The 122,155-nt window shown below is 46.9% G+C and overlaps 1 protein-coding gene across 5 annotated transcripts; it reads right to left on the bottom strand.

The window, feature by feature from the left end:
* Window positions 1–21,269: 21,269 nt before the first annotated feature.
* On the bottom strand, window positions 21,270–95,239 carry ZBTB40 (zinc finger and BTB domain containing 40). 5 transcript variants are annotated; one of them, XM_004741231.3, is made up of 19 exons: window positions 95,057–95,238; window positions 72,508–72,596; window positions 57,881–58,638; window positions 56,952–57,085; window positions 48,809–49,001; window positions 48,042–48,184; window positions 44,017–44,209; window positions 42,117–42,253; window positions 41,299–41,500; window positions 40,799–40,932; window positions 39,016–39,184; window positions 38,207–38,674; window positions 37,238–37,444; window positions 33,350–33,514; window positions 30,558–30,772; window positions 29,238–29,400; window positions 28,453–28,539; window positions 26,839–27,065; window positions 21,270–25,180 (listed from the first exon to the last, which is right to left on the bottom strand). In XM_004741231.3, exons 3-19 carry the CDS (start codon window positions 58,575–58,577, stop codon window positions 24,986–24,988), a joined length of 3,729 nt encoding a protein of 1,242 aa, XP_004741288.1. In that variant the 5' UTR covers window positions 58,578–58,638; window positions 72,508–72,596; window positions 95,057–95,238; the 3' UTR covers window positions 21,270–24,985. The 5 variants fall into 5 exon arrangements, with proteins under 5 accessions (XP_004741288.1, XP_004741292.1, XP_004741289.1 ...); XM_004741235.3 differs by having other exon boundaries at window positions 26,884–27,065; XM_004741232.3 differs by lacking the exon at window positions 95,057–95,238 and adding an exon at window positions 94,858–95,033.
* Window positions 95,240–122,155: the final 26,916 nt, after the last annotated feature.

Below are 122,155 nucleotides of genomic sequence, written 5' to 3'. Positions count from 1 at the left end.
CCCTGGCCGGGATCGGTGCTCTCGCGGAAACTTGCCCATTTCCATTGGCACCCTCGGCTCAGTTCGGAATCCTGCCTTTGCGTGTCTGATTCCTTGACTCCAGCCACAGTCCTGTGAGAAGGGGGACTGCCTCTGCTCCTCGTGGGCCCGAACCTGCAACAACCGGCGCATGCGCAGCCCTTTGTAAGGACTCTTCGCCCCGTCCCTGGCTCCCTTTTGAGCCCTGCCCAGGCCTGGAACTAAAGCTAGATTCCCTTTGCCACTAACTGCCTATGTGACTACAGGCAAACCTGCTACCTCTCCGGGGGGCTGCTCAGCCTGGGGGAAGGTCTCTAAGTGTTCCCAACATCTAGGATGACAGGGACCAATGTTCATTACACCTGTTCATCTTAACAACAGCCCTTTGAAGTAGGTTCTATTATTATCTAGATTTTATAAGTGAGAATAATCAGGGATGCGGGCAGGTGACATATTTGTCCTAGAGGACAAAGTCACTAAGTCGTGGGCTCGGAATTCGAACTCAGATCCGTGTTTCCAGAGCCCAGGAGCGAAGTCGTGAGGCACCGGAAGTGGGGAGAGTCGTGGGTGCTCAGAATAGGGGAAAGTTCAGAACTTGGGCTTAGTTTCAGGGAGGGAGAAAGCAGAGGCCAGGTCGGTTACTGATCTGTGGGTTAACGGGAGGCTGTGCTGACCCTTCCCTAAGCCCCTCAGACTTCTGGGGGAAGGTAAAGGGGCTCATGGCTGCAAGGAGAGACCACCCCTGGGAAACCACAAGGGATGGGGCAGGGAGGTTCTGCCCAGTCTGGGGTCTGCAGGGCCTCGAACCCTGTGGGAAGGCTGGATTATAGGGCCGGGGCCAAACGGGGCCAAACGGGGCCAAACGGGGCCTGACTTCTCAACTTGACCATGGCATGGAGCAGGGACCCTCCCTATGGAGTATTAGGAGGATGGGGCCCCTGGCAGCAGGTGGGGGAGAGTCCCTACATGTATTGGGGGACCAACAAAGAGTGTGGGCTCCAGTCAGACCAGGCTGGGATCCCAGGCCTGACGCCCGCTGTGCGCTCTGTGGCTTCAGGAAATCACTTCCCCTGTCTGAGCCTCAGGACCCCGACTGTCCAAGGGGGACACCCCCCCCCGCCTTCATGTTATGAAGATCGAAGGGGTTCCTGGTGCGCAGTAGGCCCCCCTGCATCGATCTCAGCCTCGCCCCCACTCTCCCCCCACCTCCGCGCCGCCCCCCAACCCGAAGACCTCCCTCAGGGAGCAGGAGGGATCAGCCATGGCTCATTATCAGAAAGAGGGGTATTAATATCCCTGATATTAAAAAATAACCTTATCATCATTCTGCCTTGTCGGAGGAGATGAGCCCACATCAGCATTCTGACAGATGGGAACAGCGCTCTGTGTTTGCGGGTATTTGCGGGAGAGAGACGGAGGAGAGAGGGAAGCAGGGAGACAGGGAGGGGGGCCCAGAGTGTGAGGGCCTGTTGGGTGGGGAGCCCAGGGCTGTGTGGGTGTGCCGGCGGGGTGGGGGCGGGGCGGGAGGTGGGCGGGTGGCGGTGGCACTTCTCCCGAGCAGAGGAAGAGTTTGGGGAGGGTGACTTGGTAATACCCATTATTGAAAGTATTGAAATGCTAAGCAGCTCTAAAGATCTCTGCCTGATTTTCATTAAAGCGGCTGAGGCAGAGGGTGTACTGGGAGGGGCAGCAGCTGGGGAAGGTCTGACGACAGAAGACAGCCAGGGTCAGGACCACACGGAGGCCACCTTTCCAGACACCACCGCCGCTGTTACCGTCACGAGTCACCGCGACCCAGGGGAAGCCCCGGCCATGCATTAGAGGCCATCCTGGTCACTGCGCAGCCAGATCGCTGAGCTGGACCCAGGGCTGTTGCCCTAGTGCTGCTGCTCCGATAGCGCCCCCCAACCCCCATCTTCCCACCCCTGCCGCCTCCGGAGAACAGGTTCTCCTCTGTTCTAGGAGCAAAGAACCCCTATCCCACCTCCGCCCCATTCCTTCCCATCCACGTTTTCTGAGCCCAGGCAGTGTCCTGTCGGGACAGGGGGAGGGGGCAGCTCTCGGGGAACTGCTTGTCTGACCTGAAATAGGTTCTTTCCAGGCTGTGGGTGGGAATTCCCAAGAAGCTAAGGAAGGGTCAAAAGGAAGGAATGCTAAACAGCATGGTGATGGAGGAAGGGAGTCGGCACAGGCCCAGAGAGGGCAACTGACATCCCCAAGGTCACACAGCCAGCAGCAAATGTGGGACCAGACCCAGCTGCCCGGCTCCTCATCCACTGCTCCCCCGACCCCCAAGACCATCTCACTGTGAAGCAGCTGGAACATGGAGATGGGGCAGGACCGTGGGTTTGCTCACAGTCAGCCTTGGAGCCAGGCAGGGTGGGGGAATCTCTGTCCTGCTCCCCAGCGGGGCAGGAGGAAATAGGGGGTCATCCTTTGAGGGGTACCTGTGGTGGGCTGGATGCTTTGCAGTTCCCCTCCCTTCCAATAACCCCATTCCAAGTCTTTAGGGGTATGGTGCCTCTTACACTAGGCTCCCAGAAGGCCCAGAGGGGGAGAGCAAGCTGTCCAAGGTCAGCCAGCCAGGAAGCAGCCAAACAGAGGTAAACCCAAGGGTATCAGACCCTCAAATCTGGGTTTGTCCCCCCTCGAGCCAGACAACCCCCTGGAAGCAGTTTCTTGGAAAGGAGACAGGATGTAATTTGGAAGCTGGAGAGCCTCAGTGGATTAGGGTCACCTAGAAGGAGCTCCCAAGGGCCTAGTTTGATTTGGAATTGTCCCCAAAGCACATTTACTCCCCGGGATGCAAGTGGAAGGGGGACCGAGAGGCCCGGGCTGCTTGGGGCGCAGGCTGTTTGAATTCTAGCGAGGCTGTTCCAGCTCCTGGCCCAAGGTCATTTGTTCAGGGAAGAAAGCAGCTTCTCAGCCCTCCGCGCCCCTCCCTCCCTGCTCTGAGCCCGGAGCTGGGGGAGGCTGAAGGACAATGTTCCGGTAAAAGCAGATTACCCCGCCAGTGTGAGGGGCCGGCTAGGCGGGATGGCACTGTGGTGACAGGTCCATCAGGCGCCTCTCTGAGGGGATGCTTCCTGGGGCTCCCGGTGACAGGCCCGGGCTGTGGAGGGAGTGCTGATGAGGGGTTGGCTGGAGACAGCCTTCCAGCTCTGGCCTCAGGGCCTGGCCACAGACTCTCTGATGCCTCCTCCTGAGAAGCCCCGGGAATCACCCAGCCACCAGGCCCGGTGCCCGCTCTGGACAGTCCACTGCATCTGTTCCCTCTTCAACTCCAACCCCCTCCCCCTCTTCTGGCCTCTGCTTCCCTACCTCCAGCCCGACTCCCACTCCCACGGCCAGGGGAACCTTTCTGCACGCGGAACATCACGTGCAGCGAGCCCACTGCCCCAGGAGAAGGCTCCGCTCCTCGGCCTGCAAAGCCAAGCCCGTTGTGGTTCTGGCTTCTGCTTTTCTCTGGGGCTACATCTCATACTCTTCTCTCTCTCCTCCAGACCTTTGCACGCGCTCGCTCCTCCTTCCTCCTGGCATCCTGCCCTAGCCTCTACTTCTCCCACAAGTCTCAGCTCAGGCTCACCTCCTCCTTGAAGCCTTCCTTGAATGGAAGCCCTGAAGTCTGGGTGAGGGCCCCCCAGGTCCCCGGCACTCACCCCCTTTGTCCTCCTCCTTGTCCTGACGGCTGGCTGCGGTGGACTCTCACGCGTGCCGGGCACGTGCTGGACGCCTACACTGCTTCACTCCTTCCTGGCTCCGGCCAGAGCAAGGTGAATCCCTGTGTGGCCATGCAGCAAACTGGGGCATCTTACGTTCGGCCACTGTATAAAGGCGGGGGTGGGGGGGTGGGCAGTGATTGCTCAAAGGCACCAGCAGGTTAGTGTCTGCTGTGAGCCAAGAATTCCAGGATCCCGACTGGTGTCTTAGCCTCTGGGGCTGTAATCTGGTTCTGGCTGGAGGTCAGCTCCCTTCAGCCAGATTTTGGCCGGGACCAGCAACTCCGGCCCACCCCCTCCCCGCAGCAGCCCTGGGCCTCTGAGCAGCTTCCCCTGGAGGGTGGGGCTAGAGCGGGGTGGTGGGCAGGGGCAGGGAGGAGCCGAGGCCCCCAGGGCAGCTGGGAACCCATGGCGCCTCCCCTCCAGACTCTCTCAGGCTCTCCTGGTGCCGTTTCTGTGTCCCCTCAGCAGTTCCTGACCTCTGGGCTTCCGTCTGGATCTCGCCTCCCGCACGCGATCCCATCTCCACATTTCAGACTAGCCCCCCCTCTGGCTCTCAGGGTGGTGGTGGGGGGGGTGCTCCGTATTCTGGCTGGAGCATTTCTGACCCTGGACCCTGCCAGAAGCCCTGCCCCAGGCCCTCGGTCTGGCCTTGGGCTTGTTCTGTCAGCCTGTCCCCACCACCAGAGCTTTGAACCCCAACGTGGAGCTTAGCACTCCGGGCCCCACCTCCTCTCCCCACCGCTGCTGAGGGGCTGGGAGGGGGGGGCGGCCCGGGATGATGAAGTCGTCTCAGAAGGAAGAAGCTAAAGATGTAAACGAGCCCGTGAAATCCCCGATGACAGCCGTGACCACTGTGGCTCCAGCCATTAAACACGGAGCTTTCACGGCCCCTGAAATAGACCTGGGGCGCTTGTCAGCCGCTCCTGCTCATCACACACGCAGGCTGTGCACACGCGGGCACACGCGGGCGTGCACGGGCGTGCGCACACACACAGGCTCAGGGAGCACCCCAGAGGGTGGGATGGGGGACCCTAGGCAATGGTTCCAATAGTCCCCTTGGGCCGCTGGGGAGACGGGAGCCCGGGGCGGAGGCCCAAACCTGCTTCCCGCGTGGCCGCCTCCTCTTTCGGTCGGATTGCACAGCGCCCACCCATCCCCGGCATCCCAGCCAGCCCGGGGGGCCTTGATGTGGGTCAGACGCTGTTGAATAGCCATGCCTCGTCCCAAACACACAGCACGGGGCCCGGCCCACAGCAGGCACGGGATAGAGGCACCAACAGGGGACAGTCAGTGGCCTCGACCACTGAGGAGGATCCTGAGGACCTTGTGCGTCTTCTGAGGCCCAGGCGGCTAAGTCGAAAGCCTGGGGAGTCTGGGCTCTGAGCTCTGGCCTTGCCTCTCCCTCCTGTGTGACCAAGGCCTCCCCTTGTTGAGCAGGAGTGTCCTTCTCTGACAAGTCCCTGGCCTGCCCTGGTCACGGAGGCCTCAGAGCCGGTGGCTCGGGTAGCCTGGCCAGCGATGGCGGCCTGGGTACTGGGGGAGCTTGGAGCCTGCTGGGCGCTCGGGCTGAGGAGGCTCCGAGGGCCGCTTCCTCCATGGGCGGCCCTAATTCACACAGCACTTGCAAAGGCACGTGGAGTGTAGCAGAGGCTAACCTGGGGGGGGGGGCTCGTTAGGCTGAATGTAGCCCCCAAATCCTGTAAGAGGGAATTTTCAGGAAGCACTGGGAATCTCTTCTGGGTCAATTCCCCCCCAAGAGTTCTGTGCCCTGGCTCTTGCTTTCCTCTCCAGGTGAGGGTCTCACCACCCCCACATCCCCACTCAGAGCAACAGTTACTCTGAACTTCCAGTCCGCCTGCCCCCGTCATCCACTGTGCTCCCTAGCCTGGTGTGCTCCTCTTCCCTTGCCCCGTCCCTCTGTCCGGGGAACTCAGCCTCAGCCGACTCAAATTGCTGGTCTCCAGAAGCCCTCTCTGGTTCCCACATCTGGGTGAGATGTGTCTTCCTGTTGCTCAGTCTTCGGAACTTCTGCCATCGCAAAACCTATCACAGGGACCCGTCCTCACCAGGCCCTGTTTCTCCACTGGGTTGCAGACCCTGGAGTGTGCTCCTATGGCTCCCGCAGGTTCCCACCTCAAGACGGTGGCACCAGTGGCTCTGCCAGCACCTGTGGGCTTGCCACATGTTGCCGGTTCTGCCAAGACGCCTTCTGTGAGCTGCCTGTCCTGGAAAGCCCAGGGCTGCAGGCAGGCTTAGCTGGGGACCCCATCTTTCTTAAGTGCCAGGCAGGGGGCCGGGGCAAAAAAAGCCTGCCGCCCTCTCCTGGGCACTGTTTCCTTCCTGGGCAGGCCTCTCTCTCTCACCCACGAGGGCCTCAGGGCCCAATCTTCTGTCCGACTCTGTTACTTTCCACCTTCCCAGGGGTCACCTGTCATAGATATGGGAAGTAGGGTGTCAGGGACTTTTATTAGAAAGCTCCTGAACAGAAAACTGCCTGTCCTCAGGGAGGCCCTTCTGGAAGGCCGGATGACTCCAGGCAGGCAGAGGGAATGGCGCGTAAGCATCTGTGGTTCCATGATGACGGTCGCCGGCCCTCCGGGCTGCTGTTGTTGTTAGAGGAATGGCATTCACTGAGCAGCACTGGTGTGCAGGCGAGACTCATGTAACAGCAGCTTCCCTCCCATCACTCTCTGTGGGCAAAAACGCTCATCTCAGCTTGCAGAGGGGACCCAGGGCGGTGGTCCCTTGCTCTAGGTCACGCACACAGCTAGGGAGTAGCACAGAGCCAAGGGCCCTGAAGCAGAGTCTGTGGAGAGCCCCAGGCCTTGGGCTCTCTCTGCACCAGGCTCCTTCCTGATGCTTAGGCCCTGGTTTCCAGAAGCCCATGGTTCAGTGGTGCCCCCGGGAGTAGTGGGGGGCCTGGTGAGGCTGGTGGCTGATCCAGCAGCATGTTCTGAGGAGGGCCCCAGAGGGTGACCCCTGGAGGCTGGGCATGTGGGGACTGCTCTCCCAGGGCCTGGCATGGTGGCCCCACCCACACACCCTCTGGCCACCCTCTCATTTCCAACAGGGACTCTTTAAAGAGCGATGACCAGCCTGCTAGGGGACTTCAAAGATAGTATTTGATGAGTTTTAGCAGCTTCAGCAAAACTCTAATTTGAATTTCAGGCGCTGGTGTGTGATTTCCTCGGTGACAGCTCCGAGGGACGCTCGGCTCGGCTGTCATCCTGCGGGGCCTCTGCTGGCTGCTGCCGCCGCCTGCCTTCCCAAGGAAGAGAGACGGCAGGCTGAGCCGAGCTGGGGCCCCACAGAAGCTCAGGGAGGAGAGGTGCACGCTGGTGACAGGGAGAGGGCGGGCGAGGGAGGGGACTGTGGAGCAGAGACAGGAGCTGAGTGAAGAGGGAGTCTGAACAGGGGTGAGGCTGGGGGCTGGGGGAGGAGAGCCACAGAGAACAACAGAGGCGAGAGGCGGGGAGACAGAACCCAGAGGAGGGGCGCCTGGGTGGCTCAGTGGGTTAAAGCCTCTGCCTTCGGCTCAGGTCATGATCCCAGGGTCCTGGGATCGAGTCCCACATCGGGCTCTCTGCTCAGCAGGGAGCCTGCTTCCTCCTCTCTCTCTGCCTGCCTCTCTGCCTGTCTGTCAAATAAATAAATAAAATCTTAAAAAAAAAAAGAAAAGAAAAGGCCAGAGAAGAGGGACTGATGGCCAAAATCCAGACTGAAGGAGTCAGCCAGAGAGACCAGACCGAGAGGGGAGCCCAAGCACAGAGGTGGAGATGGAGACCCAGGGAAGCAGTAGAGGGCAGGGAAGGAAGGAGTGGAGGAGGCAGAGGGGTGAGGATGCTGTGCCCAACTCGCATTTGCTGGGCAAGCTCAGTCCTGCCTCCCAGCCCCTCCCCTCCCGCAGCCCCTCCCACCTCAGCTGGCGCTGCTGTGCCCGGGGTTAGGGTTAGCCCTGGGTCTCCCACCAGGGCTGCTCAGAACCACCTTCCACCCTAGCCTGGGCCCTGCAACGGGGACCTCTGGGACCCAATCCCAGGGCTGTGCCACGGAGGGAGTCGGCCCCACGCGGGCACATACGCATGCGGGCACACGCACTTGAACCCCCAAACCCCACACACAGAGCACTGGGAAAGAGAGAGGAAAGGGAGACACAGAAGGAAAGAGGGATCCAGGAGCAAAGGCAAGGTCGCTCCGTCTCTCTGAGCTGCGTGCGGTTTCCTCCTCTGCAGAAACTCCGGAGAGAAGAGCTCACATCCCTTGGGGTCCTGGGGAGGGTGACATGAGGTCACTCATGGGAAGGGTTCAGTCTGGCGCTGGTTCAGGTGAATCATCTCAACTAAAGGGACATCCCACCGACACACGGACCCTGGGTTCTGAGGTCCACGTTCCCAAAGTGTGCTCTTCCTGGGGAAGAGGAAGGCCGTGCCCACCTCTCCTCCATCTTCTCCTTCTAAGGTGAGCAGGGAGCAGGCAGGGAGGAGGGAAGGGGAGCCTTACTGGCAGCTCATACCTTCAAGGCCACACAGGTCTCCAGCCTCACAGTCCCTGTGACTGCCCTCGAGGCGGGCATTCTGCTGGGTGGGGAGGGAGTAGGAGGGAGAGGCAGCCTTCAGCCCCACAACAGGGCTCCTGGGCGCGGGGGAGTCGGGATGGTGGGCAGGACAAGACGAGCGTTCCTGCGCAGCAGTGCCCGGTACCACTGCCCTGGCAGCCGCTGGCCACATGTGGTTCGAGCCCTGGAAATGTAGGAAGCCAGAATTGAAATGCTTCCGTCTGAGAAAAATATAAAATAGCTCCTGAGTGTTTTTACATTAATTACGTGTTAAAATGAAAATAACTTGGATGCATCGGTTAAATAAAATACATCACCTTAATCTCACCTGTCCCTCTTTACTCTTTGAGTCTGTGTGTTGCCTAAGTGAGCACACTCTTTACTCTTTTAATGTGGGTATAAGAAAATTCAAAATTCCATATAGTTCATATTATCTTTCTATGGGACTGCACTGTTCTGGAACGTCTAGGCACCCGAGACTCCAAGGTTCCATTTTACTGGTGGTGGGGCGGTGCTGAGGCGCAGAAGGAAGGGCGCTTGCTGGGGAGGGGCATCTGGGAGAGTCGTACTTAGTCATCGGGAGCAGAGTGCGGAGACAAACACCGGTCTCTGGTGTTCGCCCGGCCACCAGCTCGCCAGCAGGGAGTGAGAAGCCACAGCTCTCGACAGTTCCAACAGGTGCACGAGGGTGAGGAGCTTGGATAGGCTCCTACTGGGGCTGGCGCAGGATCCCCACGCGGGGTCCTCCCGAAGGACCCAGGCCGGAGAATCACTGACATCACCACGGAGGAGGAGGCTCATTTACAAAGCGGGGGGCAAGGCGTAGCTGAATGGTGGGCGATTATGAAGGCTGCAGTCCTTACAGTTTTCCTAAAAGGCTGATGGGATCCCTGAGACCATAACCTGTTCCTGGACGAAGACCCTCGGGGAACCCGGCAGAGGGCTGTGTGAAGAACAAAGCCATCGTCCTCAGCAGACACTGGCTGGGTGACGCCGGGCCAGGCCGTGAGCCTCTCTGGGCGCCAGCTTCCTCGTTTGCAGCCTGGGTCTAAGAGCGCAGGCTTTAGAACCCGGTGAATGCAGCCACCGGCTCTGCCACTTACCGATGACCCCAAGCTGGTCACTTCGCCTCTCTAGGGCCCCCATTCTTCCTCTGAAAAGTGTGCCTAAGTCCTGCCTCAAAGGATTGCTGGGAGGATGGGCAGACAACGGCCGGGCAGCGCTCAGCCCCCGCCGGCACCGCGAGTACCCGTTAGCTCAGCGAACAATGGCAGGGCACCTGCGCTGGGAATCCTGCAGTGAACAAGGCAGGCCAGGTCCCCACCCCTGCAGGGCGACTGCTGTCGGTGAGGAGAGAGACCAGTGGGTAATTTACGAAAGTTTAGATCGCAATAAGCGCTATCAGAAAACCGAAGGAAGGCGGGGGGTGGACAGTGGCTCGGGACCGCTCTTTGCAGTGTGGACAGGGACCCCCCATCGCCACCCCTCCCCCCAACTCCAGGCAGGCTCTCCCTGCACAGCTGAGAGGCTCTGACAGGGGGCTTCCAGGGTTCTGTCCCAGGTCCACCTGCCAGCGGCCGTGTGACTTTGGGCAAGTTCTTTACTTCCCCCAAGACCCCATTTCTTCACCAGTATGATAGGGATAGGAGCACCAAAGAGGCTGCGCGGGCTCCTGGTGAGGGCCCCTTGCTCAGTCCACCCCCCGGAGGCCCCTCTGGCCAGGCAAGCAGGGCAGCCACGGCGACAGCTGCAAGTCCCAGGATCGGGGAAAGGAGAAGGTGGAGCGGAGCCCGGAGGAGGACCGGCGGGCATCCCGGCCCCGGCCTGGGGGGAGAGGGAGCCGCTCCTCCTTCTTGCCTCCACAGTGGGACTGGGCACGCAGTGTGTGGCAGGGGCTATGGGCCATTTGAGAGCCCGGAGAGTGAGGTACGAGGGAGTGGTGAGCGATGAGGAGGCTGGGGAGGTCGGCAGAGGAGAGGCCGGCGGGGGTCAGATCATGGAGGGCCCCGCCTGACTGACGAAGCCGCCAGGACTTCATCTTGGGCACTGTGGCAGGTGGAACCAGGGCACAACCAAGTCAGACCCCCCTGATGGTTGAAAGGTCTTTGAAGACAGCTCTTTCGGGCCTTCCCTTCTCCGGCTCTAGGTCTCCAGGGCCTCGGACTGCTCCCTCTCATCCCCTTAGCACGCCCTGTACTTGGAAATCAGAGACTGGCTCTCAGGTGGACGGCCAGGGCTGAAGCCAAGCACAGAGCTCTTCTTCGGGCCTGTGCCTCTGCCTCCCTAAACCCACCCCTACCTGCGTCTTCTCACCCCACCCATGCCTGCTTTTAGCCGGTGGGTTCAAACCCCAGCTCCCCCACTTACTCCCTGTGTGGCTTTGGGGGACCCTCTGTCCCTCTCCTATAAAATGGGGAGGAATCTTGTGTGTGTGTGTGTGTGTGTGTGTGCGCGCGCGCGCTGCGGTATCTAGAAGCCATGACCGAAGGCTTCTGTGTGTCTCCATCCAGCACCCGTGTGAAGCAGGGAGGGGAAGAGATTGTGCTTATCTCCCATCTGAGGGTCAGGGGGACTGAGACTGAAGGGAGGGGGTCTGTCCAAAGATACTCACGCAGCTCCATCAGGGGCATAGCTGGGACCAGGACTCGGGTCCTATCTTGGCACCTGGTCTAGAACTCTTTCCACTCTATCAGATGGCTTCCAAAGCAGAATCTCAGGTTGAGGGCTGAAGCTCTAATGCGGGGCTTCCAAGCAACTTCCAGCAGCCCAAGGCCATTCTGAGCTGAGGACACGACAGAAGGATATTGTCTCCCCCCAAACCCATTCAGGACCCTGCCTACCCAAAGGAATCATTCTATGTGGACGTCTGCTTTCTCTGTCCCTACACAGGGAGCTGGGATCCTCACTGGCTTTGCCCAGAACTGTCTATGCAGCCTGCTGGAGTCCTGCTTGGCTTAGTCTCTGGAAAGTTCCTGATGTTAGGGTCCCACCTCCACACCCTGCCCCAGCATGGCTCTTGTCATTGGTTATAATGATGGCCTATTTTCTTGTCTGCCCTTCAGCAGATTCTGGGCTCAAGGGCACTGTCCCTTAGCATGGTGCCCTCCGTCCCCAGCACCAGAACTGAGCTCTCTATTATTGTGTAGTCAAATGAGTGTGTGCTCTAAGCCCCGGCCCTCCTCGCCTTCCCTTAACCTACTGTTTTGTATCCTTTTATTTTGGTGTTGCTCCCCGTGGAGTCTTATAAGACGTTTCGTCCCCTCATCTCCACACCTATAAAAATCTTGCGGGGACATACTGATGTTGTACGGTGTATGATTCTTCCCACCCTCCAGCAGGTGGATCATCATCCCCCTCGAGAAGGCAAGCCTTAACCCAAGTCACCTGTGTGTACTGTGGAAGCTGCTAGGTGGCCTTCGTGGCTTCTTGGTGGGACATGCAGAGGGCAACACGTCCGTCAGGGCCCATGTGCTGTCTGGATGGGTGTTCTGGGGGCAGGAAGCTCCGTCCGAGTGGTGGGGGCCCTGCTCCAAGGAAGGCAAGGGCAGGCTGGCCTCACTGGGGTTCCGGGAGGTCTCCGTGGGTGAGGTTTTTAAAGACTCTCTGGTCCAGACTGATTTTACTGATGGAGAGATTGAGGCCAAAGAAGGCATGTGGGGGCACCGGCGTTAAGAGACTCTGTAACCAGACTGTGAGTCTGTTGAGGGGAGGCTATGCTACTCATTCCCGTATTCCCCCCCTCTCCTCCTGGTGCCTGATATTGTGCCTGACTCTGTGTCTGGCTGGGGTTCGATGTGCTGGGCGTGGTGGATAGACGGACAGATGGATGGATGAACACATGGATGGATGGAAGAACGGACGGACGGACGGACAAAGGAAGAGCAGACTGATGCCCAGTCTTTTCTGCACACTGAGGAGGTAGGGTCCAAACTGCAGCCCAGGACTCTAGAAAGCTCTGGTGATGCCAGGTGGGTCTCAGAAAACAGAATAGGAACGCTGGCGGAGTGATCTCTAATGCCCCGACTGCAGACTCACGCTTCAACCGCCCACCCTACACCTCTCTACTTCGGCATTTCATAGACCTCTCAAATCTAGCAAGTCCCAAAGTCAACTCCTCGTCTTCCCTCCAAGACTCACCCTCCTGTGGCTCTCCCCACCAAAGCACATGGCAACTTTCAGACCAGAAATCTTGGGCATCACCCTTGGCTTCTCTGTCTTCCCCTCCGATCCCACATCCAGTCCACCAGCTTCTATTGGCTCTACTGGCATCTGACCACGCCTCCCCACCACCCCAATATAAGCCGTTATCCCTCTCCTTACTTGGCTAACAAATGAGCCACTCAGAAACTGACTTGGGTCTCATTTTCACTCTCACAGTCTCATTTTCATTTTAGAATTTCAAGTAATTTTGCTGTGATGAGATATGACAATGGCCTTTAAGCAATCCCCCACCTTTCACCCTTCTCTCCATATTTATTCTTTACCCACAGTTACAGCACCGCACCTGAAACCTGCCAGTGGCTGGATCTTTAATGTGACCTCAAGGGTCTTACATCCTCTGGATCCTGATTTGTCCCCCTAGCTTCCTCTCCCACTGCTCTCTCCCTTGCCCACTCTGCTCTGGCTACAGCGCCTCTTCAGTATTCCTTAAACAGGCCATGTGTACTCCTGCCTCAGGGCCTTTGCACTGGCTGTTCTCTCTGCTGGTTGGGGGAGGGGGTTTCTCCCCTGGGACACTCAGGCGGTCAATTCCCCAAGCCCTCAGGTGTTTGCTGAAGTCATTTGCTGAGCCAGGCCTTTCCTGGCCACCCCACCTGAGACTCCAACATTGCGACATCGCCAACATTCTCCTTGACACTTGACGCTATCTAGCATTCCACATAGCTTACTTATAGTCTGTCTTCCATATTAAAATATGAGAGCAGGGATGTCACTCTGTACTGTTCACTGAGGTGTCTCTCATCCATCCTAGAATGCTGTCTAGCCCTTAAAACGTTCCATTGATACCTGTCGAGTGAACGAATGAAGGACTTCTGGTCTGGGAGGTAGGAGCAGCGTGACAGGGGCTCTTTTTCCTCAGTCACTCAGCAGAGGCCCCAGCGCTCTGTGGACCGTTTAAGACACGAACACAGACAGATACCGTGTAATCCCACTTCTGGGAGGAACCCAGACGGATTCATAGTGAGGGGGAGTAGAGTGGTTTCCAGGGCCTGGGAGGAGGTGGGGGATGGGAGCGATGCTAACAGATTTGTGGCTTCACTTAGGGATGATGATCTTGTTTGGTGGGTCGAGTCTCAGTATGAAATGAAGAGAAAGTTCTGGAGATGGGTGGTGGCAATGGTGGCACAATATTGTGAATGTACTCAATGCCATGGACATTTACACTTAAAAGTAACTAAAATGGAACACTTGTTACGGATACTTTACTACAAAAAAGGGCAAAAAAAAAAAAAAGAACTGAGATTACCACATGCTCAGTATTGTGGATTACAAACACTGAGAAGTCCGAAAGACATTTTGGCTGGCGTGACTGGGGGCAACTTTCTGGAGTGGGAGATATTTGGGATGGGCCTTGAAGGACAGGGAGAAGGCGGGTGGGAAAAGTCTGGCAGAGGATGTGGTGAGGGGGTGAGTAGAGGAAGGCCGGGAGCCTAGTTTCGCCCCGTGTATGTGTGCCTGGCTGGGGTACGGAGGCCCCACTTTGGGAACCTAGAAGCCCTGTCACCTCCCCGTGCCAGCGTGGATCTGAGCCTCCAGGAAGGCTGAGGGGAAGCTTCTGATGAGGAAATCGGGGGCAGCTCATGGTATCCAGGGGATCCTATCTCCTCAGGCCCGCTGGGTGGAGGGTTGAGGACGCCCCCACGAAGCCAGGGCTCTGGGCTTGTTCACCCTGCCAGGTAGGCCTGACCTGGAAGACTTAGGGCACAAAAACACCAGGCCTCAGACCTTGAATCTCCCTGTTAGTAGTGAGGCCACAGGGTCAGCAAAGTGAGGGCAGAGCACGAAGCCTGGACTCCCTCTTCGCTGTTGCCCTGCCAGCGTCCTAGTCCAGGCTACAGAGCAGACCCTCCCCCCACCCCCCACCCCAACCCACCTCGGCTGCCCTTTCTAGGGTCAGGCCCAGGAAGGGAGGACTAACCACTCACTGAGGGCCTGGCACCACGCAGGCTCAGGAGTATTATTTTACAGTCCCCAGGGAAAGGCAAGTACTATTACCCTCCCCATTCACAGGGAAGGAAAAGAGGGCTCAGGGGCGCCGAGCGGCCTGCCCAAAGCCAGAACACTCAGGCTGGCATTTGACACCCGGGCCGGGGGCTACCATGAGCTCTAGGCTTGCTTCAGACCAGGGCTCACAAGAAGGGCAGAGCCACTGTCCCTATGTCCTACTCTCCTCCTAGGGCAGACCCTCCCCCCAGCTCTGGAAAGCTTCCTTCTCCCAGGCCTGGATGCTTTTGTCCTTGGTCCCTGCCAGCTCCTCCCAGCTGTGCCAGGGGTGGGAACAGTCCCCTCAGCCTCATTGAGGGGACAGAAGGCGGGCTGTCCTGGACCGAAGCTGCCACAGGGGGCTCTCTACAGCCCGTGCTAGGGAGGGAGTCAGACTACTGGCGAGGGGGCGCTCAGAGGGTGTCTAATCCAGTCACGGGGCAGGGGTGCTGGAGAGGCTTGTCCAACGTCACGCGGCTCACGGGTGACAACGCATTTAGTTTTCCTACGGCTTCCGTTATAAATGTGCGATGTGTCACCACAAATCTTGTTAGTTCCAAGATAAACAAAAGTCGCATGTAGATTTATGGCGTGCTTAGGAAAAAAAGTGCTTCATTGAGGCGAGCCCCTCCTACCCCACTAATCATCAGAAAGCCACAGACACAGCAAGGTGAGCCAGGCCCAGGGGGCATGGCCAGCTCCGGACACTCGCTCTATGAGGACAAGGCTGGTGCCCCGGGCAGCACGCTCTGTGTCATGGTGTCCTCTCAAAGATGCGGAAAGGAGAGGCTTTCCTGGCTGCCCTGCGGCCCCTTCTGTTTCAGGTCAGCGCTGGTCTGGAGCTGGTGACAGACGCAAACTAGAACTAGGCATCTTGTGTTCAGGCAATGAGACCTTTCTCGCTGGGTCATCGTGGACAAGCTCCTTCGCCCTGCTGAGCTCTGATGTAATCACCTATAAAATGGGCTAGAAGGGCTGTCACTGTAGAGTTTCAAAAGCCACTGGTGTGGACGACGATGAGGGTGAAAGCGGAGGCGGTGCGGGGCAGGGCTGGCGCTCAGGGCAGAACATCGGGCGCGGGCTAACTGTAGTGACTGAGAGCAGGCGCCCTCCACCTTGCCGGGGCCGTGTGTCACTTGAGTCCCTGTCTCCACCCCCACCTCCCCTTCATTGGGCACCCGTGGAATGTCACAGGCTTCAGGGACTGACAGGGTTGGGCCTGGATCTGGGAGCAGCCACTCCCCGTAGGACTCTTACCCAGCACGATCGTCATTAGCCACGGGTGACTATTTAAATTATAAGTTGAGGGACGCCTGGGTGGCTCAGTGGGTTAAGCAGCTGCCTTCGGCTCAGGTCATGATCCCAGCGTCCTGGGATCGAGTCCCACATCGGGCTCCTTGCTCCGCAGGGAGCCTGCTTCTCCCTCTGACTCTGCCTTCCACTCTGTCTGCCTGTGCTCGCTCTCGCTCGCTCTCTCTCTGACAAATAAATAAATAAAATCTTAAAAAAAAAATTAAAAAAAAATAAATAAATTATAAGTTGAAATTCAATTTCTCGGCCACACTAGCCACATTTCAAGCGCTCGAAGCCACATCTGACTAGTGGTTCCTACGTCCGACAGTGCAGAACAGGCCATTCCCTGCACCGCTGAGAATCCCACTGGGCAGTGCTCGTCTGCTCACCTGGACAGACATGTGATGCCTGCGCCGGGGATGGTGCACGTGCTTTGGCCCAAGGCCGAGGCCAACAAATGGAAGGGCTCAGCCCACCCGTGCCACAAGGATTCTGGCGGAGCCCCAGATCCCCTTCCTCGCTGGGCTCAAGTAGTGCTTTTTCTTGCAAAGTGGATGTAATTCTGGGTCCAATGCTCTGATTGCAGGTCTGCTGCTGACTTACTGGGTGACCAAGGGATGTCACCTCCTGGAACCTCAATTTCTTCATTGGCAAAATAATAATTCAAGCTCTTTTAGCCTCAGAGCATTGCTGCAAGTAAATGATTCAAAATGCTCAGAAATATGAGGACCCTAGTGACAAAGGGAGAGCACAGCGGAGCGGGAAAAGCCTACCTCTGGTGTCAGACAACCGGACTGCAGTTCAGCCTCTCACTAGCTGAGGACCCTTCTGCCCACAGAGGTGGCCGCGTCTCAGTTCCTTTGTGGTGAAAGGGGTAATAATGAAGACACCTAAACTTTCATGTTGCCGTGAGGCTCAGTAATGACCTGAAAATAGCCCAGCGCTTCTCAAGAGTAAGTAAGGCATTATGGGATTACCCTGTTGCCCATACAAACAAGAGGTTGGCCAAGCTGAGCCAACCATTTGTCACCTTGTCTCGTCCGTGCTCTGCCTGCCTGAGAGCCCTCCTGCTCTGAGCCAGCACACCAGGTTGGGGCAGAAACGGAGGCATCAAAGGGTCCAAGACAGCCTGCTCTGTGGATGCCACAAGATCCACCGGGGCCGCACGGCCAGGACTTTCCTCTAGGTGGCGCTGCGGAGCAGTGGGACGCATCCTAAGGAGCGAAGCTCCAGGCCATCCTTGGACCCCAGCGCTACTCCGGTTTTGCAGCTAGAGTCATACAACAGGTGTTTCCTGAGCACCCGCCAAGCACCGGACACCAGAAATATGGGACACAGAGAGGCGGCTGCGGAAAAGGCCCTGCTTTCCTGGGACTCTGTCCAGCTTGGCCTGTTTTTCATCGGCCTCCCCCACCCAGAAGCCCACCTTACCTGAGCTTCAGATGGACCCATGGGGTCTCTGCACTGGGGCATAGACCACCCCAGAGCTCTGGGCCCCCTTTGGGCACGACTGGTATTTTCCATTAACCACTTGCTACCTGCCATGACCTGTACCAAGGTCTTACATGCATCACCTTTAATCTCCACAATTACTGTGAGAGCTTTTATTACCTCCGTTTACAGACGAAGGATCAAGGTAAAGAGAAGCTTAATGTGCCCAAAGTCACACATCTAACAAGGGACAGGGCGGGGATTTGAATTCGGATCTGAAGAACTCGAAAGGGTGGCTCTGATCTGCCGCCTCTTATCTTGGCTTCTAATCAGATCCTCTACGGTAACACGGCTGCTGTCTGGAAAACATTTTCCTTTTAGGAGGCCAATGATGGGAGAGGTGGGCATGTCCGAGAAGCCCATCCAGCTGCCACCCAGGGCTGCCATCCAGAGCCGTGTGTGTGGAGGAACCACGCTCGCACGCTCGCACACTCACACGCTCGCACACTCGCATCAGGCTGTGCGGCGGACCTCCGCCAGCCCTGCGGGGGCTCGAGCAGCTCCGGTAGCTGTCCTTCTGCTCTCTGGGGAAGAGTCTGGACTGAGGACAGGTGAACAAACCATCTAGTCCCGAAGCCAAGGCAAGAGGACATGACTTGTTGCTCCAGGACACCTCATCTCTAGCAGAAAGCAGCAGAGGTTTAGGCCTGCCTGGCTGTCTCAGGCAGGACGGATGCAGGGGAAGGGAAAGGACAGCGCAGGCAGGGAGCCTTGCTGGGTCCTGTGACGACCGTCCAGATGTGACAGACCAGGCTGCTAAGGACTGGGAACTACCAGGGACTAGATCTCTTCTAGCTGACTGGGTACTAAGAGCACGCTACGGAATCAGACTGCCCGTGTTCGAATCCCACTCGCGGGCAGTCACTTGTCACGGGGCTTCCCTGCTGTGGGTCCCCTCGTCTGTAACCCAGGACAACAGCAGCTACATCATCACGGTGCCGGTGAAGGCAGAAGTACGCAAAGATCTCTGTCCCCAGTGCAACAAACACCAAGCACCTGCAGGCATTACTTACTATGAGACTATCTCCAAAAAATATTAACCATCCTGATGAAAAAGACAATGAGAGAGAGAGAGAAACAGCATTTGTAGGTACTTTAGGTCTTGGTCTGGACCCGCATGGATGTTTTTGGTTCTTACTTCTCATAAATAATCTCTGTCTGGCCAACAAGGTGATCAGGCCCCGGGAGCAGGAACCACACGCTGTTTCAGCCCCGCACAACCCAACGTCTACAGCACCTGGCACAGGACTGGGCCCACGGCAGGACCACCGAGACTGCAGAACTTTCAGGGAGAACAGACCGGGGCAATCAGAACCTGACGTGCCTGGTTCACTGTGTGTTAACAGAAAGGACACACAGCCCTTGCCCTTGAAGAGGTGACGGTTTCGTGAGGGAGGATCTTAAGTCACCCTGTGACAATCTAGTAATCCCCATGCTCCAGATACCACACCGGCTCCTGCCTGACATCCCTCACCCTGTCCTGCGTGTGTGCAGGCTACTCCGTTCCTCGCTTTACCCCAGGTCCCCGGGCTCACAGGCACGCTAGTCCTGGCCTCCCTGTGTGTGTGGGTTTTGCCCTGGACCCCGTGCAGACCACAGAGGTTTCAACCTTAAAACGAATGAAAAGCCATTTGGTCCTGTGCCAGCCCCGTGGGCCCCCTTCCCCATCCCCTGCCCATTTTTATTGGACCCTCCTGATGGCAGGTCTAGGAGATCTCTCCTGGAGGGAATGGTGGGTCCCTGGACTGACCTTGTCCTGATGTGTTTGATCAGCTGTTTCTGGCCTGCGCTGGGGGAACCCGTGCAAGAAGAGCCAGCGGGGTGGTGTTTGATCAGAGCAGCGGGGGAGCTCTGGGCAGGGCTAGCTGTTCTTCACCTTCTGCTAATCTCTCCTCGGAGGACACAGGAAGTGGGATGTTCTGCTAGACCAGCCCCAAGGTAGCTTGGGGAACAGCCTCACTAGCGGGGTGAGATGGGGACGTCGGTTTCTCCCTGGGGGACGGGAAGACAAGTGAGATGAGCAGCGTCAGCGTCTACTAAGCACCAAGCGGGCTGCCCAGTGCGCTGAGCTCGTGGAGCAGATATGAAGGTCTTGGCGGGCATCGGACCTATGCTCTGGTAGCACCGGTAACAGGGCAGAAGACGGGACAGTTGCACAAGAAGCCTCAAGGACGTTCCCAAGAAGCAATGAAACTAGACCCCCTCTTCTAGCGAAGCCAAGTACTGGGCTATTTACCAATGAAATGTGCGGCCCCTTGGTCTAGGATAAGTTCCCGTGAAGGCAGCCAGAAGCAACGTTTCTCTTTTCACCCAGACACAGCCCTGAGCGTACAGGGAACATAAGACGGACACTGAAGACAGTGCTCCAGAGGCAGGGTGGGAAGGCCAGACACCATTCTGCACGCCGCGATTCCACTCCTCGGATCTCACTACCTGTGCCCCCGACCTGGCATTCAGAGGCTGGCCCTGTACTCTGACAAAACCCCTTGGCTGTGCTGGTCCAAGCCAGGACGTCCTGTCCCCCTCTTGTCCTTGTTCACTCGGGTCTGGGACAGAGGTCCTGGGATTATGCAGTATGGCTCAGAGAGGTGAGGTTTACCTTGGTCTCGGGCACCCGGCACTCTGTTCCATGCCCTCCATCTTAGGGATGTGCTGGGCCTTGCCCTTCTCTGCCCTCTTCCCGCAGGCTCTTTAGAAGGACTGGACATTGTAACAGACATCATTTCCAAAGCGTCTACATGCCGTTAGGAGTTCAGGAAGGCTTTGCCCAAGGTCATCCACCCAGTTAGTCTATGCCCTTTCCGCTGGGCCATCTAGCCTCCTACAGCAGCCTCCCAGGCCCAGCGCTAAGAAAATGGGACAGCCGAGGGATCCCTCGGCCCATTTCCTACCTCCTCACTTTCACCTTCATGGCTCGAGCCCCGCGGTGTGTTACCATTATCCGGGGCTGCCTAGGACGCTGCAAGGATTATTGCTCCCGATACAACGGAGAGCTCCAGCCTATCTGCAGGCACTGGGCAGGCAGGGGTACTCCTTCAAAAAGGCCCTGTGGACTCTGGACAAGGATCCGCTCGTGCCACTCCCAGACTGTCCCAGGAGACGCGAGCACTGAGCCACCTCACCCCTGCTTTCCCTGGCTTCTGGGCTGACCTGACCTTAGAGGACTAGCAGGCAGGACAGGACAGATGGGAAAGATGGGACGTGCCTCCCCTTGCCTTTCACGCGGCTTCTTCCTGCAGAAAAGCTGCACATCCTGTCCGCGCGCTGCCTGTCTGCGTCCTCGCGGGCCGCCAGCAACGTGACATTTCCAGCTATTTTCCACAAAAGGTTTCTGCTTATTTTATACTCATCTGCTCAGCACTTTGTGCTTTGGGGCAGTTGAGATGCAAGAGATAAATGAAAAGTGGTGGGTGTTGTAAGGTCTCCTGAGGGTTGAGAGGGAGGGAGGGAGGAGGGGCAGCGAGGGAGGGGGAGCGAGGGGGGAGGAAGGGAGAAGAGAAACGCGAAGGTGCGGGAATGGCCACCACTCAGCGCCGGCAGCCCAGGCGAACGGCTGGGCTGAGCGCCACAGGCAAGACCGAGCTAACAATTAGTCTCAACACCAAGTTCTTTAAAGCCAGCCTTGGAATTCCCTGTACCATTCTGTGCGGCCTGCCCCCCTTCGGATGGGGGCTGCGAGGAGAGGGCTGAGAGGGTGTCGCCCCCAAGGTCACGCGCTGAGGAAGTGGCACAGTACGGATGTACCCCGGGATGCACGTGCACACCCGCCTCTGAGACCACGCACCACCCTGGATCTCCGGCAAAGAGGGCTCTGGAACAGCCTCCACCTGATGGGACAGTCTCCCCTCCCCCCACCATGCTGGCAGGGCCCGAAGGTACAAGAGCCCCTAGAACTCCCTGTCAAGCCTGTGCCCACGCGACAGCTGGCCAGAACCAGAGAGGAAACAAGTCTCATTATAGTCCGTGTGAAACTCACGCAGTGCAAGTTTTTCAAAGTACGTATTTTATTTATATAGAATAGAGCAAGTTAAATGAAAATAATGGTTTATATCTCAATTACACAGCATCAAGTCCTGGCTGGCTGTCCTGACTGGTGGGAGGTGTGGCTGGCCTTGGAAGAAGAAACGACCGATGAACATTTCCATGATTTGGACACAATGTGAATGAGCCCAGGGGATAATTTTTCTCAACAGCATGATCCCAGAGCACAGGCAGCTTCTCTCGTCCTTATAGGCACAGCTGTACACGGAGGAAGTTTCTGAGCCCTGGCTGTGCTTTGAGCTTCTGGCCCAGGTCCTACCAGCCCAAGGTTTTCCATGGCAACAAAACAATCATCAGCTTGCCTCTGATACCCTCTCCAACCCCAAATCTTCCTGTTACTCCTGTTTTTCCCTGCCTCCCAAGGGTCCCTGGGAAACAGTGCACCAAGTGGGGAGGGCTGAGGCTGTTATTCTTTCTTCGGGAGCAATAACTAAAGCGTCCTAGCCACTTCTCCATCACTGTCCCGCTTTCTGGCCCCAATTTAATACAAACACTCCTTATCCCCTAGAACCTTTCTATGTGAGGTCAGCAGTTTCTTCCATTCCTTAGGCAATTCCCAGATCTCAGACCCATGAGACTTAAAGGCACAGCCCTGCTGTGTGATCAGCGCGTGGTTACTGACATCACCTGCAGTGAGAATCTCTGAGGGGCCACCTCATCTTTCTTCTTGATTCTGAGAGTATCCCTGACTTATTTAAACCATGAACAGAGAAGGGGACCTTCCCCCCATTTTGTCCCTCCGCACCCGACCAGCAGAGCGCCTCCCCGAGGGATGAGGCTGATGCTGGTGGTCAGCGGGAGGGGAGTCAGAGCACTTCCACAGAGAAGGTCTGGATCACCGGGGGGAACCCAGCATTCACAGCACAGTCCTTGCTACTTACTGGGCTCCAAGTTTTCTAAACATAAATCTTTTGAGACAGAAGAGACGGGCTTTCTTACCTAAACGAGTAAAGAGCTTTGCCTTTGCCTCTGCCTCTCTGCTGCCCGTGGCTAGGTGCTGCTCACGTCCTTGGGACAGTGCCATCCTCCTCTGGCACCCCTGCTCTTCCATCTCCTGTCGCCTCACTTACCTGGGATGGCAAATCCTGTTCCCTAAGTGATCCCCGTTACTCCCACAGAATCAGACTCCAGCTGGGCATCTGCCTGCCTGTCCTTCCTTGCCGGCTGCCTCAGCAGCTCTGGAAGCAGAGATAGTCCAGGGTCCTAATGGACATATTCAGGCAGGGGTTCCAAGAGGTCCACAGCCTCCTCCACACAACCACAAATACCTCCAGGATTCAGCCTGGAGGCCACCAGGATGCACCCATGGCAACAAGGCAGAGACCTCGCTGCCATGAGAAAGCAAGTGAGGGGGACCAAGGGGAGCACGATGACAATGTCTTCTGTGCAGACATTCCGGAGGTCTCCTGGGCAGCAGTGGGAGGAAAGAACAAAATGGCCAAGTGAAGCTAGAACAAGTCTTCCTACAATACAACCCGTGCCTGGGCACCTCTCGGAAGTGACACTATAAAACTGCCACCAGTGCAGTGCCCCGCAGAGGTCCACTCGGAGCAAAGGCTAAATGCAGGACGCACCTTTCCTCCTTCCTCCCTGGAAGCAGCACAGGGTCTGTGCCTCCCACCAGGCAGGCTGCGGGGTCGGTGAGGCATGTCAGGCGGCAGCTGCCACCTCTCTGTATGCCCCCCGCTTGGGAGCTGCTAGTCCTCGATTACGCAGCAAACGTGTGCCCTCCATTGGACACCCAAGCAAGGAGTTCTCGGGACTTGAAAGGATCCGAAACTTGGTTTAAAAACTTACAGCTTTCTTTCATCATGAGACTTCTGAAAAAAAAAAATCACTTTCCCCTACGAGCCCTTAGCAATTAAGTTTTTATTTGTCTTTTGGCTGCAAGCAATTCTGAGGATGCAGTCCCTGCCCACCGCCGCAGAGCCTCAACTAGTCGGCGGGGCCAGGCCACGCTGGTCCCTTCCAGAGCATTTCCTCTGGTGCCAGGGGGAGACCCAGCGCCCTCTGCCCCTTGCTGGTCATGAGCTCTCCAGGTCCAACAGCCCCCAGACCGCACCACCTGAAGAGAAGCCAGCGGCGGCAGGAGCAGTGAGGGCTGCGCGTGGAGGCCACGTCTTCAAGGTTTGAGCACCATCTTCTGGTCAGGTTCCGGCTTCTGAGGACTTGCCTTTGAAAACTTCATTTGCTCCAGAATGGAAAGATCCCTGAGCTGACAAGCTCAAGCTGACACGCAGATCAAGATGAGGACACAAGTGGAGGCGGGAGGAGGGAGCTGCCCGGCATGCGGGCCCGCGCTGGAACTCAGCCCCTGCGCACAGGTGGACAGACGGCCGCAGCAGCCACGCCGGGCGGTGGCAGGGCTCTGCCTTTGGTCCTACCAGCGGCGTGTGGAGGCCAGCAAAGTCCTGACCGTGTCCCAAACTGACCCCTGGTCCCTGCTTGTACCTGGGGACGTGAAATGTGCTCGGAAAGACGGCGCGAGCGTGTCCTCTGCCAGCCCCCAGCCGGAGGGTGAGTGATGAAATGTGCACCACCCCTGCCAAGGAAGAAGCCGCGCGAGGGGGCAGGCAGCCCTGCTTGGTGTGTAAACACGCCACTCACGAGCAGACTGTGACCTTCTGGCACCAGGGAAAGGAAGATAAATGCTAGTCATTCCCTCCGAACGGTGGGAACCTACATCCATCTAATTGCACTTCATAATGGATTCCACAAACCATTAATTATCAGATTATATTTTAGGAACTGAAGATAAAAAAGCTTTGTGAAATTCAGACTCCGAAGGATCACTAGCCTGCAGTAACAGCCGCCGCCTGGAAGAGGTGGCCAGCAGGCCACTCCCAAGGCATCGAAAACGTGGCGGGAGGAGGAGCCAGAGCGCCCCGGCACCGGGCACTGGCGCTGGTTCATGGGCCATGCCCCAGGCTCCAGAGCAAGCGGCCGACAGTCTTGGCTTTGAGGAGAACACGGAAGGCCGCAGGGACAGCCCTCGGGTACAGAACACCGCAGAGAAGATCCTGGAAGGGCAGGGCTTGTCTCCGCAGCTGCATGGCCGCACACTAAGTGTATCGCAGAAACCCTGCAAGGCTTGGTTTGGGGAAGGGCGAACTGTACTGACGAGGTGGGACTCGGCCTGTGTTAATGCTCTGCTTCCTGTTCTCCCGCCACCAGGAGAGGGCCGGGCCGCCCAAGCGGGGAGTGAGGAAGGAGTCCAGTGTGCTCCGGCCGGGGGTGGGGGCGGCGGTCTCTGTATGGTGTGTTGGTGCTTTTCTCTCATTTCTAAACGGCCAGGAGGCCCCGGCAGCATTGGTAGCCCCAGTGTGTGGACCGTAGGCCCACGGCTGCCTGCCATTCTGCACAGTGAAGGTGGCCAGCGCGCGGCACCTCTCTGATGGCCTGGTCACCACTCCCACCCCACTGCTCACCACAGAGGCCACAGCGGGAGGCCTGTGGGAAGGAGGCCTGTCCCCTGGGGAGGGCGGCAGTGTCCGAGCCAAGGACACCAACACCGCTGGTTCTCTGAGAACAGAGTGAGTGCGCTCGGTTGGTGCAGGCTACGAAGCTCGCTACTCGGGACAGCCAGGGACGGAGGGCAAACTGCAGGCCGCAGAACGTTCTCTGCTGCAAATGCAGGACCCTCCATGGGATGAGCAGCCACTCACTTGGCCTCGCCACAGATCAGGGTCACAGTGCCATCGAGCAAATCCTCCACGGTCACTGCCACAAGCTCAGAGCTGGTCTGAGAGGTCTGCGAATCTGGCAATGTCACAAACACCTGTGACCCAGCAAGCTGGGTCTCCTCCAAAGTGATCACCTGCTCCGTCGGGGCCGCCGGCTCTGGGGCCTGGATCACCTGAAAGGGAAAGACCATGAGGCTGCTCTGGGCAGTGTCTACAGGGAGCTCCCCAGAATTTACATGGTTTTTGTCTCACGCTGTAATGATGATATTTATGTTTTCACCTGAGGAGAGCAATTACATGCGCCTAATGGGAAGAGGCAAGTCTAACACACCAGCGATGCAAAAGAGAAGGCAGGCAAACAATTTAAATAACTCTGTGTGCTAAATTGCTGTAATTTAGCTCAGTACGCCATCTCAGGGTGCCCAGACTCTATGATTACACACCGGTGAATACCGGTTCAGTTTCCTACACTGGGTTTTCCTGTCTCGAGGATCACACTGCGGAGGTAAGGGCCATGTGAAAGGAATGCTACTTAAAATGGTTAGTCTCGGGCTTGACCCCGGAAATGGAAGGAATTACCAGAAGCCTTGGCTGGCCAAAGGTAGTGTCTGGCCCTCAGGTGAACAAACTTCCAGAACTCAGGAGCAGGAACGAGTGGAGGAAATGGGGCTTTTATCAACTCCCTCATTTGCCACCCCCCAACGCCCCTACTGGGAGCCCCACGCAGGCCTCTTCCATAGCTGTCACCTGTTCAAGGGGGGTCAGGGAGACCCCGTCTGTGGTGAAGCACACCCCGTTCCGGTCCCAACCTCCAAACCGATGCTTGTGACCTGTGGGGACTTGGGGCAGCTTGGTGCCCCCTGATATTTTCAAACCAGAGAGCCTCTGTGGGCATAGCCACCCTGGCCCTCAAGAACTAGCCACGAGTGGGGAGCAGAGTGCTAGGCCTGAGTGGGCAGAAGGGGGAAGCTAAACTCAGCTCCATGTCTGAGTCGTGGCGGGGGGTGAGAAGATGGATTATGGTGTTTAATCAAAAATCATCTAGGACAGTAGTTTTCAAATGGCTTTTCTTTTTCTTTAGGAATGGGAGCCTTTTTTTTCCCCCCCTTTTTCCTCAAAGGACATCTTACCAAGAATCCTAATATATAAAAAAAGATCAAAGCAGAGACATTCTGGGTGACATTCTGGCAGGAATTCCGCTGCAGCCCGCCCACCTGACCCGCCCTCTGCTCGCAGAGAGGCCTGTGAGGACACGGTTCATCAAGAACCTCTCTGTGGGGCTGGACAGTGGGAAGGTCCAATCAGTTAACAGCGCTGCTCCCGTCCGTCGACAGATGATCCACAGACCCGCATTGCTTTCCCTTGTCTGCCCACCCTCTCCGGAGAAGACAGGAAGAGGCGAGGAACTCCGACATACCCAGTGTCCTGGGCCCAGCCTAGAGGAGCTATCGAAGTGTTTCAGCAGTAGGGGGGTCCCAACAGCTCACCCCCCTTTCTCCGAGATTTCCTGCCACTCCTGCCACACCCCACGGTGTTCTGCAGACGGTGGGGAAGTGTGTGAATTAAGACAAAGCAAGGTTGTTCTGCTTTTGGAAATTCTCCCTCTACCCAGGGGCCATTTGCAGGTGCTCCCCAGGAGACTAGAGTGTTCTGTTCTGTTTGGTAAGGGGCCCAGAGAGTCGCTTCTATAAGGCCCTCTTAGTCATGTTATTACGTATGGGATCCTCTGGGAGCCCCCAAGAGAACGGCTGGGTGGTGTGGCAGAGCTGCCTCCAGAGAAACCTCCGGACCCCCGCGTCAGCACCCTCGTGGCGGGTGGCCCCAGAATCACCTGTACCACCTGGGAAGCTGCCGCTTGGGGTTCAGAGCCCATCACCTTGGGGTGTTCGGATTCCAAGTGACCATCCAGCTGGGCCTGGGAGGTGAAGAGCTCCCCACAGAGCTCGCAGGGGAAGGTGCTCTCGGACTGCTTGAAGTGCTCCATGGTGACGTGGTGCTGCAGCGCTCCCGGGAAGCGGAAGGTGGCTGCGCAGTACAAGCACCGGAACGGCTGGGACCCTGGAAGGGGGGGACAGAAAGGACCGGCTGCGGGCAGAAAGCCTGAGGAAAGCAAGAGCAGCCGAGGGGAGAGGAAGGAGCAACCAGGATCGAGGTGTAGAGGCAGATTCAGGTTCGGTAGGACCCGAAGCTTCTACGATCTGGGGGATCCTCCTCAGAAAGATAAGATAACATGACAAATACAGGACTAGGTCCCACACAAGCAAGGGGCTCCGCAGCCACGCTTCGCCAGCATTAGCTCCAGAATGACTCTGCCTCAGCTCAGGGCCAGGCTTCACTCAACTGTGGACCAGGACGCTGAGGACACTGTACCTCATCAAGTCCACAAGGCATGCTCTGACATCTCTGACCCGGGTTCAAGGGCATCTTATGACCACTACAGGCCACGCAGCAGTGGGATGTAAAATTACCAATAACCATGTGCACACGGACGGCTATGGTGGCAGCACTGAGACCTGCGGAGTGTGTGTCTGTGGCTTCCAAGAACATCCCTGAGACAGGAGTGGTGCACGTTTTTAACTCCCAAGAACCAAATGGTTTAGGAGGGATGAGTAAGGGGCAGATGTTCAGCTACATCCCTAAGCAGCAAGAGTAGACCAGTTTTACGTCATGCTCGAGGGACTGAAACTAACGGCCTGCTGTGCCCCACCGCCGGTGCTGCTGGTGGCGGAGCACATGCCACGTGTAAGCACACGTGCCTCGACTGACAGAAGTGAAAGCTGCTCTGAGAGGTGGGATGCTCACCATGATTTCTTTCTCGTATTTTCCTTCTGATGTACCCAGAGTGTGTAAAATCTCTGCCAAATTAAGCCCAGAACAGCATGCAGAATCACCTGCAAATTCTAAGTGACGATGTAGTTTAATTGGCAGTTTTTCTTTTCTTTTCTTTTCTTTTTTTTAAGATTTTATTTATTTATTTGATAGAGAGAGAGCAAAAGCAGGCAGAGAGGCAGGCAGAGAGAGGGCAGGAAGCAAGCTCCTCGCTGAGCAGAGAGCCCGATGCGGGGCTTTATCCCACGACCCTGAGACCATGACCTGAGCCAAATGCAGGGGCTTAACCCACTGAACCAGTTTATCTTTCTTAATGGTTCATACAAGACTAGCATTTTAGATTTGAGGAGACATGGCAGCAACAAGGACAATCTCAGGTCATGCTGGAGGGATGTTCACGGATGCCGGGCCTTACAAGCTTTCTGGGTACTAACGTATTTCAATTTGCAGTTACCCTGCAAGGAAGGAAGCACTCTGACCGTCCCTGTTTTACAAGGTAAGGAGACAGAGGCACAAGTCCGTTTGGTTACTTGGTCTGGCCTGCATGGCTGTGGATGGTGGAGAGGAGACATACCAGGGCAGTCCAGGCCAGGAACATATCGCAAGGGGCACTGACCTGAATGCTGGCACTTGATGTGGACCTGTAGCAAGGCCGGTGTGGGGAAGAGCTCCTTACACTGGTCACATTCGTGGAACTTCATATCTGTGAAGCACACAAGGAAAGAAATGGTGGGAACCAACTGGAGGACGGCTCTCTCAGGCTGCAGAGGGCGGCGCTGGCCAATACTTAGCAAGCATCTACCAAGTGCCGAGAACCTCACAGCTCTGAACTTGCAGAACAATCTGGCGTAAAGGACACCAGATCGGAGCCAGGCCGCCCGGATGGAAGGAGGGCTGCTCTAAGAATGGAGTCGGAGCGCCACCAATGCACAGTACACGCCTCGCACACAGGACATGCTTCATGGCTGTGGTGATTACCCCAGGCTGACTGGCAAGGGGGGTATGTACTGACTTTCTGAAGAGAAGGAAACCGGCTCAGGCAAGAGAGGTCACTTGCCAAGGTCATGCGGCATGTGGGAGTCAGGCTTTCCGCCCGAGCCTGTCTGCCACTACAACCACCCGTCCCAGGTCCCACCGTGTACCAGCGTCCCTCAGCGCTGGGAGCTCACAGTGCTCGAGGCCCCCAGGTTTGAGAACCACTGCCACTCAAGCTACTCTTCACTGCTCCTGATGGGCCAGCGTGGCCTCCTTCAGGTGTGCTGGGACAGAACAAAGGCCACTGCCACACACACCACAGTACAGAACCGGAAGTTGGGATTTTTGGCTGGAGCCCAGGATGCTGTCATCGAGCCACTCCCACTCATCAGCTCACAATGGCGGCCTCAGGCACCCCAACTTCACCTGCATGCTCTGCCTTGATGTGCTTCTTGTGTTCAATGGTGTTGGAAAAGGTTTTGTCACAGGAGCTGCATTGCAGTGATGAGAATTTGGAAGATCGATGGTTCTGAGCGGCAAACACATCAGGGTGGTGGGTCCGATTGTGGTACCACAACCCAGACAATTGCTGCAAGGAACATGGCGAATGTTAAGTCTTAGAAGGTTCCAGCAAGCTGGAGAGGTCCCAAGGCCCTCGTGAGACAAATGAGCTTATGGATCTAGATCACACTCTCACCATCACACTGAGTGCTCACGTGAGAGGAAAGGCTGGTGGCTGGGGGACCAGGCTCCTGTGTATTTACTGAGAGACCACTACGGGGCAGGGCACAGCCTGGTCCTTCAGAAACTCTCACCCTTCACAATAAGCCCATGAGGGAGGCATCAGAATCTTTCTAGTGAGGTGAGTTGAGGCACACAGCGGTTAAATGACTTGCCCAAGGTCCTATCAGTAAACAGCAGGGCCAGAATTCAATCCCTGGCCTTCCCACCAGAGCATGTGAGCTGTATCTCACCGCGTCCCAGAGGCCCAGGGAGGCAGCAGAGAAGCCTGCTGAAGCAGAAGCATGCGCGGTCCCTGCTCCTTCCCAGGTTCCAGAGCAGCCCGGAGACACTCTCACCCCACAGTTCCCGGCTTTCCCAGTGGCCAAGCTGATGCCTTACTCAGCTCTGTAACCCTGAGGCCATAGCACCAGGTGTGGTCCAAAGTGAGCTCTCCATGTCTGCGGAGCTGCATTAGCCGCGGTGTTTCTGTCCCTACATCCAAATCTTACAGACGTCACAAGAACCATTTTTTCTCTGCAGCTTTAGAGTTGAGTTTCTCATATGTGGTTTCTTTTTGGTTCCATATGGGGTTTCCCTTTAATTACATACCAAATTCTACGGTGAAAAAGCAGACCCCTTCCCTAGGAGTTTAAAAACAGCGACAACAACCCAGTCATCATGCTAAACAAGGTAACTGCAGGCAGTGTTACACGGCCCATTGTCACTCTCACATCCCCTGACACACGGGCTCAACGGGCTGCACAGAGTGTGAGTGTCCAAGGGGAAGAGCAGTATTCAGCTCGTGACAGGGCTGAGATCCAAGAGAAGAGCTGCAGGAATTCTCGGCTCCAATTAAAGCTCCCAGCTGCATCACTCTGACCAGATCACCTGAGAGAATCTCAGCGGTTACGAGCTGCATCCTTCCTGAGCGGCAGCCACCTCGTCCGCTCGGGGACTCCGGGCAGATGCAAGGGAGGGCAGGCCGGGGACGGGGGAGGTGCTCCGGGCCGAGCGCGCGGTCACCTGGTAGGCCTTGTTGCAGATCCCGCAGCTGAAGGGCTTCCCGCCGACGTGGGTCACCATGTGGCGCTCCAGCATGGAGGGGGCGCTGAAGATCTTCCCGCACGTGGGGCAGGGGTGGTACTCCTTGGAGTGCACCTCGTGGATGTGCCTGCGGTGGTCCTGCAGTGTGGGGAAGCTCATCCTGCATTTCTTGCAGTCGTATGGATCCTCGATGTCTGGTTTCACGGACATCCGCGGGGAGAGAGGGAGGGAAAAACACCACGGGCAGCCGTCAGGAAGGCGCGGCAGCTGGGTGCGGTTCCGGTTGCGAGGCTGTTTGGAGGTCAGGCAGGGCCGCACGCTCCGAGGACCAGCAGTGAGTGTGGCGATCGCCTGACCACCCCCCCACCTTTGTCCAGGGAGGGGGGGGATGCCTCTGAGGCTTCTGTACGAACCCCCTCTGCGGCACCAAGTAGTTAGTCCCCATTCCTCACGTTACATCCTACAAGTTCAATTCCATTTAACTACTTTGCAGGGAGGACTGCCCTTGCTCTTCCCCTGCCTGCGCTGGGCATTTCTGAGTGTTCTCATGTTCTGCAGAGATTTCCAACACACTCCCCAGAGCCTCACTGTTTGCTCTGTTGTCAGCGTCTGACTGACAGGAAGGATGCTTCCTTGCTCCTCACCTTAGATTCAACAATAAAAACACTCTCAATGTTTAATGAGTACTGCATGACAGCCATATTCTAAGTGCCTTACAAATATGAACTCACTCTAACCTTCCAATAACCCATGTGAGATCTATGATCACCCTATTTTAGAGATTAGGAAAAGCAAGGCTTCGAGTGCACCCGGTGACACAAGTGGGAAATGACTCAACCGGGTGACAGTCGCTGCTCTCACTCCCAAGGCTGTGCTCTGAGCCACCTGCTTAACTAGACACGCCAACTCTTCAGGGAGGCCTCAGAAGTAAGAACTAGCACTGAGGAAGGATACATCTGCCATCCCTGTGGCAAGAGATTTCAGTTTTTCTGAAAGCAACAGAAAATAGCACATTTTAATAATAAAATCCTTTGCCTACTAGCCAATCTTACGTGTGCATGGGCTCCAATTAATTCCAGAATTTGGACACACGGCAGCACTCGGTATCATTAACTGGTGTCCCTGTGGACATGAGCTCCGAAATCTCAAGTCTACACTGTCTCCAAAGACACGGGGTGAAGCAGTTCTCCATATGCTAGGACGCGGGCCTGGGAAACAGGCAAGCAGTGGCCTGGGAGAGGGCCCTGGCCGCTGGCCTGCTGCCAATGACCTTTCCCAGGACACGGAGGTCTTTGGGCTCCTCTTTGTCCTGACAACTGATCAGCCCCACCATCTCCTGGCTCCTAAGTAATGCTACCAGGAAGAGGAGACCAGAGCAGAGCATCCAGAGCAGAATGTCCTTTGAATAGGTCGAAAGAACATCGAAATGATGGCACTAGATCCAAGCCAGACCTCTCATCTGGGCGTCTACTGCAGCTGGATATGGGGACTTGTGAACCCCCAGGGGAAGGGGCTGCACTGTACGTATGTCCAGCATCGCCCCGGGTCCAGCCCCACATCAGGGACACAGAGGAGTCCTGACAACAACCTTTGTTGGCTGGCTGATAGTCTATCTGAAGTGTTGACATAAAGGCCATGTTTGTGAGGCACTGTTTTTGCAGATAGCTAGAAACTGGTGTGTGGAAAACAGGGGTAGGGAAGGGAGAAAGATATGCAGGGTACGTGGCACGCCAGAAAGACAGGCTTTGATGGCGACAAATGGCACCTGAGAGGGTTGCTTTTACCACCAATACTCCTATCTGGTGTTTACTGAGCATCTTCTGTGTGTCAGGCAGAGGCGTCATGCTTCACACGGGATAGACACCTTATTAATTCTCACAGCAATCCAAGGCGGTGGCATTATTACTTTTCCTCATGGACAAAAGGGGCATGGGGAATTGGAAAGGTAAAGAAATCTGTTTAAGGTCTCAAGGTAGTGAATGGCAGGGTCAAGGTCCAGTTCCAGGCCCTTGTGGAGTCGGAGCCCAAGCTCCTAACCCCCCCACAGCTACGCCATGCTGCTCACCCTCACTGCAACGAGTCTGCTGGGGGAGACGGTATGTGGCTGCAGATGCCACCCTGGCCACTTCCCGAGGCTGGGATGAGGATGCACAGAGTTTTCTTTGCCTTCATGTGCGTGTGTTGATTAGAAGTGTGTTTTGTCTGTATCAGTTCCGGTAGAAGTGGAGAAAGGTGGGGCAGACCCCACTACCTGAGTGGCTCCAGGGGCACAGTGGAGGGAATATCGGGCAGTAGGCTTCCCAGGTCGGGAGGGGGGGCGAGAGCAGGGACCACTCACGACAGTAGATATTAACTCAGACAGCGTCCGGCTGCTCCTCGGGGAAAGGCGGGTAGGACTACAAGATGAGTTGGGGAGGGAGGGGGCAAGCAAAGAGCAGCTCAGTGGACTAAAGGGAATATTCTGGAGCTCTGCAGCCTGTCTGTTACTGAGGCTCTCCTTCAAGCATGATTTGCCTTTGTCAGGCAAGCAGTGCCAGGTGAGCTAAAAAGGAGACAAGGAAACAGCTCGGACATTACACAATGACATGTTAAAAATGGGATTTTTCTTGAAATAGGAATGAGGGACTTGGTTTTGCTGGAGAACAGGGGAGGGGAAGACACCAAGTGGGGACCGGCTCTGGTGGAGTGACAACTTCTGTCATGATCGTTACACGCCTTCTTAGAGCCAGGCCTGGCGCCGAATGCCTGACAGCCGCCATCCCAGTACGTACTGTGAAAGGTGTGCAGGTGGATGGACAGGCCGTTGGCTTGCCGGAAGCCCTTGCCACAGTCCCTGCAGACATACGGCTTGTCCCCAGTGTGGGTCCTCACGTGGCGGGACAGCTCAATGGACTGGGCGAACACAGCATCACAATACTGGCAGGCGTACATTTTCCCTGGAAACAGCACGAGTTTCCTTATTAGAAATAGCACCAAACACGGAAGGCATCCCTAAACACAAGATCACACGGTAAGGCACGTGTCGGGGAATACAATCTGGGAGACGGCATCAAAACCACATGCAATTTGTAACACCCTGGGTGAGAGGTCTGGGCCCTTCTATCGGATGGCACCTCGCATGGAGCCGATGACAGTGTGGCCTCCCTCCCCTGCGGGATAAGAACAAAGTCCTCACACACAAGACCACCCATCTGTTAACCAGGCCCCTCTAAGTTATGGAAGAGCTCATTCCGCTCCCAGAAAACAGACATATCCTCCTGCCCAGAAACTCCCGGGTCTGGATCCCTGGCCACATGCACCGTGTGGAACCGCAACCGCACACGGAGGTGACAGACGGGGCTAGAGAGAAGGGAAGCCTTCCCCTGCTGACTCGCTATGAAGTTATTATAAATCATCTGGCTTCTCTGTTCCCTCACACACATAATGGGAATACAATGACCAGACTGCCAAAGACTGTTGGGAAATAGAGGTAAAGAGCAAGGCTGGAAAACTGGCATGTGTAAGAAACCACCAGACCAGCTGTGCCTCCAGGGTCCCTTCTGGGCCAGCAGAGAAGTGGAGAAATCAGTGAGGTGAGAGTCCAAATCCCTCAAATCTGAGGTCTATTTCAGCTATAGCAATCAACATCGTTTGCATTTTTCACATGTTGGGCTTTGAAATAAGATTTTGTTAGGAAAAAAAGGGTTTCTTCGATCAAGAGTTGAAATTATTGAGAAGCCCAGGACTCAGCCCTTGGCCGCCTGCTTTGTAGATGACCTTAGCTCAGAGCTCAGATACCATCTGTACCCTGAGAATGCCCACAGTCCTAGCTCTGGCTCCCAGCTTCCCCTGTAACCGCGACTTACACATCCAACCTCTTACTTCTGTCCTTCTCTGCGTGGAGCGCACACCTATCCCTCAGACAGAGCTCCTGAGGCTCCGTCCCCGGCACCCCCATGGCCTGCCACCAGCCCCCAAGCACTCCAGTTCCGTCCACTGCAGGGAAGGGCAGGGCCACACACTTGGCTGCTCATCCAGAAACCCCACAGCCGTCCTTAACCAGCCGCCCACCATGGGTCCTAGCACTTCTGCTTCAACACAACCCCAAACCTGAATGTTTGATGACTGCCCCCAGCATGCCCTCGCTGAGAGCCCCGACACCTCCACACCGGACGACTGGCTGGCCCTGCCTCCCTGTGAACATGACTCTTCTCTTATTAAAACAGACTGCCGAGAGTGGCCAAAATTAACTCCAAATTAACTCCAAAGAAGTCACCTCCTGCTGCTCCTCTGCTTATAGCTGGCCCATGGCTTGCTGCTGTAGAATCATGGCCCCTGAGGGTGCCCATGACCTAACGCCCCGAAACTTGGGAACATGTTCCCTCATGTGGCAAAAGGGGCTCTGCAGATATGATTAAGTTAAGGGTCCTGAGATGGGAAGAGTATCCTGGATTATACCAGCAGGCCCAATGCCATCAAGGCTTCTTTGGAGGGGAGAGCAAGGAGGGTCCAAGGAGGAGGCCCAATGGGGGAAACAAGGAGTGGCCATGAGCTGCAGAAGCCACACAACCTCTAGAAGCTGGGAAAACGGGGAACAAGTTCTCCCCCAGACTTTCCAGAAGGAACACACTCACCAAAACTTTGACTCTTCCTTTGTTAAAATCTCTTTTGGCTCTTTAACCTCCAAAGTAGCAAGGTAATACATTTGCCTTGATTTTAGCTACTGTGTCTGGCAATTCATGAGGGCAGCAACAGAAACCAGCCCACTCTGCATAAAAACCCAAGTCCTAAAAACAGAACAAACTAAAACAACAACAAAAAGTCCTGACCCTGGCCTCTATGGCCCTACACCTGGCCTCTGGTGAGCTCTCTGGCCTTCTCTCCCACCGCTCTTTCCTTGTCTGCTCTGTTTCAGCTCCTTCTAGTTCTCTTGCGGTGTCTCAAATAGGTCAGGCTCATTCCAGTTGCGGGGGGCAGGGTCTCTGCGCTTGGGATGCTCTTCGAAATCTTCCGCCGGTTCCAGTTCTCACGTCACTCGCCTACACAAGCCTCACGTCTCTGAGGCCTTCTCTGATGATAGCGAACCCTGCTGATGATCCCGCTTTATTTTTCTTCCTAGTAATGACTACTATCTGAATTTACACTACACATTTGTTTATGGTCTCTCTTACCACTGGAAGTGAACTCCATGGCACCTCGGTGTGTATACACACGCCTGGTGCCTGGAATAGTGCTGTAGAAATTCATTTACTCAATGAACGTTTACTGAGGGTCGAGTCTTGCTAAGTACTATTCCAGTGATGCAGCAGTTGGGGGGGCATGGGGAACTAACAGCTCTACCTCATGGAGCCTGCATTCTAACGGGGGAGACTGACTAGAAACACGAGAAATTAATGAAGTAGGTAACATTTCCTGCGACAAGCCCTACAGCGGAGAACGAGGCAGGGGAACTGGAGCTGGGGCTGAGATTTTACACGGGGTGGCCGGGAAAGGACTCGTGGGGAAGAGCTGTGAACAAAGACCTGAAGGAGGTGAGGAGGGATGACAAGAAAGCCTTGGAGTGGAGGGAAGGGCAAGAACGCAGGGCCGGCAGGTGTCCTCCCGGGCCGGAGCCTTGCAAGGAGGCTGCAGTCGGGGAGAACTGGGCAAGGGCGAGGGAGGGGAGTATGAGGGGAGGTCTTAGGGGACCCGGTCACAGGGAGCCTGGCAGGCTGGCGTTAGGCCTTCAGATTTTACACAGAGTGAGGTGAAGAGCTTTTGCAAAAAGGTTTTGAGCAGAGAAGTGACAGGCTATGGGCTAGCACCGGAAGGACCACTGGGGCCTGTGTCCCCAGAGCACCATCTAGGGAGATGAGAGCAAGGGCAGGTGCTTCCTACCACGATCCAGGTGAGATGATGGCGGGACTTTCTTTCTTTCTTTCTTTTTTTTTTTTTTAAAGGTTTTATCTATTTACTTGAGAGAGAGAGTGAGAGAAAGCACACGAACGCACATAGAGGGAGAGGGAGAAGCAGGCTCCCTGCTGAGCAGGATCCGAGGACTGTGGGATCCTGACCCCGAGCTGAAGGCAGATGTTTCACCACCAACTGAGTTCCCCCAGGCGCCCGATGATGGGATTCTCCCTTACACATAAATGTGCCAAACAAGGCAGGGAGTCCTCTGAGAGGCCCTCTCTGACTATGCATCTCCCTGGCTCTGAGCAGGCTAGAAACCCCTTCCCCGTCCTTCCGGCTTGCTGGGGTTATCCCCTATCCCAGCGTCGGCAGCTCTGCACCGCCTCGGTCTCTGCGGCAGAGAAGCCCCTGGCCCGTGAGCTCTGGGGGCCCAGCAGCTCCGGCATCATCCCTTGGCCATGGTCTGACCCACAGCACGTGCTCAGCCAGGGTTTGTCTCATGCGTGAACTCTACCTCGAAGCCCGAGGAACTCCTGGTTTTCTGCCAATTCTGTAACTATAAGGTCACAATCCTACATTAGTTAGCCTCTCTTCACGAACTCTTACCATAAGCCTTTTAACGTGCCCATGTACCTGTGTGCTCCTGGTCATCACTCTAGGCAGAGTGTGCACCGTTTTTTGTTTCTAATCTACTTGAGAGACATGTCATGCCTCATTCCAAATGGGTTTTTGGGCAGGTGGCCCACTGAGAGTTGGCAGAAAGAATGAAGAGACTCTCGGCACCCTACCTTCCGAGTGCTTCTTCTTGGTGTGGTAGGCCAGGGCGGAAGCCTGGGTGAAGGTCATGAGGCAGTGCTTGCACATGAACGGGCGGTCCCCCGTGTGAAGGCGAAGGTGGTTCTTCAGGGTAGAATTGGCCGCGAACTTGGCCCCACACTCTTCACAGGAGAAAGGCTTCTCGTCAAAGTGCTCTGTCAGTTTGTGGTACTGCATGCCTAGAGAAGCCACACCAGGGGCCAGAGGGATACACGTCATCAACGTGACCACGCCAACGTGAGGACATATAACCGCGCTGCAGGGGGCCAGGCCCCACGAGGAGGCACAGCAGGCCACCTGCACTCGGCCCGCACTCAGCCCTGCTGCTCATCCGCCCACTGGCCCGTACTCCGAAAGTCACCTCGGTCCCTCTCCTGTCTGCATCAGGCACGGAGTGTTCTGGGTGTATCCTTCCCCTCCCCTCCCCTCTCTCTCTTCAATAGGACCCACCACCAAGAGACAGTGAAACAAAACTTGGTTTTATGTTTCATTAGGTTTAGCCAACATCTGGGACGAGGGTAAACAATTCTGACTATCCGACCCAGAGTTTGTGACCTATTTATTATCAAGAAACAAGTGGTATGTGGAAGCCTGAGTCGGCCGTTAACTAGCTGGTTATTGCTACAAGTAACAGCCGCCGCCACTTACTAACTCTACTGCAGGCGCTGTAGGAAGGTGTTTAACTATGTTAACTCTTTAAAACAATTCCAGAAAGTGGGTGCTGTCAGGGTGCCTATTTAACAGATGGGTAAAGGAAAGCTTGGGGAGCGGAGTCCACAGCTCATGCTTTCCTCAAAACACCACCCGCCTCTGTGGGAGCCCTCTGGTTCCCAGGCCCATCCGTAGCCCTTACTGCACACAACCAGAGGCAAGGCCTGGAGTCCACACCACAATATCCGGAACTCCCGCCCTCTGAAATCACTCTGCCTTCTTGGAAGTACCTGAGGCATGGGCAAACTCTCTCCCACAGAGGTCACATGTCACCGGCAGCCTCTTCTTCTTCTTCTTTGGGATATCGGGATCTCCTCCTGCACCATGGGCCTCCAGCTGATGCTTTTCCAGCTCCTTCTTAGAATCCTTGGTCTCGTTGCACTCCTTACACTGCACCTGCTTGCTCTTGGCTACCCGGCAGCGCTTCATATGCACCTTCAGACGGCAGTAGAAGTGGAAGCTTTTGTCACAGGCCTTACACACGAAGCTCTTCTTGGCAGCGTCGGAGGAGGCAGACGTGTCTTTCTCTTGTCTCTCTGGCAAGGAACCAGTCTCTCCTGGACTGCTCTGTTTCCCAGACTGGCAGCCTTCCTCCGCTGGCTCGGCTACCTTCTCGTCTGCTCTGCTGTCGGCTTTGCGGTGACACTTAGTGCTCACCTTCCACCTCTCCCTCCCTCCACTTTCCTGGGTAAGGAAGCCTGCAGATGAGAGAAATCGCACGGCTCTGGAAATTCTGCGTTTCTGCTTTGCTTCCTCATCTTTCCTAGAGAAGGCTGCAGACTAGGGCAGGACCCTCTAAAACTCTGGAATGATACCACTGTCACCTTCACTTTCCAATATACACCCACAGCATCGGCTTAGATCTAAGCCTGTGACCTGTGCAGGTACTGAGAGCATTTCAAAGTAGTGAGGCAGCGATGGACAAAGCCGTCTATGAACTACTGCCTCTTCTCTGCAGGACGGACACAACCTGTTAGGAAAAGCCTAACAACAGGCTTTTCCCCCAGCGCACCTCCCCAGCCCCCGCTCTGTTCCTTACCAGCGTGTGCTAACTCGTGCATGACGGGCTGCAGGTCTGGGAAAGATCTGTGCACGGTGCATAGGAGGTGACATATTTCAATGGCCGAGACGGATTTTTCCATGGCTCTGCTCAGCACTACTTTCAGGGAAGCTTCAGGGCTCGCCGTCTCCGAGGAAATGCTCAGAATCTAAATGAACACCAGGAGACAAAGGTTTGTGGTTAATATCAGCAATTTTCTCCGTGGTTCTCAACTAGGGGAGAAAGAAAGCGAATCTGAGGAAGACACCACTCCGTTTATAACAGATTTACATGTCTTGTGATGAATGGAAGGGAGAACACTCATTTCCAGATAACAGGGAAACTGGCAAATTAAGAAAGGAAAAGGAGAAAAGGCAGACCCAAGTCAAGACAAATGTGCAAAAACAAAGGTACCAGAGCAAGGAAACGCTGGGCATTTTCTACAAGAAGCATCTTCTCAGAAGCCAGGAGTCTCCAAAAAGAAGTTTTCTAGATCTCAGTATTAAAAGCTTGGAAAGCTACAGGATTTGGTAGTTGGTGGCTCTGTCGCGAAGATCAAGATAATTTCTCATAATATGTAATTGTCACAGTGTCTGGAAGTAATTCTGCATGATCAGTGGCTTCACATTTTTAGACACTTAGATGTACCCTTTTAAACATTTTCTTTCATGGAAAAAAAAAAAACTCGGCTTTTTAAAGAAGGTTCAAATAGGGGCTTTAAAGAGGCCAAGAATTTTATTTCAAAGCCATCCTCTTTCAGAATGTTAGCGCGATCAGCAGAAAGAGTCCGTACACTAAGAAAATAAAGCGAAACCATCCACAGATGGCCAAATGGAAGTTTCTTTTGGGAAGACATTTTATTTCTGCTCTTTTCAAGTCTATCTAAATAAACCTGATGTCCCTGGAGGTAGGCCCGAGGCTCATTAGTGAGGCTCAAACTCATCAACTACAAGAGCTCCGTCGCTAGAGCGCGAGGCGTGCCGGATAGAGTCTCGCAGATGCGTCCGGCTCGGAAGGCCCGCAGAAATCCGTGCCACCGTCTTCATTTGAGAGTCAGACCACGGTGGGGCTGTCACCTGTGTGGACAGTGCTAGAAACCTGCCCTTCGGCACACCTTCCACGCCTACCTGGATTAAAAGGCACATACGGGGGAACCTGTAGTTTAATTTAACCCCCTTATAATTCTTTCCCACTCGAGATGCCCATGATCCTGAGCTGGACATCCATGAATCCCCCCACCCAAGTCCCCACCTGGTTTTTCTGGGATGCTGGCCACACTGAAAAGCCTTACAGAAAATGAGCTGGCACTACGTGATACCCCATATGGGCAAAAGCTTTGTTCTAGCTATGTTTGTCTTGGCTCTTCCTAGATGCCAGACCAATTTTACTTTTCTTCCTCTGAAAGCAGTTACTCCATAAAACGTGTTAGGGAACAGTTATCATGGTTCCCTTTGAGTTTACCTAGGTTCAGGTAAATGAAATACATCTAAGTTTGAGCCACATGAGCCTGGGTTCAAACCCCCGCTTCCGCTCTGACCAGCTGGAGCATCCTAGAACTGTTACCAGACCCCTTAGAGCCTGAGTCCCTATTCTGTAAACTGTGGGTGACATCCCCTGCCAAGCAGGGCTGAGAGAATTAAACAACAAAGAAATGTTGGCTCAGCACGGAGCTCGGCGTGCAATATGCACTCTGCAGAATCCAGTGCCTCCCTCAGGAATGAGACCATCCCAGGCATGAGCCTGGTAGAACTCTCTGGAACAATAGGCTTTTCCCCCACCGCACCTCCTTCAAAGCCTCTGCCAGCAGCTCCTCCTCCACGGTAAGGCCCTTGACTCCCGTCCCTTGCTGGATGGCCTCTAGGATCAGTCTGCGATGCCTCAGGATGGCTTCCAAAGCTGCACTTTCTGGGTTGGCCACTGAAAGAAAGGGGGATTGAAAACTCATGAGTGAAACCATGAGCACCATTTTTCCTTCACCTTTTCTGACTGTGAAGAGTGAGAATACACTTCACCGATCCTTCCCAGAGCTGGGAGTGGGAAAAACGACAAACGGTGCTATACTTAGCATGTAATTAATATCAGCTTAGCATAGTTACTGCGTATTTTATTTTACGAGGTTCACAAACTCCCGTGTCCTCAAACAAAACTGCCAGCCCTTACTTGCAGTGGTAGGGATGTGGAAAATGACCATGAGAGCTCCTGGGGCTGCTGCTCCAGGGACCAGGAGAGTCACTGCTACTCTCCAGCAGGGACAAGGCTCTGACAAGAGACCGGGGGGCCTACCTGCCCGGAAGAAGGCATCGGCACCAGGCTCTCTCCGTATTTCCTCCATCAGCAGGTTCAGCGGGCAGGTCTTGGTCTCCTGAGCCACCAGCAGCACTTGCCAAATGGCCATTGCAGAGAGAGTCTGCTTTTCTAGAACTGCTGACATCAGAGAACTGAAACCACCCGAGCCAGAGTCACGTTTCACGAGCTTCTCCATGACCTTCAAGATGTGGCACAAAAATACACATTAGGGACCCTCTAGCTGCCAGCCCAGCTGCAGAGCAGTGAGCCTGAGTTCTGGGCCACAGCGGACATACTTCTGGGGAGGGGTTTCTCAGCACCCTTCACCTCTCAACCGGAGACTTTTGTACCTGCCAAAGCTCTTCACACTGCCCTTTGAATGCCTTTCTTATTCCTGCAGAAATTAAAACCTCCGACTTATGACTCTGCCCTAGAAAGCAAATCACCTTGTTTTTCCTTCTCTATGGACCTCTTAGCATTTTTCAACATGGCTGTGTGTATATATTTATGTTAAATACAGGTATAGTTTTTTTTTTTTTAATTTTATTTATTTATTTGACAGACAGGGATCACAGGTAGACAGAGAGACAGGCAGAGAGAGAAGGGGGAGGTAAGCTCCCTGCTGAGCAGAGAGCCCGATGTGGGGCTCGATCCCAGGACCCTGGGATCATGACATGAGCCGAAGGCAGAGGCTTTAACCCACTGAGCCACCCAGGCAACCCCCCTAGGTATAGTTTTAAAGTATGTATATATGTCCATCTTTTTTCCTTTTCCCATTTTACCCAACCCCCCTCCCCTCCCCCTTTTTCTCTTACCTCTCTTTCTCCACAGGCTAAACCCTTCACGTGTGAGATCATTTTTAGTAATATCTGGTTGTCTGTGAAAATCTCCGAGAGGTTTTCATGATACCGTCTCAAAAGCTCGGTCCCATAATCATCAGGGCTTGCTTGGACTGCAAGGATATTAGCAAAACAATAATGTTTGCTATAACAAAATGTCTTTACGGGCTTTTGCTACAGAGGAGTAGGGGAGTTACAAATGACAGAGAAAGAGGATTATCACACAAGAGCTCTGTCTCCTCTGGAAGGCAAGTTTGGCTCCCGGCTTGGGGCCTCATACATGTGTGTTCAGATCTCCTCTGGTCTACCCTTAATCACTTGGTGCTTCAGGGTCGCAAAACCTCTCACACTTTGAAAGCCAGTGCCCAGCAGTAGAAGCCAGTGATAGCTCAACAGGGAGGTAATTAGAAGGCGTGCTTGTAAGAGACTCATAGACACGCAGATTCAAGGGGTGTTACTCCTCGAGCCTGAGGTTAAGGACCCATGTGGCAATCCAAAATACTAGCAGACGTTCAGTTGAGACTCCAGTAGGGAGACTGACCTGTCGTTCTTCATGCCCTTTGAGTCGATCTGTTAGGGACTCTCTTTTAAAAGGTCACACTTAATTTCAAAGGACGAAAAATAGAAACTATCATGCATTTCCTTTAGTTTTACAAATATTTAAAAACGTATTCTCCTCTTTGGCCCAGTTCGCCCTGCTTCTGGGAATCAGGCCTTACGAAATGCTCTGGAGGCAAAAAAAATCTGTGTGTGAAGATATTTGCCACTGCGTTACCTGTGATGAGGAGGAGGGAGAGAACACCTAATGTTTACCAAGGACCTATAATTTGCGAACTGTTGTACATATACTGACTCCCAGGAGCCACAAGAATGAATGTGATGGTATCATTCACACCCCCATCGCAGGAAAAAACGAGGTTCAGAAGGGTTAGGGTCCCTAGGCTCAGCGTCACACATCTACAAAATAATCAGGATGCAAACCCAGGTGGTCTTGACAGCCTAAGCGTTACACCCCATGTGCCCCTAAACAGGGCAGGAGTCTTACACAATATGCGCCCTTGTGATGGAAAACTACAGAGCCTTCAAAATACAGGGTTATAGAGCGTTTCCTGAAATGTGGGGCGGAATGTTTATGTTATACTGTTAAATGAAGGAAATTATAAAATTATAAAATACAGTAGAATATCTCAACATGGGAAAAATAATGTGACAAATATGTTAATGCCCCAGTACGGACATAATCAAGTTGGGAAAGCTGGAGGTTGTTTTCTTCTTTATTTTGTAAACTGTTCAAGTTTGTATAGATATTCATTGTTTCTAAAAGCTAGAAGAAAGTTGTTTCCTTTTCCAACTACCCCTTTTCTGAAAACCACGTTGGTCTCAAGGGCTCTGGGATAAAGGAGAACTGGCTAGACTTGGCACATTTTTCGAAGGACTGGGACAGGGACTCACTGCCCCGGACTGAATGCACACGAGAGGTGTGTAATTCTGGCGCCTGCCAGAATGAACCAGTACTTGCACGGGAGTGGGAAAATCAAGATCGGCGTCTTTGCTGCTTGGATTTAACATGTCCAAGCCACGCGCTCTGTGAGTCGGCCTGCTCCTTGGCATTCCTGGGGGGTTGGGGGCCAGCCGTGGGACAGCCACACCTTCACAAACCCTGAACCGCAGGAACATCATGAGGACGCCTGACCAGCAAGAGCCGTGCTCAGATCTCCGATCTCAACTCCAGAACTACGGACAATCGCTGGTTTCTGCGGCACTAGGGCGTCTCTAAGCATCACCTCATCTCCCCAGCATGGTGCCCAAAGGGTGTTTAAGCTCTAATTTTCTGTGGGAGAGATTCCAGTCCAGAGAGCTGACAATTAACGGATACCTGCGGTGCCCTGCGAGGTGGCTAATCTCTGCAAATTTTCCAGCAGAAGGCCCAAGTTCGGAGACGCAGGTTTCACAGCCTGAAGGAGCTTTACCAAACTCTCTGCAGTCACAGTCCTGTCTTCAGACATTCTGTGCAGCAGCTTTTCCATCGTCTCCTTGGGTGTTCCGCCCTCGCAGCAATTCATGATCACCTGCAGTGGCGAGCAATCAGGCAGACAGCAGTTACTGGCACTTCCAAGTGCATCTGACACGTGGCCGGTGAACCCAGCGAGACGGCAGCACAAGGCGCCTGTCCCCGGGTCCTCCTCTGAGGTCTCCAGCACTGCTCTTCCCAGAGTCACTTCCTTGTGCTGTGGTAAAAGGCCCACGTTTTCTCCAAACCGAACAGCTCTGTGAAAATCCCCCCTCCTCAACTGGAGGTCTGAGTAGACTCCTTGTCCCCCTGCCCCCCACCCCCACCATTTGCATTTAGTGAGAAGATTCTTACAGGAAGCCCACATGGCAGCGCCGGGAGCCCAACTCTCACCGGCATCTTCAGACTGGGTTTGTTTAGGAAACTGAGAAACAGGCAGGCAACTAACGAGTACAGCTACAGCGGTTTTAGACTGTTCGATAACTACGTGATAGTGGTAAGAGGTTACCACTGCAGGCCAATTCCGTTATTTTACTTCCTCCTACTCATTCAAACCTTTTCATAGCAATTTGAATGCCCAGGTAATTTACACATTAGTCCATGGCCACCAAAATAACAGACTTAAAGTGCATGTCTGGATAATTTTTCTTGCAGATTCTGTATCTTCGATCTCTCTCATCAGTGCCACATACGCGGCTCCAGTCACCATCCCCCGCTCCCACCCCACCTCGTTCTTCCTTGGTGTGCCGGAGTCAGAAGGGCACAGGGCTCCAGCAAGAGGGTGAAGGATAAAACCCATGACTGTTATTTTAAAGAGATTTTCCTATTACAATAGAACTATTTCCTAATGGACTACAACTCACTATGTGTAACTTGGCTCTTATGATGCCTATAACATGCGAGATTATTTCAACACACATAATCTACAGACTCCTAGTAACCGAATTTTGAGCTCTCCTTCAGAAAAATACCCGCTTTCAGGAGCAGTCAAGCAGATCAGTCCCAGAAGCATGCCAGAGGATGCCATTATCAAATTAACTCCCATTTAAAAATAAATTTAGCTTTAAAACCAAATTAGTTTTATGTATATGAAAGGAATATCTATATTACATATATGAAAGGAACACATACATTATATATTAAGCTGTCATATTCATCAGTACAGAACACAGTCATTCTCTTTGTTTAATATCTAATATAACTAGATTCCTATTAAATGAATCATAATTTAAAATTCAAGTGCCTGTATCTGAAAACCACTCTGATTTCAGTGCTATCTCTTTGTTCCTAAGCAATGACCTGATACACAATGAGGCAGCCATGTACTGTCAACAGTGGGTAGGGGCCTTAAAGCCAGACAGGCCTAATAGGAAACCCAGTCCTAAAATGTATAGCCGGCATGACCTTGGGTGAGTTCTTCTGTTCTTTGAACCGTATCTTCCTCATCTGCGAAAGCAGAGAACAATACCAATGCTTGCACACTTGTTATGAGGAGTCTCTAAAGTGAAGCTGCTATTTGTAGAGCCTGACATAATGTCTAGGACATTCGTGATCTTTAAATGACAGTGGGTACTGATATCCTTAGGCAGCTGTATGTACAGCGGTAAGAGAATGTGCCGTGTGTCCATGTCTGAGCTCTAGCACAGGCGCCCAGCAGCTGCGTCTTTGGGTAAGCTGCTTCACCTTCCTGAGGATCTGTATCCTCATCTTTAAAATGAGGGTACTATCTGTGCCTTCATTGAGCTGATGTGAGGGCAGAAATTAATGTTTAAAAGGTCCTCAGCACACTGCTCAGCACACAGTAAGCAGTAAATTAACGACTGTCGCAATTGCTATTGTTGTACGTTTCCAATCCTGAAGTAAAGACACATCTATTTACCATTTCTTACAGAACCCAGGTATGTATACACAGGGGCCGTGGTGCCTCGATTAGCATCATCCTGTAACAGGAGAGAGTTCTAAAAGGCCCAAGTGCGGGGTGCCTGGGCTCAGTCGTTCAGCATCTGTCTTTAGCTCAGGTCATAATCCTGGGGTCCTGGGACTGAGCCCCGCAGTGGGCTCCCTGCTGTGGGGGTAGCCTGCTTCTACCTCTCCCACTCCCCCTGCTGTGTTCCCTCTCTTGCTATATCTCTCTGTCAAATAAATAATAAACTCTTAAAAAAATAAAAATGAAAATAAAATAAATAAAAGGCCCAAGTGTAAGTTCCACGTGATGGCCACACACTGTGGCCACTTGATCAACATTCACCTCTACGTTCCTGCTTTATTGTTTGGCTTCAATTTTCACAAGAAGTAGCTAATGAAGCTCTGGTAGAACCCCATTCCAAGAGGTGTTTCTGTGATTTATAACTAATTTAGGTTCTTCTGCTTTAGTCCTTTCTGTCAAGTAAACTGAAAGTGACAGAGGAAAATGACAGTGTGTGGTCTGTCTTGGTGCAGAGAATGAGGCTGAGTCTGGGCTCTTCCTATAAATGCTGTTTTACCAAGATAATGAAACAGTTCAAAGGACACATTCAATCTAGCTAATAAGGAAAAGGTTTGAATGAGTAATCGAATGAAATCCCTAAACAGGGAATCAGGTACTTCTAGAGCTACAAGCAACTTACTTAAACTGAGTGCCTAAAATTAAATTCAGTCTTAAGCTGAAGGAAGCTTAATCTTATTTTGTATATTATCTTTCCCTAAGGAAATTCAAAGGAGTTATAATTTTGGGAACACGTAATTTATAAAGTATAATTTTAAGATTAAGGATTGTTCCCATTTTATATGAAAAAACTAGAGTTTATGACCACTGAGAAAAAAAGAATTCAGAATCCAGTCTTCACTACTGATCCATGCAGCGATCCTACCACTGCTTTCTAAACATTTTCTCTTCCCAGACCTGTAAGCCACTTCCCAGAGTTTTAAGAATTGATGCCACAGAAGTTCTCTGTCCCTATTCCTTCCTTCCAGATATAAAAATATTTTTAGCACAAAGTTGAAATCAATAACACCAACAAATACAGTTATCTAGTTGACTTGAGAAGTCATGCCAGCAGTTTTATGAGGATTTTAGTAGATGGCTGGTGGGAGAGTAAATTGGTACAACCTTTCTGAAGGGCAATTTGGCAATATATAGCAAACACCTGAAAAACTTCATACTCTCTATTCCAAAATCCTACTTCTTAGAAAATTACTCGAAGGAAAGAGTTTGAGAAGTATGCAAAGATCTGTGTGCAAGGATGTTCTCTACATCATTTACCACGGCAAAAAATTGGAAACACATGTGCAACAACAATCAATGAATCATGGTGTGTTCATTACATAAAACACAATGCAGCTACCAAAATCCATTATTATAGTATGGAAATGTATTCACAATGCATTAAATAACAAACCCAAAGGTACTCTGTATAAGCCTATCCCAGGATGACTCAAATGAGAAAAAGTGGGAGCATGTGCTCCAAAATGTTAGCTGTGATCATCTCTGAGTGGTGAGATGGTGAGGGATTATAATTGGGTTTTTTTGCTCACTTCCCCAATTATTCCTACAGGTGAACAGTGTATCGTTTCTATAAAGAAGAAAAGAGTCAAAATTATAATTACAACTGTGTCTAAACGTTTTCACTCTTGGAGCAACAGTTTCCTATTAGCAGCCCACCAGGTGGGAGCAGGACTATCCACCCATCCACGTATCCAAACATTTCATCGTAGGACAGTGTGTGAGTCCCTCAGCCAGCTGCTGCCAGGGGCACAAAGAGACATGTTCAAGAATGTGAATTTCTGGGTGCTTGCTATGCAGTAGGTACAAAAACACTGCAAGGGAAGAAGTGCTATGTGCCACAAAAGAGGTTAAAAAAAGGGCTACATAAACTCAGGAGGGAAGAAGAGGTGCTCGATCCCACAGTTACCCTTTTCTCAGTGTCAGGCAGGAATTCCTCCGTGGCTGTTTCCAGGAACTCCAGGATAGGTCTCAGCTGTGTGACACCCTGGATCAGGTCCTCTTTGTGTTCTAGTAACAGAGCAGACAAGGTCTTTTCCTCCTCTGTGCTCCCTGGGGCGGGGCGGGGGGAAAGAGACAGAGAGATGCACAGGAGAAGCTAGTCAATTTGAAGAAAATGACAGCATGGTTTGTCAAGAGAGATCTAACAGAATAGTAAAGTGATTCTCAGCCTATTTTGAGCACCCGAATGCAGAATCTCTTTTTGGAGAGGAAAATACTTTATTATTCTGTTTAAACTCTATGAAAGGAAAAAATGTTTCATTTATCTGTCGAAACACAAAGCCGCAGAGCCAGCCAGAGGTTAACTTCTGCTTGGCAAGGCCACTGCTTTGTACCTAACCCAAACGAGAGAACTGCAGCCATCGGTGCTGCCGGCAAACCAGTCTGCCCTGGGCACTCAAAACACTGACTGGGATGTGTGGCTTGTGAAGGGCAGGAGAACACGGATGGTCTTCTACTTCAAGGAGTCAGACTAGTTAACTAGGGGCCTGAAATGTAGACTCAAATTCAGGCTGTATATTTGTCATCACCAGCTTCTGGAATTATGTGTAAAACTGATGTGAAAATCACTGAACGATAACTAAGCCGCTGAGGAAATGTATCACTGGAGCAAACCTGACAGCATCTTTCCAGAATAAAACTCAAGCCACTCAGGTGGACGGGGTTTTCTCCTACCTTCTGGCCGCACTGCATCCACACCTTTCACCTTTCCGTCTAACAATGCTCTCTTTACTGCGGGATTGGAATCTTGGCACAGCCTCAACAGTGACACAACAGTCTGAACGTCCAAGCTCTCATCTCTGACTTTATCCAGGATTCTCTGGAATGCTGAGTGTCCTTCTTCACCCTCAAGACATCCCATGATAGTCTGGGGACACAAGCAACCGGAAAAAGAGATCAACCAGCCACAAGAACCCCGTGCTCCTTGGATCTGGCGAGTGAGGCCCTCTTTGGCCTTTCCTGGTATTTGGCATCCCGACGGCTTCTGTATCACGGCTCCTCTGCCTTCAGAACACTAAAGCATTCGAGATGGATAAGCACCCGCCTTTCTGATCCCTCCTGCTCAGCCTTCCTCACTGATTCTCCTTCCAAATCCCTACCCATAAGCAGTCCCGAAAACTGATCCCAACTTTGTTCTCCTGTATGCTCTCCCTTTGGAAAAGCCCTTACATATGCAGCTTTCATATAACCTCTAGGCCAATAACCCTGAAAACTAGCTCCCCAATCTTCAGCTTTCTATTTAAATCTAGAGCCACACAGTTTCTACTAGAAATGCCTTATCCTCCAGAGGTCTCGGCACTACATGCCGCCATCTGGACTCTTTCAACCTGGAAGTACTAGAATACCAGCCACTCCAGTGGTGAAATAAACAAAATTAGCGGGAGGAACGCTGACTGGACGGAAGGGTCAAAATTTCTGTTTTAGCAATAAGGAATTTATTTTTAAAAAATCTAGAACTAAAAGTTAATTTCATGTGCACAGCCTTTATATTTCTACTTGGCAAAACTACAACCTACCTTTGATGTTTTTTAGTGTCAATACTGTAAAAGAAGAGCTTCCTCACAAGAAAGCGAAAAGTTATGGTTTTCTGCACACACACACACACACACACACACACCCAAAACATGAAAGGATCTCATGAATATCTATACTTGCAAAGTTCAGGTAGGCAGTTCTTATAAATTCTGGTAGTAATTACAGGTTTAAAATTTTTGTTCAGAGAGATTTTTATCTTTCTCTCCTCCTCCCAAAGAAACAGGAATTAGGAACGAGTTAGACTGTGTTTCTTGGCTTTGCTTGAGCGTGCTTCCTGATCGCAGAATGGACATGACATATAAAGCCAAGGTAAACTTAAAAAAAAAAAAAGCTTCTTATGATTTTTAGTCATGTACAAAAATAAATTCAGATAAAGCCCAGTTTAGGAATCTGTATTAAGTAACTTCCATGAACCTGAGTAACTCATCTTGTCTCCAGTTTGGAAAATAATAAACAAATGAAATACTCTGCTGAAAGCTCCATTGAAAGCTGAAAGCTCCATTGAATGGTTTTCAGTCGCCTTTATTGAACCTTCCATGCTCTTGTTAGTTGGCCTAAAATCTTGTTAAGGAGTGCCTTTGCCCTGACAGCAGCAGGGACCTGTGGTAGGCGGCCTCTAAATACTTCACAACAACCCTGCCACCAGGCATTCATGCCATTGGGCTGCACCTGATGTCGTGCTTCCAAGGGAAAGAACATGGCATGAGTAATGGGGGGCACTTCGGAGGCTCCGTCACCGTGACTTCCTTCTTGTCTGCGGGGGCATTCTCTGCCTTCACTCTGGAAGCAGGCTGCCATGTTGTGAGCTGCCCTACAGAGAGGCCCACGTGGCAGGGAATGTCTCCAGCCAATACTCAGTGAGTGAGCTTGGAAGTGAATCTTCGGAACCCTGCCAACAGTCACACGAGTGTACTGGGAAGGGGCCATCCCTCGCCCTGCCCCACCGCGTCCTGAGCTGTCTGTGGCCTTGGCTAATAATACACACCCTGACTACAGACCTGCCAGGGACCCTGAGCCAGGGACTCAGCAAAGGATGCCTAGGTTCCTGACCCACAGAGATGGTAAAAACTGTGTGTGCTTTCAAACTGCTAAATGTTAAGAGTAATTGTTATGCGGCAAGAGATACCTAATATAGACCCTCTCAATGCTAATGCCGTCAGTAAATAGGTTTTTCTCTCTTTATTTCTCATTTCCTTCCTCCTTTTCTTCAATGCATCTTAACGGATACAGCATTTAGCCATCTTCGTCTGCCCTACACCAGTGTGCTTTCTCCCGAAGCTCTGAGCATCGCGAATCCACGTCTCGCAGGACCCAATCTGTCTGGCAGCATCATCTGAGCCGGTGGGGAAGGGACGCTTTCATCCACAGAGGCGTCTGATACGCTTCTCATTATCCTCTCTGCTGTCTCCTCCTCTGCTGAACTGCTCAGCAGTGAAATTAAAACATTTGTTAACTTCATTGCTCAGCAGTGACGCCAGGGTGTGACCATCTGGGAAGGGGAGCAGGGGTGAGCTGATGAAAGGGCCAGGAGGGAGCAGTCAGCTGCCTGGACAGCCCTGCTCTTTGCTCTTTCTTCCAGAACCTACTGGGGACCTGGCACCAGAGCGAGTGTTTTAACTGTTATTCCATCAGCCCCCTAAACTGCCTGGGGCTCCTCCGTGCAGTGAGCCCTTTTCTGAAATAGCCCATCTGCCTAAACAGAGGGCGTCCCATATTGCGGCAGGCTGAGGGTCACTGACTGCTACATAAGATGTCAGCCCAAAACAGAGTTTGGCTCTTTAAGCAAACATTTGGAATTCCTTTGATTCTTAGAGTTAAAGGTACTTCGGTAAATTCATATCAAATTATGGTCACACGTGTGATCAACGGACTTTGATTTATGAATGAACTATAGGTCAATATACTTAAAGATGGGACAATTTCCTTTCCTTTAAAAATTTAATCTTTGCCTTATACTAAGGTCTTTGGATTTACTTATTTTCCCAACTGTCTGCCTACTGCCTTTGGATTCGTTTGAGTTATGCTGTGTTCTTATGCGTTCACACCTTCCCTGAATGCCGAGGGCCAGCCAATGGCCCTCGTGACCCAGACCGGAAGAGCCGAATGCCATCCCAGACACTGTGTCCGTGCCATCTATGGAACTCCTCCCGTCGGTCCTACGAGGCGTTATTACCAGGGCTACTTTTACTCTTTTTTTTTTTTTAAGATTTTATTTATGCATTTGAGAGACAGAGAATATGAGAAACAGAGGGAGCATGAGAAGGGGCATGATCAGAGGGAGAAGCAGACTCAACCATCGAGCAGGGCGCCCAATGCGGGACGCCATGCCGGGAGCCTGCATCATGACCTGAGCCGAAGGCAGACGCCCAACCAACTGAGCCATGCAGGCGCCCATTACAACGACTACTTAAATGAAAGTCAGAGAGGTGAGATCTCATGGCCAGTAAGCAGCGTACCTGGGAGGAAATGGTAAGTCAGTGGAGTAGGTCAGTGGAGCTTACTCTACTGACTTAGCACCCCTTTCACTAGTTGCCACCTCAGATTTTGAGTGTAACCGAATCCACTTACACTGCACTCTCCTGGACCTGCTACGGTCAACGTCAAGTTGAACACTGGGTCCTATCTGGACAATTGACACCATTCCTCCTGGTCCTGGAGATTTGTACATAGACAGGTACACTGGTAGGTGCTTCATAAATATTTAACTGAACGAAATTCTCTTGCCATAAAACCAATAGCCTTTCTATCAATGGTTGCATATGTTAGATGACATAATTAGCAGAGAGAAGATATGGAAAAACAACTTACTTCCATTTCTCATAGACCTATAAAATGAACCCTATTAGCTCACTTCTCAACAGGGTTACCCTATCCTGTCAGTGAACATAGTCCACAAAACACAGACCTGCACTTTGTGACAACTCTCCAAAGCAGTGACGTGGTCGGAAACATCAGATTCATACAGGAGAAGAGGCTTGTTTGCCTCTGAAACAAAGTTGAAAAAAAAAAAAAAAAGCTCCTAAGTCTTAAGCTTTGGGAGTCTTTCTAGAACTTCAGGTGAAAACTGGATCAAACAGCAAGGAAATCAATAGTAGAAGTTATCTCCTAATTCTAGTCAAAGATTCACTTTGCTATATACACACTTAATTAAAAGCAGCGACATGGCTAGGAATAAAGAAAGAAGACAATTAAAAGTTCCTGCATAAAAGCTAAAAACAAATTATAAGCTTGCCTTTAAACATAGGTTTTGCTCAGCTCAGCCAGAAAGCCTGTTAGGTCAGTATCTGCTTTCTCTAATGGGCAGGGATATTACACCAAGATAAAGACGGGCAGAAGCCGCTTTCCCATCCCAGCACCCAAGAGATTTCTCCTTAATCAGCTTTGGCTTTGGTTTCACACAATCCAAGCGGCCCAGCCTCATCCTGTGTTGTTGCAATCACTGCTTAGGGAATGGCTTTGCCACCTTTCATCATTTATCTCAGGAAACAAAATAAGCAGGACACTAGTTCACGGTGTCCTCCTGAAACTCCATTCAGGCCAGGTGCACACCTTGTGTCTGTGTTTCAGAAAAGAAACAGGCTAGTCCGTGTCAACTAGAACACGCTCAGGCCTTCACAAGCCTCCAGATTTCACATCTAAGCACAGATTATTTTTAATGTTAAGCTGTCTTTTTAATGTTATGCCGATTAACCAAATAACAACAACAAAAAGCATTTCAAAGCTCCTTAGGAGCTAAAACTCTTTAAAAAGAAAAACAACAAACCCCCAGCCTTTACAATTGGAGCTGAAACGCAGACTGGTGTTTCAAGCGAGCAGTTTGCAAATGCTTTTAGTACTGAGGCCTTTTGGGGATTTCCATAGTTTGGTGACTCCAAAAAAATAATTACATATGTGGCAGGATTTCTCTGCTGTCAAGACACTCTATAGGGATAGGGATCCAGTTTTATTTATACGTGTCTTCCTAGCAACCAGCTCAATGCCTGGCACACACCAGCTGCTCAGTAAATATTTGCTGAATCAAGGCGTAAGTAAAGAATAACACTTGGGAAAAATGTGTACATGGTGGCCCCTCAAAACAGCAAGGTGCCAGCACAGACACTGTGACATCTGCCATCATACACTAAGAACTGTGCAAGCCATTAACTTCTCTAGCAGCGCTTCTCAGAAACGGGTCTTACTGATATCAAAACAGCAACACGGCAGCTTATTAAAGATGTAGATGCCCAAGCTCTACGACTATCAGACTCTCTCGAAATGAGGTCTGGAGGTGTACATATTCATGAGTGTACTGGATGATTTTCATATACACCGAACCACTGTTCTAGAGACTGATGGCTGTGAACCAGGCACTACACCTGCAGTTCAGTAAGGTACTTCCAAGTGGATAATGGTCCCTATTTGAAAGCATGACTTGCAAATTAGGCTTAAAGTAACAGCAATCCATCTCATGTGTCAGAGCAAATGACCGTGGCACTAAGATATTATAAGACATTAAGTAAAAAGGGGTTTCAAGGTCAACTAAGTCTAAAAATACTAAGTTGACGCATAAACAAACAACAGCAGTCGCCACCAATTGAGCTCTTTTTCTCTGTGCCTGGTATTTTAGTGTGAGTTTTCCATCAATAATCTGTATTAGTTTCACAATGATCCTGTGATGTAGGTGACAACATTCCCAATTTACAAATTAGGAAATTAAGGCTTACACAGATTAAGTTGTTGGAGGTCACAACACTAGCAAATGATAGAGCTGAACAGCTAACTGTATATCCACACAATGGAACTCTGCTCAGGTCTAAAAAGGAGTAAATAAGCATGGATAAGCCTCAGGAGAATTATGTGATGGCAAGAAGCCAGATGTGAAAGAATATAGACTACATGACTCTCTATACATAATACTCTAGAAAATGCACATTCATCTACAGAGAGCGAGCAGGTCAGGGTCACCTAGAGATGGGTGGGTTGAAAGGGGCTAGCGGGAGGGATTAGTAAGCGCATAAGGAACCTCAGGGGTGATGGGTATGTTCAGTATCTTGCTTGTGTTGATGGCTTTGGGTTTTAAAACTTATCAAACTGTATGCTTTAAATATATACAGCTTGCTGCATGTCAACCATACTTTAATAAAACCATCTATAAGAAAGTTAAAGGAGAAAGAGAAGAACTGGGCCCAAGTACAAAGTCTGTATTTTATTTAATGGAATCGTATGCTCTTCAAGTATTTTTTTCTCTTTTTCTTTCTGCAGCTGAAAGGTACTATGGAATGTAACAGAATCAGTTTTAAATACAGCCACTAAGTGATTTGTAGGGCTCTTACTCTGACCTCTAAAACCGTGGAAGAAATAACATAAGCCTATAATGATCCCCAACAGTGAATCAGTGTTCTAAGTACTACTACTGTTATTGTCACCAAAAGATTAGGACAAGAATTGGGAGAGAAAAAAATGCTGGATGAAACCATGTACAGCAAAAATTTCTCAAGCACCTGTTATCTGCCAGACACTTTTAGGTACCAGTGTTAGGAAAAAATGCTTAAAACACAGCTCAAGTAAGTACACAGGCCACCCTAATAATCTGAATATTGCTGATCTAGGAATGCTACTACTCCCCTGTCACCAAAATTAAGTGGACAGGAAGTCCTGCAAGGGAAAATGAAGAGGTGTGTCTCTAAGCTATCACACCAACAAACTTGTGACAAAAATGATAGATTGAACAGTTAAGAGAACATCCACATGCAAAAGTATAAAACCATAATGTCCTTCAGCATAATCAGTACAAAGAATATCAAGGTTTTACAACCTGTCACCTCCCTAACAGAGTCACTGAGGTTAACCCAGTGTCATAAAAAGCTGTTCTCTCAAGAAAGTAATTTACAGTCAACTGTCAATTAGCCAAGGTTAAAAGAAATACTTGACCTTGAATTGTTGGTTTTGTTTTTTTTTTAAGTAAGTTTCTATGAATCTGGGAAATACTTGTACAGTAGAAGGCAGTTACTGCTTGGGTGAAGGTAACTAACAGACACTCAATTGCCTACAGCAACACGGGAGGCCTCCCCCACACACTCCCCACCACGCAGATGAGCAAGCCTGAGGGGACGGTGCCCACTGGCGCTGCCAGCACCGCTCAGCATGGGAGGCATGGCTGCGGGAAAGGCAGTTCTAAAGTGGCTAGAGGAGTTCTAAAGTGGCTGTGGAGGCAATCCTGTACATTCAAGGGATGAGAAGTCAGGTAGTGAGGAAGCCCCCAGTGGGGATGCGTCTTGATGAGATATTGAAAGAAAGAAAAGGTCAGTTAAGAGCATGATAACCACTGGGCAGTCTTCTGTCAGGCCATTCCTAAACAGTTAAACATACGTGAGACATGTGTAGCATTTTCCCCTACTAGCAGTAAAACCCAGTGTGCAAAGGCACCGCTCTAAAGCTAGAATGCTTGTGTTTAAATTCTGGCTCAGTCCTACGAGCTCTGTGGCCTTGGCCAGGTTATATACCTTAGACCGCTTTTCTCATCTGTAAAACGGGGGCTAAAAAATCAATAAAACAGTATCCATCCCGGGGGGGTTTGTGAGAATTAAATCTGATAACATGTGTGCCAAGCAGAGCATGGTAAGCATTCAATAAATTTCACTATTAGTGGTTTCACGGTGGAAAATGGCCACTGTATTCCTAAATATTGGATGCAATTTACTACATAAGGTATACACATTAGGTCCTTTTCATACCAAGTTGTAAGTATTTCTTAATGTTCTACTTCGGTTTTTATCATTTAGTCTGGATTTGGGGTTGTCCATGACTACTTTTTGCCTTATTTTATCCCTGATTATTCTGGTGGAAATGGTTTTGATTAGTTAAGTATCCTGGATCAAAACTGGTTTAAGTCTGGGTGATCAGAATATAACTTAGTTTTGAAACCATCTTGCCTAGTACTTTTCTAAGACGGCCCTTTAGAGAACAAATATTTAAAAAAAAAAAATTAAAGTTTGAGGGATACCTGGGTGGCTCAGTTGGTCAAGCATCTGCCTTCAGCTCAGGTCATGATCCCAAGGTCCTGGGATCGAGTCCCCTATCAGGCTCCTTGCTCAGAGGGGAGCCTGCTTCTCCCTCTGCCTGACACTCCCCTTGCTCTCTTTCTCTCTCTCTCTGACAAGTAATTCTTTTTTTAAAAATTTAAGTTTGAAAAAACTGAGACCCGGAAGTGTTTTGTGTTTTCATAGTTCTGCCCCATATGGGAAACTGATCTGGTATCCAGAGAACACTACATCAGCAAACAAATAAAACTCATGGTACTTACCTCCTCTTGTGCACCTTTAATTTCTGAACATTCTTCTAGTCTTTTTAAAACATCCTGGGTAACCAAGAGTGCATCAGAGAAGACACTTTCATTCTCTAGAAGAAATTTCAGCTGATGCTGTTTCCTCTCATACTCTGAGTACAAAACAAAACACACACACACACAAGTCAGTGAATCATTACTTGAGATGATTTTTTTTTAAAGTTTAAGCTGACAACCTTTGGGTTATATGTGGCATTTATAACTGACACAGATATAACAGTTGTGGATAACAGAAAACAATGGCCCTAACCAGCTGCCTTCTCTGGGCCATCCTCTTCCTGGTTAGAATAATGGGTCAGCATCAAAACTGGTCCATCAGGGGCGCTCAAGTGACTCCTTTGGTTAAGCGTCTGACGTGATCTTCGTGCAGGTTGTGATCTGAGTTGGGCTCCGCACTGGGTATGGAGACTTCTTGGGATTCTCTCTCTCCCTCTGTCCCTCCCCACTTCCTCTTTTTCTTTCTCTCTCTCTCAAAACAAAAAGACCCCTGGCACATCATTATTTCAGTATTGCCTTCTGCTCTGCAGCTTATCCTCTAACTTCCATCACTCGAAAACACAGACATTTTAAAAGAAGAAGAATGCCCCCGTGGGGTGCTTGGCAGGCTCAGCTGGGGGAGAGTACAACGCTTGATCTCAGGGTTATGGGTTCAAGCTTCATGTTGGGTATAGAGATGACTTTAAAAAAATAAAATCATTAAAAAAAAAAAAAAAGAACCATCCCCCAGTAGCAGTTTTGTTTCAGATTCTGTGTGGGATTCTGGTTTCCTATCTAGCAGTGGTTTTTGGTAAATCTATCACTGAAACAAAAAAATTCATAAAGAACACTGGATGTAGTAACCGACAATGGGAGGACAGATTACAACAGAACTATTAAATGAAGGTTACCTGGCTCCGTGCTGGCCTCCTTTGCCTCTCTAAAGGCTTGTACAGCAGGGGAGGGGGAACAAACTTCAGAGAGACGAGGAGTCTGCCCCGGGGTGTCTGTGTTCCCCTGCATCCCTTGGGCAGTGGAAGGCCCCGCACTCATCTCTCCCGCAACCATATCAACTGCGTCCTCGGCCTCGGCTTTCACACGGCTCCCTAGAGGGGCAGAAGCCTCCAGGGAAGGGCGAGGGTCTGCAGTGCCCTCAGAGGCAAGGACTTCTATGTCAGGCTTCTCTGGTTCCTTCCTGAATGCCTCTGAGGATGGTACGGAGCCGTCCCTCACCACCTGACCCTGAACAGAGCAGTTCACAAGGCTGGTCAGAAGATTTTTACAGCTAACGGCCACATCGAACATCTGCAGGCTGTCGGCCAGAGAGATGATTTTGGAGAAGTTGTGCTTGCCCACAGGTAGTCTGCCAGTGTACATCATTTCTAACAAGAGGGCAAACTCCTCGGGGCTCACAACAGACGCATCGATGGAGATGGTGTCTGTGTTGTCCAGCAGCGTTTTGAACAGGAGGCTGGCGGCAGCCAGGACCAGCTTGTGGGCCCGGAAGTAAATGGTGCCGATGGAAATGGTGCAGTCACAGAACTGCTGCTCCTTGCACAGAGTGTAGAGCTGCTGCAGCAGCTGTCGGCTGTAGTTGGGGAGCTCCATGGCCTGCGCTCTGCCCCAGGACTTCTTCCAGACCCACTCCGTTGAGGATCAGTGCGGTCTCCTAGAGAAACCCCCGAAGTGCCATGTTAGTACGTCACAAGCATACAGGGAGAGACCCTGAATGAAACAGTTGCACAAACAGGCAACTTACTCACGCATTCGCCCCCTGCTGCTCCCCAGGAGGGGCGCCACGCTAGGCACACTATGTCAGTGACACTGATGACAGCGGTCACGGGCTTAATGCCATCAAGGGGCTCATGCTTCGTGCTTCACATTCCCACTGGAGCCTCACGGTGACTCAGTGGAGAGATACCATCCCTCCCACATTTCACAGATGCGAAATGGAGCTTAGAGATACGGAGACAACCGGCCTGAGGCAAAGCAGCCGTTCAATGAGTTAAATGACTTGTGTGTATCTCCCACCTCTAAGCGGTAGGTAATACACTGCTGGAGGTGTTCCTGCTTCCAGTGAATTCTCAGCCAATGGAAGGAGGCAACAATATAAAAGATCTACAGCACAATGTCCTCATCTCCACGTGACCTATCTGCAACCCTGCACACCAGTCTCACTCCCTCCTGCTTCAAAAGCATGTTTCCTAGCTCCTGCTCTCTCTGGCTCTCCCGTGACCCCCCTAGCCATGCCTTCCCAGCATCCTTGGCTGGGCCCCCTGCATCACGGTGGCCTCCACAGTTTGGAATGCTCCAGGACTCAGTCATCTCCCCTTTCGTCTTCCGTCTCATCTGATTCCACACCCTTGAAATATCAACAAATGCTGACAGTTTGCAGGCTGACACCTTGAGCTTGGACCTCTCCTCTGCAGTCCAGAGGCACACCTCCAGCTCCCTGCTTAGCATCTCTGATCGGAAGACTGATGGGTGGCTTCAACCTATATCCCAAACTCTCCTTCCATCTTCCTACTCCTCAGCAATTTTGTTCAGACCAAAACCTGGAAGTCATCCTTGAGTCCCGTTTTTTTGTCTTATACTCCTTATCCAATCCTTTATAAATCCTGGGGGCTCTACCTTCAAAATATATTCAAAAGCCCAATCACTTCCTGCTGCCTCCACTGGCTCTGCTCTGGTCAGTCTAAGTCTCCGTCACCATGTATGTGGCCTACTACAGCAAGCTCCTCTAACTGGTCTCCACACCCCTGTCCCGTTCAAGCACCACCCCTATGCTACCCTACCTTAGCCCGGTAGTCAGAGGGATCTTTTTAGCACATAGCCAGCGCCTGTCCCTTCTTTGCACAGATGCCTTCTTGGCTTCTGGTCTCAGAGTAAATGCAAAAGCCAAAGTTCTTCTAATGGTCTATGCGCCCCTCACGACCTGGCTGGCACTAAGTCTTTAGGCCGCCTTCTCCCCTCACCCACTCTGCCCTACACACACTGCCTTCCTTACCGATCACGTAACAGTCTGTACATGCTTACTATGGCGTCTCCACACGTGTGCATGGCTCACTCCCCCTTCCAGCAGGTCTCTGCTCTAAGGCCACAGCATTACTGAGGGCTTCCCTGACCATGTCCTTTAAATAGCAGTCTCTTCTCCAACCTCAGAACATTCCATCCCTCTTACTCTATTTATCTGCACAGCATTATCACCTTCTGACATCTATTTTTACTTATTATCATGTATCTCCCTTCCATGGAATGTAAGCTCCATTAGGGAAGGACCATTTAAAAATCATCTGCCCTCACACAAGTGTTGCTGATTAGTTGGTGGAATGAATAAATGAATGGGAGGAGATGCAATGGCAGAGATCTGCGCCCAGAAACCCAGCTTAGGGAAAAGGGGTGTGGAGCAGTTAGAGTAAGGTCTGGAGGAGGAGCTGAGCTGCCTGAATAAATGTGGAGGCCCCGAAGAGGTGAGGGGAGTGAGACAACAGGCGCTTGGAGTGGGAGCCTGCACGGCAGACAGACAACTATCCCCAGTGGTGGGGAGGAAGGGGTGCCGGTGGGACTGCAAGGAATTCAGTGATCCTCGAACATAAGCAGGGGACAGGCAGTATCAGGAGCTAAATCTGGCAGGCAGAGGTTGTGGCCACAGAGAGATACATGGGCCACGCTTAGGAGCTTGGATTTATCTGAAAGGCAACGAGGAGCCACTGAAGGGTTTTAAAGGCTTTAAGCAGGAAAGTCACATGGCCAGAGATGCATCTTAAATGGATCATCTAAGTGACATCGGCACAGAATTGAGGGGGATAATGCTGGAGACAGGCTCTGTTATTGCAGGAATTCAGAGATAAATCAATGAGGACTCTGACCCACAGAAATGGCAAGAGAAGAAAGAGAAAGAGGCATCCAAAAATATTTAGAAAATGTAACTGTCATGATTTAAACTCTGAGTGGATGTGAAGGAAGAGAAAGACAGTTCCTGGGCGCTGTTCTGGTGAGTGGGAGTGGCTGCTGAGATGATCCAGATAACACAAGAGAACTGTCTTGGGAAGAAGACAGTTGTTCAGTTTTGGATTTGAGGATCTTATGATGATAGCCAAATTCTATCATCTTACTTGTGTAAAGAAAAGAAAATACACTGACAAAAAAGCCAAATGTCAAAATAACACCGGCTGCCTCTGTTAGCAAGACTGCAGACGATCCCCTTTTCCTTCCACCACTATTTATTCATTTTCCCATATTTGAAGCTGCCAGATAAAAATAAAAATAGGGGTGCCTGGGCAGCTCGGTCGGTTGAGCGTCCACTTCTTGATTTTGGCTTGGGTCATGATCTCAGGGCGTTAGAATGGAGCCCCGTGTCTGGCTCCGTGTTCAGCAATGAATCTGCCTGTCTCTCCCACTCGGCTCCTTCCCCTGCTCATGCTCACATTCTCTCCTTCTCTCTCCCATAGACAAACAAAATCTTTAAAAAGATAAATCTTTAAAAAAAATAAAAATATTTCCAAGTTCTGGTTTCTGGTCTGGCACATAAGCAGCTCAGGAAGTCACCATTCCATCCAGACAACAGTAAAAAGCTAAACAATGGAAAGATCAACTACTCTTCTTGGATCTGTCAGAGAACTGAGGTTGCAGGGCAAAACTGCTGTCCCCCAAACTGGAGAAAAAGGTAGATACAAAGAATCCTAACTTCTCAGAGCAGAAACCCACTAGCAGATACATGCATGGGAACTGGTACCAGAGAAGGAAAACTAAACTGAAATTGGCAAAACGCTGGAGGCTCAGGGTGCAAGAGTTTAAGTTAAAAATTCCAGAGGGACCAAGTCATAATTTTGTAAGTTTTACCTCTAGGCGCTCTAAGGGGTGAATATAGGAGAAAAATTCCATCCTCTAGCGCCTCTAGGTGCTCTAAGGGGTAAATATAGGAGAAAAATTCCATCCTGCTTCTGGAAGGGGGAGGGGAGAACCAATCATTTTGAAATATGCCAGAGTACTCTGTTCTTAACAAGGCCTAGCTTCAGGAGAAACTATTTTACCAGATTCCAACCTAACTAGAGGAAGGGAAATACCCTTCAGCCCACTTCTAGCCATCCTGCACCACTTAAGTGGTGGGGGTGAGAGGGGATGAACAGAAAAACATTGGTGAAGTTCATACTCCTGTGGTACAGGCTCACCAAGAGACTGAGACCTAATCATTGTTCTATAAAACACTTTCTCCCCACACCTTACTTTCCCATCACTATACACTTAATTACCACAATTCCTTTTATCTAATACGTAATGTCTATCTTTGAAAAAAAAATATGAGGGCGCCTGGGTGGCTCAGTGGGTTAAGCTGCTGCCTTCGGCTCAGGTCATGATCTCAGGGTCCTGGGATCAAGTCCTGCATCGGGCTCTCTGCTCAGCAGGGAGCCTGTTTCCCTCTCTCTCTCTGCCTGCCTCTCCGTCTACTTGTGATTTCTCTCTGTCAAATAAATAAATAAAATCTTTAAAAAAAAAAAAAGAAAAAGAAAAAATATGAGATATACTAAAAGGCAAAAAACACGGTCTAAAGACACTGAATGAGTATCAGAACCATAGTCAGATACATCAGGAGTTATCAGATCAGGAATTTTTACAAACTGTGATTAATATGCTAAGGACATTAATGGAAAAGGTAGACAACATGCAAGAACAGATGAACAATGGAAGAGAGATGGAAATTTAAAAAGTGCAAAAAATGCTCTAAGTCAAAACCTAACAGAAATTATGAATGACTTTGATGTGCTCATTAGTAGACTGGGAAAAGCTGAGGAAAGAATCTCTGAGTTTGGGGATATAATCAGAAGAGAATATCTGAGATCTGTGGGACAACTACAAAAGGTAAAATGCAAATGGGATATCTGATGGGAGACGGAAGAGAAAGGAACAGAAGCAGTGTTTGAAGTAATAATGACGGGCATTTCCCCACATTAATTTCAGTCACCAAACCGCAGGTCTTGGATGCTCAGAGAACACCAAGCACAACAAATTCCAAAGCATTACACTTAGGCATAGCATATTCAAACTACAAAAAACGAACGTTTAAAAAAAATCTCATAAGTCAGAGGAAAAAAAAAAAAACACTTTACCTATAGAGGAGCAAAGTAAAAAAATCACATCAGAAACCATGCAAGTAGGAAGAGGATAGAATAAAATAACTAAGTGTTGAGAAGGAAAAAAAAAAAAAAGCCCAGCCAACCTAGAATTCTGTACCTTGCAAAATTAACCAAAAATACCCTTAACAAATTAAAAAAAAAAAAAACACCAGAAATCATACAATATTTGCTCTCAGACAAGAATGGACTTAAACTCAAAATCAATGACAGGGTGCCTGGATGGCTGAGTCGGTTAAGCATCTGACTTCGGCTCAAGTCATAACCTCAGGGTCCTGGCACTGAGCTCCGTGTCAAGCTCCGCACTCAGCAAGGAATCTGCTTATCCCTCTCCCTCTGCCCCTATCCCTGCTTGTGCTCTCTCTCTCTTTCTAAGTAAATAAAATCTTAAAAAAAAAATGACAAGAAGATAGCTGGAAAATATGTGGAGGTTAATCACACATTTTTCTAAATAATACATAGGTCAAGGAAGAAATCTCAAGAGGAATTTAAAAATATTCAAAAACTAGGGAATGCCTGGCTGGTTCAGTCAGTGGAGTATGAGACTCTTGATTTCAGGGTTATGAGTTTGAGCCCCATGTTGGGTGTAGAAATTTAAAAATATATATGTTCTAAACTAAATAAAAATGTAAATACAACTTATCAAAATTTGTGGGATGGGGGCACGTGGGTGGCTCAGCGGGTTAAAGCCTCTGCCTTTGGCTCAGGTCACGATCCCAAGGTCCTGAGATCAAGCCCTCCATCTGGCTCTCTGCTCAGTGGGGAGCCTGCTCCCCATGCCACCGCCTCTCTGCCTACTTGTGACTCCTGCCTGTCAAATAAATTTTTAAAAATTTATTATTTCAGACCAATCTGAAAAGACCTAAATCTATCAAAGAAATTTGAACAATTAATAACTTTCCAATAGTGGAAGCACCAGGGCTGGATGGGTTCTCTGGTGAATTCTTCCAAACATTTAAGGAAGAAATTACACCAAGTATCTACACTCTCTTTCATTAGACAGAAGCAAAGAGGATACTTCTAACTCATTCTATGAAACCAAATTATACCACCACCAAAACCAAACAGACATAAGAAGAAAAAACCAAAAAAACTACAGACCAACATCTCTCATCAACCAAGATAAAGAGATCTTCAACAAAATATTAGCAAATCAAATCCAACTATGTATACAAAGAATGATATACCATGACCAAGTGGAATCTACCCCAGGTATCCAAGGCTGGCTCAACATTTGAAAATCAATAAATGTAATCCATTACATCAACAGGCTAAAGAAAAATCACATTATCTTATTAACAGATAAAAAAAAAAAACACTAGAAAAAATCGAAAAGGCATTTATGATTAAAAAAAAAAAACTCTCAGCAAACTAGGAATAGAGAGAAACTTCTTCAATTTGATAAAGAACAGCTACAAAAAACTAACAGTTAATGTTACAGTTAGTAGAGAAAAGTTTGAAGCTTTCTTGCTAAAATCAGGAATAATGTAAGGATGTTCCTTCTTACCACAGCTTTGCAATATTATACTGGAAGTTCTAGCTAATTAATGAAACAAGAAAAGGAAATAAAAGGTATATAGGTTGGGAAGAAAAGAATAAGACAGTCTTGTTCACAGATGATATGCTTGTCTATGTAGAAAACCCCCAAAATACAAAAGAATCAACAACAAAAAACCCCTAATATGCAAAAAAAAAACCCAACCCTAATATGCAATTACAGCAAGAATGCAGGATACGAGATAAATATACAAACATTAATCACTTTCCTACATAACAGCAACGAACTAGAACTTGAAATTAAAACATTACCATTTAAGGGGAGTCTGGTATCATTAAAATCCAACTCTTGGTTTCGGCTCAGGTCATGATCTCAGGGTCATGAGACTGAGCCCCACACTGGGCTGTGTGCTGAGCGTGAAATCTGCTTAAGATTTTTCTCTCCCTCTCCCTCTCCTCCTCCCCATCGCACCTCACACTTGCATGCTCTCTCTCTTGCTCTCTAATAATCTTTTAAAAATTAGCACCTAAAATTGAAATATAAAAAATATGTATGGATAAGTTTAACAAAATATGTACAAGAGTTATATGAGGAAAACTACCAAACTCTGATGAGCAATATCAAAGAAAAAACAAGTAAATGGTGAGACGTTCCTATCCTATTCATAGATAGGAAGACTCAGTACTGTCAAAATTTCAACTTTTCCCAACTTGATCTATAGCTTCGACACAATCCTAATCAAAATCCCAGCAAGTTATTGTGTGGATACAGAGAAACTCTTTCTAAAGTGTTTATGGAGAGGCGGTTAGCCAACTCAGTATGGAAGGAGAGTAACAAGCTGGAGGACTAACACAATTCAACTTCAAGATTTACTACAAAGCTAGAGTAATCAAGACTATGTGGTATTGGTGATAAAATAGATAAAAATTAGCTCCAAAAAACAGTCAACTAATCTTTGACAAAGAAGCAAAGACAATACAAAGCAGCAAAGATAGTACTTCAAGAAATGGCGCTGGAACAACTGGACATCCACATGTAAAAGTATGAATCTAGACAAAGACCTTAAAACTTTCACAAATTTCACTCAAAATGGGTCACAGACCTAAATGTGAAACGTTAGATTATAAAACTAGAAAATAACATAGGAGAAAACCCAAATGAACTTGAGTACAGTGATGACTTTTTTTCAGTATAACACCAAAGGCATGATCCTTAAATGAAATAACCGCTAAGTTAGATTCCATTAAAATTAAAAAAAAAAACTTTTGTTCTGTGAAAGGTCATGTCAACAAAATGAGAAAACAAGCCACAGACTGGGATATAATATTTGCAAAAGACACAGCTATTAAAAGACTACTATCCAAAATATACAGAGAATTTTGAAAACTCAACAATAAGAAAACAAACAATCTGATTAAAAAATGTGCCAAACCTTACCCGACATCTCACCAAAGAAGAGATACAGAAAGCAAGTATAAAAAGCAAGTATAAAAAATGTGCAACACATGTCATAAGAGAATTGCAAATTAAAGCATCATATTACAATGGCCAAAATCCACAACACTGACAATACCAAATGCGGTGAGGATTTATAGTAACAGGATCTCCTATATATTGCTAATGAGAATGCAAAACGGTACAGCTGCTTTGGAAGACAGATTAGCAGTTTCTTATAAAACTAAACATATCCTTACCATATGCTCCAACAATTGTGCTCTTGATATTTGCCTAAATGAACTGTCTACATAAAAACATGCAGATATTTAGAGCTGCTCTACTAATAACTGCCAAAACTTGGAAGCAATCAAAATGTCTTTCAGTAGGTAAATGGATAAATAAACTGTGGTTCATTCAGATAATAGAATATTATTCTACATTAGAAAGAAATGAGCTAACAAGCCATAGAATGACATGGAGGAAACATAAATGCATATTGTTCAGTGAAAGAAGCTAATCTGAAAAGGCTATAAAATGAATCCAACTATATGACATTCTAGAAAAGGCAAAACTATGGACAGTCAAAAGATCAGTGGTTGTCAGTGGCTAAAGGAAGGCAGGGATAAACAGGTGAGGAACAGAGGATTTTTAGGGCAGTGAAATTATTCTTTATGACACCACAATGGTAGATTCACATGTTATACGTCAGTCAAAATCCACAGAATGTACAATACCAAAAGTGACCTTAATGAAAACAATGGACTTCGAGTGATAATGGTATGTCAACATAGGTTCACTGAGTGTAACAAACGTATCAGTGTGGGACAGTGGGGTGGGTGTGGAAAACCCTCTACTGTACTCTGTACTCACAATTTTTTGTAAACCTAAAACTGCTCTAAAAAGGTTATTTATAAAACTTCATAAAATGAATGTAAAATTTTCAGTTCTAATCACCCAAAGCCCTATCTGTACCATGATATTTATTATTATGGAACATTCATGAATTCATGTAATATTTTTAGTTTACTCAGAGTATCTTTAAGAACATCTAGCCCTACTGTCTGAGTATAATTTGTCTTAATACCTGCATTATAACAATGCGTACTTTTTAAAAACAAATAAACTGCAGCCCAGGAGCTAGCCGACTGGCTCTACTAGTATAAGGGGCAGGGGCAGGACCGGAATGCCTATCTCCTGGTACTGGTGGAAAACAAAACAAAACAAAACAAATTCTGTAAGATTTAAAACAGGCAAAAGTAAGGACTATCTTTTTTTAAAAAAAGATAATTCTTAAAATTTATAAATTAACTTATTTTAATAACTAGGAAAAAAACCCAAAAGAACAAGAATTCAATGTGCAAATAACACAAACTATAAACTTCTCAACAGGCACTGAGGTTTTTCTAAAGAATGAATTGTATCAGCAGAATGTGATTTTTTTTTTCCCCAAAGAGAAGCCATAGGCCTTATGAATTCAATAAAGCAAAACACTTCTCTGCACAATACATTAGATCTTTTTAAATATTTTTATAATACGAAATGAAACAAATGATTGGGATTTTATTCTCAGGACGAGCTTAAGATGTTTTTTGGTCATTTTTCTGGGGGAAGTTATCTATGTCTTTCATCAGATAAAAAAAAAAAGATCTGGCAATGATCCAGAGGTATTTTGAGCATTAACTACAGAAACTTGTGGCCAGAACTATTTCATATTTTTATTAATAAATAAATTATATGGAGCGGGGGACACCTGGGTGGCTCAGATAAGAGGCTGCCTTCGGCTCAGGTCATGATCCCAGGTCCTGGGATGGAGCCCCACATCAAGCCAGATATTGAGCTGAGGCCCCTGCTCAGCAGGGAGTCTGCTACTCCCTTGGCCCCTTCCCTGCCTCATGCTTGTGGGCTCTCTCTCTCTCTCTGAAATAAATAAATACAATCTTTAAGAAAAATAAATTAGATGGGAAAATAATGCAATAACTATAGCAGAATAAGCAACTGAGCAAGGTTCAAAAAAGCTGAACTAAATTATGTGGCTTACCAAAACATAGATATTAAAAACATGGTTATAAACTTGCAATAACGGGAGAAGAGAGATACAGGTAAGGCAGAAGATGTTCAAGGATAATCAAGGGCTACTTATGAATGTAAGTTGGCAATGTTGAAAGTTGAAATTTTACTAAGATTAATAGGAATACTAATTGAAAAGCAAACTTTTGGCAAAATGGCATGTCAAGCTGATGTAAATGGACCTTTTCTCCCACTTCATACAGAAATGCTGGATAAAACATTTTTAAAATGCTTTTAAAATATATAGTCAAGCTTTTTTTTAAAAAAAAAAAAAAAAAAAAGGAAATCCTCAGGCACCTAAAATGAAAGAGACATCAAAATCAAAACTGGAACATTAAGTGGGTATTGAGACCATGGTGGCCCACAGGGGTTTCAAACTCCAATATAGTCCCTAGGTTTGGAGGAGAAAGCATTAATCCTCACATGGATACTAGAAATACAGCTTCAGGCAGGTAGAAGGTGGGCAAGTTGAAACTGAGACCCTTGCACAAAGCCCAGAGCCTCAAATACCTATCCTTCCTTGATATGCAGTCTAAAAAACCCTGCTCACTGGCTCAGGAAAGCACCCACAGGAAATCTAAAATGCAGGCCTATGATATAGAGAGGCACGTGTAGGTATGCAAATTCGTATCATACAGGAATGCTAAGCTGAGAAATTAATATAAAAACTGGTCTATGACACGCAGCAGAAAAAAACCAGAGTACTTCCACAACCCAAGGCACAGGGACTCACATAATGAAGAAGAAAAACACAGAACAAAGCTCACTATTACAAACCATATGAGGAAGACACAAACATGAAAAGTAAACCTATACTGGCTAACAGTAGAAAATGTCAGAAGGTGTCTTTGAAGCAGGGAAGGGAAATTTCTTAATGCCCCAAATGCCCAAAAAAAGGGGGGGGGGCGGGAATGAGGAATCTGACTGCAATGATAATAAAGGTTTCTATCAAAGACATGAGTAACAGACAATGGACAAAGGGTAATTCAGGAGATAATATGTAATTTTCAGGAGATAATTATGTAAAGTTTAAAGATAATGCGGAATTAATACCTAGAAGATTTAAGAAATTTCTGCAAATCTAGAGAAAAAAATTAAAATCTAAGGGGGAAAACAAGCAAATGATGTAACCAGGCAATTCAGAGATGGAAAAGCTTATTTTAAATTAATCAACAAGTAGTAATAGTAGTTGTTATAATAGCAGTAATCCGGGCACCTGGGTGACTCAGTGGGTTAAGCATCTGCCTTTGACTCAGGTCATGATCCCTGAGTCCTATGATCAAGCCCATATCAAGCTCCCTATTCAGTGGGGAATCTGCTTCTCCTTCTCTCTCTCTGCCTAGCTCATGTTCTCTCTCTCTCTCAAATTATTAAATAAAATCTTAAAAAAAATTAATAGCCACTAGCAATTATCTGATGATTATTGTATTCAGGAAATGTTTATTATATTCAGGAATATGCTTTACATGTACTAATTCATTTTGTCCTCTCAACAATCTGACGAGGCAGATGTTGTAATTATTCCCTTTTACTGATGAAGAGACTAAGGCCCAGGAGGTTGAGTAATTTCTCCAAGATCTCACAGTAACACAGTAGAACTTGAGTTTGAATCTAGGGCACCATTGGTGGGTATATAAATTATACAGCTGTTCTGAAAAACATTCTGCTAACATCTAGTGAAAATTTCTGTATATATATATGTCTTATAACCCAGTGATCATATTCCTCCACACCTATCCTAGAAAAATTCTTACATGGGTCCATAAGGAAGCATGGACAGAAAGATCACTGGGGCACTGTTTTTGGTAGATCAGAGGCAATTTAAATCCCCTCACTAAAAGAGTGTAAGTAAAGGTTCAGGAGGTATACTATGGAAAATAGTGCATTAGAAAGAAGGAACAACTAGCTACCAGGACAGAAACAAGGAGAGATACCCAGTACTGAGGGAAAAAGTAACAACCATAGTCAGCTCTAGAGCGTAACAACATTTCTACAAGTTAAAAACATACCATCAAAACAATACCATATACTTGATAAAGCTACATGTGTAGCCAAAGATATTTCATCAAATATATTAGAGTGGGTGCCTACAGTGTGGGAGGGGAATGAGAAAAGGTGTTGGAGGTGAGAAAGAAAAACAGAATCAGACAAGGGAAGACTTGCTCAGTCAGAGAACTGCTAGTGTCACAGATGAGGGGGCTCCCCGCACCACCCCCAGAAGGCAAAAAGTACAACTGAAAAGTCACATGAGCAGATAAGGACCACAAGAAGGAAAGTCATTAAATGCAGGAGCACAAACAGCAGCCCCAAGATTTGAAAACCATAAAAGCAAACAGACTATAATTTAAAATGCTGTAAATTGGGGTGCCTGGGTGGCTCAGAGGGTTAAAGCCTCTGCCTTCAGCTCAGGTCATGATCTCAGGGTCCTGGGATCAAGCCCCACATCGGGCTTTCTGCTCAGCAGGGAGCCTGCTTCCTCCTCCTCTCTCTCTGCCTGCCTCTCCACCTACTTGTGATCTCTGTCAAATAAATAAATAAAATCTTTTAAAAAAAAATAAAAAAATAAAAGATAAAAATAAAATGTTGTAAATTAATTGTATTTCATTTTAATAAACAGGCAAAATGAAGGAAGTCAGAATCAAAGAACAAGATAATACGGTAAAAGGATAGTCAGATGTGAAAAAGAACTTCTGGCTATAAAAAATTAAGTCAATGACATTAGCCCATTGATAAATTAAATAGATGAGATACAGCTAAATAAAAAATTTGTGATTAAGAAGAGAAGTCTGAGGAAATTATTCAGAAAGTAGCAGAGTTTATAAAAACAGAAATATGAAATGGAAGTTAAAGGACACAGAAGACAGAATGAGAAGGTGTTCCAGATGAAATAATGGAAAACGTGTATGAGAAGCAATTTGAAGATATAATTACTGAGAATGTTCTAGAATTAAAGGCAAACACGAGTCTTCAGAAGAAAACTTCAAAATATCAACAACATGGAGAAAAAGAAGTTGTAAGGAGACCAAAGAAAAAGACTTTACTTACAAAAGGATGACAACTAGACTGATACAGACTGTCTATTTAATAACAATAGATGCCAGAAGAAAATGCAGTAACAGCTGTTGAATATTAAGGAAAATAACAATCAAGAATCAATATCCAGGAAAAAAAAGATAGAACATAAGAAGATTCTAATAGCAGGTGGAAAGCAAAGAAACTGCTAAAAAAAAAAAAAAATCCACTGGAAAAGTTAAAATCAGAAAGATTGATAACATCAATGCTGGTGAGGATATGGAATGACTCGAACTCCCATACACTGCTGGTAGATGTGTAAAACAGTACAACTACACAGGAGAGTTGGGTGGAGGTTTCTTTTAACATGGAATAAACTGCTAATAAATGCAACAACATGGAAAACCTAAAAGCTATTATGTTAAGTCAAAGAAACCAGGCAGAAAAAGTATACACATAGGACTCAACTTACAGGAAAAGAAAATATAGGTAAAACTCATCTGAAAAAATCAGATAGTAGTGTGGAGGTTGTTGGGAGGCTGTAGGGAAGGGAAATGAATGGAAAGAGACACAAAAGAACTTCCTGGGGAATGGACATGTTCTACATTTTTTTCATGGGGGGGGTGGTGTTTAAAGAGTAGATTTTTTTTTTTTAAGATTTTATTTATTTGAGAGATAGAGATCACAAGTAGACAGAGAGGCAGGCAGAGAGAGAGGGAGAAGCAGACTCCCTGCTGAGCAGAGAGACCCATGCGGGGCTTGATCTCAGGACACTAAGATCATGATCTGAGCCAAAGGCAAAGACTTAACCCACTGAGCCACCCATGTGCCCCTGAAGAATAGATATCTGTCAAAACTCTTCAAATATAATATGTAAGCTCAGTTGTTAATTATAACTCAATATAAAAGAAATTTAAAAATGTGTTGGTATACTCAAAATGCACTGGCTGTTTAAAAATGGGTACTGGAAGGGGCACCTGGGTGGCTCAGTGGGTTAAGCTGCTGCCTTCGGCTCAGGTCATGATCTCGGGGTCCTGGGATCGAGTCCCGCATCGGGCTCTCTGCTCAGCAGGGAGCCTGCTTCCCTATCTCTCTCTGCCTGCCTCTCCATCTACTTGTGATTTCTCTCTGTCAAATAAATAAATAAAATCTTTAAAAAAAAAAAAAAAAGATAAAAATGGGTACTGGAAGGAGAGGTTAAAAACAATACAGAATAATGATAACTACAGTAGCTAGCACTTATTGAGAGCTTATTATGTGCCAAGCACTGTTCTAAATGCTCTGCATATATTAACTCACTTAATCCTTTCAACAACTCCATGGAGTAGGTACTCTTATTATCCACATTTTACAGATTAAAAAAACTGTCGCACAACAAGGTAACATAACTTACCTAGGGTAACACAAATGTGTGGCAGAGCTGGGGTCCAAACTCTGGCAGCCAGGCTCTGAAGTCTGTATTTGTAGAAATCCAATGCCTCTCTGAAATTAACAATCAACAACATGGAAGATGAGAGGAGACCAGAGTCAGGGTGTCCCAAGAGTTGAGAGGATGACAAAAACAATGACTGACTTTAGTCCTTAGCCGAAATGAAGTATGTTAACACACTTGTAGGGGAATAGAAGCAAGGTAAGTATTGCAAACACAGGTACAAAAGAAAAGAAAGAAAATGTGATTAATACAAAAGCAAGTGAGAAAAGGAAAAAAGAAAGGCAAAAGAAAACTGCATTAAATAGAAAGCAACTGAAGAAGGCAGAAGTAAGTCCAAATGTATTTACAGTCATAATAAACAGACTGGACTTTCTTGCTAAAAGGCAAGGAGAGATGGGACCCCTGGGTGGCACAGTCAGTTAAGTGTCTGACTCTTAGTTTCAGCTCAGGTCGCAGGATCTCAGAGTCATGATTATGATTAAGCCCTCTGTCAGGCTTTGTGTTCAGCTCGCACACACATGCACACACACGCTCTCCTTCTCTCTCAAATAAATAAATCAATCTTTAAAAGGCAGAGAGGTTCTCTGATTGGGTTTTTAAAAAAGCCAACTATCTGTTACTTACAAGAGAATTAGTGAGTGGGCGAGTTTACACTTAAAGCGGTACCCAGCGCACAGAAACTACTACATGTGATAGTTATTACTAGAGACTATGAATCATCCTCATTAAATAGTTTTGCAACCAGCCATCTGACTTGACAGCTGAAGTTTCTATCTGTAAATAAACAATTAAACTATATAATCTTTGTAGACTACTTTCAGGTACAGAACACTGTTATTAAATAAATCGAATATATAATCAAAAGGGATACACTGGTGATTTGGGGGCTACTGAAATGTACTATAGAGGCTAAACTACACTTTGCCGATCTCACAACTGAAATGTTAGAGCTTCTAACATACCTTCCTGCTTCCCCCAATGCCCTCTGTAGGGAAGTTAAACTGAGGAGAGAGAACTTAGCACTGGATATAACATTGTGAAAGTGTAGCTTTCAGAGCTAGAACACTGCGTGTTGGAATCTCTAAGTGAAGTCCTGTCGATGCTTGTATAGAGGCAACCTAAATTATGTTACTAAGCACTTACTGAAATTGCTAGGCTTGGGAAAATTGTCAGAGGTCCCAAGGGAAGAACATTTAAGCAAAAAAGAACACCAGAAAGATGGATGTTCCTCAAAGGAACAATACTAAAGCCTCAAGAAAAGACTATACTGATATAGACTAAAGATACTTAGAAAGAAAAAACTTAATTGGCTGAACCAAGTGCTGCATAATGACCCAACACACAAATGGGGATTCAACACAAAGTGGAAACTAGGCCAGCTTTCTAAAAGGAGCACAAAGAATATTTATTTATTTATTCATTTACATTTTTATTCTGTCTACTTCCAAAAAGGATCTGAAAGTTTAAGGACTGTTTAAGTTATAAAGAAACAAGAGAAAAACCAGAAAAGGCAAAAGTGAAAACTAAGTCATAGCTGGTTGGAAACATGGAACCCCTTTAATGAACAAGGGGGGGGATACAACACTGAAGCCTTACTCTTGATGTGCACCGCTTACTTAAATTCAATAGATGTTCTGAAATCCACAAGTGCTGGTGATGTCCTCAGCAAAGCACTCAAAGGCCTTTGCTGACACTACTGGAGAGCGTAGGAGGCTCTTTTCTGTACCTCAGGAATTGGACCTACCATTCACTAATTATTATACTGTACACACAGATCATCCAATTCTCATTATGGGTTATTTGCCTATTATTTACTTAGCACATTGCTAAGTGCTGTGAAGGATTCAAAGGAAATATAAAACAAGATCTTTGTCCACAGGGAGTCAGTAATAAAGCTGATCTGATGCTAGAATGATTGAAAACAGATCTCTTAAAAGGACACAATCCATACAAGACAAAAAGGACAGGAAGAGGAGACAACAGAGACTGATCCCAGTGAGTGGCAACGAAAAGGCAAGCGCTGCAGCTGGTAAACGCAAGTGAGGTTCAAGTCCAACAGGCCAGGGTGAAAGGTGGAGAGCTCCAAGCAGAGGAAGAGCCACGAAGAGGAACTCCGTTCCAGAAGAGGCACATCTGGCCCGTGTGCTGGAAATCGTGTATGTGTCCAGGACACTGGCACTGCACCCGGCTCTGGAAGGACATGCAGTAACTAGCTGCCATCATTATTATGGACACTGGGCTGGCCAGGGTGGGTCTCCAAAACCACTGGCGGAAGAGGATGGGGGGAGCACAAGGCTACGGAGGTTGTGGGGAGCAGAAAATGAGCCGAGGAACCTCCACCTGCTTTGAGAGAGGAGCTTCTGAAACAGGAATAGCACAATGAGAGCAGAGCTTTCCCAGTGACAGGAGGGCTGGACTAATAAGGAAAGTGCCTGGCAATGGAAAGGAAAAACAGGCGTCTTCTATTATGTTGTCTATACAGGCTGTAGCCTCAGACATCCTGTATTACGGAGTTCCATGGAGAAGCTGGGCCCACCTCTGCCTGGATTTGTGTGTTCCAACATACACGAGAGAAAAGCCATTCTATTACTTCATCAAGGGTCTTCGATTTTGGTTGCCCTAACAATTCTGCCCTCTCCTTTGGGCCCATCTATCTCACAGTCCAAGACCTCTCTTACAGTCTGGCTCAATGCAACCTTATCTGCTTAAAGTTTTTGTTTGTTTCTTTTTTGTGTTGTTTTGTTCTGTTGCTGTTGATAATCCCTTTCTCCTAAATAAAATCTTTACTTCTACCTTGATGCCTGGGCTCTGCTGGAACCAGAGAGTGGAAGAGACCTTGGAGAGCCCTATTCATTGCTTTCAGCAAACAGAAGTTCATTACTTTATCTATCACGTACTCTTGTCGCATGACCAAATGACCTTAGTCCAATCTCTTCCCTTTTTAAGGGAGGAAACTGAGGTCCTGGGAGGCTGAGTTGCTCTTTGATCCGAGTCAGCTTTAACCCCATGGCTATTTAGTATCTCACAAACAACCAGAGTCAGGTGAAGTAACAGGCACGCTCCACATAATTAGAGCAAAGATCACACATTCAGAGACAAGAAATGGGGCATTTGCTACGCACAAAAAGATGATTTTAAATGTAAGGTATCTAAGGAATCAGCTAAGTTAAAAGAGAACCACTAGCAATTATTTCTGAGAATGCAAGGTGGATGGGTGAGGTCAGAAAAGGGTGACTGCAGCTTTTAGTGGGCCCAGATTTCTCAATTTCAAAAACAGCTGTCATTTGGTCCTGTCTTACACGGAGGGCCTGAAAGGCACCAACATGTAGTGTAAGGGGTGAGGTCTCCGTATTTGGCATCCCTGGGCTCATGGCAGTATCCTGTCCTGTGCATTGCCATTGTTGTTTCTAACGAGTGGTATATCACGGTCATCCTCATCATTCGGTTCCAGAGTCTGGTCTCCTACAGTTCCTGTCCTTGAGACTTACAGCAATACTGAATGGCCTAGGTGCTTTCCTATGGTATGTTCTAGTCACTGGGAAATCCAAGTAACCTGAACAGCTCCGAAAAATCCTAGGAGTGAAGATTCTCAAGCGGCATCAAGGATAAAATTCTCCTCTGGGGCTCTGGATGCTGTCTAGTGAGCAGTAATGGTAGAAACCAAGCAAGGATGACACAGGGATGATACCTGCTTGTGTGCTGGGATTTACACCTCATCCCATTCATCTTCGTTTTACAGATGAAGACTAAGGCTCAGAGATATTAAATGCATTAAGGGGCATGAGTTACCAAGGGGCAGAAGTGAGCCCGGGTCTCCATTCTCACGCCATGGTTCTGTCCTCTATAATGCGAAGGCCTTGCTGGATGCCAAGTCTTAGCTACCACTTTTGCAGATAATGTTCCCTTCCTAGAGCTCAGTGGCCATCAGGAAGCACAGCTGTCGGGACTTGGTTACTAAACAAGTATACTTACAGCCTCAGCCTGAGGGAACTGGTTAGCGAGCCAACCACATCCACTGCCCCATCAGCTCAGGAGACCATATTTTTCATGATTATCAACTCATGTCTCATGACAGAGTTAGCCAGAATGATATCCCTGCTCTTTCTTTTCATATTCTGCCAAATTATAGATATTACCAAATAACTACTAGTAAGAGCTACTAATAATTAAGTACCTTACTGTGTTTCTAAGCACTTCTTACGTTCCCTCCTTTAATACTAACAATCCAGCATGATAGGTAAACCCAACTCACAATAAATCCTAATAGGTGTAAGGTTCAGGCCCAAGATCATATAGCAAATAGGAAGAGGAACTGAGATCTTAATCCAGGCTGCCTGACCTAAATATCTTGCCCTTCTATCCACTAGAAGGGCTTCTTGGGGATCCATCAAAGAAAAGAAGAATCTGATCCAGAAGTTCTGGGGTAGGGCCTGAATTCTGCATTTCTAATAAGCCCCAGATGATACGGATACTATCGGTCCAAGAACCCTCTCCGAGGAACAAAGCACTGTACAGCCCTGCCTGTTCTCCAATCACTTTTTTCATATCAAATTATTATGTCTTAAGTACCTCTAAAAAAATCTCAAGTCATCTTCAAATCCTTCCCTTTTGCACTTGTCTTTGGCTCCAGTCAGAAAAGCAAACTCCCTAACAGCTCTGGGAATAAAACCTACAAGACATGGAGGACTCCAATAACCATGCCTAAGGCGAATAGCTCTGTGGCCTGGCCCCAACCCCAGCTCCTGCAGAATACATTTCAGCAGTCTGGCCTTCCACGGTTAGTCTGGCTTCCCTGGCTGCTGCCACAGTAACCAAAAGTCAAACTGCTCCTGATCTAACGTGGTCAGCCGAACCTGGTTAGGCCTTGGAAGGGCCTAGGATGGTAGAGCCAATCCATGAATGTACGCTAAACTGCAAACAATGAAGAGATCTCTGCTTATGACACTACGTATGAACCCCTGTGTATTCCCTTTCCAGCCATTATGCCGTTTGTCTTCCCCAGAATCGGGCAACTCTACTGATCTTCCACAGCCTTCTACCGGGTTTCCCCGATAGCTGTATGGAACAGAGTTTCAAGACCTGCATTCTCTCTTGTGCCACAAAGTCTAAAATCAAGGCTCAATATTCCATGCTGCCCTGTCAATTGGTAAAATCAGGAAGGCCTCAAGTGACCTAACTACAAATTCTCCTACCCATTCTGCTCTGGTAGACAAGGTCCCTGAGCCAAACAATCCTCCTTATCAAAGGGACTAAGGTCCAGCTCCTGTCTACCCCCTGAGTAGTGGGTTTCAGTTCCTTATCAGCCCCCAAGATTATTCTAGCAGGCCAATCACACACCCTGGCAGAAACCAGGAGGCACCCTACCTTTTAGATCCTGCAAAGCCCGCCTCCCACAGCCCCTGATGGTTCACTCTGCTCCTGAGGGCGAGCCTGTGTGGCCCTGAGCAGCAGCTGTGTCCTCCTCTGGGGCTGTGAGTCTATGTGACTAATAAAAGCTGCGGCCAGTCTCATCTGCCCGTGTCCAGTGTCATGCATTAGCCACCCCCATAACCCTAGGGTAGGAATTCCTCCCTCAGCAACAGGGTAAGAGGTGATTAAAACACCCTTTCTGCCCAATCCCCAGTCTCTGCTCTTTTCCATATGCTTCAATCTCTTGAAGGCCTTTGGCAAGGTCACCAACTGCTCTGTGATGGTAATAACGTCCAGCCTTGTGCTACGCACTGTCCAAATACTTTTCCATTCATTTTCCTAACATCCCTATGAGGTAGATACCCTTATTGCCCCTAATGTACAGATGAGGAAAGTAATGTCTAACAGGTTATGCCCAAGACAATACAGCTAAAAAGTCTGAGCACCGTTTAAATGCAGATCTGCTGGTTCCCTGTTCTTAATGACTACCTTAGTCTTGACAGAATTTCTGGGCTGGGTGTTAGCATTCCTCAACCCCTCTCCACAGGCAGAGATGTGCTGCTGGCTGGCCTGACAGGAGCACTTGCGTTTGAGATGCCTTATTTCTTCTGCTGGTCTCTGCTGAAAGATGGATGGAGAGGTATATCTGGAAAGAGTGCCCTTGCAACAGCCAGGCTGGCTGGCTGCCAAGAGACTTCCCTTGATGGCCTGAACTTAATTTACCAAAAGTCTGATTGTCTGACTGTCAACCTTCCAGATACAAAACACTGTCCCATTTAAGTCTCACAGTTAATTGGACTTTGGAGGTTCGATAACACAGTCTCACTCCTAAAAGGAGTATAAATTAGAAAGTGAATTTATTAGTTAATGTATTAGTGAAATAGGTCTACTCTTTACAGTTACACGTGACAAAATTCCAGCAGCAAAGTCAAGTGTCATCAGAAGAGACTGTGTGCTACCAACATTCAGTGGGAACTGGGGGCATCTGCCTTGGCCCAGACAGGTAGAGCCTGAGCGCAGCGTACACTACCCCGGCCCCACAAAGTGCTCTGCTCTGTCCCTTCTGTCGCCTGTACTCTTCGGTGGCTCCCATCTCTCTTTTGAAAAAGCAGGACTCAGCTTTGTCTCTGAGGTAACCCTGTGCATGTATTTAGTAGCTCAGACCACGTGCTGAGTTTTTGCTCGCTCTCCAGAGGCAGGCAGTGTGCGCCTGTTGCCACAGCCCCAGGGCTTCCACCCAGTGCGCTCTGAGCATCTATGGGATCAGAACAACTTTCCCGGCAAGCAGCTTCACCCACTGAAGCTCTCAGCTCACTTCAAACTCAGCCACCCTCTAACTTCTCCCCAGCTATTACCAGATTCAGTCCTCACCCCCTTTCCCCCTGCTCCTCACCCCCTCCCCCCACCCATGCACTCTGTCACCTGTCGCTCTGCCTCTCTTCAGCCACTCTGCCACACATCACTAATGACAACTTTTTTAAAAAGTACTTATCAATACCAAACAGGGGAAATGACTCTTCATCAGAAGGATAATAAAAGTCAGGGAATTTTGCAACTAAAATTCTCCTTAGAGACTATGTAATTTAGACCTTTTACAGATGAAAAGATACAGAAATTTAGTGACCTGCCAAGTCATGTACCTAGATAATGGCCAAACCCAGGCCCCAGATTTCTGGGTTTTCAAGACAGCATTGGAGCCAAAATACCAAATTCCTAAATATACAAAACAGGGGAGGGGCTAAACAGGGAGGGCTTCCCACATACCTCACAGACTGGTGGCCATTAGCACTAGGTGTGGGAGACAGCACATTTACTATTCTTTTCTTTGAATGTTAAGTAAATATCAATCACTGATAGCTCTTTCATGAGAAAATAATTATCCTCAAGCCAGAAAACTGCCCAAAAGTGTCTCGAAGAATATATGATTCCAAATTCCCCAATCCATTGTTATTCATAGAACTATAAGGTAGATTTGTGACTTGACAAAAATAATAGAAAGAAAAACCACATTTTTAAAGTGAATAAGATATTTAAAAGATAACATATTTAATGAACATGTAACTGAGTCATGATGGAAAAGGCTTTTTTACACATAAATCACAAATAACCAATAGATGTGATAACATAAAAACATACACCTCCAAAAAAAAACAGTATCAACAAAACTAAAAGATAAATGATAAGCGTGTCATAAGAAGTGAAAAATGAGTGGCTAATATCAGAATAGAAAGCTCATACAAATCAATAAAGAAAACAAATTAACATTTAAATTTTTTTAAATGGATAAAGAAAACTCACAAATGAAATAAAAAAGTCCAACTGATTTAAAAAGTTCACCCTTATGAATAATTAAAGAAATGCAAATTAAGACACTGATGCTATTTTGAAGTGATCAAATTGGAAAAATTTTGCAACAATAATATTTAATTGATAAGCAGTAGTTTTAGATCACGCACTCTGATTTGGCGGACTTCAGTTTAAAGCCTAACTCAAACACTTAGTGACCTTGGGCAAGTCACCTTAATCACTGTGACCTTAACGTCTTTACTGTGTGTGTGTGTGTGTGTGTGTGTGAAGAAGAAATGGGATAATGCATCTGAAATTGTTTTAGCCAAGTTCCTGTCAACAGTAAATGACCAGTGTTAGCTGCTATTATTATAAAAATAATACTTTTACTAGTAACACAAGGGAGGGAGCACTGAGACAGGTGCATACACAATGCCAAAGGAAGTACAAACTGGTAAAAATCCTTCAAGAAGTAATACAGTAAGTAATCTGCTCATCTAGAGCTATAAAAAGTGTCTTTGGAGGGAGACATGAGAATTTGGGGGGTTTGGAAAGGATATACTCTATACGCACTGTCTGATTGTTTTACCAGAATGTTTACATATTCTGTTGTATAATTATAGATAAATGAAAAAGAATGATAAGCCCATAAAAGAAGAAATTTTTTTTAAATATTTATACCTTTAGACCCACTTCTAGGACTCCCATCTACATGGAAATAATTAATTAGAGATATAATGAATTATTTATGTATACTGAATTCAGAAGAATAGCACCACTGGTAAAAAACTGGAAACTGAGTTGTACCATATGAAGATTTTAAGTAAATATGATATACAGACATATTATGAAATATGCAGTCAGTAAAAATTAGGTTCCTCTGTAGGATACCTATAGCACAAGCAACCAAAAATAAATAAATATATAAACAAATTGGACTTTATCATCTTCAAAAACTTTTGTGTATTAAAGGATACTGTTATGAAAGAAAAAGAGAAGCCCAGAATGGGAACAAATACTCTCAACTCATTTACCTGATAGAAGTCTAGTATCCAGAATATATATATATAGCATATCAGAATACAGTATCCAGAACTCTTACAACTCACCAGCAAAATGACAAGCCCCTTAAAATCAGGCAAAGGATTGGAATAAATCTCTCTCCAAAGAGGATATATAAAATGGCCAATAAGCACATGAAAAGATGTTCAGTATCAGTTGTTGTTAGGGAAATAGACATTGAAACTGCCAAGAGCTACTACCCCAACCCAGTAGGATGCCTAACAAAACACACACAAACAGGCAGAAAGTACAAGTGTCTCGAGGATGTGGAGAAATTCGAAGCCTCACACATAGTTGGTGGGAATGTAAAATGTACAGCCACTGTGGAAGAAACAGATACTATATGAGCCAGCAATTCCAATTCTAGGTCCAACCCAAATGAAATGAAAACCTATATCCACATGTGGAGCATTATACACAACAGCCAAAACCTAGAAACAACCCAAACATCCACCAACTGAGTAATGAACCAACAAAATGCATATCCATACAATGGAATATTCTTCAGACATACAAAGGAATAAAACATAGAAAACATACAACGGAGTGAAATTTAGAAACACTATGCTCTGTGAAAGAAGCCAGTCATGAAAGGCTACGTACTGGAGAGTTCATTTATATGACCTGTCCAGAACAGGCAAATCCGTAGAGATAGGAAGTGGACTAGTGGTTGCCAGGGGCTGGCAGGAGGGGGAATTGGGGAGTGAATGCTAACGGGTATGGGGTTTTCTTCTGGAGTGACAAAATGTTCTAGAATTATAAAGTGGTGATGGTTACACAGACTTTTAAGTTGTATATGTTAAAACAATGAACTGTATGGTATGCGAATTATATCTAAATAAATTTTTTAATAAGGCTCTTAAAGATTTTTAATAACATGAAGAATGCTCTTAATATACTAAAAGGAAAAAAAAAACAGCATGCAATTGTATATATAATTCCCATTTGGTTTAAAACTGATGGGACGCGGGGCGCCTGGATGGCTCAGTGGGTTAAGCCGCTGCCTTCGGCTCAGGTCATGATCTCAGGGTCCTGGGATCGAGTCCCGCATCGGGCTCTCTGCTCAGCAGGGAGCCTGCTTCATCCTCTCTCTGCCTACTTGTGATCTCTCTCTGTCAAATAAATAAAATCTTTAAAAAAAAAAAAAAACAAAAACTGATGGGACGCGTGGGTGGTTCAGTGGGTTAAGCCTCAGCCTTAGGCTCAGGTCAGGGTCTCAGGGTCCTGGGATCGAGTCCTGCATCGGGCTCTCTGCTCAGCAGGGAGCCTGCTTCCCCCTCTCCCTCTGCCTACCTCTCTGCCTACTTGTGATCTCTATCAAATAAATAAATAAATAAATAAAATCTTTTTTTAAAAAGAGAAAATGTATGTACATGCATGTACACATTTGCAATTAAAGACAGAAAATATATCAAAATGCTACCAGTGAATTCCTAAGTAGTGTCATGATGGAGGATTTTTCTTCTTCTTCATATATTACAGAATTTTTTTTAGAATAAACATGTATTACTTTTATAACAAGGAAATTTAAAAATAGAAACCCAGGTAGGTCTGGCTGGCTTCAAAGCCAGTGTCATTTCTAACAACCTAGTCATTCATTAAACATTTAGTTCGTTCCTACTATGTACCAAGCAAAATTAAGTAAGATAGAATCTCTGCCTGCAGGGAATTTACATGTGTCTACCATGGGGTTTAAACCTGAGTGCATGGACTGGGAAAGGAAAGAAGAGTCCACAGGTTCTCCAAATTAAACGCAATGCTGTCCAACTGCACACTACCCGGGGCAGAGGGTCCATGGCTGTCCTGAGTGGCAGTGTAGCTTAGTGGTAAAGGATGGAGCTGGAGCCAGGCTACCTGGTGTACAGCTTGAATGTCCAATCGCAAAATGTGTGCTTGAGGGGCGCAGGTGCCTCATCTACAAAATAGGGGAAATACTGGTACTTCTCTCACTGGGTGGTTAGAAGATGAAATGAGTTAATACACCTAAAGCACCGGCAGTATGCACTGAGGACACAGTAAGTGCTCAATAAATGCATCAGCTGCTAGCCACTAGCTTACCACCGCTGCCACCACCCCACCACTATATTCTCAAGGAGGTGAAGACAGAACGGACTAAAGTCCACTAGAAAGGTGGTTTTCCACATCTCAAAACTGACAGCATCTGATTCTTGATAAGCCTATAATAACCATTATATTAAACTCATTTCTTTTTCCAGATTCTCTCAATTTCTAATGAAACTCTTCTTTGGAGACATTCTATAAAACCCAGTGAGACAAAACATCAAAACGGTCAGCGTAACAAACTGCTTGTGGCCTCTTATCTTCGAACTCCTAGAAACAAGTGATTTTTCAAGGCTATTCTAATGGAAGGAGGCTTTGAGAGGCTTATCTGTCTTTTGCCTGCCTTTCCGGGGGCGCGCAGCTCCTGATTCAGCTGCTCACCCACGATGCCTCTTCACAGGCCAAACTGCAAAATCTCTGGAGCAACACTGTCGTCCAGCGAGGGACTGGGGGCTGCGACTGTCTCCCACCTACTGCGACTCCTCCATCCCACAGTCAAGAGTCTCAACAAGCAATCATCACTCCAATGCTTTTATATCCAACCTTTTAGGTGCTTTAAAAAAAAAAAAAAAAAGGCTTGTGGCTTTGTCACTGGTACTTACAAGCACCTTGCAGTGATCTGAAGATGGGGTTAAGTTCTGAGGTTTCACCAACTCGATTATGAAAACAGGCTTTTGCTCAGCTGGGAATAATCGATCCAGACACGGAACACCATACCAAAGGTCAAATTCAAAAATACCCATTTAATGCAGAAATTAGTGAGCTCAGCCAACTACATAATACCAAACTAGCGCTGGTGACTGGAGAGACTGGTGCCCAGCTCTAAGGGTCAGAGGCTCTAGAGCCCCCCCGCGTGCCCAGGGGGTGAATCACGGCTCTGTTCTTCTTAACAGCTGTGTGACTTTAGGCAAGAGACCTAATTCTCTAGGCCTCACTTTCCTTGTAGGTAAAATGGGGATATTAGCACTTTTTGGTGGGGTGGCTTATAAGCACTAATAAACCTGCGTGTATAGGAGTCCATATATTTAAAGGACATCTCCGGTAACACTATAAACATTCATTAAATGTCAAAAGGAAACATAAAAAATCCACCTGCCAAACTATTTCATTTTATAGTTCTTAGGCTGGATAACTAGTTCACAGATGTACTTTTTAAAAATCACTCTGCTTTATCACTTATATAAGTTATGAATGTATCTTCTATATGTCAAATACTGCATTTTTTTTTTTTAAAGAACAGACTTTATAGACCACCACACTGCTAGTTTCAAACTGGTCTGAGGTGGAAACTGACTGTAAGGAAACCTACCCTGTTTTCTTACAATCAGTAAGGAAATGGGGTAGGTTAGGTCTCTCATAGAGGCCTAGTACTGGGCTTCAATCTGAAAGAACTGAAAGCCTTAAATTCATTGAAAATTAGCAGGAGATAACAGGAACTTCTGAAATCACCTGGTCCAATTCCCACATTGTGTAGATGAGGAAATAGGAGATGCTGATGAGTGTCTTAAGATCTTCCAGGTCAGACATGAGACCTTTCCTGTTACCTATGTTTTTGGTACCTATTTCAAGTGGACAGCAATGAAAAACACATTTTGGAAAGGGAAAAAGACACAGTTCGGAAGGGTTAAGGTAGGGATCTAACAATAGGAGCTAACATTTGCAAACGTTTATTATAACCCAGGCCTTATGCCAAGCACTTTGCATGGTAGCCTTACATAATTTTTGCAAAACCTGTGAGGTAGTTACTATTATTAATTCCACTTTCAAATGAGAAAGTAGAGTCCTATCAAAAGTAAATGGCTTGCCCCAAATCACAAAGCTGGTGAGCACTAGGGTCGGTAAATGAGCCCACGCTGTCTGACTCCAGAGCCGGAATCTTCCCCGCTGGATACCGTCCAAGCGTGGGAACTGAAAAAGCAGTGAAGTTCTCGATCCCTCATTCTTTCTCCTACTTTTTTGGTCACGTCTCTGTTCAGAGGCAATGCAGAGATACATAGTAAAGAAAGTGGGGGGAGTGGGTGTTGTTGCTGCTGTTTGTTTGTTTCTAATTCCAATATAGTAACATACAACATTATGTCAGTTTCAGGTGTACAATACAGAGATTCAACAATTCTGTACATTACCCAGTGCTCATCACTGAGAGTGTACATAAATAAGGTGTTTTTCAAATAAGAAGAGATGCCATTAATTTAGAGGTTACTTATTCTGTGGTATATAAGGTGCCACCCACACTTGTCAAGGTCATGAGGCACATGATGGTGCTACTGGGGAAGGTAGAACCCATGCAGCATGAGCAGGGCTAGGGCTCTAAGACCCCATTTCCTTAGTCAGGGGACAGTGTGTCCCTGTCCAACCAGCAAATCTTTACTGAGCCCCGCCAAACACCCTTAACTAAATCTGTCCTTATAGAGAGAAGAAATTCAGCATAACCCTGCTCTCAGAGAACAGATCACCTTCAGCTTGGACTCGTACTCTTCTTACACTTCAGCAGTTGACTATCAGCAGCACTGGAGACTGTGGAGCTCCCAATGCCCAATTACTGCCCTGTGATACCATGCAGCTCACCCAACCTTCGCTAGACCTCTGTGCACACTGGGCAGATGAGCTCCATCCTCCTCTCCTTCAAGTTCTGAAAGCTTTTTGTCTTTGAAGAGGAGGAATAATTTTCATCTCCAGCTTTCTCTTGTCTATCACGAGGGAGTTTGCTTGAGGCTAACAAGGGGTTAACTTGGGGAGCTAACAACAACAACAACAACAAAATGCAAAAAGAGGATAATTTCTCTATTGCTTCTAACTTTGGGAAAGAACCTATGGGATTCCATAGCATTTGCTCAAAAATGTTCAAAGGAAGACGTGGAAAATTTCATCCTCAACACTTCACTGCCTAAGAAAAAAAAATCCCCGAACTCCAGGGGCCAATTATTCTGCTGTCTCGGACTTTGACCTTAGAAAGGTTCGAACCTGCCTGGAACTGAGGGCCGCTGACAGCAGAGCACCGGCTATATGAGCAGCCAGTATCTAGGGGGGTCAGATCTAATGACTGCCGGCCGTCAGAGCATCATTCACAAGTTACAGTACCACACTAAACCTATGGGCTAAATGAGTAAGAGCAGCAAATTTCACTGTTATTTAAATTCATAAGTTCCTACTATGTTCCCAATATCATGCTGAGAGCCGGGTCTCAAAACACTGGCAGGCCTTTACAAGTCAACTAATACTGGACTCCACTGATAAAACTAGGCCAAGAGCAGGCAAGTGAGAGCAGAACATAAGGGAAGCAAGAGGGAGGGGTGATGGGAGGGCTTAGTGTTTGCAAAGAGAAGCGAGGTTGGAATCTTTGTGATACGAATTAGAAAGGAAGACTCAAGTGATACTGTGAGCTGGAGTTTAGAATGGAGTGGTCTGACTGTCTCCCTTGTTTCCGTTTTTCCCTCACCAGTTGGGTTTAAAATTTGAAAAATAACCTTAATAAAGAGCTAAAAAGAGTTGGGTTCCAAACCTGACTTTAACTTTGTAACCTTGAGCTACTTAATTTTTCAAAACCTGCTTCCTCTACTGTAAAAGGGAGGTAACATGTATATGGGAGTTCAATGCTAGTCACACTTTTGTGTGTTTGAAACGTCCATATTTTCATGGAGATATTAATATCTATTGCTTAGTGGCTGTAAAGATTACCAGAAATAATTATGGAAAATACCTAGCCAGAGCCTGGCACTTTGTGGTATTCAATAAATGGTCACTATCATTATCAACATGCTATTTTTTAAAGTTCCGGGATGAGGTCAAGGAGAACAACCAGTGAATTAACAGCTGCAGACTGTACACTTAGGAGTATCTGGATGTCTGTACAAGGACAATCTTTGCATATATGGGTCTTATAGGCTCGCTCTTTTATCTACTTTCATCTTTCCCTTCCTGCTTTATTCATCCATTCAACAAATATGCACAGACTGCCTACTGTATGTAGGACACAGAGCTACGTACTGAGAAGGGAGGAGGGCAGACAAGAGAAGAGGTTTTGAGGGGACAACATAACAGGATGGGCTGGGGGTACATCTATGAACCATCTGAAATGACACACAAAAAGTTTTGAGTACATGGGTGTGTAACACCCCTCGAGAAGTTCTGGAGGGACTCCCAAAGGGATTATTAAAAAAAAAAAAAAAAGTTAAGACTGAAAATGTAACAAACTTAACAAGAAGCATACAAAATTTATAGGAAAAAACATAAAACACTCTTGAAAGGTCACAAAAGTAGCCCAGAGCAAATGGAAAGATGGGCCAAGATCTTGGATAAGAAGACTCAACATCATAAAGATGTCAGTTCTAAGCTAAATAATAAATTTAACATAATCTCAATAGAAATACCATCCGTTTGTTGCTGTCTAAAACTAAACAAATTGGTTATAAAGTTTATATGGCAGAATAAACAAGCAAAAGCAGCCAGAAAAGCACTAGGAAAGAGCAATATGGAAAAACTGGCCCTTCCAGATGTTAAAAAAAATTATAAAGCCTCTAAAATTAAGACGGTTAAGGGCGCCTGGGTGGCTCAGTGGGTTAAGCTGCTGCCTTCGGCTCAGGTCATGATCTCAGGGTCCTGGGATCGAGTCCCGCATCGGGCTCTCTGCTGAGTGGAGAGCCTGCTTTCCTCTCTCTCTCTCTGCCTGTCTCTCTGTCTACTTGTGCTCTCTCTCTGTCAAATAAATAAATAAAAAATCTTTTAAAAAATAAATAAATAAATAAAATTAAGACGGTTAAGATAATAGCATATGAATCGACAATCAAACCAATGGAATAGAATAGAAAATCCAGTAAGAAACCCAAATGTATACAACAGTTTAGTATCCAATTAAAACAGCATCTCAAATCGATAGGCAAAAAATAAGAACTTTTCTTTCTTTCTTCCTTTCTTTTCAGAGAGAGAGAACAGGGCAGGTGGGAGGGAGGGAGAGAGAGTCTTAAGTGGGCTTCAAACCTAGGTGGAGCCCAACTTCATGATCCCAAGACCATGACCTGAGTCGAAATCAGGAGCCAGTGCTTAACTGTCTGAGCCATGGAGGTACCCTGATAAGAATTTTTCATAAGAGATGTTGGAATACCTGGCTGGCTATTGTGGAAAAGATAAAATTGGATCCTTCCTCAAACCAAATGTCAAGATAAATTCCAAAAGGATAAGAACCTTAGATGTTTAAAACATAAAGAGTGAAACCATAGATATACTGAGAGAAAACACTAATGAATTCCCCATAAATTAAGAGCAGGCGAAATTCCTGTGACTCAAAATCTAAAGTAATACACTGTACAAGCCATAAATATAATATGTAAAGATGAAAAACTTTTGTACAGCAATAAAACAACATATGCAAATTTAGGGATATGACAAATTGGAAAAAACATTTTTGCAACTTATATCACAGACATTGGGCAGATAGCTCATATCTCATTAAAGGAGAAAACAAATTTAAACTATACTGAAATTATTTCTTACCTAACAAATGGGCAAAACCTCCCAAATTTTGACATAAGACTCAAGAGAGACAGAGGAGGGGGATCAGGTATGAAATAATCTTCTGTGAATGCAACTTGTTACATAGTTTTGATTTTGGAAACACATAAATGGCTTACATAGTTAAAAAAACAAAATGAGATTTTTAAAAGCAAATCTTAAAGTTTAAAACAAATGAGCCTGTTGATAAAGCTTATCAAGTTGGTGGCATGAGAACCAGAGAAAATACTTGGGAAATACTGACCTCGGGACAGTATTTGACTACATATTTGAAGCAGCACATGGTCCCGGGACAAAGGAATGACATAGAAAGCCCAAACAACATTCAGTGATCTAATGGTCAGTGCAGAGAGTGGCACTGCTACCGGCCTGGTAAGTAACATGGCCAGGAAACTCCAAAGCCCCAGAGTGCAGCCTACTTGTCCTGGGAAGGATGAAGTTCTGGGCCCACTGAGCATGACGAACTGGTGCTCAAGTAGAAGGGTGAGAGAGGAGGGAGGGAAAAGAGTTAAGATGAGACTTAAGACAGAGTCTGAGGGCAGCAAAGGCCAAGCCAAGGAACTGCATTATCCTGAGGGCAGGCGAGCCATCTGAGAGTCTGAAGCAAGGGGGAAACAATCACATGTGATCTGTGCTTTATAAAGATCACTGGCAAGTGTGTACAAAATAGATTAGAAAGGAACAAAGGAAGAAGCCAGCTGGCCAGCTCTGAGGCTATTGTAGTAATTCAGGACGAGAGATTATAGTAGCTTTAACCAAAAGAGAAAAGGGACATCAATAGGCTTGTAGCCTAAATAAATGTGCGCTATTTGTGGGTAGGGAGTGGAAGGAGGGTGGGGAGTTGACAGAAGGGGAAGAACATGGGGGGACTTTCTGCCTTTTGCAACTCTCTGGTGCCATCCACTGAGACTAGGAATCAAAGATAAGCACCGGATGGAAGAAAAATGGCAAGTTCACTGCTGCCAGAGCCCCTGACACCATCCTTCAGTGTGAGTGGGGACAAGGAGTCAAGGACAAAAATCCACCAGTCAGACTGCAGTCTTTGAAAGCTAGAAACAGATGAAAGTAGCAGGTTAGATGACCTCTTGCAATATTTTCTCACAATCAGAAACAGAACCACATACCGTTCACTTTGTTTTTATATTTTAATAAATTTCAAGTAACCAATATTGAGATTCTCAAAAGCGAGGGATCCTTTGTTTCTAATCGTCCTCATCCTTCTTGGGCCCTTTCCTTCTTAAAAATTTACTTCATCAAACATTGAGAGCCCCGAAATTAGACTCTGCTAAAAGCAGAAGTCACTCATGCCAATGTATCCAGGGGTCAGATAGATGTAAAAATCTCTCTCTGTAAATGTAAGCACTCATTGATAAACACCGTATGGGTCAAACCAACTGTGGCACACAGCAGTTTTCTACTGAGGTCCCATGTTTGCAAACATTCCAAGATAAAGACCTGAAAATAGTTCTTTTCTTTCCATTTGAGTACTAATAAACCAGAAACTGTATCTTCGAGTTGACTTTTTTTTTTTTTTTTTAGGTAAGTGAGGTAAGTTTGGTTTCAGAAAGAGCCGTTTCCCTTCACAGACAACACAGGGATGCCAGGACAAAGGAGGGAGAGCACCTCCCCTCCATCACTCCTCAGTCTCTGCCTCCCTCAACCCATCCCTCTCCTCCTCTCTCCCTCCTAACCCTACTCTCCTACAGTCCTGAGGAATCGAGTCCATCTGCAAGAAGCTGATGCCTAGAGCCCACGTCTTAGGCTGTTAACCACTCTTCCTTTGACCTGTCAGAAGAGACTAATATGGCAACTGCTACCAAGGTTGCCAAGGCAACACATCGCCAGTGTGGCAGTCTTCTGTAAAATCATGACAATGACCTCTGAGGCATTTCCAAAGTACCTCGTTGGGTAAATAACCTCTACCAGACATGCTCACTTGGCCTCTTTTGACAGGAAACAAGGCCCAAAAAGATACTTTCAAAATTATAGTCAAGACCACGCAGCGGTAAGAAGTAACTGGTTTCAGGGGGTTGTTCAACACTATTTTGGGCCAGTGGTATCACATGTGACATTTCATTGTCAGCTCTGCACCTTGAAGGTCAAGGATCCCTCTGAGACCCGATTAGAGAAATGGGCTCACTCCCCAGAAAAAATGACACCCAGACAAATTTAAAGGATTTGTGGGTCCCCTGAAACTCAACCACTTACCCCAGATTAACAAGCCAGGATCAGCTATAATGTATTTACTTCATTTAAAGTAATGAAATACTTGGGTGTCATGAGTTGGAGGATTTGGGGTTAAACACCACCACTGGGGAAGTATAAGGAAAGCCAGCGCTCTTTCCTTACCCCTTTCTGCTGAGGCCTGCAGAAGCCTCAAAACTGCAACGGTCTCGGCAAGTGACACACTGCACCCCCCCCCATGACTTGAAGACAGTGACAATCTCATCTCTGAATTTAAGTGCCCTTAATATTTAATTCTTTTCCTCTACATGGCTACAGCTTGCTTTCTTCACATTATCGGGATGATGGCTTTAGAAAGCAGCCTATTGGAGATCCGGAAAACCATAAATTCCAATTCAATTTCCTTGTGAAAATCAAAGAACTCACTCTCTTGAAGAGTTGAAAGCGGCTGAGGGGTCACTGCCTTCCTCCGGGTGCTGGTACACACAGTACTCCAGAAGGGTATCATAAACACCCAGTATAAGGCAACAGGGCATACCAATTTGTTTTTCAATCTATTTTATTTCAGTTCAAAGCTTCTTTGCAGACACAAAGCTCAAGAAAACAAGCCACACTTTGGTTCTACTCAGTCTCCTTCAATCTCCAAAAGCAGCTGAGTGTTGCCAAAGTATGGCTCGTTTTCCTGCAGTGCCTGTCTGCAGTGATGCTTTGAACTGAAATAAAATAGATTGAAAAACCAATTCGTATGCCCTCGCTCCTCCTGCAGCTTTACATTATCCTTCAAAACTAGTGTTAGCACTTTCTCTTTACTGGAACCCACCAGACCCAAATCACAGAGTAAAAGTGGAATACTTGAAATGTGAAGGTCCCGCCCAAACCTAAAATAGCAATTTCATGCAGGGCTTATTGTTAACATCGCATTAACATGCCACTCTCCTGTCCGGTTCTTTGCTCCATTTGCTGGACCGGATTACATCACAGTTTAAAGCAAAACTTGACATTGCTGATCTTCTTATACAGTTCGCTGGATTTCTCACTGCCTCTGCAATTTGCACATTCATGAACCCAAACACCTTCTGATTTTTACCAATTCAGAAAGTCTGCTACTTGTTTTAAAGCATCTGATGCCTTGCATCAAGTATGCAACATTATTTTGAAAACTTTCGGGGGAAACCCAAAATCATTTACGAGCAAACTTTGAAATGACCACCAACTAGAAGAAACCTATCATTTTCTTAGACTGCCTTAAGAAAATGCACATGTCTTCAAAGGAGGAACACACTAATGAAAAGTGCTCTGAACTGACTGTTGTATAATTTGGTTAAAAAAAAAAAATTAAAAGCCATTTGGAAGAGTTCCTCTCTTAACAGAAACATTAAGAAAAAACAAGATCTGTTCTGCCCCCTACCCCCATCAAAGATAGAAACATATATATACACCCTCAGTTCTGTTGGTAACATAATCCTGGGTTTTTGTTATTATTTAGCACTTCAAATAAATTTCCGTTGGGGGCCAAATTGTGGTTTGTTTTCTCTAACTGGAATTGAGCAACATGTGTAACAACAACAAAAAGAAAACACCCAACCTGTTATTACATTTTCTCTTATTTAATCCACACAACAACCCTTTGAGGAGGTACCATCATCTGCCTTTCAGTATTAATTTGTAACTGGCCCATGGGCAGGCCACCCAGCTAAAGCTGGCTTCAGGGCCAGAGACTCAGAGCATGGAACTGAATCACAGAACCACTACTCACTTCTTCCAATCCTCCAACACCCCAAATTCTTGCCACCTCACCATCTCTGATCCTATTAAATAGTTCTTCCTTCCCAGTTGTCTCCCCTCTCCCTTCTTGCTGGACTGGATCCTTGTCGCTCAGAGAGATTCAGATTCAGCTTAAACTACCTTTCTCTAGCGGCTTGCTGGGCCATCCTGGTAAGAGGGGTTTCCCAGGTTATCCCAGGTTAGCCTTGTTTGACTACCTCATCACAGATGCCACTATTTGTCTTAGATATGAGGTGTTAGGTCCATCTCGCTCATGGTAATCACAAGGCCTAGCACAGTGGTATCCGGTACATAGCAGGAACTCAAATATTTGCTCAACCAATGGCCTGAATTTGTTTATTTAATACTTAGGAGATTACAGGCTGTGGGCACTGGCTAGCAGCTGATACAAAACAGGGAAGGGGTGGTCCTGCCCTTGAGAGCATCTCAAGACAGTAGAAAAGATAATAAACACATGGGATAATACCAGGAGCTGTGACCAGCTAAGGTTCAGATCTTAGCTCCCTTGAATATTAGCTATGTAACCCTAAACATCCCTCCTGAGTCTCAGTGTCCTCATCTTTAAAATGGAAATATTAATACTACCTTTGTCATAGTATTGGTGAGAAAACTGAATGATAATCCAAGTAAATAAAGCACATAGTACACTAGCATGCAGAAAACATCTAATAAATATTAACTACTAATTTTACTATGATGCTATGACAGCTGTGGTTTAAATTACCTTTGTTTACCTACAAACCATCTCTCCAAGACCCTACTGAATTTAAATTCTGTGAAAGGCTAAAGACCACGTTGATCTTGTTCACCACTGTATTTCCAGGGATTTGAATCCTTTCTAGTACATAGCAGGTGCTCAATAAATACTGAATGATTCATGAAAGTATGCATGCAGGCGTGGGGTGTTCTGAAATCATTTGTTAGTTAAACTAGTGATGAATAGCTAGGTTTGGGAACTACTGCCAGAGAAGAAAGGCATCTAAATTAGAAAGCAGGGTATGGCAGAAGTTTGACGATTTAGCTAAGTAAAGAAAAACTTCATTTTGAGGTTGTAATTATATCTTCACAAGCCAAACACAGACTCGGATCCAATTTCAAGCCAGAATCAAGGAGCCCCAGGTTGAGACTTGAAAGAAGTTGAAGCCGTGGGAGGTGGGTTACCAAGCACAGGGCTCGCTGGGGTGAGCTCCATTTGCCAGACCTATACTGCACCCTAAGGAAGCTTAACCTCAGAATCTGTCTTAGGTGGAAACATGGGCACTTACTTATGAAGTGTTGTTAACAAACAAACAAACAAACAAAAAACCCTCTGGACATGAAAACAAATAAAACACCTGACTTACTGTAGGCCTATTTTTGTTATCAAAAATAAGGGAAACAATCCCCATGTTGAAGAGCAAACAGATCAGTTAAGGCTAGAGCTTTAGGTGTACGGGGTAGTTTTAACTGGAGTTTCCCACTCCGTGAGAAGTGATCAGAAGAACCGCTGGACAACACTGACCAGTCTGCTTGTCTCTAGGGCTGGGGCTGGCACACTTCTGCAAACGGCAAGGCCTAATAAGCATTTTCGGCTTTGCGGGCTATGCCAGAATCTGTCGCAACGACTCAGCTCAGTCCTTGAGGCAAGAAAGGAGCCACAGATGATACAGAACAATGAACACGGCTGTGCTCCAATAAAACTTCACTTGTGGACCCTGGTATTTGATTTCATATACGGTTCACGAATTACCCGAAAGTCTTCTCCCCGTCCCCGCCACCCCCGCCATTTAAAAATGCAAAAACCACTATATGTTCCCGACAGACAAAAACGGGGTGGGGTAGGGACTGGCCCAAGGCCGGGGTTTCCCGACGCCTGGTGCACCTGGCAGAAGAGAGTGGGGGCGACTCGGGAAGTAGCGGCGAGGAGGCCTCAGATGGCGCCAAGTGGCAGACGGAAAGGGGCGAGGGCAGGCCCCAAGCTGGGGCCAAGCCGAGTGCGCCCCGACGGGGCCCCGCGGCCTCTCCCCACCGCAGACTTACAGCCGAGCCTGCGCTCGGGGTGGGAGCCACCCCCGGGGGTCCGCGTCCCGAGCGAGAGGAGGTGTTTGGGACTTGGCAAAGAGCCCCGCGGAGTTCGCACGCCGAAGGGTCTCAGCGCGCCCCTAATTTGGGGCGCCTCTCGGGCCTCAGCAGCTAAAGGGGTCTCCACGCTGAGTCCCAGCCCCGTTTCTATGGTTACCTGTTCAGCACCGATTCAAACTGCCGTTCTTTATTGACAGCGCCATAGAGGACATGAACACTCCTGCCCGAAGGGAACAATAAAGCTTTCTTCATTCAACAGCGCCAGAGACGCCAGACGGCGGCCATTTTGAGGCCGGCGCGTAAGGAGTACGAGCGGTGAGGGGGCCGCCCGGCCTGCCCCGCGCGCCACAGTCACGTGCCAGGGGCGGGCCTCAAGGGGCGGGGCCTGCGTCGCGCCGCGACCTCCACCAATGCTGGGACGCTGGGGCTGCCGGGTTGCAGGCTCGTTCCCTGACCCATGACCCTTAGCCACTCTTTCCCCTCCCCACTCTCTCTTTTGAAAGTTTGAGTGGGGTTCCGCGGACTCTTGCTGGGGCACTGCTAGGCTTAGGATCTTATTTCAAGAATAGCACAGAAGTAGACACGGAAGATTTCTCTACATCTTTCCAAAACATGTTCACGTGCAAGGCGGAGACGTGACCTGAGCCGAGTCCCCAGACGCATCTTCATTGGTGGGCAGGCTTGGCGCTGCTCGGCGGTGATAGGCTAACAGGTTCATGTCAGCCAATCGTGGTGTCTTGAAGACTTCTTGATCCCGCCTGTCCCTCGTCCCCTCCGGAATGTAGAGGGTGTTGGGGGGGGGGCGGCGGTGATCATAGCTTTTTTGCTCAGTTTCTCTTTAACACGCTTTGTTGCACAGTGAGCTGTCCTCGTTGGAGATGCTCTTGCCACCCTCATACAGCCAACAGATTAAGTCAGATCCAGACAGTATCAGACAAATTAAGTCACATCAGTGCTGGCCCACTGAACCTCACGCTGTCACTCTGTCACTGACGCACAGCCAATTTTTCTGTCACTGCCAGTCATGCCGCCCAAATCCAGCGCTCTCAGTACAATGCCGAGTTCCCTCTGTGCTTACAGCTGTTACATCCACAATGTCAATATTCGGTCGATCTGAGAGCTGTCATTGTCAGACTGACTCCCACTCCATCACCGTTTTTAATCACAAATTCAATCTGCTGGGCAAAACTGTCACTTGCATTGTTGCTGTCATTGGGTTCATTATTGTTTACTGTCCCTGTCCAGTAGGCGACCACTGTCAATGACCATAAACTTCAAGCAGTTCTGTACAGTGTAGTAGCAATTGGACTCTGTGCCCAGCTGTCACCCTTTCGGTTGTTTTCACCATCATTGTCATTCAGCTACTTTCACTGCCCCATAGTCAAGCCAATATTTAGCAGGCCCTTACTGGGTACACAGCTGTCCTCGTTACTGCCCAATTAGTCACTTTCACTATTATACTCTCATGTCACTGTCACATTCGGGGTCAGATTTACTACAGCTGACATCCAGTCACTTTTGTAGTCACTAGAGCCACACCACAGCTGTTGTCCCCCCTAATTCATTTCCACCATCTCTGCAGTCTCCTTTAATAGGAGCCCCCAACATAGAGGGTTGCCAGATTTGGCAAGCAAGCCACAAATACCTAGAATGGTACATGGCACATAATAGGTGCTCAAAAAATATTTCTCAAATTAGTGGATTTTTTTTTTTTTTTTGCAAAACAGTATTATTGCCAACATACTATATGTAAATGTGAATGGCTTGTGGCTCAAACATCTCAAACAATAAGAATAAGTCTGCAGCCATGAACTGTCCTCTGTGTTCTGTTTAACAAGGTTCTGCATCCTACAGGGACTAGGAGAAAAGACAAGAAATGTGGTTACCACGTGCATGAATTCCTGGGACCACAGTTACAAAGAATAGGATTTCTGAATTTTGTATTTCTTATTTTAAAAGGAATGTATGTTTATAAAATATAGGAAGGACTCTTCCTTTCTGAAGGACTGTTTTAGCTGTAACAAAGAATGCCATCCCTCAACACACACTCATACACAGTCATGGGTCAATGGCTGCAATTTCTCCATGACTGTTTACTTGAGGTTTTGCATTATTAGAAATTTCCATGAGGCTGCCTCACCTATAGTTCATGAAGAACAGCATGGGGTCATGGAAACAATGGCTCCAGCTTCCATCTGGCCATCACATGGGAGAATAAGAAAACAGGGACGGGGACCTCTAAGGACTTCTCTCTAGAGAGCCTCAAGGATTGTTCTAGAAATAACTTGTGCTTCTCAATCGCCAGAAGGACATAATCCCTCACCTAAAAGAGGAAGGTACATGAGAACTTTTCACCCTTTCTTGTACCTTGACAGAGAATGTTTCCAGGCTGATGCCTAAGGGGCTCCAGCTAAACTACCAGTTGTTTCCAGAGTGACTATTACATGCCAAGGACATTGAGGTGAGTAGAGCATGATTCCTGCCATAAGTAATGGCATAGCCCGCCTCCACTTCTAGTGCTAGTAACAGCCAGGCATCATTTACCTCACCCTTATTCTCTGACAAGCTCTATGTAGATTATCTCATTGGATTCTCATCACCCTCTGAAGAGGTATATGACATTATTACCCTGTTTTATGAAAGAGAAAACTGGTTCAGAGAGGGTGACACAGATCCCAAGAAGTGGAGTTGGGGTTTAAACCTGGGAAATCTGACTCCAGAGTCTTCACTTTTTTTTCTCAGAATAATGCCTTGAGGGTTTTACAAAATATATGTGTCCATTATAAAGAGTTCAAGGATTACTGGAAAAACAACAACAACAACGAACGAGAGATTTTAAAACAGAATCCCTATAAATCCTAGCACTTAGCAGTAACATATCATTATAGCTGAGCATTTCTCCATTCCTGGGCATATGTATGTAGGTGGGTAGATGGAGGGATAATAATGATAATAATGAGTTTCCCTCCAGTATTGCACTATGTGCCGGACACTGCTTCAAGCACTTTACATGAATTAAGACGTTTAATTTACTCAGAGAGAGATGGAGAGACATAATTTTATTAAAATGAACTCATTTCACATATTTGGGGTTCACATCAGGAGCCACCCACTCCGTGATGTTTTCCCCCAAATCTGGTTCTTTTCTCAGTCTTTGCTGTCTCCTCTCCGCCTTCTAATCAAATCCCAAGCCCAGAGTCCTTGGGCTGCAAAAGCTGAGTCTTTAAATAGCACCCTCTCCGCAGCTGCTGCCCGGTCAAATGTCTCTGCTGTTCCCTCAGGCGGTGGCAGTATTTGTAGACGGGAAGTTTGCTGGATGCTCCACATAACGTTTTTATTTGTTAGCGTAGGTATCTGGGCCTTGGCATTCTTTTTTCCTGGCTTTTCAAGTGTTCAAATTTCACTACCCTTTTCTCAAATCCAAATGAAGCTTGGTCTTCAGATCTTGCCCAGTGGAGACCAGCGAGTCTCAGATGAGAAAGCTGTTGGAATTTGCCGAATGACTCAGAAAGGTCAGCCGCCTGCGCATCCATCCGGCATGACAAAAGACTCGGAGGAGGGAGACTGCTGCCCCGCAAAAGGGGCTGCCCAGCCAGTGGAATCTGGAGCCCTTCTGTAGGTCTGGTCCTACCAATATCATAAACTGTGAATGAATCCCTTGCCTTGGTTTCCCCTGAACAAAAGACGCTTTGCATTTAGAATGATGAAATGAAATTGACATCTCCATGGAGATGGAGATCCACAGAAGCTCAGGTTTTCCAGCCAAACCTGCTTCTCCTCCTCAGCAACTTAGCCCAGAAAGGACAACCCACCCCGCCCTTCTCTGCCTAGTTGCTCAGGTCGGACACCTGGAAGTTGCCCTTGACATTTCTGTGGCTCGCCCTGTCAGTCCCCTAATCTGACTGATTTTACCTCTAAATAAAAGTCCAATTGACTTTTATCTCTCACCGACTATACCGTCCTCATTCTCCAGCCTCTTTTGCTATCCTTTACTTTTTTCTGCAGATGCGAGCCGGCATAGCTTTTCACAGCTTTTCACGTCACTTTGAATCAACTTTATGAAGCATAGTTTACATACAAGAAACTGTACTCATTTAAAGTGGAGTTTTAGCAAACACATACACCTGTGTAACCACCACTATACCAAGATACAGAACATTTTTATTTTTTAGAGCAGCTTTAGATTCACAGCAAAATTGGGAAGCAGATACGTAGGTTTCCAATATTCCCCCTGCCTATACACACATGCATAGCCTCCGCTACCATCAATATCTCCATTTCCTGATACATTTCCTGCAGGTGATGTGTCTGTGTGGACACATCATTATCCCTCAAGGTTCATGTAAGGATTTGCTCTTCTCACTGTGCATTCTATGGGTTTGGCCGAATGTAGAATGGCATAGATCCACCATTGTAATATCACACAGAAGAGTGTCCCTGCTTTCAAGATCTTCTGGGCTCCACCTACTCGTCCTCCCTCCCTCCAACCCCTGGTAACCATTGACTTTTTGACTGTCTCTATAGTTTTGTCTTTTCCAAGATGTCATATAATGGAAATCATACAGTATGTGGTTTTTTTCCAGACTGGCTTCTTTCACTTAGTAATATGCATCGGAGTTTCCACCATGACTTTCCATGGCTTGACAGCTCATTTCTTTTTAGCACGAAATAATAGTCTATCATCAGTATGGACCTTAGTATATGTACCCATTCACCTATCGAAGGATATCATGGTTGCTTCCAAGTTTGGGCAACTATGAACAGAACTGTCATAAACAACTGTGTGCAGACCTTTGTGCGGATCTAAGTTCTGTATTTGCGTAAATACCAAGGAGCATAGTTGCTGGAGCATTCGGTAAGAGGATGTGTAGTTTTGTAAGAAATCACCAAATTGTCTTCCAAAGTGCCTGTACCATTTTGTATTCCCACCAGCAATGAATGAGATTTCTTGCTGCTCCATAACCTCATTAGCTTTTGGGGCAGCCATTGCTCTGGATTTGGACCATTTAAATAGGATTATAGTGATATCTCATTGTTGTTTTAATTTGTGTTTCTCTGATGACATATGATGTGGAGCATCTCTTGAAACGCTGACTTGCTCTCTGTCTGTCTCCTTTGGTGAGGTGTCTGTTAAGGCCTTTGACCCATTTCTTAAACAAGTTGTTTGTTTTCTTATTGTTGAGATTGAGAGTTCTTTGTGTATGTCAGATAAAAGTCCTTTTGCAGGTATGTCTTTTGCAAATAGTTTCTTGAAGTATGTATCTTATCTTCTCACTCTCTTGATAGTGTCTTTGCAGAGTAGAAAGTTTAATTTTAATGAGCCCAGCTTGTCGATTCTTTCTTTCACAGATCATGCCTTTGGTGTTGTAGCTAAAAAATCATTACCATACTCAAGGTCATCTAGATTTTTCTCCACTGTTATTTTCTAGGAATTTTATAGTTCTGCGTTTTACATTTAGATCTGTGATCCACTTTAAGCTAGTTTTATAAAGAATAAGGTCTGTGTCTACATTCTTTTTTTTTTTTTTTTTTGCATGAGGATGTTCCGTTTTCCCAGCACCATTTGTTGAAGCTATCTTTGTTCTATTGTATCGCCTCTGCTTTTTTCAAACATGAGTTAACTTCATATAGGTTTTTTATTTCTGGGCTATTCTGTTCCATTGATCTATTCTTTTCCCAATACCACATACTTGATTACTGTAGCTTTATAGTAAGTCCTGAAGTCAAGTCCTGTCAGTCCTCCAACTTTGTTTTCCTCCTTCAATATTTAGTTGGCTAATCTGGGTCTTTCTCGCCTTTTCATATAAACTCTGGAATCACTTTGACCCCTTAAGTGGTATAGGATATCTAGAGTGGGTTACAATTGGGTATTTCCCTTCCCCCAGGTCAGTTAGGCTCAGATAAAACCGGATTAGAATCCGGTCAAATGGTTTCCTAAGGAGGGAAGACCTTATTCTTAAAAAGAATAGAAGGCTCTGGTGTATTTGTATTTCAAAATTGTTCCTTTCCTCGACCCCTGACAAAAGCAAGGGATTTTTTCCTGATACTCATTAATGGAGCTCCAGGAGGTACAACTAATGAGAACTAACAAGACTAGCCTCCCCTCTGCAGTTTTTAACTCTCAGACTTGTCCACACTGAGCCTCCAACATTTTGTCAACCACAGTTCAGGTTTCCCTGTCCCTACACTGGTTCTTTTTTTTTTTTTTAAGATTTTATTTATTTATTTACAGAGAGAGATCACAAGTAGGCTGAGTGGTGGGCAGAGAAAATGGGGAAAGCAGGCTCCGCACTGAGCAGAGAGCCCGATGCAGGGCTCAATCCCAGGACCCTGAGATCATGACCTGAGCCAAAGGCAGAGGCTTACCCCACTGAGCCACCCAGGCGCCCCTGATTTTCAGTTTATTCAGATTTTTATTTGTTGGGAGCAGAATGGCTATTTCCAAGTTTCTTTCATGCTAGACTAGAAACCAGAGTCCTAAGACACGTCCATCACCTGAAAATGTGCACGGTTCCCCGGTGCCCCTTTCCTGTTCGACTGCCCTTCTGCAGCTCCTGCCCAGAGCAACAACTGATCTACTTGCTATCGGTATAGTGACTCTGGTCTATCCTAGAATTGCATATATTAAAATTATGTAGCATGGAGTATGTTGTGCCTGGCTTCTTTCATTTAGCATAGATTCACTGAGCTTCATCCACATTGCTAAGTTGTTTTTGTTTTTTTTAAAGATTTTATCTATTTATTTGACAGAGAGAGATCACAAGTAGGCAGAGAAGCAGGCAGAGAGAGAGGAGGAAGCAGGCTCCCCGCCGAGCAGATAGCCCGATGCAGGACTTGATCCCAGGACCCTGGGATCATGATCTGAGCCAAAGGCAGAGGCTTTAACCCACTGAGCCACCCAGGCACCCCCACATTACTAAGTTTATCAATACTTTATTCTTTCTAATTTCTGGGCCCTTTGGTATTGATAGATTACCATGCGTCTGTTCATTTGCCTGTTAACTTTGGTGTTTCCAGCTTTAAGGTGTTATGAAAAATGCTGTTATGAATATTTGTGTGCAAGTCTTTGTGCAGATGTGTGTTTTTCATTTCTTCTGGGTAATGCGCCTGGGAATGGAATGGCTAGGTTATACAGTAGCTGTTCATTTACCTTTATGAGAAACAACCAAAGAGTTCTCCAAAGTGCTGGTGACGTTTATATTCCCAACATCAATGCTGAGAGTTCCAGTTCATCCACCTCCTTGTCAACATTTGGTATTGTCAGTTATTTTAAATGTAGTCGTTATAATGGGTGTGGGGGGGATATCTGCTTTTGGTTTTCATTTTCATTTCCTTTTGCATGTTGTTTTTCTCATTATTGAGTTATAGAAATTCCTTGCATATTTTGGATACAGGGATACAAGTCTTTATCAGATCTATGCTTTATGAATATTTCGGTCTTGCCTTGCCTTTTCTTTTCTTTCTTTTTTTTTTTTTTTTTTTTTGATGGCATCATTTGAAGAGCAGAAGCTTTGAATTTTCATGAAATACAATTTTTCCTTTTAAGAGGAAAACTAGGGGCACCTGGGTGGCTCAGTGGGTTAAGCCTCTGCCTTGGACTCAGTTCATGATCTCAAGGTCCTGGGATTGAGACCCACATTGGGCTCTCTGCTCAGGGAAGAGCCTCCTTCCCCCTCTCTCTTTGCCTGCCTCTCTGCCTACTTGTGATCTCTCTCTCTGTCAAAAAAAATAAATAAAATCTTAAAAAAAAAAAAGGAAAACTATTAGCAAAGTGCATTTGCTTAATGGAGAAACCCTGGTACATTCCTCTCTAAAACTTAGGAACAACACAAGTAGAGTTGCCATCACCCCTATCTTTTTAACATTATGTAGGTTGTATTGCTCAACACGATCAGATAAGAGAAAAGAGAGATAATAGGATTATATACCTGGAAAACCCTAACCCTAAAGGATCTCCTGAATAACCAATGATAAGAAAAAGAAGGAGAGGGGTGCTTGGGGGCTCAGTGGGTTGAGTCCCCGACTCCTGACTTTGGCTCAGGTCATGATCTCAGTGCTGGGAGATCCAGCTTTGCATGTCCGGCTCCACGTTCAGTGCAGTCGACTGGAGATACTTTCTCTCCTTTGTCCCTCCCCCTCCTTGCACACACACATACACTCTCTCAAGTAAATACATAAATCTTAAAAAAAAAAAAAAAGAATGAGAAGAGTTGAAAGTTGAACATTGTCAGTACTGTTTTTAGGAATACATAGGCATAAGTGTGATTAGCAGATCATTATCATGCAAATGTGCCTGAAAAATACCTGAAAGTGGGTCTCCTAATTTAAATAGTCTCCTAATTTACCTCAAATCCTTTCAATCACAATCTACTGCTTACTAGTGCCACTAATTGAATTAATTCCCTTATCCCTGCTTTTTGACTGAAGGTGTTCTTTTTGTATTTTTATCTTTTTAATATCTTTAATCTTAATTTTCATTGCATTAAAATAGTTATTGCAGGTAAATTAGAAAACAGAATAAAAAATAATTAAAGATCTCATATATTTATTATTACTTTGATATATGTTCTTCCAGATAGGCAGTATGGGACCGTATTGTATAATAGAGTATTGCAACCTGTTATTTTCAGTAACTGTAGATTGTGAATACATTGTAAACATCTTTCCACATCAATAAATTCTATTCTACAGAAAAAAAAAAAGGGAGATAAAGCTGGAGGGGATGTGGGAAGAGAGAGGAAGGAGAAGATGGGAAAGTAAGGTGGTAATGTATCAGACAACCATAAGGAAACCAGCTAGAAGACAAAGGCCCTTGCCTTGGACTTGGAATCTCTCCATCATCTCCTCTAGTTCTCAGGCCTTTGGTCTTAGACTGAATTATACCACCAGCTTTCCGGGTTCTTCAGCTTACAGATGGCTTATCAGTACATATCTCAGCCTCTGTAATTGTGAGAGCCAATTCCCAAAGTACATCTCCTTTTATATGTTTCTATCTCAATCTCGATCTCTATGCTATTGGCTCCTTTTCTCTGGAGAACTACGACTGATGCAACAATGTGTAAATTTTACACAGAGCAGTTAGAAGAGTTAATGGAAGAAAAGACTGTATTTACAATAGCAACAAAAGAAAAAAAATACCAATGTATCGACTTAAAATGTCAGTGAAGGATACAACAGAAAACCTGAACAGAAAGATATACCAGGGCTTCTGGGTGGTGCAGTTATTAAGGGTCTGGCTCTTGATTTTGGCTCTGGCCATCATCTCAGGGTGGTGAGACTGAGCCCGGTGCCAGACTCCATGCTGGGCATGGAGCCTGCTTGAGATTCTGTGTCTCTCTCTCTCTCTGCTCTCTTAAAAAAAAGGCGGGGGGTGGGGGGAGTCATACCATTTCTTAAATAGCAAGAAGACTAAACTAAACATCATAAAAATGTTAATTCTCAGCAAACACACAACGAGTTTTTTTTTTCTTCTGCAAAGAAGCTGATTAAAAAGTTCAAATGGAAAAATAGACAACAAAGAATGTGGAGAACCAGCCCTACCAGATATTAAACTATATTCTAAAGCCTCAGCAATTAAAATAGTGGGTAACTAGCACAAGAAAAGACAAACAAATCAATGGAACAAAATACAAAGGCCAAGCATAGACCAAAATTACACATAGAAATTTAGTATATGCTAAAAGTATAAGAGAGAAAAAGTAAATTTTATAATTAGTTTGGGGATAACTGGGTAATCATTTGAAAAAGATGTTTTATCTATATCCCACATCTTATGTTAGAGTAACTAAAAATAGATCAAAGATTTAAAGCTAAAGAATTGTACACATGAAAGTACTATGGAATGGTGGGCAGATTTCTTTATAACTTGGAGGTGGTGAAGTTCTTTCTAATTGACTCAAAATCCAAAACCCAAATAAGAAAAGACTGATCGAGTTAGCATTTTTAAGAAAACTCATGAACAGGAGTGACTTTGTGGCTCTGTCAGTTAAGCTTCTGCCTCGGGCTTGGGTCATAGTCTCAGGGTCCTGGAATCCCGCCCTGCATTAGGCTCCTGGCTCAGTGGGGAGCCTGCTTCTCCTGCTGCCTTGGCTGAGGCTTACTTATGCATGCCTCTCCTGCTTAGGCTCTATGGCTCTCGCGCGCTCTGTCAAATACATAAATAAAAACAAAAAAAAAAAAAAAAAAAAAAAAGAAAAATCATGTACAAAGTCTAAAAACATCATGAACAAAGTCTAAATGAACAAAGCCTAAATGCCCCAGGAAGGGGCATAGCCAACTTCAGCCCTCCTGCCCCAAGCCACAGCTGTGGGCTCCGGGCTCCGGGCTCTGGGCTCAGGCTCCGACCAAGGGCCCCCCCTCCTTCCGTCCTTCCCTCCCTTTCTCTCCTCCTCCCTCCCCACACCTCCTGCCCAGTGGAACAGCCCTGGTGCTCTGAGGGGCTGGGAGGGCATGGCTTGGCTCCCAGAGGCGGTGGTGGCCCATGGAGGGGCTCCCAGGCAAGGTGGCCCCTCCCCACGCACCCTCCCACACCAGCACTTAGTTTCTCCTCTGGATCAAACACGTAATAAAGAGAATGTTTGGAATCCGGGGGAAAAAAAAAAAAAAAGACACACTGGGAAAATATATTTGCAATTCATATTAAGAGGATTAATTTCCCTAATACATGAAGAACTTCTAGAACTTCATAAGAACAAGAACAAAACTCCCTTGAAAATCTTAGAAAAATGGGCAAAGACGTGAAAAGACCTATCACATACACATGGGCCATAAATATACAAAAAGATGCTCAACCCATTCATACTCTGAGCAGTGCAAATTAAAACCGCCCTGAAATATCTTTTTTTAACACATAAAATTGGGAAAAATTCTGGCATTTGATAGTGTGATGGTAAACAGACGACACTTTCATACACTGCAGGCTGGAATAGAAATTAGTACAGTTCCTATGTAGATTAACAATATTTGGGGCACTTGGGTGGCTCAGTGGGTTAAGCCTCTGTCTTTGTCTCAAGTCATGATCTCAGGGTCCTGGGATCGAGCCCCGCATCAGGATCTCTGCTCAGTGGGGAGTTTGCCTCCCCCACCTCTCTGCTTGCTTCTCTGCCCACTTGTTATCTCTCTCTCTCTTTCTCTGTCAAATAAATAAATAAAATCTTTTTAAAAAATAAAAAAAATAAAAAATAGATGAACAACATTTATCACCATTTAAAAATGCATTTTCCCTTTGACCCAATAATTTTGCTTCTAAATATTTATTTTATATATGTGCCTGTGTGTGTACACAATGATGCATATACAAGCTTATTTACTGAAATAATTCATGAAATAAGAACAAAATGGAATTTAAACCAAAAAAACTTGCTTCAGTATATTGTGATGCATTTATCCGATGGAGTATTATGCTTTAAAAAAAAGGGTGAGGAAGCTCTAAAATCCTGATAGGGAAAGAATTCCAGTATATACTGCTAAACTGAAAAGCAAGAGCTAGAACAGGGATCAACAAGGCTTTTTTTTTTGGTGAAGGGCCAGACACTAAATATTTTCAGCTTTGCAAGCCATGTCATCTCTGTTGGATCTGCTCTACTTGCTGACTTGTCATTGTCGCTGGAAAGCAATCCGGATTGGGCTGGATTTGGCCTGCTGGCAGTTCATCAGACCACTGCACTGTATGTATAGTTTGTTAGTTTTGTGTCAGTGTGTGTGTGTGTGTGTGTGTGTGTGAGTGTGTGTGTAGATAAGAATATATATTTGTATTTACTTATATTTGCTTAAAAAACATTGAAAAGATACATATGCCAAATGGGGTGTGTATCTGTTAATGGCCAATGAGGAGACAGGAAACCAGAGAAATCTGAACAGAGAAACTTTAATATAAAGAATGATTAGCTAGTGGAGTGCCTGGGTAGCTCAATCGGTTAAGTGTCCAATTCTTGGTCTCAGCTCAGGTCTTGGTCTCGGGGCCTTGAGCTCAAGCCCCTCATTGGGCTCCGTACTGGGCATGGAACCTACTTATTAAAAAAAAAATTATTAGCTAGTAATATAACTAGTATAATATTAACTGGTAGAATGTAAAGAATTATTAGCTGATTAGAGATTAACTCCTAAGAGCAATAGAGAGACCTCTGAAGCAGTGAGTCCAACAGAATGTTCTGCAACATGGGATATGTCCTGGGTCTTCACTGCCCAGTAGTAGTCATGAGTCACACTGGCTTTTTAAATTTTTTTTTAAGATTTTATGTATTAATTTAAGAAAGAGAGAGTGAGAGAGAAAGAGACAGCATGAGCAGCAGGAGTGGGAGAAGGAGAAGCAGATTCCCTGCTGAGCAGAGCCCAATGTGGGGCTTGACCCCAGGACTTCGGGATCATGACCTGAGCCGAAGGCAGACCCTTAACTGACTAAGCCACGCAGGTGCCCCACATTGTATATTAAACACTTGAAATGTAGCTACTGTGACTGAGGAACTGGATTTTTCTATTTGATCTTACTTTAATTTATATTCAAATTCAAGCAGCCACATTTGTCTAGTGGCTACCGCAGGGGCAGAGGTGTGGGTCATAAGCTGCCAGCTCGAAGGTGGAGGGAGCGTACCCAAGCAGGAACAAACTTGGAAGAGCCTCCCTCCCCCCACTCCCCAGACTGAGAGCTGCACGGCACTGGAGAGGTGCAGCTGTAGCCCATGGGATGCTGGTGTGCGTGTACCACTCAGTTCCCTGCATACCCTTGACAGAGAAGCACCTGCTAATACAGGAACTGCCACACTCTAGAAGCCAGAAAGCAAAGCTCCAGAACTGGAAGACAAACCTCACCCTCTTGCAGTTTCCCTCTGCACCCTCTGCTGATAAGGCAGCATTATGCCATCTGCCAAAGGACAAATGTTTACAGGCTCTAGTTCCAGTATCACAAAGCAACATGAAGTAGAGTCAGTCTAGCGTGTAGAGGCAAATAAATGAGAGCTGGCACAGGGTGGATGGAAACTGGGTAAGAGCACAACTTTTCGCTGTGTACCTTTAAATATTATTCTGAGTTTGGATCGTGGAAACACGTGATTTACTCAGCAAATTCAGGACAAGAAGCTAAGGGGCGCTTGGGTGGCTCAGTGGGTTAACCATCTGACTCTTGGTTTTAGCCAAGTCATGATCTTGGGGCCCAGGATTGAGCCCTGAATCCAGCTCTGTGCTCAACACAGTGTCTGCTGGTCACCAACCCTCCCTCTCTGCTCCTCCCCCTGCTTGTGGTCTCTTTCTCTCTCTCAGATAAATAAATAAAATCTTAAAAAAAAAAAAAAAGACAAGAAGTTGAAAAATAGATACAAAGCAGATACAAAGCAGAAGAAAACTAGGATACCAAAGCACCCATACAGACCAAAAAGACCACATATATCAGTAAAAAGAATGTTATACTGGGTGCCTGGGTGGCTCAGTGGTTAAGCCTCTACCTTCAGCTCAGGTCATGATCTCAGGATCCTGGGATTGAGTGCCCCATCGGGCTCTCCGCTCAGCGGGGAGCCTGCTTCCTCCTCTCTCTCTCTGCCTACCTCTCTACCTATTTGTGATCTCTCTCTGTCAAATAAATAAATAAATTCTTTTTTAAAAAAAGAATGTTATACCACGGAGACATGAAAACTATAAACATATAAACATCTAATAATACAATTTAAAAATACATTAAACTACTGATAGAATTATAAGACCAAGTAGCTGAATTTACAGGGTGGCTGGAAATATTAGCACATCCATCTCAGAAATAAATAAAACAGAGAAAAAAAAAACAAGGATATAGAAATAGAACTTTTTTTAAAGGATTTTATTTATTTATTTGACAGATATCACAAGCAGGCAGAGAGAGGAGGAAGCAGGCTTCCCACTGAGCAGAGAGCCCCATGTGGGACTCGATCCCAGGACCCTGGGACCATGACCTGAGCTGAAGGCAGAGGCTTTAACCCACTGAGCCATCCAGGCGCCCCAAGGATATAGAACACCTGAACAATGAATGAATATAAGCTAATATAGATGAATACATCCTCAAACCCCAAATATAAACTATTCTTAAAATCACATGAAACAGGTGAATATGAATCATATGCGAAGCTACAACATAATTATTAATAAATTCCTAAGAATCAGCACCATTCTGGTCAGTTGCTTAAATCCAATTCAATAGAAGTAGAAATCAGTAACAAACAGGAGAGCTGAAAAAACTCCATATGTCTGGAAATTTCAAGTCACACTTCTACATAATGCATGGGGTAAAGATAATAAGGGAGATTAAGAGATCCTTATCATTAAAGTGAAAGGTACCTAAAAAACCAGCAAGATGTTGCTAAAGCATTTCTTGTAGGGAAAATTATAGCTTTGAATACATTTCTTAGGAAAAAAAAAGAAAGTACAACTAAAATGAAGTTAATCTTAAAGAAGTTAAAAAATAAAAAATAAATAATGGAATAAATCTCCCCAAAGAAGAAAGGGAATAGTAGATAATAAAGGGCAAGTACCAATGAAATGGTGACATGAGGGGAGACAATGAACAAAACCAAAAGTTGCTTTTTGATGGGGGGAAAAAAAATCCCTAAAACTAAGATACACAAACCCTTCGCAAAAACAGAAGAAATAAACAAAATGCATTAATAAAAGTGAACAAATGAGCGTAGCTACAGCAGAAATGGTAATTTTCATTTAAATTTGATGCTATCAAAATAAAAATTTAAAAATACATAAAATAAAATAAAACTAAAAAAATACACAAAAACAGAGTTTTGCTGTATCAGGATGCTTTGGGCTGCAAATAATGAAAAAGAAATCAATCTAACCTGATTTTCAGATTAAGAGATTTATTATATTATAGAACAGGAAGTGCACAGATAGGATAATTCAGGGACTGGTTAGCTGTACCTTCATCGAGACATCAAAGTCAAGTTTCTTTTCATCCTTCTACTTTTCCATCCTGGCAGCAGACTCAGCCACAGAGCAGCTCCCCTCCTAGACACAAGATAGCTTAGTGGCTCCAGGCTTCCCATTTTGTCAGAGAAAAAAAATCATTCCCCCAAGCCCCTCATCCTCTACCATATACAGTTGTCCCTTCAACAATGAGGACAGAGAGGACACCAGCCCCATGCAATCAGAAATCTGTGTATACTTTTTAAAAAATTTTTTTAATTTATTTTTTAAAAGGTTTTGTTTATTTATTTGACAAAGAGAAAGATCACAAGTAAGCAGAGAGACAGGCAGAAAAAGAAAGGAAGCAGGCTCCCCACTGAGCAGAGAGCCTGATGTGGGGCTTGATCCCAGGACCCTGAGACCATGACCTGAGCCTAAGGCAGAGGCTTAATCCACTGAGCCACCCAGGTGCACCCCCCCCCTTTTTAAAGATTTATTTTAGGGGCACCTGGGTGGCTCAGTGGGTTAAAGCCTCTGCCTTCGGCTCAGGTCATGATCCCAAGGTCCTGGGATGGAGCCCCACATCGGGTTCTCTGCTCAACAGGGAACCTGCTTCCCCCCGCCTCTCTGCCTGCCTCTCTGTCTACTTGTGATCTCTCCCTCTGTCACATAAACAAATAAAATCTTAAAAAAAAAAAAAGATTTGTTTATTTTAGAGAGAGAGAAAGTGCATACGAGGTCGGGGAGACAGGCAGAAGGAGAGAGAGAATGTCAAGCAGACTCCTTGCTGAGCGCGGAGCCTGACACAGGAGTCCACCTCATGACCCGGAGATCATGACCTGAGCCAAAATCAGGAGTTGGCCACCTAACCGACTGAGCCCCCCCGGCCTCCCAGAAATCTGTGTATAACTTTGACTACCCCAAAATGTAACTACTAATCATCCACTGTTGACAGGAAGCCTTACTGATAACATAAATCGTCGATCAACACATAATTTGTATGTCTATGCATTATGCAGTAAAGTAAGCTACAGAAAAGAAAATATCATTAGGAAAATTCTAAGGAAGAGAAAATACATTTAGAGTACCGTATTGTGAAAAATCCTGTCAGTGGATCTGTGCAGTTCAGACCTGTGTTGGTCAAGGGTCAACTGCACTCTTCTGCCTCACGGCGTCATTTACTCACAGCTAAGCTAATCCCTGACAAGGAACAGGGAACCACTGTGTTTGGCATTGGCCAGATCTGGGTCACCGTCCAAATGGCTCTCTGAGGCTGCAGGGGGCTACAGGCCCCTGAAGTATGTGACCGAGCAGAGAAAAATGGCGGTACAGGGAGATGACTGTGGTCAGCATGTCTGCTATTGCAATGAAAAGCCTGATGCCAAAAAATTTGGAAAACCGAAGCAAAATCCATTAAGTGCTTAGAAAAATATGAAACGTCTAAATTGGCACAAGAAGAAAAATATTTGTATAAATTATCCATTCATCTGTTCATTCCATAAATAATTATTAAGTACTTATTAAGTGTTAGGCACCCTGGAAAAACTGGATTAATAAACACCACCACTCCCTCTCTCTCACCTTCCTGACCCTCCCATACCTTCCCTCCCTACCTCCCTTACCCTGCCAATTAAAAAAAGTCACCACCAGCATTGTTTTGCAGGTAAATTCTACCAAACTTTTAGAGGACATCTATTTCCTATATTATTCTAGTTTTCCCGGAGAAGAGGGGAGGGAAAGTTTACCCAAGCAATTTATGAATCTAGTTAAACCTTGATATTATAGTAGATATAGGGACAGTATGAGGAAAGATAATTTTAGGCCTCCTTTATTTGTAATTATAGATGCAAGATTCCTAATTCAAACAACCCCAGGTGGGATTTAGTTTAGAAATGTAAGGATGATTTAGCATCAGATAAATCTAGCAAGGTGTTTCAGATTCAAGAAAAAAATACAATATTTCAATAGATATGAGAAAAAGATCTATTTGTGATTAAAGTAGCATTCTTAGCCTGATAACAATCCTCTATTAAAAACTTACAGAAAAAAAAAGGGGGCACCTGGGTGGCTCAGTGGGTTAAAGCCTCTGCCTTAGGCTCAGGTCATGATCCCAGGGTCCTGGGATGGAGCCCCTCATTGGGCTTTATGCTCCGTGGAGAGCCTGCTTCCTCCTCTCTCTCTGCCTGCCTCTCTGCCTACTTGTGATCTCTGTCTGTCAAATAAATAAATAAAATGTTAAAAAAAAAGAAAACAAAAACAACTTACAACACGACTCGTATTTAATGAAAAAAAAAAAAAAGTGGACTTGTAGTTATTATGGAAACCAGACAAGTATACTTCCCAATACCACTACTGTCCTATGTCCCTATACTGGGAACTGGCATATGATAGAGATGGCATCACAACTCAGTGAGGAAAGAATCAATTATTTAATAAGTGGTGGTGGGAGAATTGACTCACTATGTAGAAAAACTGAACATACCCTCCTTTCATATGCTGTTAAAACACACACACACAAAATAGGTCAAAATACCTCCAGATGGATGAAAGACCTAAAGCAAAGCTATAAAAATTATTAGAAGAAAAACATCGGCAAATGTCATTGTGACTTTGCAATTGGTTATGAATTTTTTTATAGAGGAAAACAAAAGGATTAGACTATTTCAAAATGAAAGACTTCTGTTCCCATCAGTTAGATTTAGGTTGGGCTCTGAGAGACACAAGCAGTCTGGAAATAAGTGGTCCATGCCTGGCATCAGGCACCTAGTCTTTCTATGGTGATTTCCCTATCCTTAACACGTGTCTCCCAACTCATGATCCAATAGACCAGCCAGTGAGGAGAAAAGGGGGAAAAAAGGGAGCTGTTTCTCCTTGGGAATATTTCCTGCAGGGGCACCTGGGTGGCTCAGTTGTTAAGCGTCTGCCTTCCGCTCAGGTCATGATCCCAGGGTCTTGGGATCAAGTCCCCACATCGGGCTCTTTGCTTGGTGGGAAGCCTGTTTCTCCCTCTCTCACTCCTCCTGCTTGTGTTCCCTCTCTCACTGTGTCTCTCTCTGCCAAATAAATAAATAAAATCTTAAAAAAAAAAAATTTCCTGCAAACTTCCCATAATACCTTTTCTTATGTCTTATTGGCTGACCTTAGTCATATGGTCACACCCTGCAAGGTATGCTGGGAAATATAGTCTTTATGCCAGAAAGCCTTGTATCCAGTTAAAAGTTAGTCTTTTTTTTTTTTTTTAAGATTTATTTATTTATTTATTTATTTGACAGACAGAGATCACAAATAGGCAGAGAGGCAGGCAGAGAGAGAGAGAGAGAGAGAGGAAGCAGGCTCCCCGCCAAGCAGAGAGCCCGATGCGGGGCTCGAACCCAGGACCCTGGGATCATGACCCCATCCAAAGGCAGAGGCTTTAACCCACTGAGCCACCCAGGTGCCCCAAAAGTTAGTCTGTTTTAATTAACAGAAATTAATTAATTAATTAAGAAGAAGAGAGCAGTTACTGGAGATAGCTAGTAGCTATACAATAAAAAAACAAAAAACATGAAAATGGAAAAAAAACCATAGAGTTAACTGGCAATTAACAAAGTGGGTGAATATACTTCCAAATTATATGACTGTCATTAGTATCTGAAACTAGCAAAGCGGGGAAAAAACAAGATTTCTCTATATAAATGTGGAAAGAAAAGCAAGCAATTCACAGAAGAGGAACTCAGAGGTCTAAATAAAGTGATGTTTAACCTTATTAATAATCACAGAAAGGCAAAATAAAGTGAGAAATAGATATTGCTTTGCATCCAAAGATAAAACATGTGATAATATCAAGCTGTCAAAGATGCGGGGGGAAATGCAACTTCCATGCACTGCTGCAGGGAGGGAAGATTGGAGCATTTTGCATTTGGAGGTATTTAGTGATAATGACAAAATGCTCGTCAATTTATACTGCAAATCCTGTCTAATATATAAAATCCAGAGAAATTCTTGCTGAAATACACAAAGTGATATGTTGAAGGGTGTTTGTAGCAGCATTAGTTTATAATAACAGAATAGGAAATAGCTTAAATATTCTTCAATAAGGAATTACTAATGAAATATAATACATGTAGATAATGGAATATAATGCAACAGTCCAAAGAAGTAGACTAGATTTCCGTTAATCAGCATGAATAGATCTCAAAGAAGCAGAATGAGATATATGACAATATCACTTATGTACATGAAATATACACACGTAACAATACCATATATTATATAAATAGACATATATGCATTTAAAAGGTAAATGCATTTATAAGATGAAAGCTCCTTACGTGTAGATCTGGGCTCAATTAATCTTTTAAGCCATGAAACACCCAGTTTTACAAATAATCGGGTGTCCCACCATGTTTCTTGAATGAATGGATGACTTTTCCCCAAGCATAAAATTGCTGAGTCTGATGTGCTACAATATGGGATTGGTGTAATGATTCATACGAATATTTTCCTCTTTGGGGCTTGCATCATTTGCCTCCAACTGTTTAATCTCATCAAGCCGTGCACTCACAATTTCAAGTTATTTCTTGGGAGGCCATTATCATCGCTGGGTTTTTTTGTTTTTCATTTGGAATTGTGTTTCGAAAGTATCTCTTTCCCCGCAGGTTTCGAGCCATCTGCGATAAAGGAGGTACTTAAGATTTCAATAACAACAAAAACAGATTAACTAAAGGTTTGCCTTTCATGCTGAGTATATTTCTGTTCAACTTTCAGGCGAGGCACTACAAAGAGTCTATTTTGTTTCAGTCGATTGAAAAGGAGGCCTAAGTACTGGGTGAAACGAATTTGCTCTCTTTTCAACTGTTTCCAAGGGTGGCCATCTCTCCCCTCAGATACCCACCTGCCTCACGCATAGGTCTGCTCAAATGTCATTTTCTCCAAGAGGCTTTTACTGTTTATAACAGCATTTCCCTTATGCCTTAGTTTTTGATTCTTTTTTATTTTTCTTCATGACTTATTTTATCACTTTGTTTATTCATAGGTTATTCAAGGTTCATTCATTTATTATCTGTCCCCACCCCACCCCCAAGAACCTGAGCCCCAGAAGATCGGACACCTTGTCTCTGTCCTTCAATTGCTCTGCCTCCATATAGGGGAAAGTGCTTGGAACAGAGAACACGCTCAATGTGCATGGACTGCATGAACGAGGAATTTTCTGAAGTTTTTGTCAAAACTTCCCTGTTGGGGTGCCTGGGTGGCTCAGTGGGTTAAAGCCTCTGCCTTTGGCTCAGGTCATGATCCCAGGGTCCTGGGATCGAGCCCCACATCAGGCTCTCTGCTTGGTGGGGAGCCTGCTTCCCCCCCTCTGTCTGCCTGCCTTTCTGCCTACTTGTGATCTCTCTCTCTCTCTGTCAAATAAATAAATAAAATCTTTATTTAAAAAAAAACCTTCCCCGTGATGCTGTTTGTCTCAGTGCATTTCTTATAATTAACCCAAAAAGCATGTCTCCCTTTCTCTGTTCATCTTTCCGCTCTGTCTCTATTCACCGAGGTTTATTGAGCTCCCACTGTGCGCCAGGTTCTGTGCTCAGTGCCGGAGGTTCTGAAGCAAATGACAACAAACCAAGCCTCCAAATTCTTCTTTCTGCTTTCACAATGACAGCGACCTCACCTTTCTAAAATTGGTAGACGCATATTAAAAGTTTACTCCATGCTAAGCACAGAATGAATTCTCTACACCCTCCACGATCTTACGGAGTCGATATTATTAGAGTGTTTCAAAATTTCTTTCCCGGAAGCATGCGGTTTACGAGCAATAAATAAAACAACAGAATTATCTTGTCAAAGCCAGATGGAGGCTTGCAGAGAGTGGCATCCAGGGCACAACTACGTGGAACAGGTGCAGAGCCCCTGCAGAGCCTCCCCGATCTTCCCCCCACCTGTTCCCCAGGGGCTCCCGATGCTCTTTTCCCATCAAGCACACCTTTGCCTTCAACTTCACAGATTTGTTTAGCAACTGTCTTATCACTCGAGGCTTTTATCCAGAAGGAACACAGACATGCAGGGTCACGAGGGCTTTAAGGCATATTTGAAAGAGATACCAAACTGTTTATATCACAGTCCCCTCTTCCATTCGACCCTCAACACTGCCCCTTCACAAGAAAGGACTTTTGATACACCTTAGCCTTTTTTTACATCATTTTAGAGACAAGGAAATTGATGGTCGGAGAGGTTAAGAAACTTGAGTGAGTGGCTGATTCAGGATTTATACCCACACCTGTCTGCCAGAGCTATGTTCTCATCCACTGAGCTCTGCCCACTCAAATGGGACCATTTGCACCCATTGAGGTCTCTACCAATTTTCTTTTTATATTTCCCTCTGAGGGTGGGGTGGTGAACCTGGGAGACAAGAGATTCAGACCCTAGTCCTGCCTGTCTCTAATTTACTATGTGACCTTGGGCTGTGTATTTTCCCCCCTCTGACCTGCTGTGGCCTCATTTGTAAAGCAAGAAGGGAAAGACGAGCATTTTTCATATTTGAAAAAGAACTCTTCTTCAAATGAAGTCACACATAGAATTATGACGTGCGGGTACATAACACAGGTGAACATAGAGCTTCTCTATTTGAATCTGGAGCTGGAGGATTCGGAGCTCTGCCCATGTGCCCCTCCCCCACACTAGGGAGGGGTTTCAGAGATTCTGTGAACCTCCGAAGTTCTGTGCTGATTTGTGTGTGTACATGTACATGTTTTTCATCCATCCCAAAGGGGTCTATTAGTCCCATTAAAAGGTGCTGCTGGTGATCCCAGTCATAGCTGACATGTACCAGGAGCCACGCTAAAGCACTTTATAACGCCTTAACTCATTTTGTCCTTACAATGACCTGATGAACAGGTATTAATAGTAGGATGTTAATTTCACAGATGAAAAAACAGAGGAGCAGAGTGGTTAAGTCAGTCGCTCAGGGATGTACAGCTAATATATGTTTTTCTAAATACTTAGCTTTTTCTATGAGTCACCAACCTATGCTCTTTTGCTAAGTTTTATATACTCAGAAAACTTCATACTGTCTCCTAGAGGATATTGTGTTTCACTATGATATTTTGCACTCAAATTGTTGCGCTTTTTACCTAGGCTTTGCTTAGAATGCATCTCATAGAGACCTCGTTCCTCCTGGGCTATCCAGTTTGATCTCTGCCTGGGTGTTGATGCCCCCTCCAGCTCCAGGATAGTGTTTTTCAAAATTTGGTCTGAACACCTCACCTTGGAATCACATGGAAAGCTACAGATCACCTCTGATCTGAACCAGGGTCTCTGGTGCATGTATGCATTTTTTTTTTTTTAAACAAAAGAGGGTATATGGCGGTTGGAAGGTTCTGGTAATGAAATTTCACCACCTGATTTCCCTCCGTAGGGGAAGCCTTTGTAGAGAGGGTATGGCTATGAAAGTTGGAGTAAGAGTAACAGGAAGTGAGCGAGGTAATGTTCTCTAGTTCAGCCTCAAGTTCTGTCTTAAGCACAGTATTTGCTATTTTTTTTAAGCTTCACAGGAACCAGGGGTGGTAATATTGTCCTAATCCCCTTAAAGAGGAAACTCGGCCTCAGAGAGTGATAGAATGTTCCCAAGCAGAGGGCAGGCAATTTGATCTTTTCCTACCATTAAGTCATGAGAATAAATATTCCTATACTGTCTTCTGGAAGTTTTATTATTTTGTCTGTCACATTAAGCTCTACAACCCACTTGGATTTTTTTGGCGGGGGGGGGGTTCTATAGAAATATTCAATTTTCCCCAAGAATCTAATCTCCAGACACGTGAGGGCGTGTTTCTGGCTTCTCTAGTCTATCCCAGATTTCTCTTTGTCTGTCTTTGTGTCCACACTTCACTCTCTCCATTTCTAGAGCTTTATAACAAGGTTTGATGTACCATAGAGCAAGTGTTTTCATACGTTCTCCAAGATTCCAGAGCTTTGCCCAGCCAGGTCCCTACTACATTCAGGGATCTACTCACATGGTCCTCTGAGAGCCCTTCCCCTACCACGCTTAGGAAATGGCCATCCTCTCCGTCATTTTCTATCTCCTCCACTTTATTGTTGTTCCTATCATGTGTTGAGATGTAGGTTTCTTTTTTTTTTCATGTTTTTATTTAAAAAGATTTTATTCATTTATTTATTTGGGAGGGAGAGAGAGAGTGAGTGAGTGGGAGCAGGGAGAGATGGACAAAAAGACTCCGTGCCAAGTTTGGAGCCCAACGTGGGGCTCGATCCCAGGACCCTGAGATCATGACCTGAGCCAAAATCAAGAGCTGGATGTTCAACCAACTGAGCCAGCCAGGTGCCCCTGTGTTATATATTGCATGAAAAGGTAAATGCTATGAGGGCAGGGGCTTTGTTTTACTAATGGTATAAAGTGAATGACTCACTGATTAAATGCATGAATGAACAGGAGGGTTTGGGGCAGGAAGATCATATTCTAACTTTAGAAAGATCACTCTAGTTGTAGAACTGCAAACAGATCACAGGATAAGATTGTAGGCTGTCGGACTGGCTGCTAGGTACGCTAACACAGTGTCCAAGATTGAGATGGCATGGCTTTGACCAGGGCAGGGGGGAGTGGAGAGAGTGGACAGAGGGGCTTGGGAGGCGAAAAGCTCTAGGACTGGAGCCCAGGGGCATTGAAGGATGGACAGGAGGCAAAGATGGTCTCCATAGCTTAGACTTCACCAGCTGGCTGGTAGTGGCGCCATTTATAACTTGTGCCTATAACCTGCCTGCAGCCAGAAGTGAGACCTTGAGCCCATGAGAATGATGTTGGGGAGGCTCCCATGATTCCAGAAGTCACTAACTCACAACTCATGCCCCTTTTAAATCTGCTTCCATCTTCTTCTAGGGAGTGGGGGTGGGGGTCGGGAATAACTCCCAGGAGAAGAGGGAAGAGCACCTGCCGTGGAGGGAGCAGCTGGGCATAGAAGATGTCAACAGTTTCAGCAATGCAGGCATTTCAGACTTCCTGGCGTTCACACAACCGAGGCTCCCTTAGGACCCTGGGAGAAATATCATCCAATAGCTAGCAAATACCTCTGGCCTCCCCGAGATGCAGTGCTGCCAATGACCTTGGTGGTAATGACCTTCAGAGGAAGATCCAAGTGAGCACAAAGCCAGTTGGAGGACACTGTCCAATCCAGGGCTGGAGCCACCCTGACTCCAGAGTGCATGGCTGCCTGATGAATTAGAATTCATCTTCTGCCTTGAGGGCGCCAAGATTAAACAGATGGAGATTTGCCAAAGTCTGCCTTCAGCGGATACCCCAGCCTTTTTGGGGACCCTTGGGGTGCAGTAACACCTGGCCTGACCCCGCTTCCTCTGTTCTCCATTCCAGGTTCAGTTACCCAGTGGTGAATGAATTCATATTCACAGCAGGACGAAGGCCAAACCCAAGACATTCTCTCCATAAATGCCATTGATGGGGGTGCTGCTTGGCAGTTTCTGCGAGCAGCGGTTTCTTTATGACACAAACACCTCTTTGGTTTGGCTACTTCTTGACCAGGGGGCAGCCATCCCGTTGGAGGGGACTGGCTACCCTGCACAGGTTGGGGGGTTCAGGGGGAGCATTTGGTTCACCCAGATATAACCCTCATTTCTTCATCATGAGCCCTGTGTTAGATGTTCTGATTTCTTGTTTGGCCTCTAGGGTTTGACACACACTGTTCCTTCAGCCTGGAAGACCTTCTCTGCCCCTTCTTAACCTGGTCAATCACCCTCGTCCCAAAGAGCTCAGATCAACTATCACTACTCTGTCACTCCCACCACTTTGTCAGGTGTCCCTCTAGGGCTCCTGTCTCTCCACTCCTGGTGCCAATCACACCGTTGTCCCTTGATACCTACTGGCTTTTTCATCCCATGTGCCTAATACAGTGCCTGGCATGAGACAGGTCCCCAGGAGATGTTTGTGGAGGAAAAGAAGAAAGAAATTTATAGTATCGTGCTGCAGAAAAGGAACCAGAAGATCTCAATTCTATAAATGACCATGATTCCTTTGCACCAACTGACATGGTAGAAGTCAGGACCGGAAGATCAGGAACCGGGCTTTGGCCTGCCATGGACACTGATTCCTTTCTCTCTTTTTTTTTTTTTCAAGCTGACATCCCAAACTTCACCTCTGAGACTTGGGATTGAGACTCTGCTCAGCCACTCATGTGCTATGTAGCCTCGAGCCAGGCAGTTTCCCCTCTGAGCTTCGGTATTGCCTTCGTGGAGTAGGGGGTCCGGCTGCATATATGATGCTAATATATATAATTTGGGGTCCTTACAAGTGCCAAGTGCTGTTCTGAGTACCAGGCATGTATGACCTCATTTAATCTTTACAACAACCCTGCAACATGGGTCTCATTTTCCTCATAGTCTCAATGGGGAAACTGAGGCACAAGAAGGTTACACAAAATCTGCCCAGTCTCGCAGCTAGTGACAAATGGAGCTGGCCTTTTATCCAACAACCTGTTTCTAGAGCCTACCTCTGAACCCCAAAGACGAGCTGCCTACTGGCTGGATGACTGGTAAGACCGTTCCTATTTTTTCATGGGACCTCTATGACTCTCAAGTAGAGGGTATTTACATGAGATGGCTTCAGTCCAGTTTTAACTGGCTTTTCCTGAGAAAACAGAAGTATTCAGCCTCTTTTCTAAGTCCCTCATGCTGGGTAGGGAGGAGGCTGGTGAAGGTGTGGATTCAGGAGTAAGGCAGCCCCTGCTGCCCACCTGCTGTGAACATGTGAACATTGGCAAGTTCCTTCACCTCTTGGAACCTCCCTTATGATGCCTGTTAAGATGCAGATGAATTTAAAAATCCTTCTTGGTGTTGTAAGGATGATGCAGTACAGGGAAGGTTGCCAGATTTAGCAAGTGGAAATACCACACGCTCAGTTAACTTTGAATTCCAGATAAGCAAGGAATAATTTTTTTAGTATAAGTATGTCCCATGTGATATCTGGGACATACTTATACTAAAAAAATTATTCCCTGTGTGTCTGGAATTCAAAGTTAACTGGGTGTCCTGAATTTATTTTATCTGACAGTTTTACATGCAAAGGAAGCAATTAGCAGAGTGTTTGTCCCGTCAGAAGGACTCAGCCAACTTTAGAAAGATCTCTGCCTAAACGCACCCCCCCCCCCCGGCCCCGCCACTTTGCATTTCCCAGGGAAATACTTTGGAGGCCTGGACTGTGGTTAAAATCTGCATTTACCCATGTTTGGATGCACCTGACTGGTTAAAAACTGTGAACCTTCGTTTCGGTTAACCATGTGGCTCCTCGGCTGTGGATTTGAGTCCAGGTGTAGGATTTCAGTAGAGGAGGCCTGAAAGGGTTCTCCTGAGACAAGGGGAGATGCTGAGATGCCCCTTGTCACCAGAGGCAAGGTGGAAACCAGCACCACCTCCCCTGCAGGCCTGACAGGCTCCACCTCCCCTGCCGGTTCTCCAGCCAAGGGCGCCATCTTGTGCCAGTATCTGGGTGACCAGCCTGGCATGCAGCTCTGAGCAGAGGCTGGGTCCCAGGGAGATGCCCGGAGAGGCCTGGCTTGTCTCTGTCCCATCAGAGTTGTTCCCTGTCCCCGCAGAGTCTCCCTTCTTAGTTCCCAATGACCCCGCTTTCTTTCTTCTCCATCTCTGCTGTCTGTCTCTCTCCATCAACGCTCACACTAACCTGCTGACCGCCACCTGCTCTCTACCGTCCTGGTCCTTGGAGAGACTGCAGGTGCCTGAAAGCACAGATCAGGAGTCGGAAAAGCCCAGACTGGGACGCTGGGAGAACCACGTGCTAGCTTTAGGGCCTTGGAAGGACTCACATAACTCCTCTAAGCTATTTGCTTTTTAAGTTTATGATAAAAAAAAAAAACAAAAAAAAAAACAAAAACAAACAAAAAAAACCCCTGTCTCACATCTCTCGAAGGACTTTGATGAGGAAGAATTAGCGGTGCATGCAAAAGTGCTCTGAAAATTGTCAATTGCCTTGACAACGTAAGTGATTTAATAGTATAATCTTATATAGCATCTATAATCATAGAGTATGTTATCAGTAATGGTAACGACAGTGACATTTCCTAGACACCCTGATACCAAGCCCTGAACGTCTGCAGACACCTCTGCCTCCTCACCTCTGTTTGTCTCTGATTTTTAGACCCGGGATGCACACCGCCAGCTTCTGCCTTCTCTGCTGCATTAGGCACCACCAGCATCTGGGAGACAGATGCAAAGAGCGTCTGTCAGCAAGTCTCCCACTCCCTATGCCTTGATTTCCTCATCTGTATAATGGGGATGAGTGAAGCCTGGCTTCTTGTGGGGATTAAATGACATAAGTAGGAAACATCCGGCAATTTTAGCAAACTCTCAATAAATGCTGATGATTATTTCCTTCAGA

Source organism: Mustela putorius, unplaced genomic scaffold (assembly GCF_011764305.1).
Source record: "Mustela putorius furo isolate JIRA1106 unplaced genomic scaffold, ASM1176430v1.1 tig00003853_pilon_pilon_pilon, whole genome shotgun sequence".
In the NCBI taxonomy this organism is placed as follows: domain Eukaryota; kingdom Metazoa; phylum Chordata; class Mammalia; order Carnivora; family Mustelidae; genus Mustela; species Mustela putorius.
The sequence above is the reverse complement of the archived record's forward strand: the minus strand, read 5'-3'. Positions and strand labels throughout refer to the sequence as shown.

Excerpts from the sequence above, each read along its gene's own strand:
- ZBTB40 (XM_004741231.3), bottom strand. The coding sequence starts at position 58,577 with ATGGAGCTCCCCAACTACAGCCGACAGCTGCTGCAGCAGCTCTACACT. Across the intron at positions 30,773-33,349 it reads CCACCTGCACACCTTTCACA|ACATCGAGGATCCATACGAC; the intron begins GTACGTACTGGG and ends CCGTGAAACCAG. Across the intron at positions 25,181-26,838 it reads CAGCTTCCCAGGTGGTACAG|GTGATCCAGGCCCCAGAGCC; the intron begins GTGATTCTGGGG and ends TTTCCCTTTCAG.